Here is a 121,405-nt window from a genome sequence, read left to right as displayed (position 1 = left end):
CAAGACTCAGTGCTCATAGGCAGTTAAAGAGGTGGCCTTTCCACTTCAAGACTCAGTGCTCATAGGCAGTTTAAGTTGTGGCCTTTCCACATCAAGACTCAGTGCTCATAGGCAGTTTAAGTTGTGGCCTTTCCACTTCAAGACTCAGTGCTCATAGGCAGTTAAAGGGGTGGCCTTTCCACTTCAAGACTCAGTGCTCATAGGCAGTTAAAGGGGTGGCCTTTCCACTTCAAGACTCAGTGCTCATAGGCAGTTTAAGGGGTGGCCTGTCCACTTGAAGACTCCCAGTTGAAAGCTTTGAGGCACCACATGTAGGGCTCTCGAGTGGAGCAGCGCTCTAAGACACTGCATCTCAGTGCTAGAGGCCACAGACCCTGTTATGATTCCAGGCTGTATTACAACCAGCTGTGATTGGCAGTCCCATAGGGCGGTGCACAATTGGCCCAGCGTGGACCGGGTTAGGGTTTGGCCTGGGAAGGCCTTCATTGTAAATAAGAATTTGTTCTTAACTGACTTGCCTAGTTAAATAAAGGTTAAATAGATAATAAAAACATTTACAAACACTGGTCCCCTTCTTTCCAGCCATGCACGGCTTCATTTAGCCCATTTACTGGCCCGGCTCTGTATAAACTCTACTGTCTCTGTATACATCCTGGGGACCCATACAAACAAAACGTGTTTCTCTGAAAACAAAACAGAAATAAAGTAACGCCTAGGTAAAGCGCAACATAAACGGTTGTGGGTCACCAGTGCACTGTGAGGGGACACTGAGGGGGCAGTAGGCTGGGACATCAAATAGCCATCAGGTAGAATGGCTTCTTTTGTTCCACATACTGTAACTCTCCCTGGTTGAGATTCATAGTTAGAAACAGTCATCACTCTAGTTGGTCTGAATGTTAACAGGTTTAATATCTTATCATTTGTTAAGAGAGGCAGATACAGTCGCTCTCATTTCAAGTGAGACAGATATGATCCAAACTACCCTTCAAGAAGCTATTTCTTCAGAAGACAGAGAGACTGCGGGTCTCTCCATCTCCCTCTCTCCCTCTCCCTCCCCCTTCAGCTCTCTTCCTCTCCCTCCGGCTCTCATCTCCTGCTCTCTCTCTCTGTTTCTCTCTCCCTCGCCCTCCTGCTATCTCCTGCTCTCTCTCTCTGTTTCTCTCGCCCTCCTGCTATCTCCTGCTCTCTCTTTCTGTTTCTCTCTCCCTCTTCCTCAAACTGCACTTTGAAAAACACCCTTCAAAATGAGTAATCCAATGTAATCATATTCTACATCAACAGAATTAACTAAATACTTTGGTTAACCTCTTGTAGGTTTCCGACCCAATTTCCCCTTTCAGTGAATGCCAATGCAGCTGAATTTCTCTCACCATGCCAAATTGGGCTCTTGTGTGTGATTTAGTTAAGAGGATTTAATTTATCATGGAAGTCTCACAACTTCACAAAAGCCCATCTAGAGAATAACTGATACAACATAATTTGTGACAGAAAACTTAAAAGCACACATGGTGACACTTGCAGAAATATAGACATCTACATGTTCATCATCTGGCCAATGGAGAGTAATGGGCATGGGGAGTTTCAAAATGACTGAACTCCTCCAAAACAAGAGATCTCAATCAGCATTGGCATTGGTCGCCCAAATTTGATAGGTCTGTATAAACAAGTCTTTCAGATAAACCACAAGTCATGGACTAGACATGTCGCTGGACAATCACATTACCGGGGGACTCTGAAACTCTATATGCCTGCTCGTCTTGTGGGCGTCTCATGAAACAGACTGAACAGAGTCAAATAAAAGGCCACTGTATCTCAGGACTGAAAAAGGAGGGGAAACAAGCATGAAGAGGGAGGACTAGTGATATATAATCTTTCAGGAAGAGGGAGGACTAGTGATATATAATCTTTCAGGAAGAGGGAGGACTAGTGATATATAATCTTTCAGGAAGAGGGAGGACTAGTGATATAACATCTTTCATCTGGTTTGGGAGGTGCTGAAACATGACTGTCAAACTAACTACGCCACTGCTAAACTGACTACACCACTGCTAAACTGACTACACCACTGCTAAACTGACTACACCACTGCTAAACTGACTACACCACTACCAACCTAACTATACCACTGCCAAACTGACTACAACACTGCCAAATTAACTACACCACTGCCAAATTAACTACACCACTGCCAAATTAACTACACCACTGCAGAACTGACTACACCACTGCCAAACTGACTACACCACTGCCAAATTAACTACACCACTGCCAAATTAACTACACCACTGCCAAAATAACTACACCACTGCCACACTAACCACAGTTTAAGGAATGAGTTGGTGGCATAGCATAAACCAATACACTCATTCTCCTTTGAGGTGAAGCCATTTAGCCATTCAATAAACAGTAGAATGTATACACTCATTGGATAAAACATTAAGAACACCTTCCTAATATTGAGTTGCACCCCCTTTTGCCCTCAAAACAGCCTTAATTCGTCAGGTCAGACTCTACAAGGTGTCAAAAGCGTTCCACAGGGATGCTGGCCCATGTTGACTCCAATGCTTCTCACAGTTGTGTCAAGCTGGCTGGAAGTCCTTTGAGTGGTGGACCGTTCTTGATACACACGGAAAACCGTTGAGTGTGAAAAACCCAGCAGAGTTGCAGTTCTTGACTCAAACTGGTGCGCCTGGCAACCTACTACCTTACCCCGTGCAACGGCACTTAAATATTGTGCCATTCACCCTCTGAATGGTCACACCTACACAATCCATGTCTCAATTGTCTCAAGGCTTAAAAATCCTTTGTTAGCCTGTCTCCTCCCCTTCATCTACACTGATTGAAGTGGATTTAACAGGCAACATCAATAAGGGATCATAGCTTTCACCTGGATTTACCTGGTCAGTCTGTCATGGAAAGGAGGAATACCAACCATATAGTCTTTATAAAGGAGGAATACCAACCAACCATATAGTCTTTATAAAGGAGGAATACCAACCAACCATATAGTCTTTATAAAGGAGGAATACCAACTAACCATATAGTCTTTATAAAGGAGGAATACCAACCAACCATATAGTCTTTATAAAGGAGGAATACCAACTAACCATATAGTCTTTATAAAGGAGGAATACCAACCAACCATATAGTCTTTATAAAGGAAGAATACCAACCATATAGTCTTTATAAAGGAGGAATACCAACCAACCATATAGTCTTTATAAAGGAGGAATACCAACCAACCATATAGTCTTTATAAAGGAGGAATACCAACCAACCATACAGTCTTTATAAAGGAGGAATACCAACCAACCATATAGTCTTTATAAAGGAGGAATACCAACCAACCATATAGTCTTTATAAAGGAGGAATACCAACCATATAGTCTTTATAAAGGAGGAATATCAACCAACCATATAGTCTTTATAAAGGAGGAATACCAACCAACCATATCGTCTTTATAAAGGAGGAATACCAACCAACCATATAGTCTTTATAAAGGAGGAATACCAACCATATAGTCTTTATAAAGGAGGAATACCAACCAACCATATAGTCTTTATAAAGGAGGAATACCAACCAACCATATAGTCTTTATAAAGGAGGAATACCAACCAACCATACAGTCTTTATAAAGGAGGAATACCAACCAACCATATAGTCTTTATAAAGGAGGAATACCAACCAACCATATAGTCTTTATAAAGGAGGAATACCAACCATATAGTCTTTATAAAGGAGGAATACCAACCATATAGTCTTTATAAAGGAGGAATACCAACCAACCATATCGTCTTTATAAAGGAGGAATACCAACCAACCATATCGTCGTTATAAAGGCAGAATACCAACAAACCATACAGTCTTTATAAAGGAGGAATACCAACCAACCATATCGTCTTTATAAAGGAAGAATACCAACCAACCATACAGTCTTTATTTTTTTTACACTTTCATTTAACTAGGCAAGTCAGTTAAGAACAAATTCTTATTTACAATGACGGCCTACACCAACCAAACCCGGACAATGCTGGGCCAATTGTGCACCGCCCTATGGGATTCCCAATCACTGCTGTTTGTGATACAGCCTGGATTCAAAGCAGGGTGTCTGTAGTGACACCTCTAGCACTGAAATGCAGTGCCTTAGACCGCTGCACCACTCAGGAGCCTTATATAAAGGAGGAATACCATTACAGTCTTTAGTACATAAATACAAGATGTTGATGCTGAATAAATATGTTGAATGATATCAAACACAACTCTGAGACTGATTCCCTAGGCAGTGTGCGGTAAGGTTGATCCAAACAATGTGACCAATCATTTACAGTAAAGGGTGTATGGTCCAATATCTCATCAATCTGATCCTTAGAAATTGATTTATTTCGTATATATGAATTTTCACCACACATCCTTAACATCACATTGTGTTATAAAACATACATAGAATTTGACTAGTGATTTGAGGCATGAAAACAGGCATTTGCTTGCTCCCTGTGGTTTGTTTGTAAAGCCAGATGATTCCTCATACTTCAAGAACAGGAGTAATTTTTGTGTTGTGTAATTGGGGAGTTTCTGATTCTGATATCGACAGTGGCAACCGTAGGAAGTGGAACACAGACCAGGACAACGGTATCCTGCTACTACTGGGCACACCATTCACAGTAACATCGAACCCTAAACCCAACCCATCCACAGCTGCCAAGAGAACCTTCCAAGTTTTAATCAGCCAAAGGGGTGGCCTAGTGGTTAGAGCATTGGATCAGTAACCGAAAAGTTGCTAGATCGACTCCCTGAGCTGACAAGGTCAAAATCTGTTGTTCTTCCCCTAAACAAGGCAGTTGCTCATTGCTCCTAGGCTGTCATTGTAAATAAGAATTGGTTCTTAACTGACTTGCCTAGTCAAATAAAATATTTTGAAAAACAGTTAGGAGCTATTTTGAAAAAAGTACTTATTTTTTTTAACCTTAATTTAACTAGGCAAGTCAGTTAAGAACAAATTCTTATACCAAACTAACTTTGTCAGTCAACATCCATTAAAACATATATATATTTTAATTTTTTAACACAAATCTTTCATTGTCTGAGCATAAAACCTGTTCTAATAAACTGCAAATAAAACCTGTTCTAATAAACGGCAAAAAACTGTTTAATGCTCAGGTGCTCAGAAATGACATATTATATACGACAATAAGAGCTTTTCTATCTCTGAAGTGATTAGAACATCTCCGTTACAATGGCTTTTTAGCTCTTCGTTAGGCTTCTTAACACCCTATTCAGCTTCCAACGTGTTATTTCAAAATGAAAAAAAAAGTATATTTAATTAATTTGAATGATGACGTTAATCTTAACAATTACACAGGTTTATCCGCAGCAATGTATTTTATTTTATTACTTCAAGTCGGTTTGGTATTGGCACATTTTATTGGTCAGGGTAATCCAAAGTTACGATTTTGTTTTATGACTTGCATAAATTGTAGGTTATTGTTTTGTAAGTGGTTTGTTAGTTTTAGCAACATTGCATAACAGTCTCTGATGAAGGACAAAGTGTTAAATCAGTCATAATAATATCAATAATAATTATCATAGGTATTATATTATTTTGTAAGTGGTTATGCTATTATCAAACATAGCATACTATGTCTGTACTGATTAGGTTTACAATTCAATAAGCCTAGTCAATTCAGCAACAGTCTACAGGCTATAAAATGTGCATTGCGCAACCCCTTGAACTTACCTGCAGCGAGACAAACTGGCAGCAGCAGCCTGAAGACCAGTCCGCACACCACCTGGGAAGCCATTCCTTAGGATTTATGAAATATAAACAGAAAAGCTATTTAATGATGATACGCTGCTATCTGGCACAAGGGAATCTCAATGCACCCGTCCAGCTCTCTCCGACGTCCAGGTGAGAGGGCATTGTCCCGTTGGTGTCTCCGACATTATTTTTAGAAGTCCAAGTCCAAAACAGCGCTTTTGATAAACCATAGCCAACAGCCGAGAAAAGTTTAGGCACGGCAGCGTCCTCTATCCTAGTTTCAACACCCCACATCCAATATCCCAAACATCTGGACCAGTAGGATAACACTCGTCACGCGGAGCAGCCTACAATTTATTCCAGAAAAAAAGTGTGGTTGTAACAGCAAATCAACAACATTTCAGTTTATCCACATTAGACTACCTGCTGATAACGGTTGTCTTGATTATGGATCGCGCCTAGGCCTTATAGTAAATAAATAACTCCAGCACCGCGCTTAAGATAGAAAACAATTATGAAAAACAATCAACAAGTTGCAAATTCATAATCCCGGCCTTGGATAGTGAGCAGTTTGTCAAGCGTCAGGTTTCTTTATTCACTTTTAGTTTGGTAAGAGAAGACACCTGGAAGTGCGTAAAAGCGTGACTATGCTTTCCTATGGAGAAGCCTACATAACAGTCTTCGCTCACGCCCCAGCTCCCGTACAGCATGAATGTTTTACTATCTCGTATGATTACACTTTTCTCATCCTTCAATGAAAACTTCACAAGACCACCCTGTAACTGACAAATGACTCCACCATTGAGAAGTCAGGCAAGAATTAGGGAACGATGCCTGGTCCCGAATGAGGAGCGGGAGGTAGGCGCAGGGCAGGGTTGTGAGCGTGTAGTCTATGTTGCTCCTCCCCTGAGAGCTGTGAGAGCCGCAGGCGTGGCGGCCGCATTCCAATCCCTCCTCTGGGTCAGGTAACTCCAACCCTCGCAGATTCCAAGCTGGGACAATTTTACGCGACTAACGGGAAAAGGGGAATAAGGTTTGGGCCTTGCACAGGGACAGGTTATGGACGAGTAGGCTAGTTCGCTATTGTTCTATTATTTGTTTATGAGCTACATCATCTCATATAATAGTTACAACTATAGAGATAGACCATGTTATATATGGTTGTAACATAGTAATTGTATTTTCTCGTGAATTAACTGTTAAGCCTACACGAATTGTGAAAAAATAGTTGAGGATTATATTATGAATAACTTATATGAATATGGTTATGATTTTGTAGGCTCCTTGATTTATTGTACACAAATAAAACATGTAGGCCGTGTGTAGGCTACACCTACAAGCATTACATCATCATAACGTAATGCTGCTTAGCACCAGAAACCTATGACATATTCATAGGCTACAAAACAGTTCGTGCAACGATTTGTTTGAGGGAAGAGTGTGGATATAGGTTGTTATAACGTATTAGCTTTGTTGTTACACAAACCAAAACAACTAGTGCAGCAGCAGGCCCGAGTTGCTTTTATCGAAGAATAGGATACAATGAATATCATGTATACAACAGCGACATCTGTCGGCCTTTGAGTGGGGCAACATGAAAGGCTTGGTTGAATAGGGTTGCAAAGAGAAGGTATATATATATATATACACACATACTGGAAAAGTTTACCAGTAAACTACCAGAATTTGTGTAATCTATCACAAGACATATAGTCCCTCTGTGTGGCCTTATCACATGAAAAATATATGAAATAATTAAACAAGATGATTTTTATATTAATAGAATGTCAACGCTAAAAACTTTAACCTAAATATAAACCATCAACTTATTGAATACCATCTTTACAGCAGGCCTATATAGGATAATCCAGTTGTACGTAGTGTGTATTGGTTCCTGACTTCCCTGAAAAGTTGCGTATCGCAGGGTCTAGTCGACGCTAATGCTGAATGCCACAGGATGTTTTTGTGCTGGTCAAGGGCAGCGTAACGGTTTTCTTCCGCTGAAGGAGAGGAGGACCAAAATGCAGCGTGGTTAGTGTTCAACATCTTTAATATAGACGATAAACGAGAACACTACAAAATACAAAACAACAAATGTGAAAACCGAAACAGTCCTATCTGGTGCAATGACACAAAGACAGAAGACAACCACCCACAAAATACCCAAAGAACATGGCTGCCTAAATATGGTTCCCAATCAGAGACAACGATAGACAGCTGCCTCTAATTGAGAACCAATCTAGGCAACCATAGACCTACAAACTACCGAGAAAGGAAACAGCCCCATACAAAAACCCCTAGACCAGACAAAACACATAAATCCCCAATGTCACACCCTGACCTAACCAAAATAATAAAGAAAACAAAGATAACTAAGACCAGGGCGTGACAGGCAGTTAAGTCTGGGGTGAACCAGTTCTACATCTTTTGAACGGGGCATGCTTATTTAAGATGGTGAGGAAAGCACTTTTAAAGCGCAACCAGGCATCCTATACTGACGGGATGAGGTCAATATCCTTCCAGGATACCGGGGCCAGGTCGATTAGAAAGGCCTGCTCGCTGAAGTGTTTTAGAGAGCCTTTGACAGTGACGAGGGGTGGTCTTTGACCGCTGACCCATTACGGACACAGGCAATGAGGGAGTGCTCGCTGAGATCCTGGTTGAAGACAGCAGAGGTGTATTTAGAGGGCAAGTTGGTCAGGATGATATCTAAGAGGGTGCCCATGGTTACAGATTTATGGTTGTACCTGGTAGGTCCCTCCAATAGAGTTTCAGATACTTGTAGAATCTGGCCCAACGCCCTATTAACACACTTTATAGTTCTGGTTCCTTTATTTTGGCTGTTACCTGTATAGCCATAAAATACTTCTGGGTAAAACACTAACAAATGAAAAGGTGTAGTCCAACAACAACAGGGGGATACAGCAGGCAAGAACAAAAATAAAATAAGATTTTACTGGGATTGTTTTATTTCTTTCATATAATATAGTGAATAACGGTGCTGAAAATAATTTTGGCAGTGATTTAAGTCTTAGCATCCACAACCATCACTACAAACCAAACTTCTAGCTCCATACAAACCTAGTCCAACTATTTTCATTGCGTCATTGAAAACACATCTACATTCTTCAGAATTTTCCTTTGTTGGTATGAGGATCCATACTTAGAAAAGTAAAAAAAAAAAAAAAAAAAGTTAAAGGTGACAAACTTCAGTCAGTGTTTCAACTGTAAGAGATAAGGAGTGTCTATGCGATTACTACTGTCAATGTAGGCACAAATGATTCTGGCCATGTATATTATTGCATACTTACAATAAACTGTAAAAAAAAAAATCCACATTCTATTTTTTTTCCAACTACTTGCACACAAAATCTTTTCATGTCACACGATTTTTGAAACATCTCACTCAAAAGTGCAAAACTACACACCAAATATCCAAAACCACAAGTTATTTCTCAGCCTTTGACTCAGTTGTCAATTGCATGAAACACTTTTTTTCAAAACACTACACACAATTCTCTACCTAAAACAAAAAAAATCTAACAGGAAGTGACTTGCTTTCCTTTTCCAAACACAACCAATCAAAATGCTACACTTATTCACCAGGTCACACACACTCCTCACGTGTGTGCGCAAACACAAATAGCTTAACTGATCACTAACCAATCACTGCTTTACTGTAGTATAGGCCTATAAACAGGTCAAAGGTCAGATTACCTGTTTTGAACAATGGATGCCAACAATGGACAGAGAGCAAGAGGAGTAGGAAGGAGTGGAAGAAGAGGACGAGGGCAAAGTGAAGGAAGGAGAGCCATCTCAGATGAGATTAGGGCAAAACTTGTTGATCATGTGATCAACCACGGTTTGACCATGAGAGAGGCTGGACTGAGAGTCCAGCCCAACTTGAGTCGATTTACAGTGGCGTCCATAATTCGAACCTTCAGAAATTAGAACAGGTATGCAACTATCTAATGACAATTTTAGCATTACAGTAATGTACTGTATTGTATGACTGCCTAGTATTGCATAAACATTTGTAACTCTAAGCCATCCATTTACTGCACTGCATTGAACGAAGGAGGTTGGTTATCATGCTGTACTACATTTTTTTGTACATTGTTTACAGTTCCTATGCTGAACACATACTGTGTTTGATTTCTGTACAGAGTGGAAAGGCAAAGACATCATGGAGGACGAGGACGCTTGTTTACAGATGTACAAGAGACTGCAATTATAAATATGGTCTATGTGGGGACATAGAGGTTGCCTCTGTCCAAGGTTGGATACGCCATGCTAGGAGATACTTCCCTCGATGTTCGGCAAGAGAAAACGTATCCTGTGATGTGGACGAAGTATTATGGCCAGACTCAGGCCGGAGAAGAGAATAAGCGTAGCTAGCACTGGTGATTTCCCCCCCCCTTACCAATTCCTGGACTGACCCTCCGGGACCCCACACACACAAATGTGTTCTTTACTGTATTCTAAAGAATATACTTTTGGTTTACATACTGTATGTTTATGGTTTTGTTGTATGCTACTGTATGTTTGTAATGTAATGTAATGTTTGGGCTAATAAATATTTTCTGTTTCTACATTACATTGGTGTTTACAGTGTACTTGTTACCCCTCAGCAGATTACTTTCACTGTAGAACATTGTATTGGTGTTTAGTGTACTTGTTACCCCTCTCAGCAGATTACTTTCACTGTAGAACATTGTATTGGTGTTTACAGTGTACTTGTTACCCCTCAGCAGATTACTTTCAATGTAGAACATTGTATTGAAATGTAGATTTTAGCCTATGAAAGACCAAGGAGCTTTAGATGTAGAACAACAGTGTTTACATGGTATATCCAAAAATGTACTATTATGAAAGCAGTGTTTGCCATTTGATGCAAATGCTTCATTCTGACATGTGTTTATGTCATTTTGAATGCAGTGTTACATTTTGAAGGAGATGTGAGGCATTTTGCATTTTGTGTGTGCAGTTTTGGGAATTGTGTGTAGAGTTTTGAAAAAAAGGAGACAGTTTTGAAAACTTGTGTAAGCAGTTGGAAAAAACTGTAGTTTTCACCGGGCTGTTCTGGTCCAAAACTGGTTTGACACCCATCCACAATGTGTAGTTTTGTGCCTACCCCCATATTCACCTTTTCTAAATCCCATAGAGGAATTCTTCTCAGCCTGGCGCTGGAAAGTGTATGATCACCAACCCTATGCCCGCATGCCGCTTCTCCAGGCAATGGAGGACGCATGTGGGGACATAGAGGTTGCCTCTTTCCAAGGTTGGATACGCCATGCTAGGAGATACTTCCCTCCATGTGGGGACATAGAGGTTGCCTCTTTCCAAGGTTGGATACACCATGCTAGGAGATACTTCCCTCCATGTGGGGACATAGAGGTTGCCTCTTTCCAAGGTTGGATACACCATGCTAGGAGATACTTCCCTCCATGTGGGGACATAGAGGTTGCCTCTGTCCAAGGTTGGATACACCATGCTAGGAGATACTTCCCTCCATGTGGGGACATAGAGGTTGCCTCTTTCCAAGGTTGGATACACCATGCTAGGAGATACTTCCCTCCATGTGGGGACATAGAGGTTGCCTCTGTCCAAGGTTGGATACACCATGCTAGGAGATACTTCCCTCCATGTGGGGACATAGAGGTTGCCTCTGTCCAAGGTTGGATACACCATGCTAGGAGATACGTTTTCTCTTGCCAAACATCGAGGGAAGTATCTTGTGATGTGGGCGAAGTATTGTGGCCAGACCCAGGCCGGAGAAGAGATTAAGCGTAGCTTAGCACTGGTGACTGCCCCCCCCCCCCCCCCCCCCCCCGCCCCCCCCGTTTTGTTGTATGCTACTGTATACAACAGTAATGTTTGGCCTAATAACTATTTTCTGTTTCTACATTGCATTGGTGTTTAGTGTACTTGTTACCCCTCTCAGCAGATTACTTTCACTGTAGAACATTGTATTGAAATGTAGATTTTAGCCTATGAAAGACCAAAGAGCTTTAGATTTACAACAACAGTGTTTACATGGTATATCTAAAAATTTACTATTATGAAAGCAGTGTTTGCTATTTGATGCAAATGCTTCATTCTGACATGTGTTTATGGCATTTTGAAGGAGATGTGAGGCATTTTGCATTTTATGTGTGCAGTGTTTTGAAAACGTGTGTAAGCAGTTGGAAAAAAATCTGTAAAAAGAGGAACATTACGTTTTAGCTAAATCTCCTTTAAAAAAAGAGCAGGTTTGCGGTGAAAGGCGGAGGAGAATCCACTGGATAGATGGAGGTCGACTTTTACTTTTGCAAACCAGGGTCACTGTCATCCCACTCGTAGCCGATTGGCTGCAGTCGCTGGACGATGTAACTGGCCATGTTGTGGGTTCCTGCAGCAACCACTTCAGGACATGAGGTGGAGAGGACCCCCTGGAACATAAGCACACATTTTATGCAACTCCCACATCCATCAAAACACACTTATAACCACATATTCTATAAAGAAACTATAAATAAACACATGAATCAGTTCTAAACCTCACCACCAAAAGCCTCCCCACTAACAAAACAAATCTAAATCAAATTTCCATTCAGGCACCACTGCGGCCCACTACCAGAGACTTTTGGAACTGGTTGAAAGGTTGAATAGAGTCTTCTCCTACATTTCAGGGAAGGAGCTGATAGCTGAGCTTCTGGACTGCCAGAGACTGAACGGCAGCTGACCACATGATCCCGACCTCGCGCCCAGTCCCTCCGTCTCTCAACAGTGGTCCTTTTGTGCAACACCCCAGGCCTGGGGAAGAAGAGATGAACAACGCGGGCAGCCAGCCACTTCTTCAGATAGATATCAAGCTCAGCCTCACAAAGGCTTCGGAAGGGCACAGTCCATACGTCATCACTCAAGAGATAGCAACTATACTATGAAATAACAAATTGTACATTCTCTTTTTAAAAGTTACCATGTCTATCACAAAAAAAGTGAAAGCAAATAAGAACTGATTTAATGAAACCCTAGGGACTTTTCCATAATAACAGCATGAGTTCTTTGCATTCTGTGGGACCTCATTAGTTATTTGCTCAAGTGAAAGCTCTAGCTAATATACCCATCTCATTGCTGCCTCCTCCAGGACAACCGTTCAGATGAGAGCTCAGTTTGAGACCAGAATACAGTGGGACATACAGTACAAATTATAAGCCTGATGGAAATAAACATGAACTGTTTGTAAAAACCGATCCCTATCACCCATCATTGATAGGGAGTCAAATAATCTATTGTATTCTATTCTAGAACCCCCACCTGTGGTGCCTATGACAACTCCCCCGGCCTCTCGGATGACAACAGTAGCGGCGATGTCCCAGCAGTGCAGCCCATACCGGTAGTAGGCCTCAGCCGCCCCCGTGGCTATCAGTCACAGGGCCAGGGTTGAGCTGCCGATTATCCTCACCCCGGGACCACAAGGAGTAGCCTAGAGTAGTGTGTATCAAGCGTCGTCTCAGAGTAAGTGCTGATCTAGGGTCAGGTCCTCCCTGTTCATGTAATCATATATATTGTGATCCAAAAAGGCAAAACTGATCCTAAACCAGCACTCCCACGCCGAGATAATTGAGATATAAGGCCCCTGGTCCCAGATCTGTTTGTGCTCTGTAGTCATGTTTGGCATGACAATGGCCACATATGCATTGAAGAGAAAGCCAAACAGACCTGGGACCAGGCTATTCAAGGAGAGTCTAAGGCCAAAATACATCACTGTATTGCCGTTGTATTGTAAAGGTACCTGATATGAGGCCCATTAGACCGGGGTCATGTTCATTAGGTAACACAACAGAAAAACATTACTCTAACATTTTGCAACTCTGTTTTAGCCTGTTTTCTTCCATTTGGTGCCTAATGAACATGACCCAGAATGACCACAAACAATTGGAGAATAAACCGTCTGCGAGTACCCATGAGCTGGTGCACACAGTAACTTCAAGATGTTCAGTGTTGCTGGGTCCCTCTTGGCTCCGATCTCAGTCAAAATGAGACATCAGTCGTTAGGAATAGAAAAACAGCTTCAGGTTAGGATATCGGATACAGAACATTTTAGTTAACCAATCAAAAATATCAAATCGATAAATTAAATCATGTTTGAGTTGCTACCCTTAACACGTGGATAGGCCCGTCTGGTCCTGTGGTTCCTGTTTTTGATTTAACGTACCAAGAAGGCCAGCTGTGTTCAATTTAGGCAATCACTGATCAATTAGCTCAGTTGTGGTGCCAAGTTGGAACAAAATCCTGCAGTACCTGCAGCACTCCAATAACAGGCTTGTTAACCCCCTGGTTTAACATATGGCATTCCAATAACAGGCTTGCTAACCCCCTGGTTTAACATATGGCATTCCAATAACAGGCTTGTTAACCCCCTGGTTTAACATATGGCATTCCAATAACAGGCTTGTTAACCCCCTGGTTTAACATATGGCATTCCAATAACAGGCTTGCTAACCCCTGGTTTAACATATGGCATTCCAATAACAGGCTTGTTAACCCCCTGGTTTAACATATGGCATTCCAATAACAGGCTTGTTAACCCCCTGGTTTAACATATGGCATTCCAATAACAGGCTTGTTAACCCCCTGGTTTAACATATGGCATTCCAATAACAGGCTTGCTAACCCCTGGTTTAACATATGGCATTCCAATAACAGGCTTGCTAATCCCTGGTTTAACATATGGCATTCCAATAACAGGCTTGCTAACCCCTGGTTTAACATATGGCATTCCAATAACAGGCTTGCTAACCCCTGGTTTAACATATGGCATTCCAATAACAGGCTTGCTAACCCCTGGTTTAACATATGGCATTCCAATAACAGGCTTGCTAACCCCTGGTTTAACATATGGCATTCCAATAACAGGCTTGCTAACCCCCTGGTTTAACATATGGCATTCCAATAACAGGCTTGCTAACCCCTGGTTTAACATATGGCATTCCAATAACAGGCTTGTTAACCCCCTGGTTTAACATATGGCATTCCAATAACAGGCTTGTTAACCCCCTGGTTTAACATATGGCATTCCAATAACAGGCTTGTTAACCCCCTGGTTTAACATATGGCATTCCAATAACAGGCTTGCTAACCCCTGGTTTAACATATGGCATTCCAATAACAGGCTTGCTAATCCCTGGTTTAACATATGGCATTCCAATAACAGGCTTGCTAACCCCTGGTTTAACATATGGCATTCCAATAACAGGCTTGCTAACCCCTGGTTTAACATATGGCATTCCAATAACAGGCTTGCTAACCCCCTGGTTTAACATATGGCATTCCAATAACAGGCTTGCTAACCCCTGGTTTAACATATGGCATTCCAATAACAGGCTTGCTAACCCCCTGGTTTAACATATGGCATTCCAATAACAGGCTTGCTAACCCCCTGGTTTAACATATGGCATTCCAATAACAGGCTTGCTAACCCCTGGTTTAACATATGGCATTCCAATAACAGGCTTGCTAACCCCTGGTTTAACATATGGCATTCCAATAACAGGCTTGCTAACCCCCTGGTTTAACATATGGCATTCCAATAACAGGCTTGCTAACCCCCTGGTTTAACATATGGCATTCCAATAACAGGCTTGCTAACCCCTGGTTTAACATATGGCATTCCAATAACAGGCTTGCTAACCCCTGGTTTAACATATGGCATTCCAATAACAGGCTTGCTAACTCCTGGTTTAACATATGGCATTCCAATAACAGGCTTGTTAACCCCCTGGTTTAACATATGGCATTCCAATAACAGGCTTGCCAACCCCTGGTTTAACATATGGCATTCCAATAACAGGCTTGCTAACCCCTGGTTTAACATATGGCATTCCAATAACAGGCTTGCTAACCCCTGGTTTAACATATGGCATTCCAATAACAGGCTTGCTAACCCCTGGTTTAACATATGGCATTATAATAACAGGCTTGCCAACCCCTGGTTTAACATATGGCATTCCAATAACAGGCTTGCTAACCCCTGGTTTAACATATGGCATTACAATCCACTATGAAAATGTGGGTGCATCACACAAAGCGGTAAGAAGTTGACCTACCTTTTTCCTTTGAAACGTTGATCCTTACACCAATGCAAAATGCCCCTTTGGCCTTTTCTTGCTGTGTATAACATTCCATCGAAGCAATGGTAGATGTGCTTCTACACCTGCATTGCTTGCTGTTTGGGGTTTTAGGCTGGGTTTCTGTACAGCACTTTGTGTCATCAGCTGATGTACGAAGGGCTATATAAATACATTTGATTTGATTTGATTTAGATCACTCCAAACTCAAACTACATTAGAATACAAATGAATTACCTTTTAATTATAATATGTGTTTTACTTGGTAAATTCTGTTCCCCCATACTTCTCATGCTTAAGTCTTTCTTCACAGCGAAACCAATGCTAACTGCAACCATGTAGAAACTGAGAAAATCAAGTACATCATCAATAGCCTAAATATTTGGTGATACTATTCCATCAATGACAGAGTATAACTACTTGCCAAATCCCTAATCTGAGGAAATGGCTGTTGTAGATATTGCTGTTGGAAACTTGTCATTGTACCTGTAAACAAAGATACAGGTGCCATCGATAGGGTCTATGTTCCAGGAGGGGCTGTCTGTGAGGATGCATTTCTCCCTGGCTGTAGACGACTCCTCTCCAATGAACCTGTCACAAGTTCACAACATACAGTGTATAAGTGCCTTGCGTGCACCATTCCCTAACACTCAGCAGGGTCATGATGAGCTCTTTTAGATATGTAAACACAGAGGGCCTAGCGCAGAGGTGTCAACCTCATTACATGGAAGGCCTAGTGCAGGGTTTCCCATGCTCTGTCCATGGGACCCCAGCTGGTGCACGTTTTGGTTTTTGGCCTAACCAAAGACCCCTTGTCTGCAGGTTTTAGTTTTTTCCTTTCAATTAAGCCCTAGACAACCAACTGAGAGAAGTTCCTTACTAATTAGTGACCTTAATTCCTCAGGCAAGTACAAGGGAGGAGTGGAAACCTGCAGACAGTTGGCCCTCCGTGGAATGAGTTTGACACCTTTGGCATAGGGCTGGGGATAGCTGGGGGCCAAAATGTAACCACTCCTGTGTTGAGGAGATACCACTGGAAGATACCATTGCGTACCTGTGCGAGAGGAACTTGTCCCTGAGGGTGGAGATAAGGTCCTCCACCTACTGGTCGGCCTCCGCTACCAGGTAGATTGGTGTGCTCTTGGTACTCACGTTCTTCTCGTGTTTCACCGCCTCCTGCACTACCTGGAGGGGGCGGGACCAAGTGACATAGCACACACCTGGAGGATAAAACACAAGGCCACCAATTTCCATGACTGGGGATCAGGAAAGACTGTCTGTGCCATTGATCCATGGGCTTTCCATGTGAGTTATTAGGAGGTAATCCTGGTTTCTAAGGTATCAATATTTTTTAATAGGCCTATTTTGAAGATTGTAATCTATGCAACAAGCTTTACTGATCCCCATTTTATAAAAGAGGTATCACAGCTATGAGTCATGTAACAATGTGTACCTATACTCACTGTAATTACATATGTACATTTACAACTAGAGTAGGTTACCACAAATACTTGGTTTTAGGGCCACGTGGGATTGATGTCACACTTGACTTACCTTACCAGCTCTACATGCAACTTCTACAGCAACATCCATGCATTCCCACCAGCACTTGTCACTGTCTGAGGTTGTCAGTTTATAACGAGGAGCCAGGCATCCAAGAGACAGCAAATTAGAACCTATTATATGGCTTTGGTGAGGTGTAGTTCTCTGGTACGGTCCCGTTACCCCGGTGTCCACTGTCCACCTCGGTGCTGCAGACGGCTACTGCCTTGCTATTGAGTGGACTTCGATATGTACGATTCTATTTCGGATTGGAATGACGTTGATAGTAACAGCAACAGCTCTGCACCCCCCACAGCAACTTGCCCAAGTCTCCCCCATTTCTCCTTCACCCAAATCCAGATAGCCGATGTTCTGAAAGAGCTGCATAATCTGGACCCAGACAAATCAGCTGGGCTAGACAATCTGGACCCTCTCTTTCTAAAATTATCCGCTGCAATTGTTGCAACACCGATTACTAGCCTGTTCAACCTCTCTTTCATATCGTCTGAGATCCCCAAAGATTGGAAAGCTGCCTTGGTCATCCCCTTCTTCAAAGGGGAAGACACTCTAGACCCAAACTGTGACAGACCTATATCTACCCTGCCTTTCTAAGGTCTTCGAACGGCAAGTTAACAAACCAACAATTTCGAATCCCACCGTACCTTCTCCGTTATGCAATCAGGTTTCCGAGCTGGTCATGGGTGCACCTCAGCCACACTCAAGGTCCTAAACGATATCATAACCGCCATCAATAAAAGACAATACTGTCCAGCCGTATTCATCGACCTGGCGAAGGCATGCGACTCTGTCAATCACTGCATTCTTATCGGCAGACTCAACAGCCTTGGTTTCTCAAATGACTGTCGGGGCAGAGTTCAGTGTGTCAAATTGGAGGGCCTGCTGTCCGGACCTCTGGCAGTCTCTATGGGGGTGCCACAGGGTTCAATTCTCTGGCTGACTCTTTTCTCTGTATATGTCAATAATGTCAGTCTTGCTGCTGGTGATTCTCTGATCCACCTCTACGCAGACGACTCCATTCTGTATACTTCTGGCCCTTCTCTGGACACTGTGTTAGCAAACCTCCAGACGAGCTTCAATGCCATACAACTCTCCTTCCGTGGCTTCCAACTGCTCTTAAATGCAAGTACAACTAAATGCATGCTCTTCAACAGATTTCTGCCCGCACCTGCCTGCCCGTCTAGCCTCACTACCCTGGGCGGTTCTGACTTAGAATATGTGGACAACTACAAATACCTAGGTGTCTGGTTAGACTGTAAACTCTCCTTCCAGACTCATATTAAGTGTCTCCAATCCAAAATTAAATCTGGAATTGGCTTCCTATTTCGCAACAAAGTATCCTTCACTCATCATGCCAAACATACCCTTGTAAAACTGACCATCCTACTGATCCTTGACTTCGGTGATGTCATTTACAAAATAGCCTCAAACACTCTACTCAGCAAATTGGATGCAGTCTATCACAGTGCCATCTGTTTTGTCACCAAAGCCCCATATACTACCCACCACTGCAACCTGTATGCTCTCGTTGGCTGGCCCTCGCTTCATATTCGTCGCCAAACACACTGGCTCCAGGTCATCTATAAGTCTTTGCTAGGTAAAGCCCTGCCTTATCTCAGCTCACTGGTCACCATAGCAGCACCCACCCGTAGCACGCACTCCAGCAGGTATATTTCACTGGTCACCCCCAAAGCCAACTCCTCCTTTGCCCGGCTTTCCTTCCAGTTCTCTGCTGCCAATGACTGGAACGACTTGCAAACATCACTGAAGCTGGAGACTCATAACTCCCTCACTAACTTTAAGCATCAGCTGTCAGAGCAGTTTACAGATCATTGCACCTGTACATAGCCCATCTGTAAATAGCCCACCCAACTACCTCATCCCCATATTGTTATTTTATTTTTTTGCTCCTTTTCACCCCAGTATCTCTACTTGCACATTCCTCTTCCGCACATCTATCACTCCAGTGTTTAATTGCTAAATTTGAATTATTTCACCACTATGGCCTATTTATTGCATTACCTCTCTTATCCTACCTCATTTGCACACACTGTATGCATGTATGTATGTATACCTTTTCTATTGTATTATTGACTGTATGTTTATTCCATGTGTAACTCTGTGTTGTTTGTGTCACACTGCTTTGCTTTATCTTGGCCAGGTCGCAGTTGTAAATGAGAACTTGTTTTCAACTGGCTTACAAGGTTAAATAATGGTGAAATAAATAAAAAAATATATATATACAGTGCCTTGCGAAAGTATTCGGCCCCCTTGAACTTTGCAACCTTTTGCCACATTTCAGGCTTCAAACATAAAGATATAAAACTGTATTTTTTTTGTGAAGAATCAACAACAAGTGGGACACAATCATGAAGTGGAACGACATTTATTGGATATTTCAAACATTTTTAACAAATCAAAAACTGAAAATTTGGGCGTGCAAAATTATTCAGCCCCTTTACTTTCAGTGCAGCAAACTCTCTCCAGAAGTTCAGTGAGGATCTCTGAATGATCCAATGTTGACCTAAATGACTAATGATGATAAATACAATCCACCTGTGTGTAATCAAGTCTCAGTATAAATGCACCTGCACTGTGATAGTCTCAGAGGTCCGTTAAAAGCGCAGAGAGCATCATGAAGAACAAGGAACACACCAGGCAGGTCCGAGATACTGTTGTGAAGAAGTTTAAAGCCGGATTTGGATACAAAAAGATTTCCCAAGCTTTAAACATCCCAAGGAGCACTGCGCAAGCGATAATATTGAAATGGAAGGAGTATCAGACCACTGCAAATGTACCAAGACCTGGCCGTCCCTCTAAACTTTCAGCTCATACAAGGAGAAGACTGATCAGAGATGCAGCCAAGAGGCCCATGATCACTCTGGATGAACTGCAGAGATCTACAGCTGAGGTGGGAGACTCTGTCCATAGGACAACAATCAGTCGTATATTGCACAAATCTGGCCTTTATGGAAGAGTGGCAAGAAGAAAGCCATTTCTTAAAGATATCCATAAAAAGTGTTGTTTAAAGTTTGCTACAAGCCACCTGGGAGACACACCAAACATGTGGAAGAAGGTGCTCTGGTCAGATGAAACCAAAATTGAACTTTTTGGCAACAATGCAAAACGTTATGTTTGGCGTAAAAGCAACACAGCTCATCACCCTGAACACACCATCCCCACTGTCAAACATGGTGGTGGCAGCATCATGGTTTGGGCCTGCTTTTCTTCAGCAGGGACAGGGAAGATGGTTAAAATTGATGGGAAGATGGATGGAGCCAAATACAGGACCATTCTGGAAAACCTGATGGAGTCTGCAAAAGACCTGAGACTGGGACGAAGATTTGTCTTCCAACAAGACAATGATCCAAAACATAAAGCAAAATCTACAATGGAATGGTTCAAAAATAAACATATCCAGGTGTTAGAATGGCCAAGTCAAAGTCCAGACCTGAATCCAATCGAGAATCTGTGGAAAGAACTTAAAACTGCTGTTCACAAATGCTCTCCATCCAACCTCACTGAGCTCGAGCTGTTTTGCAAGGAGGAATGGGAAAAAATGTCAGTCTCTCGATGTGCAAAACTGATAAGAGACATACCCCAAGCGACTTACAGCTGTAATCACAGCAAAAGGTGGCGCTACAAAGTATTAACTTAAGGGGGCTGAATAATTTTGCACGCCCAATTTTTCAGTTTTTGATTTGTTAAAAAAGTTTGAAATATCCAATAAATGTCGTTCCACTTCATGATTGTGTCCCACTTGTTGTTGATTCTTCACAAAAAAATACAGTTTTATATCTTTATGTTTGAAGCCTGAAATGTGGCAAAAGGTCGCAAGGGGGCCGAACAAAAAGTTCAAGGGGGCCGAATACTTTCGCAAGGCACTGTATATCTTTTTTTTAAGGGTATGTTAAAAAGCAGTGTTGGAATGCTGTGGTCTTACACCTGTCATAAAAATATTCACACGAGTAGACTGCTGATTGGCCAGCACATCCTCCTTATGAGGATGACATCATCCTCTATAAGGAAATAAAAAGCATTTTTGAAACTAAAATACAAGTTTGAGGTGGTGTTTTTTAAGTGTTTTTCAGTTGTTTTTTTGTCATGGGTAACTGCATGCATACATGGAGTGTGTCTGAAAGTAGCCGTGCCAAAAAAGGTGTGAGGATCAACAGAAGTGGGTGTATGGAAAGCCAATCAGCTAAGTGAGAGAGCCATACGTCCTCCGAAACACGACCCTGCCAAGCCGCACTGCTTCTTGATACACTGCTCACTTAACCTGGAAGCCAGCCGCACCAATGTGTAGGAGGAAGCACTGTCCAGCTGGCGACCGAAGTCAGCTTGCAGGCGCCCGGCCTGCCACAAGGAGTCGCTAGAGTGCGATGGGACAAGGAAATCCTGGTCGGCCAAACCCTCCCCTAACACGGACAACGCTGGGCCAAATCCTCCCCTAACCCGGGCAACGCTGGGCCAAACCCTCCCCTAACCCGGGCATTGCTGGGCCAAACCCTCCCCTATCCCGGGCAACGCTGGGCCAAACCCTCCCCTAACACGGACAACGCTGGGCCAATTGTGTGCCGCCTCATGGATGTCACGGCTAGCTGTGACACAGCCTGGGATCGAACCCGGGTGTGTAGTGACGCCACTGCGATGCAGTGCCCGAGGGACACAGCAGGCCTATTGGGCAGATTTGTATCCACTCAAGACCGTTTTGTGTGGCTGATTGGGCTACTCAAAGAGTCAATTGTTGACAACTGTAGCATTTTAGCTAAGCCACCTAATCCTAACCCTTTTCCTAACCTTACCCCATTCTCCTAACCTGCCACTTTAATTATCCTAACTTGCTTTGCATTTTAGCTAAGCCTAACACTAACCATTTTCCTAACCTTAACCCCATTCTCCTAACCTGCCACGTTAATTATCCTAACCTGCTACGTTAGTTATCTTAACCTGCTATGTAAACATTAAGCTGACCCACCGTACACCTGGCTATGGACAGTCTAACCAATAATGGAGCACTGATGTTGCAGCCATCGCTGTCGATCCACCCACTGGTGTTACACCTATCGCTGTTGATCCACCCACTGATGTTACACCTATCGCTGTGGATCCACCCACTGATGTTACACCTATCGCTGTTGATCCACCCACTGATGTTACACCTATCACTGTGGATCCACCCACTGATGTTACACCTATCGCTGTTGATCCACCCACTGATGTTACACCTATCACTGTGGATCCACCCACTGATGTTACACCTATCGCTGTTGATCCACCCACTGATGTTACACCTATCACTGTGGATCCACCCACTGATGTTACACCTATCGCCGTTGATCCACCCACTGATGTTACACCTATCGCTGTTGATCCACCAACTGATGTTACACCTATCACTGTGGATCCACCCACTGATGTTACACCTATCGCTGTTGATCCACCCACTGATGTTACACCTATCGCTGTTGATCCACCCACTGATGTTACACCTATCGCTGTTGATCCACCCACTGATGTTACACCTATCACTGTGGATCCACCCACTGATGTTACACCTATCACAGTTGATCCACCTACCTCTTTTACAACGCCCACTTTCAGACACACTCCAAGTATGCAGTTACCCATACCGTTTTTTCCCCCTAAAATGTATGCTTTTGCCACAAATACGAGTATAGGATGTGTCAACAGCATTATTTGGTATCAGTTAATAGAATACAAAACTTTTAAAAGTCAGATTTTCACTGGACCGTTACTTTAAAACTGCAACATTTTCTCTCATCCTCATGGCAAAATGTGAAGAATAGCAGGAAATTAGCTTTAAATCTGCTAAATGTTCTCTGACGTATGACTAAATGTGTAAATGAGCATTATAAAACTGCACATTTTTCTCTTGTGTGTTGTGTTGAAATGCAGGAAGTTATCTCATTTCCAAAAATATTTTTTCCAAAAAATATATTAAAATTTTTCCTTCCACTTATACTGTGCTTTCAAAATTACCCTTCATATACCCCTCATGGGTATGATAAGTCATGTCAGACTGTGTGGAATTGCATGAAATAGGTTTTAAAAGGTAAAAGAAATGTGTGAGGGAGGACCCTGCATCTACTGTTCACCCACCCCAATATCTACACCACAATTTTGCCTTTGGCTTAGACCTTACTTTACATCTGAGGTGTTTGTGTTGTGTCTGCCATCAGTTGACACAACATACTTTTGAATACAGGGTTGGTGTCATTTCAATCATAGAAATATAATTCATAGAATGGACTTATCTCTTCAGACCACTACAATTTAGCTGCTACACCATTTACATTTTTATTGAATTGACATTTTTACTTCTAATTACTATCACAAAGAAGACTGCTGGTCCACCCACCATCGAATATCAACTTAAATTGTTATGTCTGTTCTATGATCTATATTTCTATGATTTCAATAGGTTTCATATAGAGGATTGACATTATAGTTTAAAACAGGTATTCCCATTCAAGTCAACCTTCTCTGATGTGTGGCCCTCCAACCATCTTTGTGGTACCATTTTGAAAGTTAACGTTACAATTTCATTAATTTTTTAAAAGATTTATCAGCCAAAACATGACACACACCTTGTATTCAATAATGTGTTGTGTTTTAACCGATGGCGGGCACAACGCATATACATGATGTAAAATAGTGTCTAAGCAACAAAGTATGCGAGTATGAAAAGAATCTGAGTTTATGAGTTTTTAGATCAAATCAAATTGTATTTGTCACATGCGCCAATACAACGGTGAAATGCTTACTTACAAGCCCTTAACCAACAACGCGGTTAAGAAAAAGAAATAAGAAAAAAAATAAGAAATAAAAGTAACAAATAATTAAAGAGCATCAGTAAAATAACAATAGTGATACTATTATATTCAGGGGGTACCGGTAGAAAGTCAGTGTGAGGGGGCACCGGTTAGTTGAGGTAATTAAGGTAATATGTACATGTAGGGAGAGTTATGAAAGTGACTATGCATATATAATAACAGAGAATAGCAGAAGCGTAAAAGGGGGGGGGGGGTCAATGCATATAGTCTGGGTAGCCATTTGATTAGCTGTTCAGAAGTCTTATGGCTTGGGGGTAGAAGCTATTTAGGAGCCTCTTGGACCTAGACTTGGTGCTCCGGTACCGCTTGCCGTGCGGTAGCAGAGAGAACAGTCTATGACTAGAGTGACTGGAGTCTTTGACGATTTTTAAAGCCTTTTTCTGACACCGCCTGGTATAGAGGTCCAAGATGACTGAAAGTTTAGCCCCGGTGATGTACTGGGCCGTACACACTACCCTCTGTAGTGCCTTGCGGTCAGTGGCCCAGCAGTTGCCATACCAGGCAGTGATGCAACCCATCAGGATGCTCTCGATGGTGCAGGTGTAGAAACTTTTGAGGATCTGAGGACCCATGGCAAATTTGTTCAGTCTTCTGAGGGGGAATAGGTTATATCTTGCCCTCTTCATGACTGTCTTGGTGTGCTTGGACCATGCCAGTTTGTTGGTGATGTGGACACCAAGGAACTTGAAGCTCTCAACCTGCTCCACTACAGCCCAGTCGATGAGAATGGGGGCGTGCTCGGTCCTCCTTTTCCTGTAGTCCACAATCATCTCCTTTGTCTTGATCACGTTGATGGAGAGGTTGTTGTCCTGGTACTCCTCGTTGTTGTCAGTGATCAGGTTGTGTCGTCGGCAAACTTAATGATGGTGTTGGAGTCGTGAACGGCCGTGCAGTCATGAGTGACCAGGGAGTACAGGAGGGGACTGAGCATGCACCCCCAAGGGACCCCCGTGTCGAGGATCAGCGTGACGGATGTGTTGTTACCAACCCTTACCACCTGGGGGGGGCGGCCCGTCAGGAAGTCCAGGATCCAGTTGCAGAGGGAGGTGTTTAGTCCCAGGATCCTTAGCTTAGTGATGAGCTTTGAGGGCACTATGGTGTTGAACGCCGTGCTGTAGTCAATGAATAGCATTCTCACATAGGTGTTCCTTTTGTCCAGGTGTGAAAGGGCAGTGTGGAGTACAAAAGAGGTTGCATCATCTGTGGATCTGTTCAACCGGTATGCAAATTGGAGTGGGTCTAGGGTTTCAGGGATAATGGTGTTGATGTGAGACATGACCAGCTATTCAAGCACTTCATGGCTACAGACATGAGTCCTACGGGTCGGTAGTCATGTAGGCAGGTTACCTTAGTGTCGTTAAAGGTTGATGTGAAAGGTTAAAATTGGCATAATAATACAAAATAAATTATAATCTTCAATTATAAATTAATTTCACAACCCTGTTTGTAAGCTTTTAAATGATATCAATCTGAACCTTTAATATTTTCCAGTGATGAAGACATGGACGTCTAATTGTAGGGTGAGGGACGCAAAACGGGTCAACTTTTAGCACCTTTATCACCAAAAAAGTCACTTTCTGAGCACTTCTACAATGGGTAAATATGTATCAAAAGGAGTACTCTCAAAAACAGATTGAATTCAACTGGATTTAGTTACCCGTTCAGTACATTTCATCACACGGATAGATATTTGAATTTAGATGTGTGGATGGTTGACAAATACAAACTTTATACTGTTGCCATCAAAACAATGTAGCTAGTCACAAGTCAATTAAAATGCACGTGAAAAAGTGACACATACAGTACCAGTCAGGCTTGTATAATTACGAATCTGATCCATCTCTGATGAATATTGTGGTTCGTCCTGCCCAGTAGTTTAACAACAAGTCAAACGGGGTTGCGTTCAGTACGACAGAACGGTGTGCAACGTTGAATTCAACGAAAACGGTAGACCTACTGTATTGAACGACCAGTTGAAAAACGTTGAAATTATGGTGGATCAGAGTGCAGTTATCATATGGTGTGCTGCACGAGTTTTGCGATTTCAGATGGTCACACCTATGTTTACCAGGCCACACACACACACCAAACGGGCGCAAAAGTATGCTACCTCAAAGGCTCTCGAAGAAAGGTCCACACCGTTTTTTTGAGGAACGTTTTGTGTAAACGTGTGGTTCAGTGTAAACGTTAACGTGAACTGAACGCACTCCAGCACACACACACTCTATCTCTCTTTCTTTCACATGCTCAAACTGCATCGCGCTTAATGCCTTAAACTAGTTTTGAGGACTTTGTAGCCAAATTAATCAATAATTGCAGTCAAATATTGATATATATACAAAGTACTTTGCCACCAACAACTATTCAGCCTCCGCATTCTCTTGACTAGACATCCCACGCGAGTCATATTTGGAAGATTGCTGTCGCATGACAATCCTAAACGGACCAAAAACTATTGATACAGACGAATATGCGTATTTTTTTAGGCAGTGCATGGGTCCTCTGTACAATTCTTAAGCCGTTACGTTTATCTAGGGCAAGTTATTTTCAATGATTTAGCAGGATTTAGTTCGCCTTGTCCAGCAGTGACTGGAACAGATTGCCATTTCGTTTTTAGACATGCACGGACTGAGTTGCAAATATAAATGGGGCCTTACTTTCACTCTGTTCTTATCTGTCATTTGCGTGTTTATCTTCTGTGAATATTTGATATATTACCCTGCAATTTTGCGTTGTTCGTGGCCAAAGTTGGATAGAGACAGCGGCAAGGGAGTCCCCCCGCTTCGCGCTTTGTTTCTGTCGGATACCCACCTCCTTGGCGCAATAAAGGGACACTGGTTCGACAAACTGCGAAGGTAGGCTTTAAACTCCTATTCCAATTTCATTGCTTGTGCGTATTTGATTTTAGTTATAATATTAATTTAAAAAAATAGTTTATTTTTGTGTGTTTTACATCCCGGTAGGACTGTCATTTGTTGAATGTGTGCATTTCAAACCTCTCTTTGGTCAAAACTGTCATTTGCATCTCATATCAGATGTACAAAAAAATAAAATCTGAAAACAATGAACAGAAACAGACAGTACAAGTCCCTCCAAACACGTCCATAAATCATGGAAAGTGGGAGCTTTTTTTTAAAGGACAGGAATAGAATTAATCCTCTTAGATGGCTCAACTTAATATCAGATAATATGAAATCACCATGGCATCCAACTTCACCAGCTAGGGCACTAAACCGGATCACATCTTTGACTGCAATGCTTCATGTTCACATGGTTCACAAAATGAGTTCTAGTGGTCAGTTTCAATAGTTTTTTTCATTGGGAGGATGCTACCAGGATTTATTAAATACATTATATAGCATGATGGACAACAACACTTTCAATCAAAGGTGGTTGTATCTTGGTAGAGTTGTGGAGTCATGACCAACAGATTATCATCAGGGCCAGGAGTATTTTCTTATGAGGTCTCGCCAGGACAACTCTGGACTGTAATAGGCTAGTAATAGGCTAGTTTTTCCTAGTGGTCCTTCCTTGTGGTCTTTCCACATGGTCAGGAAATCTCCCTGCCCTAATAATAATGTACTGTACATTCCTCCCTGATAGAGAATGGCAGATGGAGAGAGCTTTCCAGACAGCACTGGGGGTCCTACAGCCAGAGGTGGTCTTCATTTTGGGAGACATATTCGACGAGGGGAAATGGAGCTCCCCAAAGGTTAGTTGATGGACACTGTCGGTTATCAGAAATGATAGACCACACACACCGCCAACAGCTAGACTACTCAGGATATGTGATAATAACATAATCTGTTGGCACACAAGGGGATGTGTGTGTGTGCGTGGATTTGAGCATTGGCCCTTCCAATTTCATTTTCCTTGATTTGATTGTCCTTGAGTTGTGACTAACCTCCACCAGTTGTGCTTTAGTAGAAACACAGACAGTGAATGGGAGTAGGTGTTTGGGAGTTCATTACATTTATTATGAGGTAATGGTATGATGTAACCTAAATGTAACTGAGGGAGGAATTAAATAACAGTAGTACACACCCTACTGTGTCTAGTGCTAGGAGGGGTTGAGGCAGATGTTGATACCCCAGCTCAAACTGTTCCTCTGTGACCATCTGAATATGCACCTTGTGTTCTTCAGGCCTGGGAGGACGACGTCCGCCGCTTTACACAAATCTTCCGACATCCCAGAGACGTGGAGCTTATAGCCCTCATTGGTAACCATGACATCGGCTTCCATCATGAGTAAGTTAAGTTCAGAAGTCTCACTGTTAAATGGAGGCTACCAAGAACATGTCGACAACGTTGTTCTCTCTATTCTCAACTAGTTCCGCTAACAATAGGGAGTTATGTTGTCTGTAGTTGGTGTGCGTTAGTAGGCCCTAGCCCTGTGCTTGTGCTCACTTTCTCTTGACATAACATTATTATTATTATTTTTACATCTTTGAACAGAATGAGCTGGTACAAACTTGAACGCTTCGAGAGGGTGTTCAATGTCACCTCTGCCCGGATCGTAACCAACAAGGGAGTCAAGTAGGTCACTTTACTGTAAATAGTGTCATCTAGCCTTGTCTCAAAATTATGCATGTAAACAGTTTAACAATGTGTTGTATGTGGTTAGTCACGTTGATGTGTAGCTTAGCTTCAATCCTTGTAGCATCATTAATGTGTGTGTGTTCCCACAAAGTTTTGTACTGGTGAACAGTATGGCCATGCATGGAGACCGCTGCCCCATCTGCGAGCATGTGGAAAACGAGCTGTACAGCCTCTCTCAGGCTCTCAACTGTTCAGTGCTGGTGATCTTAATCGCAACCATCATCCTCAACAATGCCACACACACAAACACACAAACAAAATGGGGGTTATTGGGATTTGGAAAGAAGCAAGAGATTTGAGCATTGACAAAAAAAATTAGTATTTCTCTCCCGAGTGCAATCAAGAGTCACCATATGGCTTTTGCATGTTACTCAGCGCCAACAATATGTGGGTCAAATGTTTGGAGTTAATCCCAGACTTTATTCAGTAACATCCCCAGAAATGTATTTTTGAAACGTGGTAAGCATTATGTTGTCACGAAAGAGGAAGGAATGTCCCTACACATTGTCAACATTATGTTACTCCCATTGCTAATGTGAAAGTAGATTGTAATGATATTGTGGATTTCACAGAGCCACCGGACAAGCAGCATGAGAACATACTGTCAGGAGGACATGCAGAAGTTTCCCCGCTCATCACCTATCATCCTGCAGGTACGGTTTAGTGTGTGTGTGCGTGCTTGCGAAGTGACTGAGACTACTTTAGTTAATTATAGGTCCTTGCGGTGTCATTGTACACTGAGTGTACAAAATATAGGAACACCTTCCTAATATTGTGTTCAATTTGTTGTGGGCATGGACTGCAAGGTGTTGAAAGTATCCAACAGGGATGCTGGCCAATGTTGACTCCAATGCTTCCAATAGTTGTGTCAAGTTGGCTGGATGTCCTTAGGGTAATGGAGCATTCTTGATACACACAAGAAACTGTTGAGGGTTGAAGCGAGCAGTGTTGCAGTTCTTTACACACACAAACGGGTGAGCTTGGCACCTACTACCATACCCCATTCAAAGGCACTTACATATTTTGTCTTGCCTATTCACCCTCTGAATGGCACACATACACAGTCCATTTATTAATTGTCTCAAGGCTTAAAAAAGCCTTGTTTAACCTGTCTCCTCTCCTTCATCCATTGCGGCAGGGTAGCCTAGTGGTTAGAGCATTGGACTAGTAACCAGAATGTTCCAAGTTCAAACCCCCAAGCTGACATGGTACAAATCTGTCGTTCTGCCCCTGAACAGGCAGACGGCCTGTTCCTAGGCCGTCATTGAAAATAAGAATTTGTTGTTAACTGACTTGCCTAAATAAAGGTAAAATAAATCTACACTGATTGAAGTGGATTTAACAAGTAGCTTTGGTATTTGATTAGGATCCCCATTAGCTGTTGCAAAAGCAGCAGCTACTCTTCCTGGGGTCCACACAAAACACGACATAATACAGAACATTAATAGACAAGAACAGCTCAAGGACAGAACTACATACATTTCTTTTTAAAGTCACACGTAGCCTACAAATCAATGCATACACACACTATCTAGGTCAAATAGGGGAGAGGCGTTGTGAGGTGTTGCTTTATCTGTTTTTTTAAACCAGGTTTTCTGTTTATTTGAGCAATATGAGATGGACGGAAGTTCCATGCAATAAGGACTCTATATAATACTGTACGCTTTCTTGAATTTGTTCTGGATTTGGGGACTGTGGGGACTGCATGTCTGGTGGGGTGTGTGTGTCAGAGTTATGAGTAAGTTGACTATGCAAACAATTTGAGATTTTCAACACAATGTTTCTGATAAAAAGAAGTGATGCAGTCAGTCTCTCCTCAACTCTTAGCCAAGAGAGACTGGCATAGTATTTATATTAGCCCTCTGATTACAATGAAGAGCAAGACGTGCCACTCTGTTCTGGGCCAGCTGCAGCTTAACTAGGTCTTTGCTTGCAGCACTGGACCACACAATTCGACAATAATCAAGATTGGACAAAACTAGAGCCTGGAGGGCTTGCTTTTTGGAGTGTGGTGTCAAAAAAGCAGAGCATCTCTTGATTACAAACAGACCTCTCCTCATCTTTACAACAATTGAATCTATATGTTTTGACCATGACAGTTTACAATCGAAGGTAACGCCAAGTAATTTACTCTCCCCAAATTGTTCAACAGCCACACCATTCATTACCAGATTCAGCTGAGATCTAGAACTTATTGAATGATTTGTACCAAATACAATGCTCTAGTTTTAGAGATGTTCAGGACCAGTTTATTATTGGCCACCCATTCCAAAACAGGTTGCAACTCTTTAAGTGTTTCTGTGACTTCATTAGCTGTGGTTGCTGATGCGTATATGGTTGAATCATCAGCATACATGGACACAAATTCTTTGTTTAATGCCAGTGGCAGGTCAATAGTAAAAATAGAAAAGAGGGCCTAGAGAGCTGCCCTGCGGTACACCACACTTTACATTTTTTACATTAGAGAAGCTTCCATTAAAGAAAACAATTTGAGTTATATTAGATAGATAGCTCTGAATCCACGATATGGCAGAAGTTGAAAAGCCACATGTTTTTTCAACAACAGGTTATGGTCAATAATATCAAAGGCTGCACTGAAATCTAACAGTACAGCTCCCACAATCTTCTTATCAATTTCTTTCAACCAATCATCAGTCATTTGTGTCAGTGCAGTACATGTTGAGTGCCCTTCTCTATAAGCATGCTGAAAGTCTGTTGTGAATTTGTTTACAGAGAAATAGCATTGTATTTGGTCATACACAATTTCTTCCAACAGTTTGCTAAGAGCTGGCAGCAAGCTGATAGGTTGGCTGTTTGAACCAGTAAAGGCAGCTTTACCACTCTTGGGTTGCGGAATGACTTTGCTTCCACCCAGGCCTGAGGACAAAGACTTTCCTCAAGGCTCAGATTAAAGATGACAGATTGGAGTGGCTATAGAGTCAGCTACCATCCTCAGTAGCTTTCCATCTAAGTTGTCAATGCCAGGAGATTTGTCATTTATTGATCGAAAAAATTATTTTTCCACCTCTCCCATAATAACTTTACAGAACTTGCAATGCTTTTCTTTCATTATTAGTTTTTTTTTAATGCATGAATACGGCTCACTGTTCGTTGTTGGCATTTCCTGCCTAAGTTTGCCCACTTTGCCAATTAAGTAATCATTGAAATAATTGGCAACATCAAGTGGTTTTGTGATTCGATGAAAGATGGAGTTGAATATTTCTTTCTGCCCATAATTTCATATAAAGTACTCCATTGATCTTGGCTTCATAATGCAGTTTCTTCTTCTTTGTGTTGAGTTTAGTCACATCATTTCTCAATTTGCAGTAAATCAGCCAGTCAGATGTGCAGCCAGACTTATTAGCCCCTCCTTTTGCCCCATCTCTTTCAACCATACAGTTTTTCAATTCCTCATCAATCTATGGAGCCTTAACAGTTCTAACAGTCAGTTTCTTAACAGGTGCATGTTTATCAATAATTGGAAGAAGCAATTTCATAAATTCATCAAGTGCAGCGTCTGGATGCTCCTCATTAATCGCATCAGACCAACAAATATTTTGAACATGAGTCACAGAAAAATATTTTGTATGATCTCTTATACACTATTTTAGGCCCAGCTTTTGGAACTTTGTCTTTCCTGTATATAGCCACTATATTGTGATCACTGCATCCAATGGGTACGGATACAGCTTTAGAACAAAGTTCTACAGAATTAGTAAAAATGTCATCGATACATGTAGATGTTCTGGTTCCTGTAGTGTTTGTATACACTTTAGTAGGTTGATTAATAATCTGAATAAGATTACAGGCACTGGTTACAGTAAGAAGCTTCCTCTTGAGCGGACAACTTGATGAAAACCAGTTAATATTCAGGTCCCCAAGAAAGTAGACCTCTTTGTTTACATCACATACACTATCAAGCATTTCACACATAATATTTAGTTACTGAATTAATTATCTAAGTGAGTCTCAGAAATGGCTAATAAATGAATGTTATCTGATGTTAGCAAGTTATTGATTTTATGAACCTTATTTTTAAGGCTACATATATTAAATGGGCTATTTTCAACACTTTCCTGGGTAGCTTATTAGACATAACTGAAAAGAGCAAGCAAAGCAAGAGAACAAAATATACATTCAGCAGTCCATTAATCAATTGTTGTGTGTGCTGCAGGGTTGAAGCTACGAACCCATAGGCTTGGCTCTGGAGGGTGGACAATGAGCCTCTCATAGCAGATGTAAGCAATGTCCCCACACGCTCTGGCAGCTTCTATGTTCCTCTCAAGTTCTTGGCTCTTTCCAGAACAGCTACCTTGTCCTTGAACCTCATGAACTTGAACACTATCGGTCAGGGCCTGTCACCTGGGCCGGTTGTGGGCTTTCCAGTCCTGTGGGCACGTTCCAACTCAATCTTCCTGTGGTCCATCTTCAATTTCTCAAAGATCATTTCCCTCACTTTGTCTTCAGACTCCATCCATGTCTCATGTGGAGATTCTGCAATTCCATCCACAACCATGTTGTTCCACCTTGACTGTCCCCCGATGTATCTGTCATTGTTATCATGGCCTCACACACAGATCTGATGTCCTCTCTCAATGACTTACAGATTGCTGTCATCTTGCCGTTCTCCTGTTTCAACTCATTGAGCTGACCGTGGGAGAACTGCAAACTGTTCTTCAGGTCCTGGACCTCTCTGGTCAGGTCCTCCATTCTTTTATTAGTAGAATCCACCAATATTTGGACAAAACACTTGAAGCTATTTTCTTGTTGTTGTAACAACTGCTTGTAGAACTATTTTTGTTTAAAAGATCCTTCACGTGTGAGAGAGAGACCCCACTGTCCTCAACGGTACTCCCGCAAGGTGTGGTCTTTGTCATGGTAGCTACTAAAGTAGTTTACGTTGTTACTCCTCACAGTTCCAGACAGGGCAGGTCACAGGGAAGATTGAAAACAACAAACAGCAGGGATCTAGACAGCCACAAACCCGGGACAATCTGCGGTCCCAGCCACAATGACTAACCAAGCCCTCAAGAAAACACCGCTACCTTGATATGCAGCTAGCTAGCAGCTAGGCTAGTTGAGGACTTGGATTAGCTAACACAATGTGCCATTGGAACACAGTAGTGATGGTTGCTGATAATGGGCCTCTGTACGCCTATGTAGATATTACATAAAAAATCTGCCGTTTCCAGCTACAATAGTCATTTACAAAATTAACAATGTCTGCACTGTATTTCTGATCAATTTGATGTTATTTTAATGGACAAAAAATGTGCTTTTCTTTCAAAAACAAGGACATTTCTAAGTGACCCCAAACTTTTGAATGGTAGTGTATGTCTAGTATATAATTCTGTAATTCTGTGAAGTTATAATAGCCTAAACCTGTTCCAGTTCACATCATCTCATGATGCTCAGCACTTCAAGCCATGCGCCATCAATGTGTACATCTCTCTTGCTCTCTCCCCACTGGTGAAATTTCTCACGCCTGCACTTATCTGACCAATAAAACATGTAAACTAGGGTTCCAAAGCAAGCTTCTCTATCCGTGCTAATGAGTCGAGTAAATATAATGATAATATTTTAAATAGCGATGTTGATTTCACAGGTATTTTTAGTACAACACGTTAATAACACCTGCTCTTTCCATGACATGGTAAAAATTATGATCCTTTATTGATGTCACTTGAAGATAGATTTTTTTAAAAGCCTCTCTCCTGTAACTATTCCCCAGGTTGTTGCTGTAAATAAGAATGTGTTCTCAGTCAACTAACCTGGTAAAATAAGAGTTCAAATAAATTTGAGACATGGATTGTGTATGTGTGCCATCCCGAGGGTGAATGGGCAGGACAAAAGATTTAAGTGCCTTTTGAATGGGGTATGGTAGTAGGTGCCAGCCACACCGGTTAGTGTCAAGAATTGCAATGCTGCTGGGTTTCACGCTCAACAGTTTCATGTGTGTATCAAGAATGGTCCACCACCCACAGGACATCCAGCCAACTTGATACCACTGTGGGAAGCATTGGCGTCAACATGAGCCAGCATCCCTGTGGAACGCTCTCAACACCATGTAGAGTCCATGCCCTGACGAATTGAAGCTGTTCTGGGGGGGAGGGTGGGGTTATTGGTTAGTTGCAAATGAAATCCATATTGTGTATAGCCTACCTATTATACAAAAACACCTAGCATTGTTCACTTACAGTATGTTATGTACTGTGTATTGACCTTCTGTCGGAAGCACTACCCTTTGTACCGACCTAACGATGCAGAGTGCACTGGGCAGGACGCCGCCTCTCCTGAGGAGCGACACCAGGTGTTCCATGAGCGCTATGACGTGCTATCCCAGGAGGCTTCTCAAAGGGTGAGCTTACACACACACACACACTCAGTCATATAACTAACACCTGGGGTGCAACTCATTGTCTAAAGTGGCCTCCTCTCCTTGCTTGCACCTGTTTTATTTTATTCAGGTCGTGCAGATGAAGGAGAGGAAGCCACTTTAGATTATTGAGATACAGCCCTAAGGCTCATTCTGAAGAGTGCATCTTTCTGACTGAAAACCTTAACAAATGTTGGGTCTTCTTCAGCCTTGTTCACACTGCATGCCTTAATGCTCATATCAGTTTTGTTTGTTAAGTTTGTTTTGGACAACTAACTGTACAAACAGCAAGTTACAAGTGACCAAATTGTGTGTGTTCAGACAGCAGTCATGTGATGACAAGGCTACACTAGTTGTCATAGTAACGAGGGGGGTGAGTGCAGTGATCGAGACTGATTGGTGGTGGTACTTGTGCTTCCTATCACTCAGTTCTGTAGCAAGCTAAGGTGACAATAATGCCTGTCATGGACATTTCCCAGTTGTTTTGAATGTTCAAAATCATAGTGGTAAGAACACTTTTAAAGCCTCAAAGGATAAGATGATCCAACTTTCAAAACAAGTTATTTTTGGCTAGCTACAGCAGTCCACTAGCTAGCCAGCCACAGCACTCCACTAGCCGGCCAGACACAGCAGTCCACTAGCTAGCCAGTCACAGCAGTCCACTAGCTAGCCAGTCACAGCAGTCCTCTAGCTAGCCAGCCACAGCAGTCCACTAGCTAGCCAGCCAGCCACAGCAGTCCGCTAGCCAGCCAGCCACAGCAGTCCACTAGCTAGCCAGCCAGCCACAGCAGTCCACTAGCTAGCCAGCCACAGCAGTCCACTAGCTAGCTAGCCAGCCACAGCAGTCCACTAGCTAGCTAGCCAGCCACAGCAGTCCACTAGCTAGCTAGCCAGCCACAGCAGTCCGCTAGCTAGCCAGCCACAGCAGTCCACTAGCTAGCCAGCCAGCCACAGCAGTCCACTAGCTAGCCAGCCAGCCACAGCAGTCCGCTAGCTAGCCAGCCAAAGCAGTCCACTAGCTAGCCAGCCACAGCAGTCCACTAGCTAGCTGGCTAGATAGCTGTTTAGCTTTCTAGCACATTCACTCATTTGTTTCTAAACAATTAACAAACTAGTTGGCTATCACGTCAACAGTTGAATAAAGGTTAAATAAAAGAAACATTAAAAACAGAGTAGCTAGCAAGCAACAAGATACCAACTAACAGTCTAAAACCACTTGATGACAAATAAATCAGATTTGACCGTTCAGACACAAGTCGCATGGCCAGGAATCAAATGTGTATATGACTTCAAACCACTTAGGACGCTGGTTTGAAATGTGGCTAGAAATATCTGATTCCATGTGTTTTTTTGGCTGTTCATACCGCAGGAAAAATAAATAAATAAATACGATTTGAGTCAGTTCAAACGGCCAATGTGAACACGGCTTTAGAGGCATGTGATTACAGAAATATGATGGATTCTTTTGATCCCACTTTGCAGTTACTTTGGTGGTTCCAGCCCCGTCTTATCCTGAGTGGCCACACCCACAGTGCCTGTAAGGTGGTCCATGACAACAAGCATCCAGAGATCAGCGTTCCTTCCTTCAGCTGGAGAAACCGCAACAACCCCAGCTTCATCCTGGTAACTAATTAACTACACTGAATGAAAATATAAACACAACATGTAAAGTCCCATGTTTCATAAGCTGAAATAAAACATCTCAGAAATTGTCCATATGCACACAAAAAATATATTATATATATATGTTGCAAAAAAATATATATTTGAATACACAGATACTGTGATGAGAACCTGATGCCTGTTGTCGTGCCATTCATCCACCGCCATCATTGTTCTTTTTTTTAACCTTTATTAAACTAGGCAAGTCAGTTAAGAACAAATTCTTATTTACAATGACAGCCTAGGAACAGTGGGTTAACTGCCTGTTCAGGGGCAGAATGACAGATTTTTACCTTGTCAGCTCGGGGATTCGATCCACCAACCTTTCGGTTACTGGCCCAACGCTCCAACCACTAGGCTACCTGCTGCCCCCATGTCACAAGGATCTGTACACAATTCCTGGAAGCTGAAAATGTCCCAATTCTTCCATGGCCTGCATATTCACCAGGCATGCCACCCATTGAGCAAGTTTGGGATGCTCTGGATTGACGTGTACAACAGCGCGTTCCAGTTCCCACCAAAATCCAGCAACTTCGCACAGGCATTGTAGAGTGGGAAAAAATTTCAGTCAACAATCAACAGCCTGATCAACTCTATGCAAAGGAATGTGTCGTGCAGCATGAGGCAAATGGTGGTCACACCAGATACTGACCGGTTTTCTGATCCACACCCCTAGCTTAAGTGACCATCAGATGCCTATCTGTATTCCCCAGTCACATTTCCTCATATGAACTGTAACTCTTCTTTGAAATTGTTGCATGTTACATTTATATTTTTGTTCAGTCTTCAGGGTTGGGGTCAATTCCATTTTAAATTAAAGTTTACCTCTCCCGCTCTCTCCAGGGCACCTTCTCTCCCACGGACTTCCAGTTGGCCAAGTGCTTCCTGCCAGAGGAGAGCAGCGTGGTGGCCATCTACTGTTCCACAGCCATGGTCGTCTTCCTCCTGCTCTTGGCCCACCTACATCTCACCAAGACCTCCATGCTCCTGGCCACCAATCTCATGGGCAAGCACAAGGGCTTCTGACAGTTTCCCCTAGATCGTACAGTTTGCTTGGCGGGCCGCTTTAAAAAAAAGTCCCCTGAAGTAAAGTGTGACTGAAACCAATAGAGGGTGAAATGTTCTAGGTGAATGGCAAGAGATAGGGCCTATGATTACCTGTCAAAGTAACTGTATGAGGACATCTGTGTGACCTGTCACCTGAGGCCCCATGTTCCAAAGACTCCTGTGTAGACACTCCTGACATAGAACCCAACATCACCTTTTACAGGGAGGGCCTGGGTCCTGACATAGAACCCAACAGCACCTTTTACAGGGAGGGCCTGGGTCCTGACATAGAACCCAACAGCACCTTCTACAGGGAGGGTCTGGGTCGTGACATAGAACCCAACAGCACCTTTTACAGGGAGGGCCTGGGTCAATCTGGGATAGTTTTTACTGATCAATTACGTTATCCCTCATTTCCCTTTTTAAATTATTGGCAACTTGAATGTTTTTAAATTTGATCTCTGATCTACTGGTGAATAAGCTATGGCAGGGCCATCTTTGAGCTTTTTAAACGTGACCTGGACGAAAACAGTCGAGGGAAGATGGTGACACTGGGTTTCTTATAACTGTAATTTATGCATATACAAAGTGTACATAATCTGTCATATTTTCCCGCATATTCAGTTTAGACAACCCCCACCCACCCCATCCCCCCCAAAAAAGTATTCTGATGTGCCTCTTTATTAAAATAAAAATATTTTTCCGTATTCCATAAAGGCCTGACACAAATGTATCACTCCTGCCTCCTCGCTCTCAGAATAGACTTGCACATTGAAAGCTGCCGTTCGGTGTAAAGAACAGCCCATCTAACTGGGTTCACACCTGTGGCAATGTGAAGGGCTCTCCATGTCCATGACCGACTTGATCACTACTTTCTCCTCTCATTCTATATAAGTTGATGCCTATGCATGTGTATGCATACATACGTTCTAGACATTCATAAATATGTATACACATAGGCACACACATTACTATGTATAATTGTACATATAGATTTATAGAATATATGTATATCTTTATAAATGTATATGTACATATATATTAATATAAAATGTATATGTACAATGTACATATACAATGCATGAGTGCATGTGTGTATATGTTTTACAGTACATGCATGCTTCGAAGCACACACACACACATTTACTGGCACGCGTATGTATACATCTCATACACACTTCATATCTAAAAAGTTGCTTCCTACTGTAGTAAAACAACACCAGGTTGCGATTTGGACACGTCAATTGATCTTGTAATGTATTAAAGCTGAGAATCAGAAACAAAAATTGAAATGTTCACCGTCAAAACGAAGGAGGATGAAGGCAATGTCTCTGGCTGCGACCTGGTCACTGCGGTAGGTAAGTGGTTAATTTGCATAATGTATACAGGATTTCCGTGTGTTTTTTTTTTTAACCCCTCACAAATTTTTCCTCCTTTTTTCTACTAAAGAACATTTTCCTTTTTTATAAACCAGAAAAATTGACCTCTACAGAGAGAGAGAGAGAGAGAGACGCCCTACCTGCAGTCTCTACTGTCAGATAGAGTTTGACATCAAGCTGTACAGCGCAGTCAACAACATACATCAGAGCTCAATTTACAGGTACAGCCATTATCAAGGCACAAAGATCTTCTACAAGTAGTTTTTTTCTCAATAAAGTTGTACAAAATAACATTACATTTTGCAGTCTGTACAAGATAATCAACAAAAACAAATCTATATATATATATATATATATATATATATATATATATATATAGATAGAACTCTTGCCCAAGAGGATCTAAGTAAAAAGGACCGTCTGTGGGCAAATCAAAGTGAGTGTGGTATTTCTCTTTCCATCTAGACACGTGGCAGAAAGCTGCTGCTGCTCCTACGGCCAGAGGTGCATAGGACTCAAACTCCCAGCATCCTCCTATTCTCCCACAAGCCCCACCCCCTCTATGCTAAATCTACAGCCTGAAAGCCTCGCTCTCCATCATCCTGCAATAAAATGATACAAAATAAACAAAAAGTGACAGAGTAATAAATATCACGGTGCTACATCATGTGTATACTTCCTTGACGGCATTAAGTTACCTGATACTTCTGCTGCCCACCCCTTCATCAAGTACGAGAGAGAGAGAGGTGTTGGGAGGAACCAGCATTCACAGGAGTCCATCAGATCCCTCAACTCTCACACACCCTCATAACAACTTCAGCTGGTCCAGATCAAAACAACAGAAATGACAGAAGAAGAAGACTAGTTTCAAACAAAAACAAACAAAAAAAAGGTCTAAAAAGGCTTAGTGGAATGAACAGAATAAAGGCATTGGAAATAAAAGATGAGGCACACACACAATGTCCCATCCCTGCTTAGACCTACAAAATAAAGTCAAGATGGGCCATAGATAAAATAACAAAAGGAAGGAGAAAAGTAAATAGAAAACAACAACAATGGCAAACAAAATGACAGCATTGTGATGCTTCAGTAGTTCTCCTGGTAACAGGGCCTTGTGTTTTGGGAGTGGAATCAAACTGCGCCGGGATTGGCAGAGTGCTGACTGGATGGTGGGCTGCAACCAATCACAAGAGTTCGTATTGACGCAGGTGCATCCTCTGGATGATGTCTCGGCAGTCGTTGAAGACGCGGCGGATGTTCTCCGTGTCCACGGCGCAGGTGAAGTGGGGGTAGCAGTAGTGTTTTCCGTCGCCGCTCGCCGTGCTGATCCTCTGTGGGGCGGCGGAGAGACACATCCACATTTCACTTCATTTCGTGAATTGACTGAACTGAAATGGAAATGACTCAAACCTTGAAATGGTTGACTCTTAAAGTTAACACTAGGAAACAAGGGTCTACAGTCAGTACAGAATGAAAACGATACGTACAAGGAACTCATCTCGGATGAAAAATTTGGCCCGGGTCACTTTAGGGTCCTCTCCAGGGTCTGGAACGGCTGACCACAAAGAGACAAATGTCATCAGAAGAAGGATATCATTAGGACCGGATTTAATCAGTGTAGTGCCTGATGGCAGTGCCTGCAATCAAATGTTTATATCTCTAACTACTGTTCTCCATGCTCCAAACCATTCTCATTGGACAATGGGAAGAAAGGCATGTTAATGCTATTGTTCACATACTGCAATAGAGTCCCTGGAATATCTATAAGTAATAGTGTCATAAGGTCTAAATTAGGTTGATTCCAGGGCCAGCGCAAATGATTCCATTTGATTCACATTTTCAAAAAGTGTGAGTTGCCAAAATGGGTTAACCTTTGAATACATCTTGAGGATCGGTTTGGGAGTCCTTCACTGTGAAGCAACAACAACGATGCTTCGTTTCTGGAGTGCGTGAACCTTAGGTTAGTACATTTGTATAATTTATTATGATCCAGTTCATAATATATTTTAAATAATGAACAATTATAAATGCTTATAAATATTGAATATGAGTCAAATCAACAATGATTTAAACAATGGGGTGTTTTCCGTCCATCTTAGTACCCACCTTCAGCCGGTACTGTATAGCGAACATACTCAGGGAAGTAGTCTTCAAGTTTGGATTTCCCTGCTAAGATCTTGTCAGCCAACATGTCCTGCTTGTTCAAGAACAGGATGACTGAAATGGTCCGTAGAAACCTGAAAACAAAGAATGGCGTGACTAGACAGGTATTTAAACAATCACATTTCGTCAGAGTTAGTGGAATGTGAACGGGTGGGTTTAAAAATAAAACCTCCCCATCCAACTCTCATGTTTCTGTTTCTGATTAACACCGATATCACCACCTTGACTGATTAACACTGATTTCACCACCTTGACTGATTAACACCGATATCACAACATTGTCCGATTAACACTGATTTTACCACCTTGACCAATTAACACTAAATGGGAAGCACATTTATATAGTGTTGCAATGTGTTACAGTTGGTTTGAAATGCATTTTCAGTGTATTGAAAATATATTGAAATCATAACACAATAGAATATATTACTAAATCTGGTGCGAAATGTTCAGTAGGGCAAAATTTGGGTTGGAAGAGGGCAGCGAGAGCCAGACGAGGTGACTGTGGACCAGAGGACAGAGAGCCAGACGAGGTAATTGTGGACCAGAGGGCAGAGAGCCAGACGAGGTAATTGTGGACCAGAGGGCAGAGAGCCAGACAAGGTAATTGTGGACCAGAGGGCAGAGAGCCAGACGAGGTGACTGTGGACCAGAGGGCAGCGAGAGCCAGACGAGGTAATTGTGGACCAGAGGGCAGCGAGCCAGACAAGGTGACTGTGGACCAGAGGGCAGCGAGAGCCAGACGAGGTAATTGTGGACCAGAGGGCAGAGAGCCAGACGAGGTGACTGTGGACCAGAGGGCAGAGAGCCAGACGAGGTAATTGTGGACCAGAGGGCAGAGAGCCAGACAAGGTGACTGTGGACCAGAGGGCAGCGAGAGCCAGACGAGGTAATTGTGGACCAGAGGGCAGAGAGCCAGACGAGGTGACTGTGGACCAGAGGGCAGAGAGCCAGACGAGGTGACTGTGGACCAGAGGGCAGAGAGCCAGACGAGGTGACTGTGGACCAGAGGGCAGAGAGCCAGACGAGGTAATTGTGGACCAGAGGGCAGAGAGCCAGACAAGGTGACTGTGGACCAGAGGGCAGAGAGCCAGACGAGGTGACTGTGGACCAGAGTGCAGAGAGCCAGACGAGGTAATTGTGGACCAGAGGGCAGAGAGCCAGACGAGGTAATTGTGGACCAGAGGGCAGAGAGCCAGACAAGGTGACTGTGGACCAGAGTGCAGAGAGCCAGACGAGGTAATTGTGGACCAGAGGGCAGAGAGCCAGACAAGGTGACTGTGGACCAACCTGTTATTCCAGATGCTCTTGAAGAGATCCAGTGATTCCCGGAGTCTGTTGGTGCTGTTGTCTTCCCTTATAACCATGTTATAACTGCTGCTTGCCGCCACAAAGATGATGGCCGTCACGTCTGAAAGAAATAGGAGCACAGTGAAATGAGTTGTTTCAGTACTCATTTATAAAAAAAAAATTAAAAAAAGGAAAAAAATGTAACCTTTATTTAACCAAACAAGTCAGTTAAGAACAAATTCTTATTTACAATGATGGTCAACCCCAGCCAAAACCTAACCAGGACCACGCTGGGCCAGTTGTGCGCTGCCATATTACAGTTGGTTGTGACACAGCCTGGAATCGAACCAGGGTCTGTAGTGACGCCTCTAGCACTGAGATGCAGTGCCTTAGAGCGCTGAGCCACTCGGGAGTGAGTACCAGACGCTGAGACCTTGCACACCCCATCATATAGCATGTAATACTAATGAATCCTTCCGTATAAAATGTGGAAGTGGATCCAGATATGGTATACAATGCAGAGCTACTGCAACACAGTCGTCTGTCCCGCCTCAAGACTGTGCTAGCATGTAAAGCTAAAGCCTGGGCATTATCATATGTGCTAACATGAGTCTTCCAGTTTCAGAAAAGTTTACTTGAAAAGGTTACTCGTTGACCATCATTCACCGAACCACCATAGTTACACTCACAGCACAACAATGTGGGCAGAGGAACAGCACAGTGGGGAGCAGAACAGCACAGTGGGGAGCAGAACAGCACAGTAGGGAGCAGAACAGCAAAGTAGGGAGCAGAACAGCACAGTAGGGAGCAGAACAGCACAGTGGGGAGCAGAACAGCACCGTGGGGAGCAGAACAGCACAGTGGGGAGCAGAACAGCACTGTGGGGAGCAGAATAGCACTGTGGGGAGCAGAACAGCACTGTGGGGAGCAGAACAGCACTGTGGGGAGCAGAACAGCACAGCGGGGAGCAGAACAGCACAGTGGGGAGCAGAACAGCACAGTGGGGAGCAGAACAGCACTGTGGGGAGCAGAACAGCACTGTGGGGAGCAGAACAGCAATGTGGGGAGCAGAACAGCACTGTGGGGAGCAGAACAGCACTGTGGGGAGCAGAATAGCACTGTGGGGAGCAGAACAGCACTGTGGGGAGCAGAACAGCACTGTGGGGAGCAGAACAGCACTGTGGGGAGCAGAACAGCACTGTGGGGAGCAGAACAGCACTGTGGGGAGCAGAACAGCACTGTGGGGAGCAGAACAGCACTGTGGGGAGCAGAACAGCACAGTGGGGAGCAGAACAGCACTGTGGGGAGCAGAACCGTACACAGAATCCAAACTCACCGTTAAAGCACTGGATCCATTTTCTCCTCTCGTCTCTCTGGCCGCCTACATCAAACATACTGAGAGAGAGGGACAAACCTGTTAACTTCTGTATGGGCCAATGTGTGGAAGAAGCACATTTAACTCAACCATGTCTTGATCTCAAACCTTGAGAGACAGTCTATTGGACTAGTTTTCTACATGGAGTGATGGTGCTGGAAACAGAGCCCCCTTGTGGGTAAAGTTAACCACAACACTAAACCCCTTGGCAGTATGTTGATTGGCCGCGTCATGGTGTTTCAGTGCAGATACTTTCCATTTAGTGGGGATTTGTTAGACAACCAAAATGTTAATTAGCAAAAGGAAAAGACAAAAGCCTGTTCCAAAGAAATGTTGGTGATTGACTGTAAATGGTATGATACTAATCACATTTGACTTAGCTACATTTTGTATTTTAACAAATTATGTCCATATAACAAACAAAAACCTAACACAAACAGAAGCAAAGCTTTATGCTTTTCATGACAGCCATTTAGAGACTAATTAAAAAAAACTACCCTAAACGACCACCAGGTGGGGACACTTCCACGATAACAGGAAACCACCATAGCCATGTACATACAGTACATTGTTCATACAGTTAGGACAACAGACAATGCTGTGTAACATTACAACACAATGAAGGAAAGGGAACACTTACTGAAAGTTCACTTTGTCGACTTGAAATCTTGTTTCAAAAATACCTGAAGTCAAAACTCGGCAGCGAAGCAAGTCCTGGGGTTCAAAAACAAGAGGGGCACAGAGATGAAGAGATGCACAAAAAGAATGAGCAAAATAGAAAGGAAGAAAGAGAGAATTTGAAAACAAATCAAACATGGATAAACTCCCATAACTGAGGTGAAATACCGCAGTGTGCAGTCATGTTGCCATGAGAAAAAGGTAGCCAGTGGAGCACAAACAACACTGTAAATACAACCAATATTTATGTTGATTTTCCCTTTCATACTTCAACTACTATCACATTGTTAAAACACTGTACATTGCCAACAATATAACATTTGAAATGAAATGTACTAATGTTTCCCTTGTTTATTTGCCTTTTGTTTATTGTGTATTCCATTTGCTTTGGCAATGTAAACATATGTTTCCCATGCCAATAAAGATCAATGTAAACATATGTTTCCCATGCCAATAAAGATCAATGTAAACATATGTTTCCCATGCCAATAAAGATCAATGTAAACATATGTTTCCCATGCCAATAAAGATCAATGTAAACATATGTTTCCCATGCCAATAAAGATCAATGTAAACATATGTTTCCCATGCCAATAAAGATCAATGTAAACATTTGTTTCCCATGCCAATAAAGATCAATGTAAACATATGTTTCCCATGCCAATAAAGATCAATGTAAACATATGTTTCCCATGCCAATAAAGATCAATGTAAACATATGTTTCCCATGCCAATAAAGATCAATGTAAACATATGTTTCCCATGCCAATAAAGATCAATGTAAACATATGTTTCCCATGCCAATAAAGATCAATGTAAACATATGTTTCCCATGCCAATAAAGATCAATGTAAACATATGTTTCCCATGCCAATAAAGATCAATGTAAACATATGTTTCCCATGCCAATAAAGATCAATGTAAACATATGTTTCCCATGCCAATAAAGATCAATGTTAACATATGTTTCCCATGCCAATAAAGATCAATGTAAACATATGTTTCCCATGCCAATAAAGCCCTTTGAATTAAATTGAATTGAGGGAGCGAAAAAGAGAGTGATGGAACGAGCGAGAGAGAAATAAAGAAGAGAGAGAGAAAGAGTGACATTTTCCTACACAGTGGTTCAGATGATACAGCTAAACAACATTTAACATGTCATTCATCAGTACATTAGAGCTATGTCATTCATCAGTACATTAGAGCTATGTCATTCATCAGTACATTAGAGCTATGTGATTCATCAGTACATTAGAGCTATGTCATTCATCAGTACATTAGAGCTATGTCATTCATCAGTACATTAGAGCTATGTGATTCATCAGTACATTAGAGCTATGTGATTCATCAGTACATTAGAGCTATGTCATTCATCAGTACATTAGAGCTATGTCATTCATCAGTACATTAGAGCTATGTCATTCATCAGCACATTAGAGCTATGTCATTCATCAGTACATTAGAGCTATGTCATTCATCAGTACATTAGAGCTATGTCATTCATCAGTACATTAGAGCTATGCCATTCATCAGTACATTAGAGCTATGTCATTCATCAGTACATTAGAGCTATGTCATTCATCAGTACATTAGAGCTATGTCATTCATCAGTACATTAGAGCTATGTCATTCATCAGTACATTAGAGCTATGTCATTCATCAGTACATTAGAGCTATGTCATTCATCAGTACATTAGAGCTATGTCATTCATCAGCACATTAGAGCTATGTCATTCATCAGCACATTAGAGCTATGTCATTCATCAGTACATTAGAGCTATGTCATTCATCAGTACATTAGAGCTATGTCATTCATCAGTACATTAGAGCTATGTCATTCATCAGTACATTAGAGCTATGTCATTCATCAGTACATTAGAGCTATGTCATTCATCAGTACATTAGAGCTATGTCATTCATCAGTACATTAGAGCTATGTGATTCATCAGTACATTAGAGCTATGTCATTCATCAGTACATTAGAGCTATGTGATTCATCAGTACATTAGAGCTATGTCATTCATCAGTACATTAGAGCTATGTCATTCATCAGTACATTAGAGCTATGTGATTCATCAGTACATTAGAGCTATGTCATTCATCAGTACATTAGAGCTATGTCATTCATCAGTACATTAGAGCTATGTCATTCATCAGTACATTAGAGCTATGTGATTCATCAGTACATTAGAGCTATGTGATTCATCAGTACATTAGAGCTATGTGATTCATCAGTACATTAGAGCTATGTCATTCATCAGTACATTAGAGCTATGTCATTCATCAGTACATTAGAGCTATGTCATTCATCAGTACATTAGAGCTATGTCATTCATCAGTACATTAGAGCTATGTGATTCATCAGTACATTAGAGCTATGTCATTCATCAGTACATTAGAGCTATGTCATTCATCAGTACATTAGAGCTATGTCATTCATCAGTACATTAGAGCTATGTCATTCATCAGCACATTAGAGCTATGTCATTCATCAGTACATTAGAGCTATGTCATTCATCAGTACATTAGAGCTATGTCATTCATCAGTACATTAGAGCTATGTCATTCATCAGTACATTAGAGCTATGTCATTCATCAGTACATTAGAGCTATGTCATTCATCAGTACATTAGAGCTATGTCATTCATCAGTACATTAGAGCTATGTCATTCATCAGTACATTAGAGCTATGTGATTCATCAGTACATTAGAGCTATGTCATTCATCAGTACATTAGAGCTATGTCATTCATCAGTACATTAGAGCTATGTCATTCATCAGTACATTAGAGCTATGTCATTCATCAGTACATTAGAGCTATGTGATTCATCAGTACATTAGAGCTATGTCATTCATCAGTACATTAGAGCTATGTCATTCATCAGTACATTAGAGCTATGTCATTCATCAGTACATTAGAGCTATGTCATTCATCAGTACATTAGAGCTATGTCATTCATCAGCACATTAGAGCTATGTCATTCATCAGTACATTGGAGCTATGTCATTCATCAGTACATTAGAGCTATGTCATTCATCAGTACATTAGAGCTATGTCATTCATCAGTACATTAGAGCTATGTCATTCATCAGTACATTAGAGCTATGTCATTCATCAGTACATTAGAGCTATGTGATTCATCAGTACATTAGAGCTATGTGATTCATCAGTACATTAGAGCTATGTCATTCATCAGTACATTAGAGCTATGTCATTCATCAGTACATTAGAGCTATGTCATTCATCAGTACATTAGAGCTATGTCATTCATCAGTACATTAGAGCTATGTCATTCATCAGTACATTAGAGCTATGTCATTCATCAGTACATTAGAGCTATGTGATTCATCAGTACATTAGAGCTATGTCATTCATCAGTACATTAGAGCTATGTCATTCATCAGCACATTAGAGCTATGTCATTCATCAGTACATTAGAGCTATGTCATTCATCAGTACATTAGAGCTATGTCATTCATCAGCACATTAGAGCTATGTGATTCATCAGTACATTAGAGCTATGTGATTCATCAGTACATTAGAGCTATGTCATTCATCAGTACATTAGAGCTATGTCATTCATCAGTACATTAGAGCTATGTCATTCATCAGTACATTAGAGCTATGTGATTCATCAGTACATTAGAGCTATGTCATTCATCAGTACATTAGAGCTATGTCATTCATCAGTACATTAGAGCTATGTCATTCATCAGCACATTAGAGCTATGTCATTCATCAGTACATTAGAGCTATGTCATTCATCAGTACATTAGAGCTATGTCATTCATCAGTACATTAGAGCTATGTCATTCATCAGTACATTAGAGCTATGTCATTCATCAGTACATTAGAGCTATGTCATTCATCAGTACATTAGAGCTATGTCATTCATCAGTACATTAGAGCTGTCATTCATCAGTACATTAGAGCTATGTCATTCATCAGTACATTAGAGCTATGTGATTCATCAGTACATTAGAGCTATGTCATTCATCAGTACATTAGAGCTATGTCATTCATCAGTACATTAGAGCTATGTCATTCATCAGTACATTAGAGCTATGTCATTCATCAGTACATTAGAGCTATGTCATTCATCAGTACATTAGAGCTATGTCATTCATCAGTACATTAGAGCTATGTCATTCATCAGTACATTAGAGCTATGTGATTCATCAGTACATTAGAGCTATGTCATTCATCAGTACATTAGAGCTATGTCATTCATCAGTACATTAGAGCTATGTCATTCATCAGTACATTAGAGCTATGTGATTCATCAGTACATTAGAGCTATGTCAGTCATCAGTACATTAGAGCTATGTCATTCATCAGTACATTAGAGCTATGTCATTCATCAGCACATTAGAGCTATGTCATTCATCAGTACATTAGAGCTATGTCATTCATCAGTACATTAGAGCTATGTCATTCATCAGTACATTAGAGCTATGTCATTCATCAGTACATTAGAGCTATGTCATTCATCAGTACATTAGAGCTATGTCATTCATCAGTACATTAGAGCTATGCTCTAGAATGTTGAAAAGCCTGCTAACCTGATCTGTTGGTGTGTAGTCATTCGACCTCACAGACTCAATTTTGTTCAAGAAGCTGCAAAACAGGAAACAAAAGACATAATTATGTGACACTGGCCTGGATCTAAGGAACAGTACATATCACTGACATTACAGTAGAATAGATAAAGATCTGACTCTACACATTTTAACAAAGGAAAAGCATTAAGAAGAAATAAAGTCTGTTGCCATGGTGTCTTTAAACCACTCCCATACCGCACGCACGCACGCACGCACGCGCTCCAGAGTGTTCCTGGATAGATGCAGCATATGGCTGGACATGGCGGCTGGTTTTGGAGCTGGGGCTCTGAGACAGTCAGTGGTTAGGGACCGGAGAAGAGGGAGGGACAGTGAGAACACTAGAGAAATACACACTACAACATAATGTGTTTCTATCAAACAGACAGTGGATCAGAGGTCTAGCCAAGCACGGAACAATCATTTCATTACATAGCTATATCTGTTCTAACTGCCAAAAAAGGAAAAACTTGAGGAAATGAGGGAAACAAAGTATACAACAAAGTATATTGAAAGCAGGTGTGACCACACAGGTGTGGTTCCTGGGTCAATTAAGCAATTAACATCCCATCATGCTTAGTGTCATGTATAAAACGCCCAGTTACCAACAATTCTGGCTACCATGACTAGAAGAAGAGACCTCGGTGACTATGAAAGAGGGGTCTCAAAGAAGTTTAGGGTGTGTGTGTGTGTGTGTGTGTGTGTGTGTATATATGTGTGTGTGTGTATGTGTGTATATATATATATATATATGTGCGTGTATATATATATATATATATATATATATGTGTGTGTATATACAGTGCCTTGCGAAAGTATTCGGCCCCCTTGAACTTTGCGACCTTTTGCCACATTTCAGGCTTCAAACATAAAGATATAAAACTGTATTTTTTTGTGAAGAATCAACAACAAGTGGGACACAATCATGAAGTGGAACGACATTTATTGGATATTTCAAACTTTTTTAACAAATCAAAAACTGAAAAATTGGACGTGCAAAATTATTCAGCCCCTTTACTTTCAGTGCAGCAAACTCTCTCCAGAAGTTCAGTGAGGATCTCTGAATGATCCAATGTTGACCTAAATGACTAATGATGATAAATACAATCCACCTGTGTGTAATCAAGTCTCCGTATAAATGCACCTGCACTGTGATAGTCTCAGAGGTCCGTTAAAAGCGCAGAGAGCATCATGAAGAACAAGGAACACACCAGGCAGGTCCGAGATACTGTTGTGAAGAAGTTTAAAGCCGGATTTGGATACAAAAAGATTTCCCAAGCTTTAAACATGCCAAGGAGCACTGTGCAAGCGATAATATTGAAATGGAAGGAGTATCAGACCACTGCAAATCTACCAAGACCTGGCCGTCCCTCTAAACCTTCAGCTCATACAAGGAGAAGACTGATCAGAGATGCAGCCAAGAGGCCCATGAACACTCTGGATGAACTGCAGAGATCTACAGCTGAGGTGGGAGACTCTGTCCATAGGACAACAATCAGTCGTATATTGCACAAATCTGGCCTTTATGGAAGAGTGGCAAGAAGAAAGCCATTTCTTAAAGATATCCATAAAAAGTGTTGTTTAAAGTTTGCCACAAGCCACCTGGGAGACACACCAAACATGTGGAAGAAGGTGCTCTGGTCAGATGAAACCAAAATTGAACTTTTTGGCAACAATGCAAAACGTTATGTTTGGCGTAAAAGCAACACAGCTGAACACACCATCCCCACTGTCAAACATGGTGGTGGCAGCATCATGGTTTGGGCCTGCTTTTCTTCAGCAGGGACAGGGAAGATGGTTCAAATTGATGGGAAGATGGATGGAGCCAAATACAGGACCATTCTGGAAGAAAACCTGATGGAGTCTGCAAAAGACCTGAGACTGGGACGGAGATTTGTCTTCCAACAAGACAATGATCCAAAACATAAAGCAAAATCTACAATGGAATGGTTCAAAAATAAACATATCCAGGTGCTAGAATGGCCAAGTCAAAGTCCAGACCTGAATCCAATCGAGAATCTGTGGAAAGAACTGAAAACTGCTGTTCACAAATGCTCTCCATCCAACCTCACTGAGCTCGAGCTGTTTTGCAAGGAGGAATGGGAAAACATTTCAGTCTCTCGATGTGTAAAACTGATAGAGACATACCCCAAGCGACTTACAGCTGTAATCGCAGAAAAAGGTGGCGCTACAAAGTATTAACTTAAGGGGGCTGAATAATTTTGCACGCCCAATTTTTCCGTTTTTGATTTGTTAAAAAAGTTTGAAATATCCAATAAATGTCGTTCCACTTCATGATTGTGTCCCACTTGTTGTTGATTCTTCACAAAAAAATACAGTTTTATATCTTTATGTTTGAAGCCTGAAATGTGGCAAAAGGTCGCAAAGTTCAAGGGGGCCGAATACTTTCGCAAGGCACTGTATATGTGTGTGTGTATATATATATATATATGTGTATATATGTGTGTGTGTGTGTGTGTGTGGGGGGGGGGGGGGGGGGGGGGAATGGCCCTAGCCCTTACCCTCCGATCCCACAGGTCCCAGATGTACTCAATGGGATTGAGTTCTGGGCTCTTCGCTGGCCATGGCAGAACACTGACATTCCTGTCTTGCAGGAAATCAGCCATACTGCTCGTTCTGTGCGTGGTGGCATTGTCATGCTGGAGGGTCATGTCAGGATGAGCCTGCAGGAAGGGTACCACGAGGGAGGAAGAGGTCTTCCCTGTAACGCACAGCATTGAGATTGCCTACAATGACAACAAGCTCAGTCCGATGATGCTGTGACACACCGCATCAGACCATGACGGACCCTCCACCTCCAAATCGATCTTGCTCCAGAGTACAGGCCTCGGCATAACACTCATTCCTTCGACGATAAACGTGAATCCGACCATCACCCCTGGTGAGACAAAACCGTGACCCGCCAGTGAAGAACACTTTTTGCCAGTCCTGTCTGGTCCAGTGACGGTGGGTTTGTGCCCATAGGCGACGTTGTTGCTGGAGATGTCTGGTGAGGACCTGCCTTACAACAGGTCTACAAGCCCTCAGTCCAGCCTCTCTCAACCGATTGAGGACAGTCTGAGCACTAATGGAGGGATTGTGCGTTCCTGGTGTAACTCGGGCAGTTGTTGTTGCCATCCTGTAGCTGTCCCGCAGGTGTGATGTTCGGATGTACCGATCCTGTGCAGGTGTCGTTACACGTGGTCTGCCACTGCGAGGACGATCAGCTGTCCGTCCTGTCTCTCTGTAGCACCGTCTTAGGCGTCTCACAGTACAGACATAGAAATGTATTGCAGTCCTTGCAGCATGAGGCACGTTCACGCAGATGAGCAGGCACCCTGGGCATCTTTCTTTTGGTGTTTTTCAGAGTCAGTAGAAAGGCCTCTTTAGTGTCTTAAGTTTTCATAACTGTGACCTTAATTGCCTACCGTCTGTAAGCTGTTAGTGTCTTAACGACCGTTCCACAGGTGCATGTTCATTAGTTGTTTGTGGTTCATTGAACAAGCATGGGAAACAGTGTTTAAACCCTTTACAATGAAGATCTGTGAAGTTATTTGGAATTGTATTTTTTATGAAAGACAGGGTCCTGAAAAGGGGACATTTCTTTTTTTTGCTGAGTTTATATTGCTAGGAGACATCGTTATGCTGAATGACTAACACTACTGCAGATCTCATCCCCAGGCTGTACCATCCCTCCCCAGCAGAGGGCGTCCCCCTCTTCCTGTTCCATTATTAAAGACAGCAGTTAGTTCATGCCATAGAGCTAGATCAGACCATCTTGCTCTGGTGTGCACGAGCTGTATGTTCCCTGGGTGTATGTGTGTGTGTCCCTGCGGTCCCAAACCCCAGGCACGCACGCACGCACGCACGTGCACATTTGTAACCGCTGAACCAGCAGATACCACCCGAAACATCCCAATTCTATTTTACTCTATTCTGCTGTCTTCTATTCTACACTGAGGAGGGAACAACCACAAAAGTCAGTTCTGTAAAGTCCTGTGTCCTTTATAATGGACCTGGTTAAATACATTCTGATGTAACTACCTGGTTAGTTCTTTATAATGGACCTGGTTAAATACATTCTGATGTAACTACCTGGTTAGTTCTTTATAATGGACCTGGTTAGTTCTTTATAATGGACCTGGTTAGTTCTTTATAGTGGACCTGGTTAAATACATTCTGATGTAACTACCTGGTTAGTTCTTTATAATGGACCTGGTTAAATACATTCTGATGTAACTACCTGGTTAGTTCTTTATAATGGACCTGGTTAAATACATTCTGATGTAACTACCTGGTTAGTTCTTTATAATGGACCTGGTTAAATACATTCTGATGTAACTACCTGGTTAGTTCTTTATAATGGACCAGTTGGTACCAGGCAGTTGCCAATGGAATTATTTAGTAAGAACCATAGTTAATAAGATGTTACCAACCCTCTTATACAAGTTACACAGAAACCCCAAAACAAAAAAAAGTATCCTATAGAGTTTGGGCCTGTAAACACGACCAAACACAGCCACGTTTCATAATTCCCTCTCCCTGACTGAGTGATCCCCATCCCTTGCTACCAACACTCAGCTCTTAAACGCAAGGTTGAACTGTTCCTCCACTAAACACAGGCCAGTGCTGCCCTGTTTTAATTTGACCCATGGACTTGTCCACAGCCTAAATCTACTGGCTGATGCTATTAATTGGTCGAATGGAAAGATGGGATCAATAGTTTCCACATTTTGAGTGTCTGTGGTGGTCAGTGTGGAAATCGGGTCACTCAACAAAACGATCACTCACGATACAACACACAGAGAATGGCTTTACCAGAAGAACCAGACGCTTTCAAAACAGCAGGGAAAGAAATATGGATGATTGGGACGGCCTATACTGTAGTCTCTCCTAATGACATATAATAACACAAAGAAGAGAATGGAAACATGTTAGACCACAAGTTATCTGTAAGCTTGATGGAGTATGAAGCCATTTCACAATAGGATGCTGTATACATAACACACACACACACACACACACTTTGTAACACCAAAGCAGGGCCCTAAAATACACTGAAAAATATAAAACGCAACATGTAAAATGTTGGTCCCATGTTTCATGAGCTGAAATAAAAGTGCCCCAGAAATTCTCCATATGCACAAAAAGCTGATTTCTCTCAAATGCTGTTAGTGAGCAGTTCTCCTTGGCCAAGACAATCCATCCACCTGACCGCTGTGGCATATCAGCATGATCATTACACAGATACACCTTGTGCTGGGGGCAATAAAAGGTCATTCTAAAATGTGCAGTTGTGTCACACAACACAATGTTATAGATGTTTAAAGTTTTGAAGGAGCGTGCAATTGGACTGCTGGAATTGACATTAGGAGTGTGCTTAGTACTACTAATACATGTTAGGGAGTGTTCTTAGTACTACTACTACATGTTAGGGAGTGTTCTTAGTACTACTACTACATGTTAGGGAGTGTGCTTAGTACTACTACTACATGTTAGGGAGTGTTCTTAGTACTACTATTACATGTTAGGGAGTGTTCTTAGTACTACTACTACATGTTAGGGAGTGTTCTTAGTACTACTACTACATGTTAGGGAGTGTTCTTAGTACTACTACTACATGTTAGGGAGTGTGCTTAGTACTACTACTACATGTTAGGGAGTGTTCTTAGTACTACTACTACATGTTAGGGAGTGTTCTTAGTACTACTACTACATGTTAGGGAGTGTTCTTAGTACTACTACTACATGTTAGGGAGTGTTCTTAGTACTACTACTACATGTTAGGGAGTGTTCTTAGTACTACTACTACATGTTAGGGAGTGTTCTTAGTACTACTACTACTACTACTACTACTACATGTTAGGGAGTGTTCTTAGTACTACATGTTAGGGAGTGTTCTTAGTACTACTACTACATGTTAGGGAGTGTTCTTAGTACTACTACTACATGTTAGGGAGTGTTCTTAGTACTACTATTACATGTTAGGGAGTGTTCTTAGTACTACTACTACATGTTAGGGAGTGTTCTTAGTACTACTACTACATGTTAGGGAGTGTTCTTAGTACTACTACTACATGTTAGGGAGTGTGCTTAGTACTACTACTACATGTTAGGGAGTGTTCTTAGTACTACTACTACATGTTAGGGAGTGTTCTTAGTACTACTACTACATGTTAGGGAGTGTTCTTAGTACTACTACTACATGTTAGGGAGTGTTCTTAGTACTACTACTACATGTTAGGGAGTGTTCTTAGTACTACTACTACATGTTAGGGAGTGTTCTTAGTACTACTACTACTACTACTACATGTTAGGGAGTGTTCTTAGTACTACTACTACATGTTAGGGAGTGTTCTTAGTACTACTACTACATGTTAGGGAGTGTTCTTAGTACTACTACTACATGTTAGGGAGTGTTCTTAGTACTACTACTACTACTACTACTACTACATGTTAGGGAGTGTTCTTAGTACTACTACTACATGTTAGGGAGTGTTCTTAGTACTACTACTACTACTACTACATGTTAGGGAGTGTTCTTAGTACTACTACTACATGTTAGGGAGTGTTCTTAGTACTACAACTACATGTTAGGGAGTGTTCTTAGTACTACTACTACATGTTAGGGAGTGTTCTTAGTACTACTACTACATGTTAGGGAGTGTTCTTAGTACTACTACTACATGTTAGGGAGTGTTCTTAGTACTACTACTACATGTTAGGGAGTGTTCTTAGTACTACTACTACTACTACTACTACATGTTAGGGAGTGTTCTTAGTACTACATGTTAGGGAGTGTTCTTAGTACTACTACTACATGTTAGGGAGTGTTCTTAGTACTACTACTACATGTTAGGGAGTGTTCTTAGTACTACTACTACATGTTAGGGAGTGTTCTTAGTACTACTACTACATGTTAGGGAGTGTGCTTAGTACTACTACTACATGTTAGGGAGTGTGCTTAGTACTACTACTACATGTTAGGGAGTGTTCTTAGTACTACTATTACATGTTAGGGAGTGTTCTTAGTACTACTACTACATGTTAGGGAGTGTTCTTAGTACTACTACTACATGTTAGGGAGTGTTCTTAGTACTACTACTACATGTTAGGGAGTGTGCTTAGTACTACTACTACATGTTAGGGAGTGTTCTTAGTACTACTACTACATGTTAGGGAGTGTTCTTAGTACTACTACTACATGTTAGGGAGTGTTCTTAGTACTACTACTACATGTTAGGGAGTGTTCTTAGTACTACTACTACTACTACTACATGTTAGGGAGTGTTCTTAGTACTACATGTTAGGGAGTGTTCTTAGTACTACTACTACTACTACTACTACTACATGTTAGGGAGTGTTCTTAGTACTACTACTACATGTTAGGGAGTGTTCTTAGTACTACTACTACTACTACTACATGTTAGGGAGTGTTCTTAGTACTACTACTACATGTTAGGGAGTGTTCTTAGTACTACAACTACATGTTAGGGAGTGTTCTTAGTACTACTACTACATGTTAGGGAGTGTTCTTAGTACTACTACTACATGTTAGGGAGTGTTCTTAGTACTACTACTACATGTTAGGGAGTGTTCTTAGTACTACTACTACATGTTAGGGAGTGTTCTTAGTACTACTACTACTACTACTACTACATGTTAGGGAGTGTTCTTAGTACTACATGTTAGGGAGTGTTCTTAGTACTACTACTACATGTTAGGGAGTGTTCTTAGTACTACTACTACATGTTAGGGAGTGTTCTTAGTACTACTACTACATGTTAGGGAGTGTTCTTAGTACTACTACTACATGTTAGGGAGTGTGCTTAGTACTACTACTACATGTTAGGGAGTGTGCTTAGTACTACTACTACATGTTAGGGAGTGTTCTTAGTACTACTATTACATGTTAGGGAGTGTTCTTAGTACTACTACTACATGTTAGGGAGTGTTCTTAGTACTACTACTACATGTTAGGGAGTGTTCTTAGTACTACTACTACATGTTAGGGAGTGTGCTTAGTACTACTACTACATGTTAGGGAGTGTTCTTAGTACTACTACTACATGTTAGGGAGTGTTCTTAGTACTACTACTACATGTTAGGGAGTGTTCTTAGTACTACTACTACATGTTAGGGAGTGTTCTTAGTACTACTACTACTACTACTACATGTTAGGGAGTGTTCTTAGTACTACATGTTAGGGAGTGTTCTTAGTACTACTACTACATGTTAGGGAGTGTTCTTAGTACTACTACTACATGTTAGGGAGTGTTCTTAGTACTACTACTACATGTTAGGGAGTGTTCTTAGTACTACTACTACATGTTAGGGAGTGTTCTTAGTACTACTACTACATGTTAGGGAGTGTTCTTAGTACTACTACTACATGTTAGGGAGTGTTCTTAGTACTACTACTACATGTTAGGGAGTGTTCTTAGTACTACTACTACATGTTAGGGAGTGTTCTTAGTACTACTACTACATGTTAGGGAGTGTTCTTAGTACTACTACTACATGTTAGGGAGTGTTCTTAGTACTACTACTACATGTTAGGGAGTGTTCTTAGTACTACTACTACATGTTAGGGAGTGTTCTTAGTACTACTATTACATGTTAGGGAGTGTTCTTAGTACTACTACTACATGTTAGGGAGTGTTCTTAGTACTACTACTACATGTTAGGGAGTGTTCTTAGTACTACTACTACATGTTAGGGAGTGTGCTTAGTACTACTACTACATGTTAGGGAGTGTTCTTAGTACTACTACTACATGTTAGGGAGTGTTCTTAGTACTACTAATACATGTTAGGGAGTGTTCTTAGTACTACTACTACATGTTAGGGAGTGTTCTTAGTACTACTACTACATGTTAGGGAGTGTTCTTAGTACTACTACTACATGTTAGGGAGTGTTCTTAGTACTACTACTACTACTACTACATGTTAGGGAGTGTTCTTAGTACTACATGTTAGGGAGTGTTCTTAGTACTACTACTACATGTTAGGGAGTGTTCTTAGTACTACTACTACATGTTAGGGAGTGTTCTTAGTACTACTACTACATGTTAGGGAGTGTTCTTAGTACTACTACTACTACTACTACTACATGTTAGGGAGTGTTCTTAGTACTACTACTACATGTTAGGGAGTGTTCTTAGTACTACTACTACTACTACTACATGTTAGGGAGTGTTCTTAGTACTACTACTACATGTTAGGGAGTGTTCTTAGTACTACAACTACATGTTAGGGAGTGTTCTTAGTACTACAACTACATGTTAGGGAGTGTTCTTAGTACTACTACTACATGTTAGGGAGTGTTCTTAGTACTACTACTACATGTTAGGGAGTGTTCTTAGTACTACTACTACATGTTAGGGAGTGTTCTTAGTACTACTACTACATGTTAGGGAGTGTTCTTAGTACTACTACTACATGTTAGGGAGTGTTCTTAGTACTACTACTACATGTTAGGGAGTGTTCGTAGTACTACTAGCTTGATGTTAGGAGTGTTGTAAATACTACTAGAGCCTATGATAGGAGCTCTTCTTCTGCCTGACAATGGAGAGAGTTTATATGAGGAAAGACGGGGTCATTTTGCATCCTGACAGATACATTAAACAGATTAAGACTTGCACCAGTGTTTCTGCTGCACTTATTTAGCTGTGGTGGCACGCCACAGCAAAATCAAAAATATGTAACATGAAAGAAATATTAATGCGGAGGCGCACTTTTTTCACTGCAAAGAAAACAAGTAATAAACAGACAAATCAGACAACACCATAGTAGAATAGTTGATTTATTTATCTAGTCGGCTTGTTCTTGTGTGTTCTATACTAGAGAAATATTCCTTGAGGCACATTCAAGTTACGAGTGCCACAGAGAGGAAACCATGCATTCTGACAAGCAGTCAATGCAATCGTGGGGAAAACAGACATTTTAATAGCCTTTATTAAACAGAGGGGGATCCTAGCTTTCCATTCTAACTTTATTTATCTCTTAACTCTTAAATATGCGAGAACCGCACCATTTTAAATTTGGAGTTTATAGCAGCATCATTGTTAAGCAGGTTACTGCTCTGCAGCAATTGGATGTGAGCGCATAAATGTACCAGGGGTTAAATGTAACACGGGTCAATAGGGTAACACGCCACCCTACCTGAAAATATATTGTTTTTGAGAGACTTAAATTGTGATGAGACAAGACAACATTTTTAGATGAACGTGAGAAGTGGCATCCAGGGACAGTTGGGAGAAAGAAAAGGTGGCGTGAAGTGGTTTCAGTGAGTACTGAAGTTACCCTAGCATGCAGACACAGTGAATATAATGTAGGCCTATGTAAAACAAAATGTTGGGTGATAAAATGTATCAATAGGATGCTAACTAGGTTAAAGATCACATTTGGGATCTGGCTAATAATTAGCCCAATAGGGTAAATACAGATAGGAAACTCCTTGCTTCAGCCTATATAATTTTCAGCCTCTATGCTGCATCAGTTGGGCTTCTGTTGATAATGTTAATTGCTAGTACTATGCGGACCATGCATAGGCTAAATGTTACAAAGAAACTCAGCAAAAAAAGAAACGTCCTCTCACTGTCAACCGCATTTATTTTCAGGAAACTTAACATGTCTAAATATTTGTATTTGGGCTCTTCGCTGGCCATGGCAGAACACTGACATTCCTGTCTTGCAGGAAATCACGCACAGACCGAGCAGTATGGCTGGTGGCATTGTCATGCTGGAGGGTCATGTCAGGATGAGCCTGCAGGAAGGGTACCACATGAGGAAGGAGGATATCTTCCCTGTAACGCACAGCGTTGAGATTGCCTGCAATGACAACAAGCTCAGTCCAATGATGCTGTGACACACCGCCCCAGACCATGACGGACCCTCCACCTCCAAATCGATCCTGCTCCAGAGTACAGGCCTCTGTGTAACGCTCATTCCTTCAACAATAAACGCGACCATCAACCCTGGTGAGACAAAACCGCGACTCATCAGTGAAGAGCACTTTTTGCCAGTCCTGTCTGGTCCAGCAAAGGTGGGTTTGTGCCCATAGGTGACGTTGTTGCCGGTGATGCCTGGTGAGGACGTGCCTTACAACAGGCCTACAAGCCCTCAGGCCAGCCTCTCAGCCTATTGCGGACAGTCTGAGCACTGATGGAGGGATTGTTCGTTCCTGGTGTAACTTGGGCAGTTGTTGTTGCCATCCTGTACCTGTCCCGCAGGTGTGATATTCGGATGTACCGATCCTGTGCAGGTGTCGTTACACGTGGTCTGCGCTGTCTTAGTCGTCTCACAGTACGAACATTGCAATTTATTGCCCTGGCCACATCTGCAGTCCTCATGCCTCCTTGCAGCATGCCTAAGGCACGTTCACGCAGATGAGCAGGCACCCTGGGCATCTTTCTTTTGGTGTTTTTCCAGAGTCAGTAGAAAGGCCTCTTTAGTGTGCTATGTTTTCATAACTGTGACCTTAATTGCCTACCGTCTGTAAGCTGTTAGTGTCTTAACGACCCTTCCACAGGTGCATGTTCATTAATTGTTTATGGTTCATTGAACAAGCATGGGAAACAGTGTTTAAACCCTTTACAATGAAGATCTGTGAAGTTATTTGGATTTTTACAAATTATCTTTGAAAGACAGGGTCCTGAAAAAGGGACATTTCCTTTCTTGCTGAGTTTACATTTACCAATATATTATTGGGCTGATTTCTGGAGGCGGAAATTATATTTTATATGATGTCAGCATAATTTTAGTTTAATTTATTTTGGAGTAGAATGTCCTTTTAAAAAGTCACCATAACTGAGCTACTCAGTACTTCCACATAATACAAAAAATCCAGGGGCGGAACCCCAGACTCCCAGAACAACCCCCCCCCCCCCCCCCCCCCCACCCCACACGGCTACACATTTTTCCACAGGAAGCACTTATGTGCAAATACCCAAATACCCACACCCAGAAATACACAGAGACACACCCAGAAACACACCCAGAAATACACAGAGACACACCCAGAGACACACCCAGAAATACACCCAGAAATACACAGAGACACACACAGAGACACACACAGAGACACACCCAGCTGCAGGGGAGCTGGTGCTAAAAATAACCCTGGGAATGGATCTTCAGATTATACAAGCCCCGAGCGGGCAGATAAACACACACACTGTACCTGCCCCACTAAGATTGTGCACAGAGTGGGGGGGGCTAAGCACATACACTCAGCAGGACCTAGCAGTGTGACACACACACACACACACACACACACACACACACACACACACACACACACACACACACACACACACACAGGGGAGTAGATTTATGTGCAAACTTTTGAGGAACTGCTCACAACGAGAGAGGTCTGTCCAATCGTTAACTTCCCTAAATAAAACGGGGACAAATATAAAATAGCAGAGCTCTGATAGGATGTTTTATTCCTCCAAAAGGAACGGGGCCAAGCCCATGCAGCTTCTCGACTCTATACTGACTGAACCCGAGCAGACAGGGTGAGGCTCCATTTGTGTTATTCCTCTAGTGGCCCCTGGGTGGCGCCCCCTCTGAGATGGGCAAAGTGAGAACACCTCCTTTGGTGACCGACATGTGCCTGCATTGGGCTGCAGCTGGGTTGCCACGGCAACTCCTGTCAGCGGGGTCGATAGAGAGCGCTCCTCCTCTTCCTTAGCTGGCTTATGCTCGCTCGCACACACACACACACACACACACACACACACACACACACACACACACACACACACACACACACAAAATTTACAGAGATGTGTGTATGCGCCTATAGGCCTCTTTCCGTAACAGCTGGACCTAACTGACTGACGAGAGAAGTCACTACAGCTGGATCTAACTGACTGACGAGGGAAGTCACTACAGCTGGATCTAACTGACTGACGAGGGAAGTCACTACAGCTGGATCTAGCTGACTGACGAGGGAAGTCACTACAGCTGGATCGAACCGACTGACGAGAGAAGTCACTACAGCTGGATCTAACTGACTGACGAGAGAAGTCACTACAGCTGGATCAAACTGACTGACGAGAGAAGTCACTACAGCTGGATCTAACTGACTGACGAGAGAAGTCACTACAGCTGGATCTAACTGACTGACGAGAGAAGTCACTACAGCTGGATCTAACTGACTGACGAGAGAAGTCACTACAGCTGGATCTAACTGACTGACGAGAGAAGTCACTACAGCTGGATCAAACTGACTGGGGAGAGAAGTCACTACAGCTGGATCAAACTGACTGGGGAGAGAAGTCACTACAGCTGGATCTAACTGACTGGGGAGAGAAGTCACTACAGCTGGATCTAACTGACTGTGGAGAGAAGTCACTACAGCTGGATCTAACTGACTGGGGAGAGAAGTCACTACGGCTGGATCTAACTGACTGACGAGAGAAGTCACTACAGCTGGATCTAACTAACTGACGAGAGAAGTCACTACAGCTGGATCTAACTGACTGGGGAGAGAAGTCACTACAGCTGGATCTAACTGACTGACGAGAGAAGTCACTACAGCTGGATCTAACTGACTGACGAGAGAAGTCACTACAGCTGGATCTAACTGACTGACGAGAGAAGTCACTACAGCTGGATCTAACTGACTGACGAGAGAAGTCACTACAGCTGGATCTAACTGACTGGGGAGAGAAGTCACTACAGCTGGATCTAACTGACTGACGAGAGAAGTCACTACAGCTGGATCTAACTGACTGGGGAGAGAAGTCACTACAGCTGGATCTAACTGACTGACGAGAGAAGTCACTACAGCTGGATCTAACTGACTGGGGAGAGAAGTCACTACGACTGGATCTAACTGACTGGGGAGAGAAGTCACTACGACTGGATCTAACTGACTGACGAGGGAAGTCACTACAGCTGGATCAAACTGACTGACGAGGGAAGTCACTACAGCTGGATCTAACTGACTGACGAGAGAAGTCACTACAGCTGGATCTAACTGACTGACGAGAGAAGTCACTACAGCTGGATCTAACTGACTGGGGAGAGAAGTCACTACAGCTTCATCTAACTGACTGACGAGAGAAGTCACTACAGCTGGATCTAACTGACTGGGGAGAGAAGTCACTACAGCTGGATCTAACTGACTGGGGAGAGAAGTCACTACAGCTGGATCTAACTGACTGGGGAGAGAAGTCACTGCAGCTAGATCTAACTGACTGGGGAGAGAAGTCACTACAGCTGGATCTAACTGACTGACGAGAGAAGTCATAAACTACCTAAAGAACAAGAGTACATCACACACATCAAATTTGATCTGTCTAGAAACCTCTGCACATGGACAAACAATGACCAAAGGATGTGTGGTGAGTAATGAAGGTGACAAACTAGAGAAGGAATCAAAATGTCTGACGAGGACCAAGTGGTGAAGGCAGTCAGAGAAGAAGGATGGGCCTTCAACTCTCCTCCATTTTAGATGCTTTACCACCAGTATTGGAGCCATTTAGTATAGTTGTCATACAGGCATATATACAGAAGTTGCCATATACATTGTTTATTGATTTATTTCACCAGGTAGGCTAGTTGAGAACAAGTTATCATTTATAACTGTGACCTGGCCAAGAAAAAGTAAAGCAGTGCGACAAAGACAACACAGAGTTACACATAAACAAACATACAGTCAATAATACAATAGAAAGTCTATATATACAATGTGTGTAACAATCGTCTGTTGAAGAAGGTGAGGACCAAGGTGCAGCGTGGTAGGTGTTCATACTTATATTTCAACTAAACACTAAATAACAAAACTCACACAGAGAATGAACGAAAACCGAAACAGTCCTGTCAGGTGCAGAAACACAAAACAGAAAATAACTACCCACAAAACCCCTGTGGGGAAAAGCTACCCAAGTATGGTTCCCAATCAGAGACAACGAGATACAAAGAAATACAAAAACATAGAAAAAGGAACATAGAATGCCCACCCAAATCACACCCTGACCAAACCAAAATAGAGACGTAAAAAGTTCTATGGCCCTGCGTGACAGTGTGTGCAAATGAGGTAGGATAAGGGAGGTAAGGCAATAAATAGGCCATGGTGGCGAAGTAATTACAATATAGCAATTAAACACTGGAATGGTAGATGTGCAGAAGAGGAGTGCGCAAGTAGAGATACTGGGGTGCAAAGGAGCAAAATAAATAACAGTATGGGGATGAGGTAGTTGGATGGGCTATTTACAGATGGGCTACGTACAGGTGCAGTGATCTGTGAGCTGCTCTGACAGCTGATGATTAAAGTTAGTGAGAGAGATATGGGTCTCTAGCTTCAGTGATTTTTGCAGTTCTTTCCAGTCATTGGCAGCAGAGCACGCATAGGAAAGGCGGCCAAAGGAGGAATTGGCTTTGGGGATGACCAGTGAAATATACCTGCTGGAGTGCGTGCTACGGGTGGGTGCTGCTATGGTGACCAGTGAGCTGAGATAAGGCGGGGCTTTACCTAGCAAAGACTTATAGATGACCTGGAGCCAGTGGGTTTGGCGAGGAATATCAAGCGAGGGCCAGCCAACGAGAGCATACAGGTTGCAGTGGTGGGTAGTATATGGGGCTTTGGTGACAAAAACGGATGGCACTGTGATAGACTGCATCCAATTTGCTGAGTAGAGTATTGGATGCTATTTATTAAATGACATCGTCGAAGTCAAGGATCGGTAGGATAGTCAGTTTTACGAGGGTATGTTTGGCAGCATGAGTGAAGGATGCTGTGTTGCGAAATAGGAAGCTGATTCTAGATTTAATTTTGGATTGGAGATGCTTAACGTGAGTCTGGAAGGAGAGTTTACAGTCTAACCAGACACCTAGGTATTTGTAGTTGTCCACATATTCTAAGTCAGAACTGTCCAGAGTAGTGATGTTGGACAGGCGGGCAGGTGTGGGCAGCGATCGGGTGAAGAGCATGCATTTAGTTTTATTTGCATTTAAAGAGCAGTTGGAGGCCACGGAAGGAGAGTTGTATGGCATTGAAGCTCGTCTGGAGGTTAGTTAACACAGTGTCCAAAGAAGGGCCAGAAGTATACAGAATGGTGTCGTCTGCGTAGAGGTGGATCAGACATGATATATCATGTAAACAGTCGTGGACAAAAAAATTGGTACCCTTGCACTTCTTTCAAGTAACACAATTTTCCCTAAAAATAAGTTGAAATTGACCAAAGTATTTGGTCTCCACAGGTCATTATTTCCATGTTAATAAAACAGAACCTTTTTTTTTTATTCAGAACTTAATATGTCCATTTAAATTGACATCCTAGACTTAATATCTGGTAGCACAAACTTAGGTCAAAATAACTGCGATCAAGTCCAGCGTGTTGTCTTGAACCATTCCTGGGTACCTTTTAAAGTATGTTTGGGGTCATTGTCCTGCTGGAAGACCCATGACCTTTGACGGAGACCCAGCTTTCTAACATTGCACTCCAAAGTGCCTTGGTATTCTTCTGATTTCATGATGCCATACACACGTTCAAGCCACTCAGTGCCAGAGGCAGAAAGCAACCCCAAATATCACTGAACCTCCTCCATGTTTGACTATAGGGAAGGTTTTATTTTCTTTGAAAACTTTATTTTGCTTTCTCTAAACACAGAGATGGTGTACTTTACCAAAAAGCTCTAATTTGGTCTCATCTGTCCACAGGACATTCTCCCAGAAGGACTTTGGCATGTTCCAATGTGTTTTGCCAAATTGCAGTCAGGATTTTTTATGTCTCTCTCTCTCAGCAGTGGGGTCCTCCTGGGTCTCCTACCATATAAACCCCCTTTCATTGAGTTGGTGACGGACGGTGTGAGTTGAAACTGTCGTACTTTGTGTCTGAAGTTCAGCTTGAATCTGTGTGGCAGTTGATTGAGGTGCTTTCTCCACCATTGGAACAATGCTTTGCTGCGATCTTCCATCAAGTTATCTTGCGTCCACGTCCAGTGTGGTTGGCTACAGTGGCAGGGGCCTTAAACGTCTTGATAACATTACGTACAGTGGAAACAGGAACATCAAGGTCTCTCTTTAGTCCACGTCCAGTGTGGTTGGCTACAGTGGCATGGGCCTTAAACGTCTTGATAACATTACGTACGGTGGAAACAGGAACATCAAGGTCTCTCTTTAGTCCACGTCCAGTGTGGTTGGCTACAGTGGCATGGGCCTTAAACGTCTTGATAACATTACGTACGGTGGAAACAGGAACATCAAGGTCTCTCTTTAGTCCACGTCCAGTGTGGTTGGCTACAGTGGCATGGGCCTTAAACGTCTTGATAACATTACGTACGGTGGAAACAGGAACATCAAGGTCTCTCTTTAGTCCACGTCCAGTGTGGTTGGCTACAGTGGCATGGGCCTTAAACGTCTTGATAACATTACGTACGGTGGAAACAGGAACATCAAGGTCTCTCTTTAGTCCACGTCCAGTGTGGTTGGCTACAGTGGCATGGGGCCTTAAACGTCTTGATAACATTAGGTACGGTGGAAACAGGAACATCAAGGTCTCTCTTTAGTCCACGTCCAGTGTGGTTGGCTACAGTGGCATGGGGCCTTAAACGTCTTGATAACATTAGGTACGGTGGAAACAGGAACATCAAGGTCTCTCTTTAGTCCACGTCCAGTGTGGTTGGCTACAGTGGCATGGGCCTTAAACGTCTTGATAACATTAGGTACGGTGGAAACAGGAACATCAAGGTCTCTCTTTAGTCCACGTCCAGTGTGGTTGGCTACAGTGGCATGGGCCTTAAACGTCTTGATAACATTACGTACGGTGGAAACAGGAACATCAAGGTCTTTGGAGATGGACTTGTAGCCTTGAGATTGTCCATGCTTGGCTACAATCTTGTGTCTGACCTCCTCAGATAATTCTCTGGTTGTGTTTGTTTTCTCCATCATGCTCATTTACGGTACACACAGTGACACAAAACAGAAGAATGAGTCCATTTCTATATTCAAACTGGTTGAATTAGCAATATTTCTAACTTCTAGAAGGTGCAAATAATATTGTCCGGGCCATTTTAGGATTTCTTTGTGGAATAAGCTAACATTTAGTAAATTATTCAGATATTTGGGTTTTCTTGCACTGCAAACCAAATACATACATACGTGGATATCAAAAGACATTTTAATTTAAACCGTTTTCTGGAAGAAATGGTGCCAATATTTTAAAAAATTGCAAGGGTGCCAATATTTTTGGCCACGACTATATCATTCTAAGAAGCAGAATATCTTCAGAGCATTGGTGTGTGACTGTGTATTAGTGCGTGAGTTACATGCATATGACAAATGCTCTGTTCTGTGTGTCTAGTCTGTGTGGTGCCATCCCCTCCACTTTCCTAAGACGGCTACCACACACACACACACACACACACACACACACACACACACACACGCGCCTGAGTGATAGAGGAGGGGGTGGAAGGCACTGGGGGCTTCACACAAGGATGAGCTGTCTGCAAGCACACACACACATTCCTCTAGGGGCCACCTATCCCTATCCAGTAGCACCACAATTGTGTGTGTGTGTGGTGTGTGTGTTTTGCTATAATCAGAGCTGGTGTCACAATGATATCCTCTCCTAAGGCCTTCAGCCCGTGTGGCTTGATTGAGTTGAATGTTTGGCAGGACTGTGTGAGTGCACAAGCAAAGCAATCTATATGTGCACTGTCTCACCTTCTCAGTAAGGGTGGGTGTGGGTGTGTGTTTATGCTAGTGTGTGCACTAAAGACCAGAGAACATTTTATATGTGTATGTAAGTAGTACAGTCTATGAGTGTGTGTGTACAGTATGCATGTATGTACGCATGTATGTGTGTGTGTGCTCAAAGACCCATGCACTACTACAGTACCTAGTATGTGTTGTGTGTGTGTCTGTTAAATGTGTATGTGTGCAGACCACCTCTCTCTCTGTGTGTGTGTGTGTGCCTGACCTTCCTTTGTCTACAGCCTATTGGTGGGTTCCTCCCTTTGATTTGGCCACACAGCCACGTGACCCTGCAGCCAGCCTGTGCTCTGCAACTCCGCACTGCTAAAAATAGCTCCAGCTCGCCCCAGCTCCACAGCTCGTTTACATAAGCTCTGAGGAGCTGGGGGGGGGGGAGAGACCCCGAGGAGAGGAGGGGGGATGAGAAAGAGGAGGAGTAGTGGACAGAAGTCCACAGGCGCTGGCTGGGGCCTAAAATACAGGGCTGCTGCCAGCTGTTCTGCTCTCCAGCTGTTCCTGCATATTCTCTCTCTCTCTCTCTCTCTCTCTCTCTCGATGCACGCATGCGCACAGACGGAAACAGAAACACGTACACAAACACACTCAGAGAAGCAGACAGGCACAGATACGCATGTACACACATAGATACTGAATGAGTCACAGAGTAGTCATCTCCAAGTCTGTCTTCATGGTGTTATGGTCCCAATCTGTCCTATGCTACAGTCCTAATCTGTCCTATGATACGGTCCTAATCTGTCCTATGCTACAGTCCTAATCTGTCCTATGCTACGGTCCTAATCTGTCCTATGCTACGGTCTCAATCTGTCCTATGATACGGTCCCAATCTGTCCTATGATACAGTCCTAATCTGTCCTATGATACGGTCCTAATCTGTCCTATGCTACGGTCCTAATCTGTCCTATGCTACGGTCCTAATCTGTCCTATGCTACGGTCTCAATCTGTCCTATGATACGGTCCCAATCTGTCCTATGATACAGTCCCAATCTGTCCTATGATACGGTCCTAATCTGTCCTATGATACGGTCCTAATCTGTCCTATGATACGGTCCTAATCTGTCCTATGATACGGTCCTAATGCGTCTTTATAGTGTTATGATATGCTCCTAATGTGTCTTTATGGTGCTATGCTATGCCCCTAATGTGTCTATGGTGCTATGCTCCTAATCTGTCTTTGTGGTGCTATGCTCCTAATCTGTCTATGGTGCTATGCTCCTAATCTGTCTTTGTGGTGCTATGCTCCTAATCTGTCTTTGTGGTGCTATGCTCCTAATCTGTCTATGGTGCTATGCTCCTAATGTGTCTTTATGGTGCTATGCTATGCTCCTAATGTGTCTATGGTGCTATGCTCCTAATCTGTTTTTGTGGTGCTATGCTCCTAATGTGTCTATGGTGCTATGCTCCTAATCTGTCTTTGTGGTGCTATGCTCCTAATGTGTCTATGGTGCTATGCTCCTAATGTGTCTTTATGGTGCTATGCTATGCTCCTAATGTGTCTATGGTGCTATGCTCCTAATCTGTTTTTTGTGGTGCTATGCTCCTAATCTGTCTTTATGGTCATATGCTATGCTCCTAATCTGTCTTTATGGTCATATGCTATGCTCCTAATCTGTCTTTATGGTCATATGCTATGCTCCTAATCTGTCTTTATGGTCATATGCTATGCTCCTAATCTGTCTTTATGGTCATATGCTATGCTCCTAATCTGCCTTTATGGTTGACCACAACTAAACCCCAAAATAGACTATTTCAAAATAACAATGATTTTATATCTTGATTATATTGAGACACGATCATGTCTCTTGTTTTATTCGTGGGAACAGATTTTCTAAATTAAAACACACTTTTAGCTGAAATTTTGTGATTTTTACCCAATGGTCCTATGCTACGGTCCTAATCTCTTATTTTTTTCCCATTCAAATTTTGCACACAAATTTGTTTACATCTTTGTTAGTGAGCATTTCTCCTTTGTCAAGATAATCCATCCACATGTACCGGTGTGGCATATCAAGAAGCTGATTAAACGCCATGATCATTACACAGGTGCACCTTGTGCTGGGGGCACTAAAAGGCCACTCTAAAATGTGCAGTTTTGTCACACAACACAATGCCACAGATGTTTCAAGTTTTTAGGGATTGTGCAACTGGCATGCTGACTGCAGGAATGTCCACCAGAGCGGTTGCCAGAGAATTTATTGTTAATTTCTCTACCATAAGCCACCTCCAAAGTTGTTTTGGAGAATTTGGCAGTAAGTCCAACCGGCCTCACAACCGCAGACCACGTGTAACCACACCAGCCCAGGACCTCCACATCCGGCTTCTTCACCTGTGAGATCGTCTGAGACCAGCCACCTGGACAGCTGATGAAACTGAGGAGCATTTCTGTCTGTAATAAAGCCCTTTTGTGGGGAAAAACATATTCTGACCTCCCGGGCCCATCCATGGCTGTGCCCCTTCCCAGATATTCATAGGGTATAACACATTTATTTCAATTGACTGATTTCCCTAAATGAACTGTAACTCAGTGAAATTGTTGAAATTGTTCCATGTTGCGTTTATATTTTTGTTCAGATTATTTTGTATATAATGTATGTAAACTTCATGTAAACTCCTCTGTGAGAATATTCTGTCTCTAAATGTTGTCTATCACTAGCAGCACCATGTCACCAAGTAAAATACTGAGTACAGTATGTGTAAATGTACTTGTTGATTCTGATTCCAGGCCATATTGTAGGGTGTGCACCTCACTCTGCCCAAAGAAGTGATCAAAAAAGAAAAACGATAAAGTTACAAAATCGGGATATTATTCTGGATAATATATATATCGTATCGTTATTGTTGCACTAGTTGACTGTAACTGCACCAAAACTCCAATATTTTTCCCTTCATAGTCTGTGCTCCATCTTCTTTTTAAAGCGAGCCAATTATTATTTATTCTTTTAACTTATGTAGCTCTGCCACCTTCCACTGCAGATGCGGAAGGCCGACATCGGCAGATTGAGATGCAGCCCATGCAAAAAAAAATGATCTCTAACTTAAAAACAGACAGATATGCTAAATCTAAAATCTACTTTATATGTATCTTACCTCTATATTGTTTTATGTCCTCTGGATTCGAGAAGAAAGATGAGTTAAACGGTGAGCCTGTCAGTTAGCATCAACTCTCGCACAGCATCCAGCCTAGCAGACTCAATGCTATTTTCCAGATTTGTTACCACTTTTTTTTCTCTGGCCTCCATTGATTTAGTCACCCTAATTCTAGCCATCCTACAAGGGACAAACTCCAATAACTTTGGAACGGATTATGATAGAGATATTAGATTTAGAACATTGGTTTTTCATAGAGTAGTATCTACATAATTACCTACATTTTACCCATTGGTCAAAATGTGTGTTTTTGATTGGACCCCCTACAGATTGTACCATTTATACTGGGTCATAGAATACTTCATTATCATGATATTGTAATTTTTATGTATTTAACTGTATGCCCAGTATATGTGGCTCAAGCACCAGGGTCCAACCACAGAATTAAATAGAACTAACAACTGCAATGGTCATCAAAACAAGCCAGGCCATATAAGGGCAATAAGACATTATGCAGTATATGCCGTTTAGCAAGATGCTTTTATCCAAAGCTATTTACAGTCACGCGTGCACACAGTTTCTATGTATGGGTGGTCCTGGGAAACGAACCAACTATCCTGGCATTGGAAGCATCACGCTCTACAAACTGATCTACAGAGGACCTCCGGTGGCCAGGCTACACACTTGACCCCGGGTGCTCCTCGTTGTATAATCTGGAAGAAATCCAGCACAACGGCAGAACCACATGAACACTACATATTTAAGATCTTAATTTGAGCGAGCTTTCTGCAACAACAGGATGATCAAATTAAGATAAGGCATCTGTATCATAGAACAATGGCACAGTGTGTGGTTGAATTCAACTGTACTGAGTAAGCCCTTGCCCCTTCTTCGAGGAAGCCCTTGTATGGCAAATGTACATAGGAAGTCTGATATTCCTGAATTCATTGACATAACTGGTGAACGCCACACCTCAATCAGAACATTAATTGATCTCAGATTGAAATCTCAATACTAGTTTTTCAGGGTATACGCGTTCAGCCAAAGCCAATTCCAAAAGCACTAGATCACCAGAGTTGGCGACATGCTCCGGTACTTTGGCGACTAGTACGTATTTTTTTAAACCTCCCGTTTTGGGCTGGATGTCTAAATGTGTAGTTCATACAGGCATAATCTATATGCAGAATAAGGTTTTTACAGATCTTAATTTAAGCCAGTTTGATACAGCAGGAAAATATTCCTGCAACAATAGGAATTATTATGTAGATTATAATAATGGACATTTTTGTAGGGTTGATACATTTTTCAAGTCTGAAATGCCAAAGTGGAAATGATAAAGTTCTCCTGCAACAGGGTGATCAAATTAAGATCCTACATCTGTGCCTCAATTAGCCAAGAAATTCCTAGTTTGAAAGCATCTGTTTTCTGGAAGGTGTGCGGTGCCATTTCCCTTACATTTTCCCCATGTTGGCCAGCCCTCGAGTGGGCCAGCCCTCGAGTTGGCCAGCAATTCGAGTTGGCCAGCAATTCGAGTTTCAGCCAATGGGCTTCAGCCCCTCGCCATTTGAGTCACAGCTAGCAAGACCCACACAGCAGAGTAAGAGAGCAATGACGTGGTGCACATACAGTGGGGCAAAAAAGTATTTAGTCAGCCACCAATTGTGCAAGTTCTCCCACTTAAAAAGATGAGGCCTGTAATTTATCATCATAGGTACACTTCAACTATGACAGACAAAATTAGGAAAAAAAATCCAGAAAATCACATTATAGGATTTTTAATGAATTTATTTGCAAATGATGGTGGAAAATAACTGCCTAAATATTTTTTTGCCCCACTGTATGTGATGTAGTACACAATTTTAGGGGACCACTTTTGGCTCGTGAGCACTACTTTCAGAACTACTGGCTAAAAGGTATACAAGAGTACCGGAGAATATCTTTAAAGCTGGAACCCTTAATGGTCAAATCCATTTTACAACAAAGACATTACTGCAAACAAGTGCTTTTCCCCCATGACATCACTGATAGAACAACAGAATATGTACTGTAATTGTGCGACGCTCCTCACCTCCGCTTCGTCAACAAAACAAAAACAATAACGTTCATTGGGCAGACAGTGGCACAGTTTGAAATAGAGCTGAGACAGAAACGTAAACTCAAATAAAGGCTGCTTACAATCTGGTTTGGGCAGGGAAAAAAAAAACAGTGCACTTGGGAGTCTCCACATAGGACCATCTAGATTAACTAGGGCTGGCCTGGAGAGGGAGTGCAGGGTTTGTGTACGCACAATGCTCTCGCCGAGCTAGAAACAGAACAGGCCAGCCAGAACAGGGCACCTATTGTGCTCCCACAGGACTATATTAAGGCCTTATCAGCCTGCAACATCAACAGTGTCCTCTGCTTCCTACTGCCTACTGAGCAAACAACCAGGATCTGCAGCTAGCGCACACAGCTTTAGCATGCTAATGACCACACACACCAGGATCTACGGCTTTAGCATGCTAATGCTAATGAGCACACACACCACTGTGCTAAGCTAATGATGACATCTATCGTGCTAACACTTACCATGCTATCACTAATGTTTTGGAGGTGGTAGCTATCAAATACATGACCACATCAGTAGGGAAAGTGGAATACCTAGTCAGTTGTACAACTGAATGCCTTCAACTGAAATGTGTCTTCCGCATTTAACCCAACCCCTCTGAATCAGAGAGGTTCGGGGAGCTGCCTTAAATCGACATCCACGTCTTCGGGACCCAGGGAACAGTGGGTTAACTGCCTTGCTCAGGAGCAGAACAACAGCTTTTTACCTTGTCAGTTCGGGGATTCGATCCAGCAACCTTTCGGTTACTGGCCCAACGCTTTAACCACTAAGCTACCAGTATCAGTGACACAGCCGACAGGAGTTACCGTGTAGCTTTGAGAGTACAACATACAGTTGTTGTGTGTATACAGGGGCGCAACTGTGGTTTTAGAAGTGGGAGGGCGGCATTATTCTTATTCCCCCCCCCCCCCCCAAGTCGGATAAACAGTCCAAACAGTCTACCCGACCGTTCAGAGGCGTTAGCAAGTTCCTAAAGCACACCGTTGCCTCGTTTTGTATCGCATAGCAATGATAAAACTCCCCCCCATCCCCTGTCAAAGTTGCGCCCCTGTGTGTATATGTTTGCATGACCATGCGTGCCATGTTGTTTTTAAGCAAAATTAAAACGTTAAGTCACAGGTTGAAGGTATCCATTTTGACGGGCTTAAATCATTGGAGTTTTGTATATCAGGACTACTTCATAGCCTGAAGCCGAGATTACCTGTCGAGGGAGGAATTCTTGAGTACTGGTATGATATCAGTTACTGAAACGTACAGCAAGCTAGGGGATCAACTCCATGGTACACAAAGGGAAGTGCCTCTAGATGCTAGCTCTCAAGCTACGGCAGAGTATTGTATAGAAAACTAGACGAATGTTAGGATCTTTGGTATGGTTGTTGTTGGCAAGTTAAACTGTTGGACTGCATCCCTATATCAGGTTGTTATCTAATATATATATATATATATATATATATATATATATATATATATATATATATATATATATATATATATATATATATATATAGTTTTGTAAATAGCAATTTGTTCACTGCTGTTTTAATTGTGTAATACACCCACAACTGACTGTGTTGTATTGATACAGGGTGCAACAAGTACAAAGTAAAGTTGAAACGTCAAGACCCTTTACTTTAGAACAAGTTGAGTCAAACTCTGGACAACAAACACTAATGAGTAAACAAAGTGGAATGAAACAAACGAGCCATTCCATGACATTCATGGGCTTTTCCAAACAACGATGCTTCATTGCATGGCCCAAAGGCTCCAACGGACTAGGCAATGGAACAGAACATTGAAATCAATTCAAATGCTGAAAATTGATCTACCCCTCCTCCCAAAAACAGCCCTACATGTACAATATACAGTCGGTATTGACTGGCTTATAGGATTGTGGAACGTCAATATGGGCCTCCTCTTTGACACAAGCACTTGGATCGGCCTATAATCATTTTGCGTTTCAATTGGGGCTGAAGAGATGGCAGCAGCTAACTGAACAAGGGGGTGCTAGTGAGCACTGATTGCTCAGCAGTTTCCATTGCTTTACACGTTGGAGGACCTAAGAATAGCACCACGTAGATGCTGGTTCTGATGATGGCTCTGAACCAGCCACCAATGGACAATCACGACTTAAAGACACAGCAACATGACATCATCAAAACAGAAGGGCGTCTTCCTGCTTACCGACATCAACAGATTTTAAACAGCCAATAGTGGCAGCCTTGGCAGAGTTGACGTTTGTCTACCAGCTGTGTACAATGACATCATAATCGCGGAATCTACCTTTAAGGCGAAACAAAGTGAGCAGACTAGAAACAACACGTTATCCTGCTAGCTACGGCTAAATGGACAGGAACAGAGGTTGAAATGCGCTGTCATGCTAACTTAGAGCTAAGCGTCAGTTATGGACCCTGACAGATAACAGTTTCCTCCTCCTAGCCCCAACGGGTGACACTTTGTTTCAGTATACAGAAGGCAGAGATATTGTCAATGGAAACGAGATAGAGCTGTTAAACATGGATACAGTGGAGTTACTGTGCGTCATGGCATTGAGCGATATGTGAATGCGTGCACACACACACACACACACACACACACACACACACACACACAGTTAGCCAGAACAAACACTAGACGGGTGTGTGTCTGCCTTCTGTAAGCCTCAGCATAACGTGTGTCTTCCTAGGAGAGGAACAACAAGGGGGTCTGACGTCACATATTTCATGCCACTCCAATCCAAACACCTCACAGCCACGTTCTGACTGACTGGAGATTAGAAAAGGGACAACTTGTGTGTATTTCATGGTCACAGAACTTGCCGGTGGTATAAAACACTGCTTCACACCGAAGAGGGGAGCACAATCAGAGACTAGAACTCGGCCAGCAAGCCAAGTGGTGTCTGGAGTGCTCCTCTTAAACAAAAGCTATGGAAATCATAACCTTGAGTCACATATTGTCTACTCTCATTCAAGCACATCGTCGACAACAACATGTTGCACTGTATGTTACATAATAGGCGTTACCGTCGCCTATGGAAATGGATAGTTATTAATGAGGGTCAAATAATCATCTAATAAGGGGTCGGGTTCTGCAGACGCACAAAAAACAAAATAAATGATACAGTACTTACTCTAGAATAATACAGTAAACTACAGTCCACAGAAACACTACAGTAAACACTACAGTGCTATACAGTAAATACTACAGTCCGCAAAGACACTACCGTAAATAGTACAGTATACTACAGTCCATAGAAACACTACAGTGCTATACAGTAAATACTACAGTCCGCAAAGACACTACCGTAAATAGTACAGTATACTACAGTCCACAGAAACACTACAGTAAACACTACAGTGCTATACAGTAAATACTACAGTCCGCAAAGACACTACCGTAAATAGTACAGTATACTACAGTCCACAGAAACACTACAGTAAACACTACAGTGCTATACAGTAAATACTACAGTATACTACAGTCCGCAAAGACACTACAGTAAATACTATAGTATACAGTTGAAGTCGGAAGTTTACATACACCTTAAGCCAAATACATTTAAACTCAGTTGATCACAATTCCTGACATTTAATCCAAGTAAAATTTCCCTGTTTTAGGTCACTTAGGATCACCACTTTATTTTAAGAATGTGAAATGTCAGAATAATTGTAGAGAGAATGATTAATTTCATATTTGATTGATTTCATCACATTCCCACTGGGTCAGAAGTTTACATACACTCAATTAGTATTTGGTAGCATTGCTTTTAAATTGTTTAACCTGGGTCATATGTTTTGGGTAGCCTTCCACAAGCTTCCCACAATAAATTTGATGAATTTTGGCCCATTCCTCCTGACAGAGCTGATGTAACCGAGTCAGGTTTGTAGGCCTCCTTGTTCGCGCACACTTTTTCAGTTCTGCCCTCAAATTTTCTATAGGATTGACGTCAGGGCTTCGAGATGGCCACTCCAATATCTTGACTTTGTTGTCCTTAAGCCATTTTGCCACAACTTTGGAAATATGCTTGGGGTCAATGTCCATTTGGAAGACCCATTTGCAACCAAGCTTAAACTTCCTGACTGATATCTTGAGATGTTGCTTCAACATCGCCACATAATTTTCCTCCTCATGATGCCATCTATTTTGTGAAGTGCACCAGTACCTATTGGAGTGGCCATCACGAAGCCTTGACCTCAATCCTATAGAAAATGTGAGGCCAGAACTGAAAAAGAAGGTGCCAGGGAGGAGGCCTACAAACCTGACTCAGTTACACCAGCTCTGTCAGGAGGAATGGCCCAAAATTCACCCAACGTATTGTGGGAAGCTTGTGGAAGGCTATAATAACAAAGCAAAACAAAATGTTTTCATCCAAGTTAAACAATTTAAAGGCAATGCTATCAAATACTAATTGAGTGTATGTAAACTTCTGACCCACTGGGAATGTGATGAAAGAAATAAAAGCTGAAATAAATCACTACTATTATTCTGACATTTCACATTCTTAAAATAAAGTGGTGATCCTAACTGACCTAAGACAGGGAATACTTACTAGGACTAAATGTCAGGAATTGTGAAAAACTGAGTTTAAATGTATTTGGCTAAGGTGTATGTAAACTTCTGACTTCAACTGTATGTGTTATTTCATCATTTTGATGTCTTCACTATTATTCTACAACATAGAAAATAGTACAAATAAATTAAAACCCTTGAATGAGTAGGTGTGTCCAAACTTTTGACTGGTACTGTGTATATTCATACATACACAAATAGCCAAAACATTATGTGCCATTAAACTCCCTGAAGAGCACCTCTGAGGACTTGGAAGACTTTGTCAGAGCTCCATGGGTGATTATATATGAGGTCTAAAAGGCCAATCAGAATGCCCAGGACACATGAGGAGAGTCAACGGAGACGCATCATTGGTTGAGAGAGCAACCAGGGCTGTGATGGGATGGAAATTGCCTCTCAGAGGGAATCCACCTTTCATTAACGAGGAAGCTTGAGTAACACACAATGAATATCCTTACACGTAAAACAACCGGACTGGCTTAATTAAGGTACTTTCAACAACCTCTCCACTAGATTCTTCCAACAGGGGTTGTCACCTGTTACTTGGGGATGAGTAGTTATGCAGAACAATACATGTGTGCCTGCGTGTGTTTTCTTCACGCACCGCTAACCAGAAAAATTATATTGGGGTGGTATGAATTTCAGTCGGTAATTGCCAGCACCCTGAGATGGAACACAAACATTGTTATTTGGACCAAGCCTCCAAGGGATCCACATGTTAAACCCCAGGTAGCGCTACCTTACTGGGGGACATCAATGTGACTGGGTGAAATAGCCTGAAAGCACAGTTACCTCAGTGGAGGGTAAAAGACACGTGTTGTGAACAACGCTAAAAGCCCTCTCCTCTCTTCACCGGGAGCGTGCGTCTCAACATACGGTCTTAAGGGTACTATCTGAACGCAACTGTGCGTGTCTTTTGGTCGTCACAACAGGGCACCTGGCACGTGGGCTTCTGGGGGTTCGGGTTAGCAGACTGCGAGACACGCAACGTCAATGGAGAGATGGAGAGTCCACAGGGATGGGGGAGAGAGGGATATAGGAGGAAAGAGGGATATAGGAGGAAAGAGGGATGGGGGAGAGAGGGATATAGGAGGAAAGAGGGATGGGGGAGAGAGGGATATAGGAGGAAAGAGGGATGGGGGAGAGAGATATAGGAGGAAAGAGGGATGGAGAGAGATATAGGAGGAAAGAGGGATGGGGAAAGAGGGATGGGGGAGTGAGGGATATAGGAGGAAAGAGGGATGGGGAAAGAGGGATGGGGGAGTGAGGGATATAGGAGGAAAGAGGGATATAGGAGGAAAGAGGGATGGGGGAGTGAGGGATATAGGAGGAAAGAGGGATATAGGAGGAAAGAGGGATATAGGAGGAAAGAGGGATATAGGAGGAAAGAGGGATATAGGAGGAAAGAGGGATGGGAGAGAGGGATATAGGAGGAAAGGATGGAGTTTGAGAAAGAGGGAGGAATGGAAAGAGGGATGGGGAGGGAGGTATAGGAATGGAAAGAGAAAGGGGAATGGAGAGCGATAAAGGGATAGGACAGAGGGAGAAAATGGACAGGGAGGAAGAGAGAAGGGTGGAGAGGGGCATTGGGGAGAGAAGGGTAGAGAGGAGAAAGGGGAATGGGAAAAGAATGGCGAGAGTGGAAGAGAGAGATGGGGAGGAAGGGAGGGCACGAGGGTTGGGGCCCAGGGGGTACTCACTACTGTGCGCAGTCGATGAGCTGGTACTCGTTGGAGCGCTCGAAGCAAGCCTTCACGCCTTCATCGTCCCACAGCTGCTTGGCATGCTCAAAGAACTCCTGTTGTTCATGAAAGAGAATAAGAGAGAGAGACAGAGAGAGAGAGAGACAGAGAGAGAGAGAGACAGAGAGAGAGAGACAGAGAGAGAGACAGAGAGAGAGACGGGGTTAGGAGAAGGAGAGACACGTGACAGCTCAGGGAGCACGGCGTCTTCAACAGGAGCTTTGGTTTCAGACAAGAGAGACAACTTGTCATCACGTTGGCTTTGCTGTACATTTGCATGATAGATGAAAGTACATTTGATGCGAGTGTCCTCTGTAGCAGCATGGTAGATAATCAGTGTACATTACTCAGGTGGTGCAGCGGGTGAACTGACTGGTCCTATAGGATGAGAAGTACAACTACGGTGGAAAACGTCTGATTCATTCACGACGTCAACACAAAAAAACAAGAATAAGGGGAAATTATACCCTTCCCTGAGAATGAACATCCCCATAAATACCTGTTCAATGATAGACTGCTCTTCCACCCACTTGCCTGTGTAGTGGAGGAGGGTGGGAAGGGGACTTGTTTCATATGAGGTCCGGGCTAATCTAACATGGCAGCGGTGTCTTCTAGACAGTCACAGACACACCAATATAAAAAGGTTCACTTTAAAAAGCCCAACTGAGAAAGACGTGACAATATAAAGCTGAACGTTTAGGGACCAACCAGCACTAAAATACAAAATACTTTTTTTGATGCAACACAAAAAAACACACCGTTTGCCGTCTTCTGCCTCAGAAGTATACCAATGGGAAAGAGAGAGGGAGGGAGGGACGAGTGGAGGCAGGAAGGCGAAGAGAGAAGAGAGGGAGTGAGGTTCTGAGAAAGAGAAGACTTGTTTTCCTACCCGCTTGTTCCTTAGAGAGAGCCGAGAGCTGGGTTTACAATAATTAGTCCCCCGGTGGGGTCATCGCATAATAACCACAATACAGGCAAACAAATGGCAACAGAGATGCAAAACAAACTCAGATGCTAAAGTCGCTAACGCCGATGCAACAAGGCCTTGAGTGAAGTTTGAACAACCTTGTAAATGGCAGCTTGTTCACGATTTAGCTAAACAGTCTGCGCTGAACTGTTGTGTAGTATCGACCGTGTATCTATTGTCAAAAAACGTGTCAACCATGTTCTAGAAACAAAAACACAGTAGGAGGCCATTTACTCATTTTTGACAGGTTACTTTTTTACTTTCACACCTCAATTACTACCATCAGAAAAACAATTCCTCCACACACTGTAATGTGCAAAATATTCAAGATAGTTCATGGTAATAACCTCGAAACGTAATCTTAATAAGCTTCATTTAACAGGTTTACTGTGAATGTCTCCCTTCACACACTGAAATCCAGCTGTGTATATGAGCACAACCGCACCTCTCAGACTTCCTCTTTGCTCCCATTAGTTACAGGTGACATTTTGATGCACCGAGTCAGGATCTCTCTCTCGCCACATGCAAAGCAGAGTGCATCTGCATGCCAGGGCAGTTTCCTGGCCAAGGCTGATGATCTCACCGCGAGAACAGGAAGTCGCTAAGCGGAGAGGAGGACACAGAGACAGTTCATCTGCCCGTATCAGCCCAGACGCTGCTGTACTATGTGTTTACAGGGAGAATGGAGAAGATATGGGGATGTTGCTTTAACGTGTGCCATGTTACTACGTTACAATAACACTGAGCCAGGTCCTGTCGGTCTCATGACTGAGGAAAATCGGATGTTTTTCCCCCATATGAGTCATTACTTGCACTGTTGTCGACTCAACCTAAGACTGTCAGTATCACAGGGATTGCAATGAGGGTGCTCTAGAACGTTCTATAACGACTGACAAGCACACAGCCTATAATTTTCTACAATTTTGTCCCCCCAAAAATTGGCTAAGAAAGTTAATTGTGGAGTGCAAAAAGGAGAGGTACCCAGTCTACTGAAATCCACAATAATAAAAAGTTTCAATTCCTGAAGAAAAAAATAAACACTTGAGCAAAAAAAATAAATAAAAATAACTGTAGAGAACATATGTACCCTATTTGACAGGCAGCCTATCACAGGGATGGGGAATACTAAAGCAGCCCTGTGAGACCCCACAGTCAAAACTCACAGGGCCCAACATTGAGCCCTGGGGAGCACCTGGTGACACAAAAACACATAAACAAAACACTGAAGCCCATTAGGAGCCCTTCCATTGAACCAGCACGTCCTTTACTGAACCTAAGCCTTCATTAGTGATGCGGCGAAGAGAAGATGGGTTAGAAACAACTAGCCCATGGGCCTGTGGCTAATGACGTCCCTGGCTGCTTTTCGGGCATCCTCCAGTCCCTCCACACCGCTACCAGTGCGATCACCTCAGACTCCCTGGGCACACTCACCCACCCCTGGGTATCAACGCTATCCCTTGTATACCCACCATTGGACCAGAGAGGGAGATTGTGCTAGGATACCGCTGTCTTTAGTGCCACAACACAGGGTCAATCTATGGCGGATGTGACTGTTAGTCGTTAGGGCCACAGTAATGTCCAGGTGACGGGTGACATCACAGTCATGTAAAGGCCATGTTCAGGATGGTCTGATACCGGACCTAGAACACAAGGAGGTTGTGGACGTTCAGCTCAAAACAACTGTGTGTGTGTGTGTGTGTGTGTGTGTGTGTGTGTGTATGTATGTATGTATGTATGTATGTATGTATGTATGTATGTATGTATGTATATGTGTGTGTGTGTGTTGTGTGTGTGTTGTGTGTATATGTGTGTGTGTGTGTTGTGTGTGTGTTGTGTGTATATGTGTGTATGTATGTATGTATATGTGTGTGTGTGTGTTGTGTGTGTGTTGTGTGTATATGTGTGTGTGTGTGTTGTGTGTGTGTTGTGTGTATATGTGTGTGTGTTGTGTGTGTGTTGTGTGTATATGTGTGTGTGTGTATATGTGTGTGTGTGTGTTGTGTGTATATGTGTGTGTTGTGTGTATATGTGTGTGTGTGTGTGTTGTGTGTATATGTGTGTGTGTGTGTGTGTGTATATGTGTGTGTGTGTGTGTGTGTGTTGTGTGTATATGTGTGTGTGTGTTGTGTGTATATGTGTGTGTGTGTGTGTTGTGTGTATATATATGTGTGTGGTGTGTGTATATGTGTGTGTGGTGTGTGTATATGTGTGTGTGTGTGTGTGTGTGTGTGTAGGGAGGGAGGGAATTCTTCCTGTGTCTTCTGCAACACGGTTGTGTTATGGTAACCACAGACAAATGAAAAGACAAAGTTCTGGTGAGACGACATTCTCAGTCACGTGTAAAGAGTAATCAACTCACTCAATGAAGCCCTTTGGGTAGCCTGCCTGTCAGCTATGGTTTTTCTGTCACTAAATGCTCCAGTGTTTCAGTTTGTGCATGTGGATACATATTCCATAAACCGTGAATGCAGCGATATCCACATTGTTATTCATGGTCATCCCTTTTTGAATACAATGGTTCATCAAGTTTATGAAAACAACATCAAACATGAAGTCCCATGAACGATCCCCTTGAATGTATTTCGGCTTAGAAACCAAGTTGGCGAATACAATGAGACAAAGGATTCTTAGATATATTTTCCAATGCACAGCTATGCACTAAGTCATTTTACAGAGCCTGCGTTTCTGGCCCAGGTATAGCTTTACTGTCATACATAAGGCTAGGATGAGTCATCAACAAAACTAATAGTTCTCGAACACACACACACCATCAGACAAGATCGTCAGGGGAGACACAGCGCTGGTCACAACGCCAGTGAGGCGTGATCCTGCGTCTCTCAGCTACATCCTGTTACACTTCAAAACCTCCCTTCCTGTCAAACACACACAACCACACACAAAACCACACACACCACCACAACCACAGACACACACACTTTCTGGTCGAAAAACATAAGCAAATCTCAACTGTCTGACTGCCTGCCTGTCTGCCTGACTCCCTGCAAGTCTGTTTGTCTGTGTCTGTCTGTCTGACTGACTGACTCCCTGCAAGTCTGTTTGTCTGTGTCTGTCTGTCTGACTGACTGACTCCCTGCAAGTCTGTTTGTCTGTGTCGGTCTGCCTGCCTGTCTGCCTGACTGTCTGCCTGCCTGCCTGACTGTCTGCCTGACTGTCTGCCTGACTGACTGACTGCCTGCAAGTCTGTTTGTCTGTGTCGGTCTGTCTGTCTGTCTGTCTGACTGCCAGACTGTCTGTGCCATGCCGTAGAGTCGACTAATCTGGTCTAAATCTCTGCTGTTAGGAAATGGTGATGCAGCCCAGAGCAAATGAGCCCCAGACAAAGGATTCACAGAAAGAGATCGAGAAAGAGACAGAGAGAGATAGTGAAAGAACAAGTGAGACAAGAGAGTAAGAAAGAAAAAGAAAGAAAATCTGGTCCTGTTACCAATTCTGCTGTATTACTTTGTCACTGGCTGACAAAGAGAAGAATGGACCTAAATGTATTGAAATCCCAGCCTGACAATAAACACCCCATAGCCCCAAAAAGTTCACAAACATGTCACACGGCATTTCAGGGAACCTTCTTAGAACTAAAACAGATAAATATCGGATTCATCTGCAATTATCAATGGTCTATTTTGGTTTAAGGATGTTTGGGTGGGGGAGACAGTTACACAGTAGTACTCAGTGTCTTCAGCAAGCATTACAAAACATCATTGCGGAGGTCTGTCTGAAGGGCGGGCTTATCCAGACAAGACTGGAGGTCTGCGACTCAAATTATAATTTTCAGTTAAGAACTAATTCTTACTTACAATGACGGCCTAGGAACAGTGAGAACGACAGATTTTTACCTTGTCAGCTCGGGGATTCGATCCTTTCGGTTACTGGCCCAACGCTCTAACCACTAGGATCTCTGCTTCCCCATTTAATTTGGATTAAATCGGTCTTCATCTTGCCATCAACAGCCTACTAACTAAAACATATGACTGATCTCACTTTGTTTACAAATGCTATGTATGCTATGCCGGCCAAATGAAGTCACAGAGAGCCAGACTACTCCATACTGCAGTGTATGGTGTTAATCCCGTCCACTATCCAACCCTGTCCCCTACACTCTGGTGGGTTCGTCCACTATCCAACCCTGTCCCCTACACTCTGGTGGGTTCGTCCATTATCCAACCCTGTCCCCTACACTCTGGTGGGTTCGCCCATTATCCAACCCTGTCCCCTACACTCTGGCGGGTTCGTCCACCCTTCAACCCTGTCCCCTACACTCTGGCGGGTTCGTCCACCCTTCAACCCTGTCCCCTACACTCTGGCGGGTTCGTCCACCCTTCAACCCTGTCCCCTACACTCTGGCGGGTTCGTCCACCCTTCAACCCTGTCCCCTACACTCTGGCGGGTTCGTCCACCCTTCAACCCTGTCCCCTACACTCTGGCGGGTTCGTCCACCCTTCAACCCTGTCCCCTACACTCTGGCGGGTTCGTCCACCCTTCAACCCTGTCCCCTACACTCTGGCGGGTTCGTCCACCCTTCAACCCTGTCCCCTACACTCTGGCGGGTTCGTCCACCCTTCAACCCTGTCCCCTACACTCTGGCGGGTTCGTCCACCCTTCAACCCTGTCCCCTACATTCTGGCGGGTTTGTCCAGCCGTCAAGGTGAAAAAGACTTAAGCGCCAATGGCTTAACAAAGGAGGCCTACTATGATCAAACTGTGTGTGTGTGTGTGTGTGTGTATATATATAAAAAAGCAGGAGACACTCCTCAGGGCTCAGTTTCAGGGAGGCTCATGACACAGTGTGAATAAAGGCAGTTTACTGCCTCTAACGGAGGGGCCCATGAAAGAGAGCAACCGGGACGTTGTGCACATAACTTACGGTTCCTTAACCGTTTCATACCTACGGCCTTACACCGCGCTCTCACCATATTGGCCAAACCTTATTAATCCAATGTACTGACATTTCTGTAGTTGTCTCAGATAAATGTCTGCATTGGTAACTGCCGTCATTTACATGAGATATTAACAGGAGTGTGTGTTTTATATAATTGATTGTTACAGCTTAATACCGGCATCTGGCATCAATAGTTTACATAGAATAGATAGACACAAGTAGATTAAATGTTTGAAGGAATAGTTGTGATGTTGCATATTGAAGTGTGAAACGTCAGCTTTGGGCAGATGAAAAAAAAGGCCTAGTAAAACGGAACACATGAGAATGTACTGGAGCCAAGTGGCAGGCCCCAAAACAATCTAAGATTATTATAGTCTAGCCGCTACTGGCACCATGTCAAGAAATCCTGGAATGGATTTAAAAAAAAATATGTATGCTCTTCAATTATGTAACCACAATCAACTGCCGATGCATTGTTTTAAAGCCCAGTGTTTTAAGACCAAGGGTATGTCATCTACTGCCAATATAAGCATTGAGCCAAAGCAGCAGCAACACGAGCCATATATTTTGCCATATTTATTTTAGCCTAAATAATGGCCAAGCAATCTCTGAAAAATGAGATAGACATAAAGACACTTTCACTCTGTTTTGTCATGATGCATGATAAACTGGTTGTGATGATCAATTACCAGCGAGTGCAGGTGGGTAGTGATTAAAGCATATGGTTTGAAACTCTGCTTGTTATTGTTTTAATAATCCGAAGGGAACCATTTTGTGTGTGTGTGTGTGTGTGTGTGTGTGTGTGTATGTGTGTGTCTCTCTCTCACTCGTTCTCTCTCGTGGGCATGGTGCATGAAGTTGAGGGCATAATTTCATTAATTCAAGTGAAATTCAACAAAACGTGAGGTTAAACAAACCCATTTGCTAAACAACTTAAACACTGTACAAGTGCTCTTAGAAATTCCCTTTTTTTTTTTTTTTGCAACGTTAACAAGTTACACATGCAGGCGGCAATTGGATGATACAAATCTACATTTGCCTCCAGGTAGCATAGCATGGCAGCAAAGGCATCACATCAAATGTCAAATCGTCAGCGGAGGCCAAGGCTAAAAGTTATTCTTTGTCATGTTTTCTATACGGTTTTGTGGGGAAGTCGCATTTTGAAATCTCCGCTGTGGTAGACAAAGGGTGTTTTGAGTCCCGGCAGAAACAGGGCCTTACATGTGACATAGGAGGCCATACATGAAACAAGGACCTGCTTTAGAGGAAAATATTTATTTGTTTGAATGCTGTGACGGCCTCTCTTTGTCCACATGTCTGAGCCACTAGCCCGCTGGTTTACTAACAGAAATCGATGTGCCTTTACATAATAGGCCTAATTAAATGAAACCTATGTTGCAGCCAAAACATCTACTGCTTCTACTGTCCATCTTTGACCGACTGGTATACAGTATGGACCGCCACTAGTATGAATACACAGACGAACGGATACAGGACAGATACCGCCAACAACTGGGCAAAACCAGAGACAATAGGACTAATTCAACTAATTAAAGAAAGACAAAAAAATAAGTAATTCATTAATTTACATCTAATTAGTTTGAACATTAAAGCAAAAGCACCAGATCTAACTCAAAACAAACATTAAGGGAGGATCTTTTCGCACACAACGCAATAAACTTCATGTACCACTACTTCTTAGAGTGATCCCTTATCAAAAGCTCATTTAAAAAAAATTCTGCACAGCGGAAACGGAGGCTCGTACGTCACAGATATTCTCATCTCGGGGTCAAATAAAGTTTTGAAAGTCCCATATTCCATGTTTGTGGTCCACTCACAAATCAGTGTTTACTATTAGCAATCCACTGTCAACATCACAACAACCTCCATCAGCACTTGCAGAGTACACAGCTAAAAGCATTAGATAACAGAGTATCAACAAACCCTGGAGCAGACCCTTATTCTCATCATCGTTTCATGTCGTCTGCAGCGTCGCTGACCCAACACAGGGAATCTGAGACACTAAAAGAATCGACTGTTTGGAATCTTTCGTAACACCTCGGCACAAACAGACCAACGCTTTGTCTGCCTTGCCTTGACCCACTGCACTCAGAAAAGGCATCAAACAATTCATTATGAGGGAGAAGGGACGGCTTTGATTTAAATTGCTCCCCCAAACTCCGCCCTCCCACCAAAAAAGAAAATGAGGTTACTAAAAGCTTTTTTTAGCAAGCCGACTAATCATGTAACAGTTGATTAGTATTTATCTAGTCCAACAGATGTGTCCAGATTGTGCACTGGGCCAGCTTACCCTTATTCACTGTCTGAAAAAACAAGGTTCCTGATTGGAGCAAAGTTTTGGGCCTATGTCCGATTTTGTGGACATTCCAATAAGAGAAAAAAAAAAGAACAAAGCCCAACAGCCAATAGGAACTCTTACAGGGTATATACTGTGTAGATACACTATATAAACACAAAAGTATGTGGACACCCCTTCAAATTAGTGGTTTCGGCTATTTCAGCCACACCCGTTGCTGACAGGTGTATAACATCGAGCACACAGCCATGCAATCTCCGTAGACAAACATTGGCAATTGAATGGCCTTACTGAAGAGCTCAGTGACTTTCAATGTGTCACCGTCATAGGATGCCATTTTTCCAACAACATTTTGTCAAATTTCTGCCAAACTAGAGCTGTCCCGGTCAACAGTAAGTGCTGTTACTGTGAAGTGGAAACATCTAGGAGCAACAACGGCTCAGACGCGAAGTGGTAGACCACACAAGCTCAAAGAACGGGACCACTGATTGCCGAACTGTGGAGCGTAAATATCGTCTGTCCTCGGTTGTAACACTCACTACCGAGTTCCAAACTGCCTCAGGAAGCAACGTCAGCGCAAGACTTCGTCGCGAACTACATGAAATGGATTTCCATGGCAGATGCCAAATGTGGGCTGGAGTGGCGTAAACCTTGCCGCCATAGGACGCTGCAGCAGTGAAAACGCGTTCTCTGGAGTGATGAATCACGCTTCACCAACTGGCTGTCCAACGGACTAATCTGGGTTTGGCAGAGGTCAGGAGAATGCTACCTGCCTGAAGCCATAGTGCCAACTGTAAAGTTTGGTGGGAGGAGGAATAATAGTTTCAGTCTGTTTTTCATGGTTTGGGCTACACCCCTTAGTTCCAGTGCAGGAAAATCTTAACACTATAGCATATGGCAATTCTGTGCTTCTAACTTTGTGGCAACAGTTTGGGGAAGGCCCTTTCCTGTTTCAGCATGACAATGCCCCCATGCACAAAGCAAGGTCCATACAGAAATGGTTTGTCAAGATCGCTTTGGAAGAACTTTACTGTCCTTCACAGAGCCCTGATCTCAACCCCATCGAACACCTTTGGGAAGGATTGGAACGCCGACTGTGAGCCAGGCCTAATCGCACAACACCAGTGCGGACCTCACTAATGCTCTTGTGGCTGAATGGACGCAAGTCCCCTCAGCATTGTTTCAACATCTAGTGGAAAGCCTTCCCAGAAGAGTGGAGGCTGTTATAACAGCAAAGGGGGGACCAACTCCATATTAATGCCCATGATTTTGGAATCAGATCTTTGACGAGCAGGCGTCTACATCATTTTGGTCATTTAGTGTATATTTCCAGGCAGTCAAATATAGCAAAGCATATGTTTTATTGTGTACTCATAAAATTCTATTCATAGCTGGGAGATATCACTGGAAGCAAACACCAGAAGTAATGACATCTATTTGCCCACGTCAGGCCCTTTCAATCAAATCCAAAGTAAAGAAATCATCTAAGGTAATTCCACCGTGGCTTACTACTGGGTGTTTGCAGAACGTGTTGCAGAGCTCAGGTAATCATACATATTTCACAATTTAATAAGGCATTTACAACTTTTTTTAAATATACCCTGCCATGGTTCATTCATTTCTAAATTGCCTAATCATATAGCTTATGTCCCAGTAGGTGATGGTTTTGAATGGACTCTTATCCTTTGTATGTAGGATCTGAACATTTCTCAGAACAAATGTAAAATCCCTCGCTTCTCGTTGTTTCCTCCAAGAAGAAATTGCAAATGGAGCTAGTGGAAACTAGTGAATGTGGCTATTTCAGTATAAGCTTGCATAACTTTTTTTCATAGTCACCGTATGTTTGGCATCAGCATTTAAACAGACTCCACTTTGAACAACCTGACTACAAATAGACTTAAACATTATTTGTATTTGATTGTCCACTGAATGTATAAATTCAATCAGAGTTGGATACACTATGAATCTATGAATAGCAAAGACCTGATCAATGCATTGAGGTTGCTTCTCAGGGCATAACTAACAAGCTGTAAAGATCTCTCTCTCTCTATGTATGCATGTATGTACAGATCAGTCAGTTTGACAGACGGTCGCCCCTTACCTCTGTGTAGTCGAAGTCCGAGAGAGGTGCTATACTTTTGATGTAGTCAATTCTGGACTCGTTCGCTGGGTTACCTATTGGAACTGGGGGTATTAACGTGCTCATCGCCGAAACTACCGTCTACAAAGCAGATAAAAACAAAAACACAGACATCAAGCCGGACACATGGGGAAAAGCCAGTCTATCAGTCAAATGGGATTGCAGGAAACAAATCTCAGAGGGTGTGACCATGTACATTATATCATACAAATCTCAGCACATCATATTTTTTATTTGAGTAGGCTACATACAGCCTACAACTTACCACAATGGCATCCTTCACATTTTTCCGGATGTCCAGAACCTTCTGTTTTTTTTCTCTGGGTGGAGAAACAACATATAGAATTAGGACTGTTAGGCATTAATGAATAGTGGAAAAGTGATCACTGGATTCATGAAAGGAACCTTTATGCTGTCCTGTAGAAAGAAGAGGATGTCTCACAAGACCACTAATGCAAACCATCAGAGGCCATAATAGGTTGTTTGGTCATACTTACCATTTGTAAATTAACAGTAATTGTGTAATGTGCTAAAATATTATTTGAAAGTTTACTTTTTGATACTATTACAATAGCCTCCCACTGGGCACAGACAATATTTAAACGTCTGTTCAACGTTGGTTCAACTTCATTTTGAAACAAGTTGATTCAGTGGGCTGTTAGCACTAGACCAATATTCAGAGAGATTTGTCCCATTCAGCAACAAAAGTGGATGGACATTAAGCATCAACTGTATGTATCTTGGTCCATTTGCTGAAATAATATCAAAGATTTTATTACATATATAAATAGGGGAGATATTTTCAAAAAACGTATTAATTAGACCTCTACAGAATACTATACTACAATGTAACCAAATCAAACGATAATGTAACCAAGTCTTGATGGGATATTATAGGCCATTGAAAGGCTTACAGATACATCGTTTAACATCGTTGTAAAATACCACTGCACACGTTACTTTTGTATAACGTTTAACATCGTTGTAAAATACCACTGCACACGTTACTTTTGTATAACGTTTAACATCGTTGTAAAATACCACTGCACACGTTACTTTTGTATAACGTTTAACATCGTTGTAAAATACCACTGCACGTTACTTTTGTATAACGTTTAACATCGTTGTAAAATACCACTGCACACGTTACTTTTGTATAACGTTTTTTTCAGCCAATGAATTCAGTTTTTAGATGTTTTTTTGTTGGCTTGCGCATTATAATGTAATAGCAACTAACATTTATCTGCCAGTGTTTTGGCACACAGAATTTGACGTCTTTATCTCTGTGACAGCTATTAGAAATCAGTTGGACATAGCAGGCTGGTCGCCATGCTGTTGTTATAACCTTTGGGCCCGATGACTCCCGATGGACACTGCAGTGCTACAGCGCAAAGAAACGTCTAGCCAACACTCGGTCATTTTCTTCTCTCGCATGGAACAAATTGAAATGACCACAATAAAACATATTCTAATACACAACAGTATCCACATAGAATATGAATACGTCAACATTTGGCACGTAAATGCGGTCAAATATATGAAATAACGTGTACTTACTCTGCGTTAAAGCCATTGACGTGCAGAATCCGCATCTGCTTGACAATCGTGCTTTTCCCAGACTCTCCAGCCCCTTCGACATAAAACACAGATCTAGCATAAGGACCTGGAGCTATCACTAAAATATAAAAATATATTTGGGTGCCGCATATGCTGGTGTTTAAAATCCACGAGAATTAGGCTACAGTCCATTTGAAGATTCAGTCAGCGCTCGCGTGCGAGACCTGTCAACGTATGTGGGCTGGGGTGCGAATCCCTGAAAACATACATGATACATATATCATTTATCAAATCCACCTTCTGGACCTTACCCAATAAAAGCAGTCGATGTGTGGCTTTATATGCTTGTCTTTCCTTTTGTAATTGTTTCTCTATTTTTTTATTCGCTTCTCTTTGTGCCTTTTCATCGATGCGTTGATCTTCAGTCTTGCTGTTGCCCAAACAACCCATCTTCCGCTGACCTCTTCTCGTAAACAGAAAGTATAAAATAACGGCTAATATAAATCCTTCTTTCAATATAAAATGAGAACAAATGGGGCGATAAATCCGTGCGCCACTTCTCCGTCGCTCAGAGAAAAACCTTCCTGTTACAATTTCGTTTTAACCCCTTGTCAAACCCAATCCAGTAGATTCAGTCGATTCTAATAAATATGTGCATCATAAATATAATAAAAATATACATTAATTTCATAAATATGCAAAGAGTGGAGCGGGGCTGAATCTGGAAGCCAGCCAACTGCTCCTCTCTCTCGCTCCTGCTTCCCACTCTCTATTTTTCCTTTCTAAAATGCTGTTTGTGTTTCTGTCTTTTTAACTCAGCACTGCCTCTCTCTGTAGCACCAGGAAGTTACACAGAACCGAAAAAGAAACACCTCAAAGCGCGCGCCACCATACCAGTGTTTGAATATCCAGTTTAACAACAAACCAAAACAAATAATCGACGATCTTATCTTGATTTTTACCGGTAGAACAAACAAAAAGAACAGGCTACGTTAATCTAGTAAATGTGCGTCAAAAGCTCTCTCTTCAAAAAGATGGGGGCCCCAGAGAAAGTTAAGACTACCCGTTGATATGATTTCTAGATGTGCCTTCCTCTCTCTGTTATAGAGGGGCATTGGCTTCACTTTAGTTCTTTAATGGGCGGGTCTATATATTATGTTAATGATATAATGTATTTACATATAGCCTACATATTTACACTATTAAAAACATTGGCTACAATAACACGAGAATAATTCAAAGCCTTGTTGTTGAATGTATTGAAAGCTCTCTAATGGCCCATCTGATAGCCTTTTTTTTTTTTTTAAAGGTAATTGATATAGTTAAATATAGTTTCCAAAAACGTGTATATATTGGTCGTATTATTGAATAGGCTACCTAGAATATAAGATGCACCAGACAGACACTTGATGGCGTTTTCCACAAATAGTTTCCCTTATACACGTCACGCGCGTAAATAATTTCACTGGTGCCCGCAAACACCGGTAAATGGAGCTAAACTAGAGCGCGCGACCAGACAGGTCTGCACACTATACAGAAGCCCTACCCTATTGCAGTCGTAATTTCAAATGGTTAAATTAACTCACGTGGAAAACTGATTTGGATTTGGAAAAAGTCAACATACGTTTTTTTCGTCTCTTTTTTACCCAACTTTTAACCTAAATCCAATGGCATGGCGCATTTTTTGTTCGTTTGTTGATTTCACTTTAAATTCAAGTTAGTTGACAACTCAACCAAATGTCAATCACAACTATACCTTGAGATTTATGCCCAGCGGGAAGGGTTATGGAAAGGGTATAGGTAGGGGATAAGGTTAGCGATTAGGGTAGGGACGTCCCAAGGATCATTGTTATCACTAAGCCGCACACCACACAAACCATATTGAAATTACGAGACCAAATGATAACACAGTTGCAAAATCTGAACAAATAAGAAAAAAAAAAAAAAAGTATAGTTGGCTGCTACTCAAAGTTCTCTGAAGTATTAACTTGGCATAGGCCTCCTATATCCTACTACTGTATATGATCTTCAATCTGTAGCAAAACAAAATGTCAAACTATAATAAATAGTAACGAATGTAAAGGTTGACTATAACAGAAAAGCACCTCAACCTTTGAGGGGAAAAAAAGACATAATGCAAATATATCCAAACAAGTTGGAGTTTGCATATCAGTGTCTATGTCCTAGCAGATATCCATGTAGTGAGTGAGAGCCCAAGACAACCTCCCAATATGATAGGATGGAGGAGCTTTCTGGGTCATTTTAAGGGTAGGCTGGATGAACAGACAAATGTTCTGACAACCAATAAAAGCCATCCTCAAAGGAAAGCAATTGTTGGGGAAATGAATCACTAATGAAGTCCTTTCAAACCCCAATAAAATGTAGTGAACTAATTGAAAAGACAACAGGTACACTGATTAAAGTAATACTTTGTGATCTGAAGTAAGTGGGGTAGATGTGTTTGACCGTTTCAGTGACAAACTAGACTCAGAAGGACTAGAATGAATTGATTGAACGATTGATTGATTTCCAAAACGTCAAAAACAGAATTCAGACCTCACATCAAAACATGGATTATACCAAAAGTAGTGTGAGGAAAACGGTAAACCGTGAGACCAGATGGTTATCTGTAGTGACGTGTCACTGGCGAGAACATTACAGCCTCCAGAACAATTGAAAGATTTTCCAGTACCCAAAAAAATTATAATATGAAAACAAGATGCAAATGTGATCTTATAGGGTGAGTTGACCAGTGTATGGCTCCTCTGGATGCAAATGTAGTCCGCTGAGCTTCCTAACTGTTAATGTGTGTTGGTTGAGTGCACTGTTGAGAGATGTATTCAGAAGTGAGTCATGAACTACATGTCTCCCTACAGTGGCCATGGGGAGTAAAGACAATCTTAGCTGTGTCTCATTTGTTTTTTTTGTCACCTTTTTCGATTACAACTATGTGAGCTACGGTGCCCAAGTTCTTTTCCTGTTTGATACAAGGTAAGTAACAAAACACATCTATTTAATGCTAGTGTCAATGTAAATCAGCACATTGCATGTTGTCTTACATTGGCCTTTGTCTCCCTCTTGTGGTTTTCTTGAATACTACACTTCAATGTGTGTGCATGCATGATGACAATATGCATTTACAAGGGAATGGTCAAGAAAAACAGGGGTCCTTTACTAGAGAGCCATGACTGTATGACTTCCCCCCCCCCCTCCTCCTTGTTCACTGGATAAAAATGTATTGGGTATGAGGTTGATATATGTTCAGGTCATAGCCTACCTTAGACTAGAAAACAGGTTTCCAGTCTATCTTTAGTCAGGTGCACTCATTCCGTTTCCAGTGAGTGCACAGAGATGGTTAGAGATTAAGAAGATGCCTGGAATGCTAACCAGTTCTAAAAGTTATCCATTTGAGATTCCCAACAGGCCCAGTACAGGGTCATATTCTTTGGGCACCAAATGGAAGAAAACGTCTTGAAACTTGGACTTAACCAAAATTTGCGTTACTTATTGGACTTCTTTTCCCAAAACACTTCGCTATGGTGTGCCCTACTGAACTCGACCCAGGAGATCTGCAGGTTACTATTGATCAGGTAAACTTGCAAATTGCAAAAGCGAGTTGAGAGTGCATCTACGAGAAGAGCAGTCTGTCAGCAGGCTAAGAACAGGGCGGTCTGTCAGCAGGCTAAGAACAGGGCGGTCTGTCAGCAGGCTAAGAACAGGGCGGTCTGTCAGCAGGCTAAGAACAGGGCGGTCTGTCAGCAGGCTAAGAACAGGGCGGTCTGTCAGCAGGCTAAGAACAGGGCGGTCTGTCAGCAGGCTAAGAACAGTGCGGTCTGTCAGCAGGCTAAAAACAGTGCGGTCTGTCAGCAGGCTAAAAACAGTGCGGTCTGTCAGCAGGCTAAAAACAGTGCAGTCTGTCAGCAGGCTAAAAACAGTGCAGTCTGTCAGCAGGCTAAAAACAGTGCAGTCTGTCAGTAGGCTAAAAACAGTGCGGTCTGTCAGCAGGCTAAAAACAGTGCGGTCTGTCAGCAGGCTAAAAACAGTGCGGTCTGTCAGTAGGCTAAAAACAGTGCGGTCTGTCAGCAGGCTAAAAACAGTGCGGTCTGTCAGCAGGCTAAAAACAGTGCAGTCTGTCAGCAGGCTAAAAACAGTGCAGTCTGTCAGTAGGCTAAAAACAGTGCAGTCTGTCAGTAGGCTAAAAACAGTGCGGTCTGTCAGCAGGCTAAAAACAGTGCAGTCTGTCAGTAGGCTAAAAACAATGCAGTCTGTCAGTAGGCTAGTTGCCAAAATGAGTGAGTTTGGGATATTACTGTCCTTTGTCACACATTCCTGGTGTGTGATCTTTCGTTTTGTTTTTTTGTTCGAGATGAACTTTCAAATCCCACTGGACAGCCCCGGGCTAGTATCCGCAGGACGGTGGGGCCCAATTTAGAAAGCGAGAGTAAAAATATGGCCAGAAAACAGGACGCACATTTTCTCCCCAGATAATGGTAGGTGTAAGAGAGGTCTGATGAGGTCATCACCACCACTGTCTGGCCAGAGTTGGACACAGGACTGAGCAAGTGAAACCATTCCCAGGAATGACATATCTTTACAAACGATACACCATAATTAAGTCACCTTGACTTGAACCCTTTGTAGAAAGAGCTACATGTCGTGGTAATAATGTATCGGATGTCATAAATATATCTGGATGCTGGACTGGTGTCAGCTTTTAAACAGTTGGAAATAAGCCAAGGTTTAACGATAACCAATTTGCTGACCTCGTGACATTTTATCTGATGAGTCAGTTGACAAACACAAAAATGCCCCCCCCCCCAAAATGAAATCTGTTACATCACTATTATAAAAGCAATATGTAACCCTTGTAACTTATGTCTCCAGTTAAGTGTAACCAGCAGACGTTTGGCTACTGACTTTGGCACTCTATATAGGGAATCATATTCTCCGGTTGAGGAAAGTCCCAGGTCAGATCTACTGGTCTAGTGACTGAGGGAGAAAACGGATTAGGGACGTTGCCGTCAAGGAACATTAAAGGATGTTAGAAGAGATCAGTAGTTAGGTTTTTGTCCCAATAACCTGACCAAAATGTAAATAGAATGATAGTCCTATTTGTCCTATTACCAAACAGAGAAATGCCACCAAGGCTTGAACGATGTACAAAAAAATTTAACTACATTTTCCCGGATTGACTGACTTTCATGTCTTAAAATAATGATGGACTGTTCTGTTTCCCTTTGCTTACTTGAGCTGTTCTTGCCATAATATGGATTTGGTCTTTTACCAAATAGGGCTATCACAACACAACTTATTGGCTCAAACACATTAAGAAGGAAATTCCACAAATTAACTTTTAACACACCTGTTAATTGAAATGCATTCCAGGTGACTACCTCACGAAGCTGGTTGAGAGAATGCCAAGAGTGTGCAAAGCTATCATCAAGGCAAGGGGTGGCTACTTTTAAGAATGTCAAATATATATATATATAACACTTTTTTGGTTAATACATGATTCCATGTGTTACTTTATAGTTTTAATGTATTCACCATTATTCTACAATGTAGAAAATAGTACAAATAAAGAAAAACCCTTGAATGAGTAGGTGTGTCCAAACGTTTGACTGGTACTTTAGATAAAACCTTTTGGGGACATGTTTGGTGTTTTCACACGGCATGTTCTTACCTCAGAATGATCCTTAATGAATATGACACTTAGGTGAAAATGGGAGGAACAGAACTGATTGGCTACCCTAACCCTGAAGATATCATGTTTTTAAGAGCTCTCTATTGTAGATTTCTTACTCTCTTAGAAGGTTAAATGCAACGTATATGACTTTAGTGTTACATTTTCAAAAGATGGCCGCTATATCCATTCAGGTGAATCACAGCTACTTGAGGGCGTAGGATATTTTCCCACTGACCTCAGAACATTTGCATATTTGGATAGAACCTGAACCTGCTTGAGAGCATCTCTGTTCCATTTCTTGAAATTCCGTAACCCAGATTCTATCTGAATATGGGCTAAAAATAGCCTCCTGGAGAGTGTCTCCCTCGCTCTGTGCCCCTCACTGCTGCTCTGATATGGAATGATAACAGAGCCAACCTGCCACTTAGCATGCAGAAACCACACAAACTAACATGCACACAGAGACATGTAACACTGTACACATATGTGCACACTTCCCTTTACTGCCTCACAAACTTGCTCCACCACACTCACAGGTATACACACACACGTGTATGTACACACACACCACTTGAACTTAAACTTCCATCTTCATAACTAAGGGATATGTGCTGTATGAATAATCAATGAACATATGGTGCTCTACGGTAAAGCCTTCCTCTCTATCTCTTATCATTGGCCATCCCAGAAATTAAACATCCCAATACCTGAAACGTGGCTGCCATAATCAGGCCATGAGATGGTGAAGGGTTTATGGGACGGACCGGCTGCAAAAATAGCACAGACTTTGGACTATTCCCACTTGCTTCTATATATGGCAACTTGACACAAGGATGGACCTCACTCTCAATAAACAGGATATCATAAGATGGGATGAGACGTGCGTACAGTAGAAGAATTAGGAGTTGTTGGTCAAGGAGAGAATAGAACTAATCCTAATCATCTCAGCCCTTATTTGGTTATAGACAACAGTAGCAAAATATAGTATTCATATTTGTAGAATTGTGATACTACCTGCCAGGGCAAGTGTATGCTGTGATCTGGACACGCCTCTCTCTCTCTCTCTCTGTGTGTGTGTGTGTGTGTGTGTGTGTGTGTGTGTGTGTGTGTCCAAAATTCTGTCCGTTTTCCCCAGAGGCTGCTTTGGAGGCCTTGGTCCCCCACCTGAAATGACATGTGGGGGTTGAACATTGGTTCAGATGCACATAGGGTAGCCCAGAGATTGGATAGCAGCAAACTAACTACCAATAGGTCACATACCATTTTCACACTTTTATGCCGACACAAACCATACTGTGATGTTTTCTTTTCACATTGTCCAGTTCCAGCAACTATGGCGAATACATAACCAGGCCTGCACAGTCCAGCTTGGTTTGGCTCAGCTTGGCTCGGTAGTGTGGAAAGGGTTATGTAGCAGATGAGTGTTGGGCATATGATGCCTGCCTGTGCTCCCAATGATGATTAGCTTCCATCAAGAATGCTGAAATACTTCAGGATGATTGAAGGTTACGCAAGAAGATTCTGATTGTCTTTTATGTAATCATTCAAAGAAATTGCCATTGATAGGTCTAAAACTTCGATTGCCTTTTAATAAAACTAAAACTACCGTGGCAAACTGACTGACATTCTAAATAGGATGCCTCAGTGTGACTGTGAATAACGCACTCACTTTTGATTAGAATCAGTGCTGATGCTGTTCTGAATCTGACATGGTCAAAACATTACCTGACTGTTAGCTCCGATCACCTCCGACCTACCTAAACGTTAAATTCCTTAGACTAACACACACCCTGATACCTCTGGTTGCTAGGCGCCAGTCATATAACCCTAAGTAAAGTTGTCACCTTCCTTCGACTTCCCTTCCAAATAAAAAGCAGAGGAATGGTGTCAACTCTAGTGTACTTGTCATTTTGGCAGTAAACTGCTACAGCTTACACTGTATAATAACATGAACTGTCATGTGATAGTTGTGACTGTTATGGTCAGCAAGTATGTTCTGATCTTTACTGCCTGCTGTCAATAAAAAGATAATTCTGTCATTGGACAAACAAATTACTTTTTGACTCAAAAACAGCAAATACAGATTGCTACCCTCATTTGAAATCTAGACTCCATCTGAGGTTATAAGGGGAACTGACTGACTGATGTTCCAGGACACTTGCTGGTTACATTGTTAGAAAGCACTGATTCCATGCTTGATTTGGAATACATGCGACTGGATGAAAATATCTGTGTGGATGCATGTGGTAGGCTACAGTAGTCTTGTGTTCAACTTTGGTTTTAAATTAAGTTTGAAATACTTTAAAAGTGGCACGCATGTTGTAATCTAGGGCTGGGTGATATAGTTAATTAATTTGAATGTATATGTTTTAGCGCAATGTTCCAAATGCCTGTATCGCAAGAATCTAAGTAGTTATTTTTGAAATTCTACAAACAATTATTATATTTTTGGGAGTGGCGGCCCGTCGCTGCTAAATGAATATAGGGGAAACCCTGAGCCTTATATTTAAAAATAATAATAATTTTACTAGGCTTAAGAACAAATTCTTATTTACAATGACAGCCTAGGAACAGTGGGTTAACTGCCTTGTTCAGGGGCGGCAGGTAGCCTAGTGGTTCAAGCATTGGGCCAGTAACCAAGAGGTTGCTAGATTGAATCCCAGAGCTGACAAGGTAAAAATCTGTCATTCTGCCCCTGAACAAGGCAGTTAACCCACTGTTCCTAGGCTGTCATAGTAAATAAGAATTTGTTCTTAACTGACTTGCGTATTAAAAAAAAAAATATATATATATATATATATATATATATATATATATATATATATATATATATATATATATATATATATATATATATATATATATATATATATATATTTATTTTTTTTTAAGAAAGATTTTTACCTTGTCAGCTTGGGAATTCGATCCAGCAACTTTTCAGTTACTGTCCCAATGCTCTAACCACTAGGCTAAACCATATGCATGGTCAATATAAGTCTCTGCTACCTCTTCAGGGTATAATTATGATCTTTATGGGCTTTAGGAACTAAAAATATTATTTGAAGTTACTGGGTGAAGTGTTTATTTTCTGTTGCCTCTTGTACAGCATTGGTGCACTGATAACGATGACCCCCTTTGCATTATGTAGGCTTGTTACATTTAACTCCAAGTACATCACTGGTAGGCTACATACTTTGAATATAACAGACTCATTCATTGGTAGAGGAGAACTAGTAACCATAAGCCTGGTGACCATCAAGACACCACGTGTTAGAAAGGGCCCGTGCATTAATTGCCCGAGGCGTTTTCCATATCTTGATTGCGAGCGAATTGTGCACAGGGTTGAGAGGTTATCGATATGCGGATACGATAGGCAGAAGCTACTCACACGTCTATTCTCTTCCATTTGATAGAGCTAATATAGTCAAATCATATATCTCATTGGTTTGACTTTGTGGCACGTTGATTGCAGAAGGATAAGATAGCATACCTCATAAGCGTACCCTGCATACAGCCTTCTGTTCGCACCTGACTTAAGTCATGACACCCGAAATGAAATGTTAAATGCGGGAAAAGTTATTTCAGGGCTGAAATGTGATACACAAGAGCACTTGGCTGGTCAATTTATTGGCCCCAACCTTACCATCTCCCACCTACCAAGTAAAAGCAGACGATGAATCTGCTCGTATTCCCGATGTTGCTCCTTCAGAGTTAGATCGATATGTTTACTGACTTTCTTCGCCTGTTTTTTGACCTCCTCCGATAACTTTTTGTCCCTGTTTTTCTGTTTGCTGAGCGTTTTCTGCAGCAATTGCTGTCGCTGGCTGCGGTCTGCTCCCCCACCGCCCCCATTCTGTATGGGCACGCCGTCAGTCGTGTCCCCTCGACGGGCATCTCCCGCAAATGGATTTCCTTTGCCAGGGCCCCTGCGGTGGCACAAACAACGACGGCAAGGTGGCATGTCATTATATGCCTCTGTATCCTCGTGATCAAGGTCCTTGGAGCGTAACGGTATAGAGGTGTCCACCGGCTGCTCGGTATCACCGGGTTCGTCAAGACTAGGACGCAGGCTATAGCACAGTCCCATTGTCGTGTTTGTTCCTTAGTAAAATGGAAACGAATAATTCAGATGAAAATAATAAAATTCCTCAAGAAATGATACCTGTCCTCCTGTACTCATTGCGGTATTTCCCCTGTCCTGTGATGTGTGTGGAATTCCAACTGGAGATGTTATCTAATCACGGTTCTGGACAATTTAGCATTTTGTCCCGTCTGTTAATGACAGTCAGTCCGTAATTGGATCCGCTGAGCTATAATAAGAACTAGAGACAGCCTCCAAGATGGCCGACCATTGTTTTCAAGTACTCTACTCATGGTCGCATACGGCGATTCCTGGGGGCTGACATCTTGCTAGTTCCGGTTTCAGGAGCCAATTAGTACATGCGCACTAGCACTAGCACTGGAGCCAAGCCCAGCTAGAATTTAACGCCTGCATGAACAGGGACTGCATTACTGCGGGGTAGTGGATCCAGTGGTGTAGTGCTACATTTTTTAAAATGTAAATGATGCCATCATTCCCTCAATCAAAGTTTGTACCTACAGATGTAGCCTATTGAACAACATGTCGTTATAGAACAGGGCTCTCCAACCTTGTTCCTGGAGAGCTACCCCACTCAGTACATGACGTCCATGGACATCGTATTATGGGCATTATCAGATCCGTCCGTCGTGGCCGCTATTTCCCAAATTGGCTTATGTTTAGTTCATCCGCTAACTTGCTGTGCTCATTGAAAACACGAGATCCATGAAATAACCATTTATTGCATTGCCTATATTGATTACATTATGGTGGCTTAGTGGAAATATCCACAGTAAAATAATCTTAAAATAGTATTTATCTTGTTAAATTGTCAGATGTTCTGACAGGCAGAATATGACTGAAAACAACCTATAATCTTGTGAGTGCACAATTTAAGAACTGAATTTATAACAATTTGAATTGGATATTTTAAACGCCATTTATTCTTTGACAACGTTACTGCACAAGTTCTAGAGGGACACGCGACGTTGAGCCATTAGCACCATTTACTCCTCTTACGATCACACATTAGCCATGCAGCACAGCGACAACTTTAAAACATTTGAGGACAAGCGAGTGTGGGGACTATAAGTACACATTTTTGTCCAAATATTTTTCTAAACATTTTGTAATCTGTTCAGGTCTTCTCTCTAGAATGCAGATGCTAGCTAGCTTTCTGGCTAGCTAATGTTACAACACAGACAGAAGTGGATAGCTAAATATCTAGACTAGATACAAGGCGTGAAAACAGAGCTAGCTGATTTGCTAACTATCTAACGTGCTGTATGGGTTAACTAGCTTTCTAAATAGCTAGATATCATAGTTTGTGAGGGGCATTAATAAGCCACTAAGAAGGGAGATGAGGACAATGAGTTGGCCAAATGTATTTACCTAGATAGCCACAGTTGAAAGCGGAAGTTTACATACACTTTAGCGAAATACAATTAAACTCAGTTTTTCACAAATCCTGACATTTAATCCAAGTAAAAAAAATCCCTGTTTTAGGTCAGTTAGGATCACCACTTTATTTTAAGAATGTAAAATGTCAGAATAATAGTAGAGTGATTTATTTATAGGCTTTTATTCCTTTCATCACATTCCCAGTGGGTCAGAAGTTCACACACATTCAATTAGTATTTGGTAGCATTGCCTTTAAATTGTTTAACTTGGGTCAAACGTTTCAGGAAGCCTTCCACAAGCTTAACACAATAATTTGGATGCACTTTGGCCCATCATCCTGACAGAGCTGGTGTAACTGAGTCAGGTTTGTAGGCCTCCTTGCTCGCACATGCTTTTTCAGTTCTGCCCACAAATCTTCTATAGGGTTGAGGTCAGGGCTTTGATGGCCACTCCAATAACTTGACTTTGTCGTCCTTAAGCCATTTTGCCACAACTTTGGATGTATGCATGGGGTCATGGTCCATTTGGAAGATCCATTTGCGACCAAGCTTTAACTTCCTGACTGATGTCTTGAGATGTTGCCTCAATATATCCACATAATTTTCCTGCCTCATGATGCCATCTATTTTGTGAAGTGCACCAGTCCCTGCTACAGCAAGGCACCCCCACAACATGATGCTGCCACCCCCATGCTTCACGGTTGGGATGGTGTTCTTCAGCTTGCAAGCCTCCCCCTTTTTCCTCCAAACAAAACGATGGTCATTATGGCCAAACAGTTCCATTTTTGTTTCATCAGACCAGAGGACATTTCTCCAAAACATTTTTTAAAGTACAGTTGCAAACCGTAGTCTGGCTTTTTTTAATGGAGGTTTTGGAGCATTGGCTTCTTCCTTTGCTGAGCGGCCTTTCAGGTTAGGTTGATATAGGATTCGTTTTACTGTGGATATAGATACTTTTGTACCTGTTTTCTCCAGCATCTTCACAAGGTCCGTTGCTGCTGTTCTGGGATTTATTAGCACTTTTCTCCTTCCTGAGCGTTATGACGGCTGCGTGGTCCCATGGTGTTTATACTTGCATACTATTGTTTGTACAGATGAACGTGGTACCTTCAGGCATTTGGAATTTGCTCCCAAGGATGAACCAGACTTGTGGAGGTCTACAAAAAAATGTTCTGAGGTCTTGGCTGATTTCTTTTGATTTTCCCATAATGTCAAGCAAAGAGGTACTGAGTTTGTAGGTAGGCCTTGAAATACATCCACAGGTACACCTCCAATTGACACATGATGTCAATTAGCCTATCAGAAGTTTCTAAAACCATGACATCATTTTTTTGAATTTTCCAAGCTGTTTAAAGGCACAGTCAAATTAGTGTATGTACATTTCTGACCCACTGGATTTGTGACACTGAATTATAAGTGAAATAATCTGTCTGTAAACAATTGTTGGTAAAATTATGTGTGTCATTCACAAAGTAGATGTCCTAACCGACTTGCCAAAACTACAGTTTGTTAACAAGAAATTTGTGGAGTGGTTGAAAAACGAGTTTTAATGACTCCAACCTAAGTGTATTTAAACTTACGACTTCAACTGTAGCTACTGCTGGGGATTAGCTAATCATTGGTGTGTGCGCGTGTAGCTAACAAACGTTAGTTATGTAGCTAGCTTTCATTAGCAAACATTTTTTTCTCTAGAAGCTAATGTTAGAGTTAGCTAACTAACATTACTCTGGGTAACCTTAACATTACTCTGGGTAACCTTAACTCCTAATAGGTAAACAATTTTCATTCCAAAACACTTATGTATCCACTTGGGGGGGGGGTATCTTTCAGGAAGATCAGATACATATATGATACATGTTTATACGAGGAAAAAAATATTATATTTGGTTATATATCCTTCATCCTTAGACTGCGTTGGAGAGAACCTGTCAGGCTCAGAGGTTTGTATGTCCATGCAGAAGACAGTCATTATTTAATGCAGAATAGTACATTCTGATTTAAGGGCATATTCATTTTCTGTTTTGATTTTATCTGTATACATCGAACATAGAAATGTGAGATAATGTCTTGATGCTTTTTATAGTGGAGATCAAGTTTATAAATTGCCTGGCTGGGCTAATGATACAGTGGATTGCGCAGTCAGATTGAACAGAGTAAATAGGCATCTTAACGTAACAGATTAGCTGTTGGTAATTTATGGAATAGACACCAGCTGGAATGCGGTTTTAACCAATCAGTATTCAGGATTAGACCCACCCGTTGTATAATCACATTCACTGTCAGTACACTCAGTGGTGGGAAAAGTACTCAATTGTCATACTTGAGTAAAAGTAAAGATACATTAACAGAAAATGACAGAAAAGTGAAAGTCACCCAGTAAAATCCTACTCGAGTAAAAGTATTTTGTTTTAAATATACACTACCGGTCAAAAGTTTTAGAACACATACCCATTCAAGGGTTTTTCTTTATTTTTTACTATTTTCTACATTGTAGAATAATAGTGAAGACATCAACACTATGAAATAACACATATTGAATCATGTAGCAACCAAAAAAGTGTTAAACAAATCAAAACATATTATTTATTTGAGATTCTTCAAATATCCACCCTTTGCCTTAATGACAGCTTTGCACACTCTTGGCATGAGGTAGTCACCTGGAATGCATTTCAATTAACAGGTGTGCCTTCTTAAAAGTTAATTTGTGGAATTTCTTTCCTTCTTAATGTGTTTCAGCCAATCTGTTGTGTTGTGACAAGGTAGGGATGGTATACAGAAGATAGCCCTATTTGGTAAAAGACCAAGTCCATATTATGGCAAGAGCAGATCAAATAAGCAAAGATAAACGACAGTCCATCATTACTTTAAGACATGAAGGTCAGTAAATACAAATAATTTCAAGAACTTTGACAAGCACTATGATGAAACTGGCTCTCGTGAGGACCGCCACAGAATGGAAGACCCAGAGTTACCTCTGTGTCACACCCTGGCCATAGAGAGGTTTTTATTCTCTATTTTGGTTAGGCCAGGGTGTGACTAGGGTTTGCATTCTAGTCTCTTTATTTCTATGTTTTCTATTTCTTTGTTTTTGGCCGAGTGTGGTTCCCAATCAGAGGCAGCTGTCTATAATTGTCTCTGATTGGGAATCATACTTAGGCAGTCCTTTTTCCCTCTTTCATTTGTGGGTTTTTATTTTTGCATTGGTTGTTATTTTTCCCTGCAGAACGTCACGTTCGTATTTTGTTTTGTTGTCTGTGTTCTTTAAATAAATAAATAGAATGAACGCTGCGCTTTGGTCCACTTCTTCCCATGATGATCATGACACTCTGCTGCAGAGGATAAGTTCATTAGAGTTACCAGCCTCAGAAATTACAGCCCAAATAAATGCTCCACAGAGTTCAAGTAACACACATCTCAACATCATCTGTTCAGAGGAGACTGTGTGAATCAGGCCTTCATGGTCAAATTGCTGCAAAGAAACCACTACTAAAGTACAGCAATAAGAAGAAGAGACTTGCTTAGGCAAAGAAACACGAGCAATGGACATTCGACCGGTGGAAATTTGTCCTTTGGTCTGGAGTTCAAATTGGAGATTCCTGGATCCAACCGCCGTGTCTTTGTGAGACACAGTGTGGGTGAACGGAGGATCTCTGCATGTGTTTTTCTCACCGTAAAGCATGGAGGAGAAGCTGTTATGGTGTGGGGGTGCTTTGCTGGAGATACTGTCAGTGATGTATTTATAATTCAACCAGCATGGCTACCACAGCATTCTGCAGCGATACGTCTTCCCATCTGGTTTGTGCTTAGAACTATCATTTGTTTCTCAACAGGACAATGACCCAACACACCTCCAGGCTGGTTAAGGGCTATTTTACTAAGAAGGAGAGCGATGGAGTGCTGCATCAGATGCCCTGGCCTCCACAATGCCCCGACCTCAACCAAATTGAGATGGCTTGGTGTAACGATCTTCATCTGAGGAACAGGAAAGATCGGACCAAAACGCAGCGTGGTAAGTGTCCATGTTAATTTAATATAACTGAACACGAAATAAAAGTGAAGTGAAACAACGAAAATCAAAACAGTCCTGAAAGGTGACACAACACAAAACAGGAAACAACTACCCACAAAACCCATGTGGGCAAGAGCTACCTAAGTATGTTTCTCAATCAGAGACAACGACAGACAGCTGTCCCTGATTGAGAACCATACCCGGCCAAAAACAACAACATACAAAAACATAGAAAAAAGAACATAGAAGGCTTTTTATTATCTATTTTGGTTAGGCCAGGGTGTGACTAGGATGGGCATTCTGTTCTTTTTTCTATGTTTTTGTATGTCTGTGATTTTGGACAGGTATGGTCGCTGTGTCTTTAGATATTTTTTGTCAGATGTCACTATGGAATACTGAAGTATAATTACAAGCATTTCATAAGTGTCAAAGGATTTTATTGACAATTACATTAAGTTGATGCAAAGAGTTAATATTTGCAGTGTTGACCCTTCTTTTTCAAGACCTCTGCAATCCGCCCTGGCATGCTGTCAATTAACTTCTGGGCCACATCCTGACTGATGGAAGCCCATTCTTGCATAATCAATGCTTGAAGTTTGTCAGAATTTGTGGGTTTGTGTTTGTCCACCCACCTCTTGAGGATTGACCACAAGTTCTCAATGGAATTAAGGTCTGGGGAGTTTCCTGGCCATGGACCCAAAATATTGATGTTTTGTTCCCCGAGCCACTTAGTTATCACTTTTGCCTTATGGCAAGGTGTTCCATCATGCTGGAAAAGGCATTGTTCGTCACCAAACTGTTCCTGGATGGTTGGGAGAGGCTGCTCTCTGAGGATGTGTTGGTACCATTCTTTATTCATGGCTGTTTGACATAGAAACATCAGATTCATGTGTTCTTAGGTAAAATTGTGAGTGAGCCCACTCCCTTGGCTTAGAAGCAACTCCACACATGAATGGTCTCAGGATGCTTTACTGTTGACATGACACAGGACTGATGGTTTCTCCGGACAAGCTTTTTTCCGGATGCCCCAAACAATCGGAAAGGGGATTCATCAGAGAAAATGTCTTTACCCCATTCCTCAGCAGTCCAATCCCTGTACCTTTTTCAGAATATCAGTTTGTCCCTGATGTTTTTCCTGGAGAGAAGTTGCTTCTTTGCTGCCCTTCTTGACACCAGGCCATCCTCCAAAAGTCTTCACCTCACTGTGCGTGCAGGTGCACTCACACCTGCCAGCTGCCATTCCTGAGCAAGCTCTGTACTGGTGGTGCCCCGATCCCACAGCTGAATCAACTTTAGGAGAGGGTCCTGGCTCTTGCTGGACTTTCTTGGAGCCCTGAAGCCTTCTTCACAACAATTGAACCGCTCTCCTTGAAGTTCTTGATGATCCGATAAATGGTTGATTTAGGTGCAATCTTACTGGCAGCAATATCCTTGCCTGTGAAGCCCTTTTGTGCAAAGCAATGATGACGGCACGTGTTTCTTTGCATGGCAAAGAGGGACTTTGCTATTAATTGCAATTCATCTGATCACTCTTCATAACATTCTGGAGTATATGCAAATTGAAATCATACAAACTGAGGCAGCAGACTTTGTGAAAATTAATATGTGTCATTCTCAACTTTTGGCCACGACTTTACAACATCAAATACAACACCGAATGGAATCCCCTCTGTTACTATCTATTAGCAATAATTCACTTAATGGTGAGGCATGGAATAATACATTTTTATATTTTTTCACACTGGTTGTTTGAAATATGAGTAGGTGATTTGAGTCATGCTTCTTCAGTAGTGGAATAAAAACAATTAGCACTCGTATGTTGTAAATAAATACTGTTTGTAAATACTGGAACATATGATTCTTAATAAAGTAGTTCATATACCCATTTTTTATACTGTGTGCATGTGTATGGAAATTCCTTGAAATTACGTTTTCAAGTTTTTGAAACAACGACCTGTTTTTTTTTTTTTTTAACGAACGTAGGGGGAGATCTTTGTATAGTTGTCTTTTCAACGACATAAAAAAACATGTATTTTCAAGGACATGACATGTACCTATTTCAATTACATTAAAAATATGCATTTTCGACTTTCTACCAAAATCAAACATCGATAGGATGTCGGGCATAGTCATCTTTTCAACATCTTTTTAATGACATTTTGCTAGGTGAGAACCTCCTGTAGGTTTTCACTCCAACCCCAGTTGTAACTAACCCGATTCATCTAATAAACCAGCTAATTAGTAGAATCAGTTGCACTAGATTAGGGTTGGACTTGGAATGAAAACCTACAGGATGGTAGTTTTGAAGCCAATTTATGCTTGATCCGAAAATGTGGTCAGAGGCATCGTCTGGATGGTGTGACGCGACGCCAAATTGAGCTACGTAACACCACTGCAAATTTCAGATTGCCCATGCAGAGCCTTTTAAAGGTGCTGGATGATCAATCTGACATCTGCATTGGCTGTGCATCATTTATAGTGATATGGCCTCTGCAGAACTCGGGGCATTCATACTTCTTGTGCTTCGTGGAGCAGAGCTGGAAATTGTCAAAAAAGTGAGTTTGTGTTAATTCAGGACCTCCTGCCCTCACCTACAGTCAACCAGTCATGTCAATACGGAGCTATATGGAGCCCTCCACATTGTTACAACATTTGAGAGGCACACGGCCATGCAGTACAGAGCTTGATTTGGCCTCTGCGTGCCTCCAAAGGCTCCGAAATTGCGTCACACCCTCCATATGAAGCCTCCGACCACATTTCCAGATGAAGCATAAATTGGCTTTGAGTTGAAAACCCCTGCTGTAAAGGGCTCTACAGAAACAGCGTTGGACAGCCCTGCTTTAGAATTTGCATGAAATGCATCCTCCAATTGCAACGTCTGCCTGTGCCCACACATATTGTCTCAACAAGAAAATTGTCTATTTGTAATACCCTCAAACACCTAATTACGTACCTCATTTCAAAATAGACCTTAATCACTGTAAATCGTTTTACCGGGGGAACTGCATCTGCATGCCAATCATTTGATTGATTTCGATTAGTTTCATGGGAACAGCCTATGAATTTCCATCTTCATGAATTACTGTTTCGTGAGCCAATTAGAGCAGATGATGTTAACAAACTTTTAGCCTTTCTTGTATTTTTGTTTTAAATCAAAGCAGACATTATCGTAGTGGCAACAATCTGTTTTGGCGCATTATCTTTTTATTTTTCTAGTATTCAGCTCCCGCTAAAGATCCTAAAATCTAATTCAAAATGAGGTGTTTTTTTTTTGGTTTAACAATACGCTATAGGCCTACTAACTATGCTATTATATTCAGTTATGTAAAATACTCATTTTGTCGTTGTGTGACCTTGTGAGACATTGATTCAGCTTTGATCTAACTTTACTAAACGAGCAGCATTGTGAGAAGTGATCATCTTCTATTCGTAGTAATAATAATAGGTGATGAGTAGGACTGTTAGGCGTAGGCAGCAGGTCTTGATGAGTGTTATTTTAAACCGTTGGAGCACCCTCCGGGGGTTCTGAAAGGACAATGTCAGGATTGCGCAATATAGATCCCTTTCCAGCAGTCATTGACCAAAAGCGCCCTCTTTAGCCTCATGGGTGGAATGTTATTCATATTTTTCCTAAATTTCATCATTAATAATGATTATAAAAAATAAAACTGATGAAAATCTGGTGTTTCTATGTCAAATAGTTTTGTTATATTTCTGTCTTCTGTGATGTATATAAAGTGTAATATTGGGATGCAAACTCAACATGTGATCAATTTCAACTCTATCTGACATGGTACAGGTGTCTTATTTTTTTTAAAGTAGATTTGCTTAAGAATACCAAGAGTCACCGTTTGTGACCCTGATTTAGCCCACTGCAATAAAAGGTTATTAAAGAAGTTGAACCAACTTGTGGTGCTGAATGACAGCTCTGACGTTCGACCAGTTCAGGAACAAACAACACTCATTTGCAGTAAAGTCTACTAGGTCTGTGTCTACATTGTACAGCTGTTTGTACACTAAAGACTATTGGAAATACATATAGCTTAATATCATTGCACTGTTTATGAGGAGAGCTTTATTTGCGAGTCGATATGTCTTTGTATTGTGTAGCTTTCACAATGTATCATAAATAAACGTTGATTTGATTAGCTGGAACACATGGTTACAATACTACAAGCTCATAAAAAACAGAGAGGTGAACTATCAATTCATATAATGTATTTGCATCGATTAAACATGCTATCAAATCAATTGACAAAGTAGTGAACAGAAATCAATGTAGAATTGTAGGAAATTTGTTTTGAAACAGACGTCAAATCAACCTTTTGGTGTGGTGTATTCATGTACCTCAGTAAACTAGAACCTAAAGGCATTATGACCTCCCAATTCACATTTCCCCCACCCTGACATGCGCAACCAATAGCCAATGTGGACAAACTATCCCAAGCAGGGCTACAGCAACTTCCACAGAGGGTCAGGCTTCCTCTGGTTTGGGTGTCCTTGGCAGAAACGTGTCGTCATTACCAAGTGGTCACATGGAAATTGTCTTTCTGGGCTCAGCGTCTGTTAAAGTGCAGTACTGTCAGTCTCCTCTAGGTACATGGGATGGTGTGCTTCCTAACCAGAATCTTGGCCACTTGGTTGGATCACCTGATTGTAGTTGCCGACGTTGTTGCCACTGTAAATAAATATATAGCACAACCCAAAGAATACACAAGTGAGAGTGTGGGCGGATCACTTTGGTCAAGTCGGTGACCAAGGGTGTTGCATTATGGGGATAAAGATTGTCCGACTTGTCCGATATGTGGACCAGTGGAAGCTGTTGAGGGAGAACGGCTCATAATAACGTCTGGAATCGAGTAAATGGAATGGTATCAAAAACATGGTTTTCATGGGCTTGATACCATTCCGTCCATTATACTCCATTCCGGTCATTATTATGAGCCGTTCTCCTCTCAGCAGCCTCCACTGATGTGGACTGCATGCACTTTACAACAACCATGTGACCAAAGGTCATGAAGTTTCGTCTGCAGTTTACTTACATTTTCTGCAGTTGCTCCTCACCTGCTGCAACTTGCAGCCATAGCCTGCATTGAGCGAGGCACTATTTGTTAACTAATCATTTGAATGTTTGTTTGACCCACGCGAACGGGAAGACGTGAATGAGATAGGAAGCAACTTTGCCGCGATCAAAGATTATCTATTATATTGACATTATAACCGAGTGACCGCTCTAAAAATGGAAATACATGTCATCAATGATTGAAGGCAGGTGGGCGGAGGAGAGATCAGGAGGAACCACTCTAGCCAATGAGAGGGCACATAAGCATGTGAACAACAAGCACAGCTAACGTGTTTTTCTCAAAGTTGTCGGAAAGCCATGTGCATCCAGTTATATCAGTACATGTGTGCCAGCCTAAACATTACGAAACTTCTGTTCGATCAAATAAGCCTTACGTAATTCAACACTCTCTCAGAGACCTCCATACAATACAGAGCTTATCTCACGTGGGCAGATAATGGGTGGAGTAAATCCTCTCGCTTCACCTCTTCCTCTCTGCAGCGATTCATATGTATAAAGTGGATATGTACAAATGAATGTGATATTTGAGTCTCTCTCTCTCTCTCTCTCTCTCTCTCTCTCTCTCTCTCCCCAACTGATATATTTCCACTTTGTGTGATATGGGGATTGAAGGCATGTTTATTTTGACATTAAAAATAACTTTTATTAACAATGGCAACACTGCCATGTTGCACTGAGCCTTACTGTTGGAAAACCACATCAGTGTCCGACTTTCGTCTGTAGCAGATGCACCTCCCGCGACTTCACTTTTCAGTTTAAGTCTACAGTCGATTGCTTCAGCCTTACCACTCAAACGCAGCGTGTGTGTGCGTCCCCCTCACGTGTGAGGCGTCAGTGTTAAAAGAAAGATGGTCTATTATAGTGACAAGATAGTGAAGTGATAATGGAAATACATGTCCTCAAAGATGGAAGGCAGATGGGAGGAGGCGAGATCAGGTGGGACCATTCTAGTCAACGAGAGGGCAGATACATGTGTCAACAGGCCATAGAGCTAGGTAGAAGACTCATCTTTGTATCTGTGCCATGGTTTCCGTTAGCCAGTAATTGCTGGCTTCTGGCCAATAACAAAATTGCAAAGCCGATAAATAGAATTGTCCGGGCAAAGGAAAAAATACCATTGTGAAATAATGGTTTTTAGCCTATTCATTGATGTAAATACCAGTCGATGTAAATACATTTCAACGGTCATGCATCGTGTTGTGAAATTAAATTGGCGGTGTGTATATTCGTTATGTACCTTATTTACCACATATACATATACAACATACATATACAGAGCCTTGGAGAGAGAATCTGTCAGACAGCTCAATAGCTGCTGCCACAGCTCCTCAAATAGCTCTTTCTTTGCACCTGGAGGGAAATGTGATTTTATAAGCCCAATCTTTGTGCAAAAATTATAAATGTAATTGCTTGTTTTGATGGCCATAAAAAGAGCTACTATTTTTATTTCTCAACTGGTAACTGAAGCATGCTTCCCCATTTGCCATTCAAATGCATAGGCAACGGAAGGCAGGCTTCATCAGCGCGTCACACACCACTTTGCAATAAGCTGGAGGCAGTATGCATTTGGAAAACATGTACTTTATTGTTTGAAACCTTAACTTTTTACTACATATTATGAGGCATGTTTTACATTGCTTCAAAGTAGTCTTGGCAAAATCCAACCATATTCTTAGAAGCAATTATTTTTGGAAGATACAGTGCCTTGCAAAAGCATTCAACCCCCCATTTTTTCCAATTTTGTTGCATTACAACCTGTAATTTAAACCTGTAATTTAAATTGATTTTATTTGGATTTCATGTCATGGACATACACAAAATAGTCCAAATTTGTGAAGTGACTTTTTTTTAAGTGGTGCGTGCATATGTATTCACACCCTTTGCTATGAAGCCCCTAAATAAGATCTGGTGCAACCAATTTCCTTCAGAAGTCACATAATTAGTTAAACAAAGTCCACCTGTGTCCAATCTAAGTGTCACATGATCTGTCACATGATCTCAGTATATATACACCTGTTCTGAAAGGCTCCAGAGTCTGCAACACTACTAAGCAAGGGGCAGCACCAAGCAAGCGGCACCATGAAGACCAAGGAGCGCTCCAAACAGGTCAGGGACAAAGTTGTGGAGAAGTACAGATCAGGGTTGGGTTATAAAAAAATATTCAAAACTTTGAACAACCCACGAAGCACCATTAAATCCATTATTAAAAAAATAAAAAAATATGGCACCACAACAAACCTGCCAAGAGAGGGCAGCCCACCAAAACTCACAGACAAGGCAAGGAGGGTATTAATCAGAGAGGCAACAAAGAGACCAAAGATAACCTGATTGCAGTATCTGTCCATAGGACGACCACTTTAAGCCGTACACTCCACAGAGCTGGGCTTTACGGAAGTGACCAGAAAAAATGCATTGCTTAAAGAAAAAAATGAGCACGTTTGGTGTTCACCAAAAGGCATGTGGGAGACTCCCCAAACATATGGAAGAAGGTACTCTGGTCAGATGAGACTAAAATGGAGCTTTTTGGCCATCAATGAAAACTTTGTCTGGCGCAAACCCAACACCTCTCATCACCCCAAGAACACCTTGTCCCAGACCTCAATCCAATTGAGAATCTGTGGTATGACTTAAAGATTGCTGCACACCAGCGGAATCCATCCAACTTGAAGGAGCTGGAGCAGTTTTGCCTTGAAGAATGGGCAAAAATCCCAGTGGTTAGATGTCAAGCTTATAGAGACATACCCCAAGAGACTTGCAGCTGTAATTGCTGCAAAATATGGCTCTACAAAGTATTGACTTGGGGGGGGGGGGGGGGGGGTGAATAGTTATGCACACTCAAGTTTTGCATTATTTCTGGTTTGTTTCACAATAAAAAACATTTTGCATCTTCAAAGTGGTAGGCATGTTGTGTAAATAAAATGATACAACCCCCCCCCCCCCCCCCCCCCAAAAAAAAAATAAAATTAATTTCAGGTTATAAGGCAACAAAAATGCCAAGGGGGGTGAATACTTACGTACACCACTGTACTTCCATATGTCATTGAAACCAGTAGCCTATTTATCTCCTGTTCTATTGTTCTTTCTTTCATTGTCCAGTAGCCAAAGGCACAATCCTAGTCATATTAGCAATCCATGCTAGTTGTTGCATCTTTAAATCTCCCCTCTTTCGATATTTTTATCTCTGTCACATGAAACCGCTCGCATGTATGGTGCACTTTTGACAATGGTGCTTTCCCACTAATATCATAATGGAATGAACATTCATTAGTAGCCTACTGTCTTCTGTGCATTGCTACGTTTATAATGTAAAGTAATAATAGTTTATCTTAAGCTAAACATTCTGATCTGTTGCATCAGACTCATTGCTTTTAACTTATTTTTTTTGCGTCGCCTAGGCCTACTGGTTGTATGAATTTGGGATCTATCATCCCACAACTGTCCCAGAGTCTGTTTGGAATAGACTATTTCTTTCTCGACAAGCTGACCAATAGAATATGATCATTTTTCTACTATAGGGGATAGTAGATTGACATAGGCTAGTGATTTTGCGGTTCGTCACTCGTCTTGTTGGCTGAGGAAAAGCACACGTGGACAGTTATTCTAGCATCTTCAAAGAGTGCATCGGAATTCAGTAAGAGGAATGCAGGACGTTGCATCCTCGACTTGCATGTTCTGTTAAGAGGAATTACCATAAAATACATGTCATTTCTGTCATTCTGAGCGCCATTGGTGGAAGCCCTAATCAGGTCAATGCATATGGGTTGTACATTTCTAAAATATCCAGTAAATAAAACTGTTCTTCTTCTTCATTGACTGATTGCTTCCAACTCATAGGAATCTCCACCCAGTTCACTAATTTAACATGTTTGAAGCCCTCAATGGCAATGCTAAAATGGGTTATATCTGAGTCCTCTATCTATCTCTATGACAACAGGGTTGCCACGTGCTTCCATGTATATCAGTGCATGCGTAACAACCTAACCATTACGAAACTTCTATTCGATCAAATTAACTACATTTAACACTCCCTCGTTGACCTCCACACAAAAATACAATTATTTATAACTTGTTATTTGTCTGAGCCCATATTACCTTTTTCTAAACCTAGTCATAGGTCCATATAATAGAACAGACTAGATACTTTACTGCCCATTTTTCAATGGAAATTAATAATTTTGCTGTCACAATACTCAACCTCACACACACAGCAATAAGGCAGTAGAAATTGTAGGGCCTAGGTCATTTGTTTAAGGGCACAATGGCAGTGATTGGTGGGCTATCTTGGATGAGAGATCATCAGCTTTCCTGTTGCCTGTTTAGTTTCCATTTGTACCTGTTCCAGAGGTGAAAATCAGAAGAATCTGTTGTTTAACACGTTATGAGATGATATAAAGACAGTATGGCTGTCATACATGGTTATGACAAATCACACAATATATACAGTACCAGCCAAAAGCTTGGACACATCTACTCATTCAAGGGATTTTCTTTATCTTTACTATTTTCTACATTGTGGAATTATAGTGAAGACATCAAAACTATGAAATAACACATATGGAATCATGTAGTAACCAAAGAAAGTGTTAAACAAATCAAAACATATTTTATATTTGAGATTCTTCAAAGCCTTGATGACAGCTTTGCACACTCTTGGCATTCTCTCAACCAACTTCACCTGGAATGCTTTTCCAACAGTCTTGAAGGAGTTCCCACATATGCTGAGCACTTGTTGGCTGCTTTTCCTTCACTCTGCGGTCCAACTCATCCTAAACCATCTCAATTGAGTTGGGGTCGAGTGATTGTGGAGGCCAGGTCATCTGATGCAGCAATTCATCACTCTCCTTCTTGGTCAAATAGCCCTTACACAGCATGGAGGTGTGTTGGGTCGTTGTCCTGTTAAAAAACAAATGATAGTTCTACTAAGCGCAAACCAGATGGGAAGACGTACCGCTGCAGAATGCTGTGGTAGCCATGCTGGTTAAGTTTGCCTTGAATTCTAAATAAATCACTGACGTTGTCACCAGCAAAGCACCATCACCCCTACTTCTCCATGCTACACGGTGGGAACCACACATGCGGAGATCATATGTTCACCTACTCTGTGTCTCACAAACCACGGCGGTTGGAACCAAAAATCTCACATTTGGACTCCAGACCAAAGGACCGATTTCCACCGGTCTAATGTCCATTGCTCATGTTTCAAATCAAATCAAATCAAATTTTATTTGTCACATACACATGGTTAGCAGATGTTAATGCGAGTGTAGCGAAATGCTTGTGCTTCTAGTTCCGACAATGCAGTAATAACCAACAAGTAATCTAACTAACAATTCCAAAACTACTGTCTTGTACACAGTGTGAGGGGATAAAGAATATGTACATAAGGATATATGAATGAGTGATGGTACAGAGCAGCATAGGCAGATACAGTAGATTGTATCGAGTACAGTATATACATATGAGATGAGTATGTAAACAAAGTGGCATAGTTAAAGTGGCTAGTGATACATGTATTACATAAGGATACAGTCGATGATATAGAGTACAGTATATACGTATGCCTATGAGATGAATAATGTAGGGTAAGTAACATTATATAAGGTAGCATTGTTTAAAGTGGCTAGTGATATATTTACATCATTTCCCATCAATTCCCATTATTAAAGTGGCTGGAGTTGAGTCAGTGTCAGTGTGTTGGCAGCAGCCACTCAATGTTAGTGGTGGCTGTTTAACAGTCTGATAGCCTTGAGATAGAAGCTGTTTTTTAGTCTCTCGGTCCCAGCTTTGATGCACCTGTACTGACCTCGCCTTCTGGATGATAGCGGGGTGAACAGGCAGTGGCTCGGGTGGTTGATGTCCTTGATGATCTTTATGGCCTTCCTGTGACATCGGGTGGTGTAGGTGTCCTGGAGGGCAGGTAGTTTGCCCCCGGTGATGCGTTGTGCAGACCTCACTACCCTCTGGAGAGCCTTACGGTTGAGGGCGGAGCAGTTGCCGTACCAGGCGGTGATACAGCCCGCCAGGATGCTCTCGATTGTGCATCTGTAGAAGTTTGTGAGTGCTTTTGGTGACAAGCCGAATTTCTTCAGCCTCCTGAGGTTGAAGAGGCGCTGCTGCGCCTTCTTCACAATGCTGTCTGTGTGAGTGGACCAATTCAGTTTGTCTGTGATGTGTATGCCGAGGAACTTAAAACTTGCTACCCTCTCCACTACTGTTCCATCGATGTGGATAGGGGGGTGTTCCCTCTGCTGTTTCCTGAAGTCCACAATCATCTCCTTAGTTTTGTTGACGTTGAGTGTGAGGTTATTTTCCTGACACCACACTCCGAGGGCCCTCACCTCCTCCCTGTAGGCCGTCTCGTCGTTGTTGGTAATCAAGCCTACCACTGTTGTGTCGTCCGCAAACTTGATGATTGAGTTGGAGGCGTGCGTGGCCACGCAGTCGTGGGTGAACAGGGAGTACAGGAGAGGGCTCAGAACGCACCCTTGTGGGGCCCCAGTGTTGAGGATCAGCGGGGAGGAGATGTTGTTGCCTACCCTCACCACCTGGGGGCGGCCCGTCAGGAAGTCCAGTACCCAGTTGCACAGGGCGGGGTCGAGACCCAGGGTCTCGAGCTTGATGACGAGCTTGGAGGGTACTATGGTGTTGAATGCCGAGCTGTAGTCAATGAACAGCATTCTCACATAGGTATTCCTCTTGTCCAGATGGGTTAGGGCAGTGTGCAGTGTGGTTGAGATTGCATCGTCTGTGGACCTATTTGGGCGGTAAGCAAATTGGAGTGGGTCTAGGGTGTCAGGTAGGGTGGAGGTGATATGGTCCTTGACTAGTCTCTCAAAGCACTTCATGATGACGGAAGTGAGTGCTACGGGGCGGTAGTCGTTTAGCTCAGTTACCTTAGCTTTCTTGGGAACAGGAACAATGGTGGCCCTCTTGAAGCATGTGGGAACAGCAGACTGGTATAGGGATTGATTGAATATGTCCGTAAACACACCGGCCAGCTGGTCTGCGCATGCTCTGAGTCTTGGCTCAAGCAAGACTTCTTATTATTGGTGTCATTTAGTAGTGGTTTCTTAACAGCAATTTGATCATGAAGGCCTGATTCACACGGTCTCCTGAATGGTTGATATATGTTACTTGAACTCTGAAGCATTTATTTGGGCTACAATTTCTGAGGCTGAATGCCAAGAGTGTGCGAAGCTGTCATCAAGGTAAAGGTTGGCTACTTTGAAGAATCTAAAATCTAAAATTTATTTTGATTAGTTTAACACTTGGTTACTATATGATTCCATATGTGTTATTTCATAGTATTGATGTCTTCACTATTATTTTACAATGTAGAAACTAGTCAAATAAAGAAAAACCCTGGAATGAGTAGGTGTGTCCAAACGTTTGACTGATACTGTATTACAGCATCACAATGCATTATACAGTAAAATGTTGCCAGAAAACTAAAATGGCTCTACAAATAAGAGTCTAGATTCCTGTGTAGACCTGCAACAACCCTACAGCAGCAAATGACCAAATGTTCACCCCCAGCCCAGCATGGGCTGTCAGCCTTGAATGGTGATCTAAACGTTTATTGGGCAGTTCATAAATGAAGCCGATTTGATACCACAGGGCTGAAGTAGGCTGACTGGTCATTGTAGTGGTAATAACATTGTGTCAGCAACTAACTAATGATAGGTGTTGAATGCATGACCTGGCTATGAACTTTACTCAGAAGAGATATCGATAACGTTATGACTAGTCGACTACCTTGACTTTTTAGTGTGTGCAGCGTGGCTGGTTGTGTAACGCAGGGCAGGCTTTGTGCAGGTGGAGATTGTCTGACGAGTAGAGAAACTTGAACTCGCAAATATTGGCTTTGTCCAGAAGAAGTGTAACACCCACAGCTCTGAGAATACATGAAGTACTACTCAGCCTGTCTGTGTAGAAATGGGGAAAGTATACTGCCTCTACCTCACAGTTCAACCAAGGTGTATGAATTGAAGAACAAACTGAAGGTTCAAAAGATTCGGAAAATTGAAGTTTAATATGAAGTAAACTAAAAACGTTTGGTATCAAGACTTAATCATTGATGTCTTTGGATATAACATGTCTAAGCACTCAAAAATGAGTCAGTGGTTGGAACCAGTGAATATTGGTATATTCCACATAAGACGAGGGATGTTATGCACCCCAAAATCAGAGGGGGACCAAAGCACGTGAGGATGGCTGGGGGTGGTCCACAGGGGGGCTTTGCCTCCCCTCCATAAATTGGAGAACCTAGCTTTTTTCAAACACCTGAAACATATTTGTCCTGCAATCTAGAGCCATAATTATTCTGCTTAATTCTATGTAAAAACAATTATATATATATGTAATTCTGCATATCTAAGCATATCTCTTGATCTCTCCATATCCTCCTGATTGGTGGTTCTTTTGTTAATGAAACTAAATGTGCTTCTCTGCATCGTCACAAAAATCTGGGTAAAAGATTGAAAGGAATGTCTTATTCAGTATTTAATTATTGCTTGCTTTTCTAAAGTCTACCAACCTTAGCATGCTAAGATAGTTAGACAAGCTAGCTACTCTAACTTTATCGCCTGAAATGGCTTCTAGGTAGCTAGTTATGAGGTTGGGAGACTGTGAACCTATATGGAACCTATCCAAAGCCAACTTCATAAAACTGCGAAGTGGCTAGTAGCATTACAGAGTCCTTTTATTTTTCCCCCCGTTTTTTTTACAGGACAAATCTAAGGGAGCAAGGCACGCCTCTGCATAAGACCGTGCATTTATTGGGGGTGTTTTACCAGAACATTATGGTATGACATGATATACTGTCTTTGGATATCTTGAGTTCTCAGAAAGAGTCCATGGGGCCATAGCTTCCTTATCAAGACAGTACCATGAATATACATTATTGAGTCCCGTTGATTGGTAACCATCAATCATATCTTGGAAAAGGAACACTGTTTTATGGATGGGCCAGTGCAGAGAGCGTGGTGTGTCACAAAAGTACAAAGTTCCCCTGGAATGGCTATTCTGTGTCTGTGGTGAAGCAATCACTGGTGCATGTTCTAATCTAAATGATGTCTTGTGGAGACATTTCATAAATGCAAGAGTTCTGAAAGTCAAAGAATATTTAAATGAAAACAAAGCGTGAGCATTGATTTGAATGTAATGGAGGACAAATAAATATAAACTAATGTGAACAAATATGATTAATTATTTAGGTGAGTTTACCCTAGCTACAGACAGATCTGGGACCAGGCTACAGACAGATCTGGGACCAGGCTACAGACAGATCTGGGACCAGGCTACAGACAGATCTGGGACCAGACTACAGACAGATCTGGGACCAGGCTACAGACAGATCTGGGACCAGGCTACAGACAGATCTGGGACCAGGCTACTGACAGATCTGGGACCAGGCTACAGACAGATCTGGGACAATGCTACGTTCAATACCAAACAGTTAATTTAGCCTCACTTCCAACGCATGTATCAACTGGTAACCACCACAATACCTTCAGCTACATATCCACATGGCGGCAGCACCACCACAGCTACAGATCATGCACTGAGTGGACAAAACATTAGGAACACC

The 121,405-nt window shown here is 42.1% G+C and overlaps 3 protein-coding genes and 1 pseudogene across 7 annotated transcripts in view; 1 reads left to right on the top strand and 3 right to left on the bottom strand.

The window, feature by feature from the left end:
- LOC139420182 (piezo-type mechanosensitive ion channel component 2-like) overlaps positions 1-6,602 on the bottom strand; it is a 213,827-nt gene extending 207,225 nt beyond the window's left edge. Inside the window, exon 1 of the mRNA XM_071169970.1 lies at positions 5,736-6,602. Coding sequence (XP_071026071.1) covers positions 5,736-5,799 — 64 coding nt within the window. The 5' untranslated portion in view covers positions 5,800-6,602. The remainder of the gene's footprint in view (positions 1-5,735) is intronic.
- Positions 6,603-12,058: 5,456 nt separating this feature from the next.
- On the bottom strand, positions 12,059-17,797 carry LOC139420527 (inositol monophosphatase 2-like; annotated as a pseudogene).
- An 8,693-nt stretch (positions 17,798-26,490) lies between these two features.
- Positions 26,491-38,698, top strand: LOC139420187 (metallophosphoesterase 1-like). Its single transcript, XM_071169986.1, has 9 exons — positions 26,491-27,140; positions 27,889-27,997; positions 28,430-28,533; positions 28,741-28,821; positions 28,976-29,084; positions 29,457-29,537; positions 35,120-35,242; positions 36,743-36,883; positions 37,766-38,698. The coding sequence occupies exons 1-9, from the start codon at positions 26,905-26,907 to the stop codon at positions 37,946-37,948; spliced, it is 1,167 nt and encodes a 388-aa protein (XP_071026087.1). The 5' UTR covers positions 26,491-26,904; the 3' UTR covers positions 37,949-38,698.
- Positions 38,699-39,193: 495 nt separating this feature from the next.
- LOC139420185 (guanine nucleotide-binding protein G(olf) subunit alpha-like) lies at positions 39,194-101,603 on the bottom strand. 5 transcript variants are annotated; one of them, XM_071169978.1, is made up of 13 exons: positions 100,904-101,603; positions 91,561-91,633; positions 90,269-90,323; positions 89,965-90,084; positions 79,644-79,741; positions 49,418-49,472; positions 44,817-44,890; positions 44,138-44,196; positions 42,802-42,922; positions 41,455-41,585; positions 41,220-41,288; positions 40,836-40,903; positions 39,194-40,679 (listed from the first exon to the last, which is right to left on the bottom strand). In XM_071169978.1, exons 1-13 carry the CDS (start codon positions 101,331-101,333, stop codon positions 40,533-40,535), a joined length of 1,500 nt encoding a protein of 499 aa, XP_071026079.1. In that variant the 5' UTR covers positions 101,334-101,603; the 3' UTR covers positions 39,194-40,532. The 5 variants fall into 5 exon arrangements, with proteins under 5 accessions (XP_071026079.1, XP_071026080.1, XP_071026082.1 ...); XM_071169979.1 differs by having other exon boundaries at positions 41,220-41,258; XM_071169981.1 differs by lacking the exon at positions 100,904-101,603 and adding an exon at positions 91,872-92,630.
- Positions 101,604-121,405: the final 19,802 nt, after the last annotated feature.

Source organism: Oncorhynchus clarkii, chromosome 11, assembly GCF_045791955.1.
Source record: "Oncorhynchus clarkii lewisi isolate Uvic-CL-2024 chromosome 11, UVic_Ocla_1.0, whole genome shotgun sequence".
Lineage (NCBI taxonomy): Eukaryota > Metazoa > Chordata > Actinopteri > Salmoniformes > Salmonidae > Oncorhynchus > Oncorhynchus clarkii.
The sequence above is the reverse complement of the archived record's forward strand: the minus strand, read 5'-3'. Positions and strand labels throughout refer to the sequence as shown.

Coding starts and splice junctions, on each gene's coding strand:
- LOC139420187 (XM_071169986.1), top strand. CDS start 26,905: ATGCACGGACTGAGTTGCAAATATAAATGGGGCCTTACTTTCACTCTG. Junction 28,534..28,740: donor GACATCGGCTTCCATCATGA/GTAAGTTAAGTT, acceptor ATCTTTGAACAG/AATGAGCTGGTACAAACTTG. Junction 35,243..36,742: donor CCCAGGAGGCTTCTCAAAGG/GTGAGCTTACAC, acceptor CCCACTTTGCAG/TTACTTTGGTGGTTCCAGCC.
- LOC139420185 (XM_071169978.1), bottom strand. CDS start 101,333: ATGGGACTGTGCTATAGCCTGCGTCCTAGTCTTGACGAACCCGGTGAT. Junction 49,473..79,643: donor CTCATCGACTGCGCACAGTA/GTGAGTACCCCC, acceptor CCTGTTTTGCAG/CTTCTTGAACAAAATTGAGT. Junction 44,197..44,816: donor GTCGACAAAGTGAACTTTCA/GTAAGTGTTCCC, acceptor CCTCTCTCTCAG/TATGTTTGATGTAGGCGGCC.